This window comes from Etheostoma spectabile, unplaced genomic scaffold, assembly GCF_008692095.1.
Source record: "Etheostoma spectabile isolate EspeVRDwgs_2016 unplaced genomic scaffold, UIUC_Espe_1.0 scaffold00018946, whole genome shotgun sequence".
NCBI lineage: Eukaryota > Metazoa > Chordata > Actinopteri > Perciformes > Percidae > Etheostoma > Etheostoma spectabile.
Window position 1 is genome coordinate 1,870 of NW_022604580.1, and position 144,179 is coordinate 146,048.

At 42.9% G+C, this 144,179-nt stretch overlaps 2 protein-coding genes across 6 annotated transcripts; one reads left to right on the forward strand and one right to left on the reverse strand.

Moving 5' to 3' along the window:
• Positions 1–7,442: 7,442 nt before the first annotated feature.
• ubxn4 (UBX domain protein 4) lies at positions 7,443–30,147 on the forward strand. Of its 5 annotated transcripts, none has more exons than XM_032509854.1 (13): positions 7,443–7,710; positions 9,630–9,732; positions 11,908–11,936; positions 12,471–12,589; positions 13,774–13,891; positions 15,169–15,259; positions 16,155–16,209; positions 18,036–18,212; positions 18,806–18,933; positions 19,431–19,533; positions 25,145–25,276; positions 29,246–29,466; positions 29,817–30,147. In XM_032509854.1, exons 1-13 carry the CDS (start codon positions 7,629–7,631, stop codon positions 29,962–29,964), a joined length of 1,506 nt encoding a protein of 501 aa, XP_032365745.1. In that variant the 5' UTR covers positions 7,443–7,628; the 3' UTR covers positions 29,965–30,147. The 5 variants fall into 5 exon arrangements, with proteins under 5 accessions (XP_032365745.1, XP_032365746.1, XP_032365747.1 ...); XM_032509855.1 differs by having other exon boundaries at positions 29,249–29,466; XM_032509856.1 differs by having other exon boundaries at positions 18,048–18,212.
• Positions 20,665–64,549, reverse strand: itgb2 (integrin, beta 2). Its single transcript, XM_032509853.1, has 18 exons — positions 64,347–64,549; positions 52,937–52,988; positions 51,398–51,495; positions 48,081–48,282; positions 47,626–47,796; positions 46,686–46,927; positions 46,250–46,408; positions 45,912–46,007; positions 45,708–45,797; positions 45,478–45,615; positions 44,238–44,428; positions 43,676–43,908; positions 41,174–41,393; positions 40,765–40,979; positions 40,485–40,651; positions 39,784–39,943; positions 29,502–29,508; positions 20,665–20,678 (listed from the first exon to the last, which is right to left on the reverse strand). The coding sequence occupies exons 2-16, from the start codon at positions 52,983–52,985 to the stop codon at positions 39,878–39,880; spliced, it is 2,337 nt and encodes a 778-aa protein (XP_032365744.1). The 5' UTR covers positions 52,986–52,988; positions 64,347–64,549; the 3' UTR covers positions 20,665–20,678; positions 29,502–29,508; positions 39,784–39,877.
• Positions 64,550–144,179: the final 79,630 nt, after the last annotated feature.

Sequence of the window (144,179 nt, forward strand, 5' to 3'; positions counted from 1 at the left end):
CACGCCCTATGACGAAAAGTTTTTCTTTTAATAACTTTTCATCGTTAACATGTTAAGATGACACACACCAAGTTTGAAGCTGATCGGACGAAAGCTCTAGGAGGAGTTCGTTAAAGTACGACATGTGGAAATGGGCAAAATCGCACTAATTTCGCACATTCAAAACAAAATGGCGGACTTCCTGTTGGGTTTAGGGGGCGGCTACCATGGAGTTTTATGTCCGCCCTGCCATGATACATATGTGTACCAAGTTTCGTGAGTCTACGATAAACGTCGGCGCTCGGGCCCTAATAATAATTCCTTCAGTTCCAATAGGGCCTTCGCCGCCTGTCGGCGCTCGGTCCCTAATAATTCCTTCAGTTCCAATAGGGCCTTCGCCGCCTGTCGGCGCTCGGGCCCTAATAATAATTCCTTCAGTTCCAATAGGGCCTTCGCCGCCTGTCGGCGCTCGGGCCCTAATTAAAACTGCAAGCAGTGATGAAGGGCCCTCGCCTCTATGCAGTTTGGGGGTACTGGCATAGGCCAAACTTTGCGGCAGTGAATTTGTGTGGCAATCAGACGCTGAAAATTGTCACCAATGAAGATGGAACTCCCTGCTGTAAGAATCTACTTCATACAGTTCATTATCTGTGCAAGGGGGCGTGGCCAGCTCAACGGGGGGTGGGTCAAAGCATCACCAATGAAGAAGGAACTTTCTGCTGAGTTCAATGACACCTTACACAAGACTGTAGCTTAAACGGTTCAACTATTATGAAAGGGGCGTGGCCTATTTAAGCGGGCGTGGTTAAATTATGGGGGTCGGCTCAGTATCACATGTAAACCACACATTCTAAGTTTAATGTGAATCGGATGATGTTTGTCATATTAGGCATATTTCCAAAGGCTTTGTTGGGAAAGAACTGCCCAAACTCCCACATCTGAGGCATCTACCTCTACCACGTATTGCAAGCTAGTGTCAGGTTGTGTGAGGATGGGGGCTATCATAAAATGCTCCTTGAGTCCAGCAAAAGCCTCCTTAGCCTCAGTTGTCCAGACAAAAAAAATAATTCAAAATATCATTCAGGTAGACAAACCCAAACCTGCCAAGCAAGTCCCTTAAAAGGTCATTAACCAAGCATTGAACAACTGCTGGAGCATTAGTTAGGCCAAAAGGCATGACAAGATACTTAAAATGTCACAGCGGAGTGTTTAAAGCTGTCTTCCACTCATCCCCTTCACAGATCCGAACCAGGTGGTAGGACCAACTCCGTAAATATGGAAGCACCCTGGAGAAACTCGAATGCAGAACTCATGAGGGGAAGGGGATACTTGTTTTTAACAGTGATGTCATTCAAACTTCGGAAATCAATGCATGGGCAGAGAGTCCAATCTTCTTATCCACACAGAAGACTCCAGCTCCCAGTGGGGAGGATGATGGGCGAATTATGCCTGCAGCTAGAGAACCATAAATGTATTCCTCTATGGCTCCTACTCCGGTTTGGACAGGCTGTACAGATGACTACGGGGATGAGTGGCACTTGCTAAATCCCAATGTCATGATAGACAGCAGGAACAGGAGCTTCCAGACTGGACTTCTGACTGGAGACAGACAGGGGCAAGGCAGATTGCAGGCAACTAGCATGGCAAGAGGTGCTCCAGTTAGTTATTATGGCTGACGTCCAATCAATATTGGGATTGTCAGGAGTGACCCAAAACCAGTGGAATAAGAGGTGGCGGTTCAAGGTGAGTTCCAGAAAGCTGGAGCTGAACGGGACTGGTTCTGGTGGGAAGTAATCTTGGCAAGTAATCTTCTGTCCAAGGTGTTAGCCTCCAGTGAAACCTCCAGATGTTCAATGAGCAGCCCAAGTTGATTCACTAGCCTAGTGTCCAAAAATGTCTCATTTGCCCCAGAGTCGATTAATGCTAGTATCACCAAGGACTGACCTCTCCAGCAGATGGTGGCATGCAGTTGGGTTTGAGGATGGAAAGACAAAGGTAGAATTATCCGGCTCGCTAGCATCTTTCCCTGAGCTAGTGAGCCCTCTCCTCCAGTGACCGGATAACGACTCCAACGCCTCTCCTCGCAACAGGCTAATCAGGTAAACCATCTAAGCTTTTTCAGTATAATACCTTTAGGATTGTCGCGATTGTGCCAATTCATGCAAATTCAACCAATCAAAAACTTTGGCACGACCCGCAATTTTGACTAATCACTGCAATTTTTCCGCAAATTTAACTAATAACCAGAGTTTCTCACGACTTCAACCAATCCCATTAATCCCATGTGCCAGACTTTGTATCAGTATGTGACTGAGAGTCAATGACCAAGCAGTAGTGAGAACGGATAGACATCTCACGTACGTCACCAAATTATTTTCTTTGTTTTGGATATGAATACGAGACATGTGTGACTCAAACATCTCGCATTTACTAACAAAACATACAGACCATCCTGCCAATCTGTATACATTTTAACATGTACGCTGTAATGATTTTCTACTCTGAAACCGCTGAAAGCAGCTGCTGTTTTAATCCTGTCGGCTCTCTGCACGCACACACACACACACACACACACACACACACACAGGATGCAGGAAAAACCAAAGATGAGACATACAGGATAACCTTAATTAAGGACAGCTACGCTCGTGATTGTAAGGGCAATGATAAGTTAAAGTACTTTATTAAACTGTATGAATGTGTGTCCCAGCCCAGGATAGGAAATCAACTAAAAATGTAAAGATCAACAAGCCACTGACAGACATGTTAAAATTTGACTCATTCAATAAATTATTTTTTGTCTTAAATCCATCAACCATTTTCATATGCAGCATCCTCAGCCATATTGGTAAGGATACTAGGAAAACAGCCTAGAGATTTTTTTCTCCTCAAAACAGGTTTTATGTTTATTTTTAAAGAACCATACAAAAGAAAAACTTTTTTTCAACTTTCTCTGTCTCCTGCAACTTCATTGCAACAAATGGAATTTTTCCAAAAGCTCCCGCAACATCAGTCATTTTGTGCAATCTCAAAAAACGCTGCAAAATCCTGGAGGGACTGAGAATACCTCAGGGGATGCAGGTCGAAAACTAGACCACATTGCAGGACAAAAGTCTTACATTGACCCAATTGTCAATCATAGCTCTTGGGTGGAGAAACCCATGGTTCATGCGTTGAAACTGCGGCGGGAGGTGGGAATTAGGGATGAGCGAGTACAGCATTATCTGTATCTGTATCTGTTTACCACATGAATTATCTGTATCCGGATCTGTACTCAGACTGGGCGGGGCCTAAACCGGAAGTGGTCAGATTTAACCCGGAAGTGGGTCGGGTTGTCTTGAAATGTGCGGGGCTTTAACCGGTATGTTATTTAAGCATGCAATTGATATGAGTTGATCAAAAATTGTTATATTTATTGCTGATAAGAAAACTATTTACATGACAGCATCGAGCTGTTGTCATGGTAACAAACAAACTATATACAGAACGTTTTGCAACAATGAATACAACACGTGCGGTTGCAATTATGAAGTAAAATGTAATGAACAAGAGTTTTCATACTCAATATAACTTTCTTTTTTTAACTTTTTATTTTTTATGATCAGTGTGATTTTTTTTTATTTCCACACCAGGTATATGTGTTTGTGTGTGTGTGTGTGTGGAGTAAGAGAGAGACACAGAGAGAGAGGGGGCGGGGGGCGGGGGGCAGCTGACAGTAAAAAAAAAAAAAAAAATCTCCGATGGCAGAGACGCAACGGGAGTTGCATTTAAACCAAGCAGCATGTCTGAAACCCACGTTCACCAGAAATCTACTGGTTACTATGTAAGGACTACAAACCCCACGTTCACCAGAAATCTACTGGTACTATGTAAGGACTACAAACCGAAGTTAAAAACAAACCTGAAGCTGAAGAAACCCTAAACGTTAACGGAACAGACCGCAGACCAGAGAGAGAGAGAGAAGAGAGAGAGAGAGAGAGAGAGAGAGAGAGAGAGAGAGAGAGAGAGAGAGAGCATTTCTCTGTGTGAGTGTGTGATTGATCCGAGCGGGTTTGTAGGCGGGGGGCGCTGTGATTGTCACAGAACGCTGCGCGGCCAGTTGAGGAGTTGTATTCAATCCGAGCACGGATGTTGACTCATATTACTCGTATAATACTTTTACTCGGCAAAAGTGCTTTATCCGTACCAGATACTCGTTTCAGCCGGATACTCGGATCACCCCTAGTAGCTAGCTAGTTGATAGTAGCAAACCCACTCAAAGACCCCAACTACAACTATCAGAACAACCGCCAATCTTAAAAGTGCAGTTGTCAATGTCATTTTAAACAAACGTTTAACTCGAATAGTTACATTCACAAAAATATCCTAGAAACGGTTCTGATTTAAATCAGCACATTATTAAACTATAGCCTACCCCGACCTTAGCTAGCTAGCACATTAGCAATTCTGAAACTTACCCCGAAGTGGATGAACTTTCCGGCAAAACAGTCGTCTTGTTGTGGAAAGTAACGCTGAATCCTCATTTCTTGCTGCCAGCTCCTGTCTTGCACGGGCTCCGGCATTAAAAAGACAATTAAAAATGCCTTCACCCTCTGGCTGCTCCGACATGGTGCTAATCAGTGCTAATTACACAATTAACAGGTGCCAGCTATGTGATTTTATGATTTAAACAATGCGCTCTGCTCCCACCTGTGGGAATTTGCATATAGATATCTGCAGCATCATTTTGCCTAGTCAAAACTCTAATTCAAGATATCTGTAATTAGATTTTGACTAGGCAGAATAAAAGTTAGATATCTCAAATTTCTGATATCTCTAATTAAAATTTATTTCAAGATATTTATATCTTGATAATAGATATCTACTATTAAATTACGAATATCCCTAACTTCAGTTTGAGATATCTCCGTCATTTTGACTAGTCATAATTCCAGTTACAGATATCTACAACGTCATTTCGCCTAGTCAAAACCTAATTTAAGATATCTGAAAAGGACCATATAGACATCTTGAATGGAGTTTAATTAAAGATATCTTGAACTGGAGTTATGACTAGTCAGTATCACATTGTAGATATCTCAAACTGGAATTACAGATATCTACAACTCAGTTGCGAATATCCGTAATTCACATAGTGGATATCTGCAACTGAATTGTAGATATCTGTAATGATAAACCACATACAAATGAATGGCAAACGTGATGTAATTTGTCGTAGGAAGAATGTCTTTGTGGATATCTGAAATTACAATTGTGGATAGGAAGAATAAATTGGCGGATATCCAAAATGTTCTTTTTGACTAGGCAAAACTGAATTAAAGATATCTGCAACACATATCCAGTCTAGCTTTTAAATGTTAAAATGGTTGCCATAGTAAACTGTCCGACTTTACCGCAGCTTTTTGTCCCCGCCCCCTGCTGCTGCCGCCTGCTCTCGTCCACTTTACAGGCGAGGCGCAGTTCATCTCCAACGAGCCTATTGACTCGCATTACTTGTATAATACTTGTACTCGGCAAAAGTGCTTTATCCGTACCGGATACTCGTTTCAGCCGAGTATCAGGCTCATCCCTAGCAGACGTCTATTTAAAATTTAGGCAACGGCATATAAAGAGCCTTTTTTACCATGTACACTGAGGTTTCTCAGCTTGCAATAACATTTGTGTGGTCCAGGCAGGTTTGCATAAAAAACAGTTGCCATTCACAAAGCTACTTTTACTTTTATGCTTTTAAGTAAACTTCCAAGCCTTTACATTGTTACTTTTACTTGAGCAAAGAAGTTAAATCAGTACTTTTACTTTTACCAGAGTAGTTTTAAGGCAAGTATCTATACTTCTACTTGAGTACGGGAAGTGAGTACTTTGCCATCTCTGCTATTTGAAGGTGACATGCTTGATTTTGACAGAACGTCCCAATTTGAGGAACCTCTGATTGGGTCGGTCAGCCCATCTCGGGACCAGGCCGGCTATTGCCAACTGGTCAAATGCTTAATATTTATTATTATTATTATTATCATAACCATAGTACAATCGTGCAAGCAATAAAAAAAACGCCCTATGCGCTGTTGGCTTGTAAAGACAATTTTTTATTTTTTATTTTTTTTATCTGAAAACATTTAACATTTGTGGCCAGCCTTTCTGGAGTCCTCTACTTTATTTGTCCCAGGCAGAGGATCAACCACAAAAATGTGGCTTAAAGGGTTATGAGGATACTGTTTGAAAAAGTACCATATTAATAAACCATGCATTCTTCAGGTGTGTCTGCAACCCTAACCCCATAAAGCTGCTGTTCCAAATGTATTGTTTTAAAAATCCCATAAAGTATGTGAGAGACCAAGCAACAAAGGGCCTGAAGAATGTTTTCCAGGTCAGAGATTGTAGGCTCCTTGTCATCACCTCAATCCCTATTGTCCCACCAACAGCAAGAGTGAGAGAAGACACAACTCAATATGTAGGTTTGAAGAGATAAGGAAATAAAACTTTAACTCACTATATTTTCTCCTTCAACCGGTTTTCTTGTGTATTCTTCTTAGAACAGTTTTTTTCTCAAAACATTACAGGTGCAACACCACAACATATGTAGAATTACCATAAAACACCCTTTTACTTATAACAATTCCTGTGTTTTGTTTGCATTGAATATAGTTAAGAATCTACATGTCAAGTGAGTGCTTAGTTTGTTTACATTTAGATTTAAGATGTATTGCTATGCTAGTTCCGGCACTCACACTTTTTTATTGATTTATATTAGGGTTTATAGATCCTATTTTATAGTGCCTCATCCTAAGGCTAAAAACCTTTCTTAATTGCTTATCTTGGTTTTGTGTAACAGCTGTCAGAACAGCCAACAGGATGAGAGATAATGTCATTAAGACGGGCAGTATAACTTACTTCCTGCAGCTTGTGTGTTAGTGCCATCCTCTGGTGTTTAAAGGACGAGACACTGAAGCGCCTCTTAGTGTTGGAAGTGACATATTCACATTTTCTTTTCTTAATGTGGCGCATTCATTTACAACGGTAAATGGGCAGTTTTCACTCGAACTCCTTGGCCTATAACACTTTTTTATGGATAGCCTGCAGCCAATAAGAATCCAGTATGATCCAATGTAGGCTATAGTAGCCTAGTTTAATTCTAATGGCCAATGTATCCATACAAGTAGATTTACCATTACTTTTACTTAAAAAAAAAAATTTAAGTACATTTTGAACCTTGAATGAAAACTTCTACATTTGACCTCTTTAGATTAGATAGTTTAGATTGAGTTTAGATATTTTATATTATGTAATTGTATTATGACTCTGGGAATATTTATGTGTTGTGTGTATTGTGCTGTCAGTTTATTGGACCATGAGTCCGTAATAAAAACTTATATTTGTACTGCGTACTTTACCGACAAAAAAAATTACGTTGGTACAAGATAAAGTTGTGAGTAAAAAAATAATTCCAATGATGACGATGGTCACGTGATTCCTATGGTGTTTGTTCCCGAAGTGTCCCTCTCCACTGGTTGCCGATGATCAGCGCAGGGCGCCATGTTCAGGCTGGAAATGAAGTAGAAACTGACAGACTCGCTTCGCTTCATCAATGTACGGAACGTTAACGGGAGTTTAGCTGGTTAACAGTGTCGGTAACGTTAAAACAGCTCCTAAAGATGCTTTGGTTTGAGGGCTCAATCCCTGACGCCATAAACTTGGCTAAACAGCGGAGTTCCGTTTTTGTCGTTGTCATTACAGGTACGTGTGTGCGTGTTGATTAACCAGCTAGCTAACGCTATAAGTGATAAAGAAGCCTTAGCGCTTGCGTGCTAGCCAGCTAGTCGTAGCCATTAGCCAGCTAGCATAGCCAACCAGCTGTCAAATACATAAGACGTGTCATTACGCATGTTTAAGTAATACGGCCCAAGAAGAAATCATTTTAACCTAAATATGATGTGCTATCGTTCTGTGTTAGCTGGAATGTTGTGTGGCCTGTGTAACGATGACTCTAAAACAGCGCATGGTGTCCCTTATAGCCTAACCAGATTTAGGCTGAATCCCATTCCTTCCCCTTACCCCTACCCCTTGGCCCTTACCCCTACCCCTTGGCCCTTGAAACCAAGGGGTAGGGGTAAGGGGTGAAAACATACCCCTATGAATTGGGACACCACTTGGTGACATCACCATACAGTATTGATCACAAACCTCCAAGATGCCGTCTAGGTCTGTTGATTGTGTGGGTTTGGACAACAGTGTTATATATTTTATAGTTATTTTAGGTTCACTTTGGTAGTGCAGAGTACTTATCTGTGTAGTACTTAGGTCTGTTTGCAATACAAATGTGTATACACATGCATCATGTGTACATATACATACATATACACCCTGTATACATGGTGTGTGTATATCTGTTTCAGTTATCACCGTTTTGAATGTCATTGATGTTCACAAAAACATTTGTTGACAAAAATCTGTCTTTATTGGTGATAAATTGAACATAACAGGCAAAAACGTTACATAAAATAATGTTACAGAACCATTGTCAACTATTAGAACCATAACTAACATGTCGCACACAATAAAAGGCACTCATATGTGTAAAACTAAAAAAATACACACAAGACCACAAACAAACTACACACACACTACACTGTTGTAGCTACAGCTGCTCTGATATTCCAGACCAGTCTGGAGCCTTTTGGCCAGTAACCCCCCCTCACATATCATCAGTGTCCCATATCAAAACCAACAACAATATAACAAGTGCATGAACAATGAACAGGAATTAATTAAATATTATTACAATAATAGTAGGCTACCAATGCAATAATGAATGGGTACAACATGAACATATGAATTAGGAAACGTCTGATCGTTTGCAGCCCCAACCTGGATCAGCTGCTGTGTCCTCCTGTGTCCTCCTGTGTGAGACAGGGCGGTATATGTTAAGCACGTAGCGATGTATCATAGACCGTTAATAAATATCTAGCTATACAATCTATGCGATCTATACAGTCCATTCAAGGCAGAAATATGTGGGACTGTTCAACGTTAGCGTTAGCGATTAGCGTTAGCGATTAGCGTTAGCATTGCAAGCTAGCGATTTTTAAAAAGTTTCAGTTAGGAACATGGGTACACATGTACAGGACTGCATAGACCACAAAACAAGACTGTCGTAACTTTTTAATCAATTATTTAAAGCTGAAAGTACTTACATTCATGTGTCTCTCTGGTCGATGCAGCAGCCACACACTGCCTGTGTGTTTTCTAGTGAGGTCGCGTCCACACTAGATCCGTAGGGGTATACAGCCCTTGATCTATGCCCTACCCCTAGCTCGTAATACGTATTGGACCGGCACTAGGTGCCGCGTGAACGCGCAAAAGGTAGGGGAAGGGGTAAGGGGAAGGGGTAAGGGGAAGGAATGGGATTCAGCCTAACTTTACAATAGAATAAGATGACAGGCCAGTGGATTGTGGTGGCCCAGCTAAATGATTTGGAGGTCAGAATAGACGTGACATTATTCAGATTATGCAGTGGGTTCCCTCGCTGACAATCCTAGCCAGGTTAGTTATAACCTTACCAGGACAGGAGAGTGTTATGTATTGGCAGTCAGCTGAAGCAAAATGACGTGTGTGTGTGTGTGTGTGTGTGTGTGTTTACGTTTACGCATGCGCAGGGGAGGATGACCAGTCTGCCCAGCTGATTTCCAGCTGGGAGGATGAGAGAGTGTCAGAGGCAGCCCGCCACTGCTGTGTGGCTATCCAAGTGGATGCCCAGAGGTACTCACCTGCTTACATTAGTGCCCAGTGTATGGGACTGGAACACTCCCCTCTGGCTCCAATTAGCTAGCAACTAGGATGTCCACAGCACCTCAACAGTCCAGTGTCCTGCTCCAAATAGTTTTGCAGTGGATGTTGGCCTTCAGATTATTCAGTGTACTGTATTCATGATTGTCCTATATGTCTTAAGTGGCAGAATCAGAAGTTTAATTCCAAAGTCAAAGACATTTTCAGTTAACGTGCTATGCTGGCTTTTGTTCACAATACACATACTAGATAGTACCACTGCACTCCTACACTTCTACTGAGAGTATTCCGAACCACTGCCAACAGAGGAAGCCATGCACAATGGATCCTTTTTGTTAAAAAGAAAACAGCTCAGAAATTCCCATCAGACTCCAGCACTTTTAGCTTGTATAGAGCCAGCACATTTCCACATGCTAATGGATGAATTAAGGCTTTATTTCTAACAAACCAGAGTGGTGATTGTTGGAACAGTGGGTAGACGAACCAAGACCACTTTTGGTAGTTTTTTTGTTGTTGCTGTCCACGTTGTTTTTCGGTGATATAACTACTGTTTATTTACATGGAGTCTGGTGGGTTTGGTGATGGTGATTTTGGGGCTGTTTCATGTTAAACAAAAAGGATTTCACTATTTACCAAAAAGGTCTAACTCTGTAAGGATCCTTTCCGTAATGTTTTCAGACACTTAGAATAATAATTTGAACCTGTCAGTGGCAAAAACAGCCCTTTTAGTGGACGCTAACTGATTGAACTGAACTAATTTGTCCTAAAGGGTTACATTGCAGCTTTTTTCTTCAGTTTCATAAATTGTTGTTCTCTTCAGTCACTTTGACACAGAAACATGGGAACATAAGGTCCAGGTTGTAAAAAAACAAAATTACCCTTTAAGTAACATTTAGGAAACTGATTGTACCTAAAATGGCATGTGTCCAAACCTTTAACATAGAAATGCTTCTAGCTTTGACTGAAACATTCCTTTGAATTTCTTTTACTAGGATAACACCTTGAGATGTACCATCTCGTTTTCGAGGGGGTCCTGAACAAGATACCACAAAAAACATTGCACCTATACAAACAAGATAAGCAAAACAGAACAAAACAGACATAAATAACCAAACAACCAAAAATTCCAAATAGACATCAACAAACAAAATAAAAACCCACACAGAGCCCACATTTACCTCATAATAAGTAACAGGGAATAATGATCATTCAGAATATAGCCAAGCCTTACTGTAAAATTTTATTGAGATTAAGTGGTTCAGTAAAGTGAAAAGAGTGAGGAATGAGATAAAATTAGAAGGGTGTTAAAGTCTGCATGTACAATTGGTATGACAGTGAGTTGCCAAGGCATATTTAAACAGTCTAAAAAATGAAATGGACTGGTAAGTTATTTCAGTCAGAAGGTGCTTTAAACATAAAAGCTTTTTCTGATATGGACTTAGAAACATTAGGTACTGAAGAGAAAAGCTGTACAGTATGTCTTAAATGAATGAGTGGAGGAAAAAGTAACCAAAAACTTTTAAATAAAATGGATAGTTAAAATGAACACCTCAAGACAAATTGCAACAAATGAATCTTTCTTCATATATATGGTGTAGGCAAGTCAAGAAGTTCATACATTGTGCAATGATGAGTTGTAAATAAGCAATTAAGAATAAATCACCACACAATTTGCCGGGGGACAGTGTTCAGGGACGGCCCTCGTGGGGGAGGATCTACTTGTATTTTGTGCGTGGCGATGCGCCTCTTGCTCCGTCTTTGAGCTTTACAGCATCCCTCGCTGGCTGTGGGAGAGGGCCGCTGTCCAGTGAGGTGGACTATCACCACTCCATAAATACAGACCACCTGTAGGACACTGTCAGCCCTGCTAGATTATCAAAATAAGATGTTATTTGCACTGACTGACAAATACAAACAAAACAACCAGGACTCAACCTGAGGTTTTATCAAGTGTACTGAGGAGTCACAGACAGATAGTTAGACTAGTGGACTTTGAGGGGCGTCCCCAGTAATATGTACATCAAATTTTGGATCACACTAGCAATGGATTCAGTGCAATAGGTGTGGCAGGTGTAGGATGTAATATGTGTAAAGAACAGATGGGTTAGTGTGTTTTGAGATTGAGTTGTTGTAATTTTTTTCCCACAGCGAGACCTGCGTGCAGTTCTCTCAGATCTGTATCTTTTTTTCTGTTCATGGGTTATATTGGTTATCATAGATATTCTAAGAAAGTTACTTCCCAACTGATCTCTGAGCTAAGAGTTGAGTCACTACGTTACATTACAAGGCTGACTACTGTGTGAGGGGTTAGACCATTTGACCTTTGTCAGCCTCAATCCCTAAGCATCTAAACAAAAGCATACTACTAGATAATCTAATTAAATTACTCAACCATTAACAATCTTGTCTTATCTGGCAAGTTAACAGTAAGTAGGCATACTGCAGGATGTCCCCAGCATCTTTTAAAGAATTGGTATTGGCTAAATAAAGTAGAACCAAATTTTGTGTGTGGCAAGTTGAAAGACAGTAGAGTACATTTACCGGCTTTTCTTTTACTCGATACTGATTCATTAAAATCAAGCCGGGTCATTCACTGACTATGGTGGGAATGCATGTGAACAGTTCAGAGTGCTGTTTCTACTGATTCTGTTAACACTACACACTGTCAGAGTCTGTGAGCTTGTTCCTTAACCCTGCCCCCCTGTGTGAAGACCCCGTGGTGTGCATCCCCTCCAGCTTCTTCATCGGGGAGAATGGGATCCCTCTGGAGGTCATCGCCGGCAGTGTTCCTGCTGAAGAACTGAAGAAAAGGATCCACCGAGTGAAGCAGGTACGGCAGTGGGATTAGTAGGGAGCTCATGTGTTGTACGTAGCTAACCACAGAACCCCCGCTGAGTGTTGGAAACCATGCTAACAACTCTGGTGGCTCTAAAATCTGTTAACAATTCTTTTTTTGTTATTTGGTAGGGCTGCACAATTAATCAAATTTGAATCATGATCACAATTTTGGCTTCCCATGATCAAATTTGCTTAATCAAGCGATATTTTAAATGTGTCATTCCGTTCACAGAACGCTCCATATTTTGCAAAACCAATCTACTGCTCCTTAAACCACTGTCTGATCATGAGCCAGCCAGAGTTGTTCCCTCCACCGCGCAGCTTAGTTTCTAGATGTAGACAGTCACAGAGCATAGAGTAACGTGAGGACAATCCCACAACAGATAGCAGTCGGTTATACATCGGTCACGAGGTTTACCGGGTTACCAGTAAACGCACCATTTCTGTCCCATCTGTGTTGTTTTTCAGACAACAGCAGTGACCAATGCTAGTTAGTGTCTGTTAGCTCACAGGGCTCTAGGGTGCAGAGAGGCAAACCTGTATTTGTGCCAGTGTTTCTGCTGGTAGCTCTGCTTACGCGGCCACCACGGCAAAAAAAAACACAGAAGAAGTTATTGAGTGCAACTAACTTCAGCTCGTAGAGTAATAGCTTGTGAGACGGAGCCTGCTGGACCCATTCATAATGAGTCAGCCGTCGCTCTGCAAGTAGGCCAAGCATACGTCCATTGCACTCCTCCTCTCTCCCTAACCCTTTAATCAATTATTGTTGAAAACAAGTGAAGGAGCTTTCTCAATAATAATAATTTTTTTTGCAGTGTTGCAGCTGTATGTATGTACAACATACAACTTCAACATAAGAGGAATGTAGCACAATATGGATGTGAAAGCAGTTATACATAGCCTGTGTGACTATAAAATTTGTTTTGGTTAAAATCAACAAATAATATTGATAATTAATGGTGATCTCAATATTGATCAAAGTAATCATGATTATCATTTTGGCCATAATCGTGCAACCCTATTATTTGGAGCACCATGAGATTCTGTCCAGACATGCCCAGACCAAGTATCTGACTGACTTGGCCGTATTTGCAGTATTTAGAGGCGCAGATGTGAAGACGGTCCTCCAACACCGGTACTGGTTTGAGCTAATCCCTCTGTCTCTGTGTTTGCCAGATGCATGCTCAGCAAATGGAAGGTGGGGCATTGTTACCGGAGGCAGGTGTTCCTGTGGAGGCCACCCCAGCTAATAGCAGTGCTCCAGCCTCAGCTCCAGCCAGCACAGCTGCACCAGGTGAGTTAGTCTGGATTGCACAGCCTGACCACCACCACCAGTCAGGATTGTTTCTGTGAGAGATGCACCCATCCACTGGCTGGGGACAATCTCATCAGCCAATGATTGGGGTCCAAGCATATTGCAATGAGCACTTGACTAAGATGTGTTTTTGAAAACATTTGAGGTGAGAAATAGGTCATGCAGTAACAGAATCTTGCTTATTTGTTTAGCCCCGTCTAGTTTGACAGCTTGATCTGAGTTTCATGGGCCTGTAATTGGTCCACTCAACCATAGCTTGGTAGCGTTACATTTCCCCAGACCCATATCCCGGTTCTCCTTCTCCATAAACAACATGCAATCAAGGAGAGGGTTAACGTTTCCTTTTTTTTGTTATCACATTTTTTTAATTTAAAGAGCCGAGCAAAAGTGCTAAAGATGACAACATAAGGTACACTACACACCGAAGAAGGCACAGTGCACCTTTTCCACAATCCTTCCTTGCGATCTAATGTTTCACTCTTAAATAAAGAGGAAATACGAGAAGGAGGGAGACACAACAAAAACAACAGTAAGAATGATCTCTGCAGCTCACTAACAAGACACACAGGAACAGACATAGACAAACACACAAACTAACAAAGGAGGCATTGACAGGGAGACCGGCACAAGACAAAAGGGACCCAACACACACACACAGACAGAAGTGAGAAGGCCGTAGCACAAATCTACAGCATGGACCAGGATCCAGCAATGCTTAGCCAAGTGTCTAAAGTCCTTCCCGGGGTTCCACCTACGTGAGCTATGGAACCCTCCATGTACACAACATCCAGAAAGGAATGGGTCCAAGTACGAATACACAAGTGGTGGTTTCCAGCGGGTTGAAATCATGGCTGCTGTAAGTCCAGCAAAAACAGCACATTTCTGAGTTTTAGAGAGCTGTAAGACTGACAGATCATTCAAAAACAAAACATTGACATTAACCGGTACAGTTTTATACAGGGCAGATATTTTGGTTGCAATATTGTTCCAGAACTGATCAACCAGAGAGCAATCTCAGATCACGTAAAGATATGTACCTTGAGCCTTTAGTGGGTAGAACATGCATAAAGGTTTAACTATTCCTGCTACATTAACAATAATGCCAGTTTAGCTGATTTGCATAAAATCAATAAAGGAAGTATACATGTGGTGATGGTGACAGCTCTATGGATGTATACATCAACTGTGGTTTGTGCTGACCTGTTGTGTTTTGCTATTTTAGTTAACCCAGTGCTCTCTGCTTGTGTCTGTTCTAGCATCCGTCTCCAGCACAGCCCCAGGTACCGCCGATGCATCTTCTGACCATGCTGCTCCCAGTGAAGACAACCTGAATGCTAAGGTGGACAGGTATGAGCCTATACACATGTCCAGCTGTGGACAGGTAGGAGCCTACACACATGTCCAGCTGTGAATAGGTAGAAGCCTACACACATGTCCAGCTGTGGACAGGTAGGAGCCTACACACATGTCCAGCTGTGGATAGGTAGGAGCTTACATACAGTCATAAGTAGCAGCCAATGGGAGAAAGGGTAGCAAATGCACTATTCATTAGTATGGAACCAAACTAAAAGATGTTTCTGAGATCCGGTCCCACACATTAGAAAGGCCTTGAAAGAAATTCAGCTGCTTCCAGCTGCTCCTGTCTCCTATGTACATGTTACACAAACATTTCTCTCTGAAAACAAATGTAACATTAGCTTCATAAAGGTGATATTTGCCTGGATAATAAATTACATTACAGCTACTAATGGTGGACAATCAGTCCTGTTGTATTAAAGCCTCTGAACAGCCACACAGGGGATTTCACTTCTTCTGGCTGATTAGACTCTGCTCAGGTTAAAGTATTTTCTACCTATAAGAATGATAAAGGTGTCATTTGTCCCGCCCTAACTGTTGCAACATAGCTAACAGGAGACTGAGGAAGATGTCAATCAGTCTAACCACACCCACACAGTCTAGGAGAGATGTCTTATCAGCCAGCTTAACTGTTCAGGGCCTTGACATTACTGACATAACTCTCACACTGACCTATTTTATTCTTATTAAAGTTTTCAATACCTGGTCAGAATCCCAACTCATTAAACTCACACACAGTAAGCTGAAGTCCAGTCCACACTGTTCTAACTGTTGGGGTTGTAATAAATTACAAGACGAGGAAGGAAATATGCAACAAAATCTTTGGTAGTTCCATTTGTCATTTTCAAGGTAAAAGTGATATGTTATCATTGTGTTGTCCTGTCAGATTAACCAAGAAACTGGAGGAGAGACGAGAGCAGAAGAAGAGAGGAGAAGAAGAGGTGAGGACATTAGCCATTCCATGGGTCACGTCCCCCCCACTGTATGTAATAGTTGTAATATTTGTTACTGACGGAACACTGAGGAGATTTCAGGTTCCTCGAGAAGCTAAAAGAAGGCTCATTTGTTGCGGTAAATATTCAGTGTTAGGACATGCTTGATGAGGGTATGTCCAAGCACTGATCTCAGACCTGAACCCCAGCCTCACTGGTGCACATGTGGAGTACAACTGGGGGCGGGGCCGGACAGGTGTACAGTGTGATGTCACTCAGCCCGTGTCTTTTAAAAGTGTCTCTGCAGTATGCCTGTGCCAATTTGCCATTGCATCGTATATGGCCAACTGAAGGAATTATGGTGATTGGTTTTTCCTAAGCAGCTATTAAAGCCATCTGAACTAACTTACTATTGGCTTTTTCCACTGCATGGTTTCTACTCAACTCGCCTTGACTCAACTCGCCTTTTTTGGTTTTCCATTACGAAAAAAAGTCCCTGGTACCTGCTAACGGGTACTTTGGTTAGTACTACGTAAGTTGAGGCTCCAAGCGAGCTGAAGCAATACCAAAAGGTGAGGGGGGGGGTCCTGAAAAAACCTGCCGTGTTTAATAAGTTTAGCCAGCAGTTTTTTTGTTTTTTTTTGCGGCCTCCAGCTTCTTATGAAACTAATTTGTCTTCTGGCTGTGGCAACAGCCACATGCCGAGAATCAAAAGCATCACACCTCCGACGTTCTGTGTGTGTGTCGCGTTAGGTCACAGCAGTTTCCTGCTATGAAGACCAGCCACGGCTCGCCTCAGGAGGCGGTACTATTCTGCAAAAAGGAAGACGAGGCACCGCGGCCAGGTCGAGGCGAGTCAAGCAAGTACCATTAATGGAAAAACGACATGTCAGAACTGTGACGTCTAGAATCTGTTCCCTATTGTTTATATCCTGCTGGAGCGGTTAAGACTGTCCACTGAGCCCCAGGAATTAGCACCAGTGAATTTTAAATCCTTAAGCAGTTTTCCATCTCTTTTCCATGGATCTGACACCTGATTGGCTGTGCTTCTGTCAGACAGTCATTAGGTCAGCCTGCACCGATTAATATTATGGTGGCTTAGATACAGCAGCTAACATTACTGCCCAGTTTCCCTGGTGCGGAGCCTCACCACTAACACGAAAAATAAGCTACAGCTAAAACATGTTCAGTTATTACATTAGGAGGCAGAGGAACAGCAAAACATTCAACAGGCTGATTGACAGAGAGCCGGAGAGAGAAGCCTTACTACTAAACTGAAGTAGCTAACAGAGCTAATAGCGTGCAAACAACGAGAACTGAAATAGCAAGAAAGTGGTTGAGTGCTTGAGTGAACTAGTGTAATACTAGGTTTAAATGTAAAGTGGATATTTAGCTGCTGTAATGAAGAATATGATAAAAATAACTGTGTTGAGCTACTGAAGCAAGACACCCTCAACAATGAAGCATGTCAGCCAGTCAGGAGGTAGGCCAGCCAAGCCACTGTAGTGTTGAAGCTGCTCCGCATATGCATACTATATCATGTCCAATTACTGCACAGGTTATACTGTACATGCACACTTTTCTGAAACTAGTGTGTGTGTGCCTGGTGCGCGCTGTCTCTGACCCCCGGCCCTAACGGTGAACTGTGTTCTGAACCACGGCCATTTAAATGAACCAAACACGCATCCTAATACATGGGCTTTCTTTCCTCTCAGTCTTGTGTGGTTCTGTGTGCTCACTGTCATGTACGTAGTAGTGTGCTCCCTGTGTGTTGGATCTTCCAGAGTGTTCAGTTGTGTGAGTGGGGATGCTTACTGGAGTACGTTTTTGTGTTGCCTGTGTTTCAGAGTGAGATTAAGAAGGAAATTGAGCGGAGGAAGATGGGGAAGGATGTGCAGGACCTGAAGAAGAAGCAGGAAGAGGAGAAGATGAGGCGCCTGCTGGAGGAGAGAAACCGGGAGAAGGCTGAGGAGAAGGCTGCCAGGGAGCGGGTCAAACAGCAGATCGCCCTGGTAAAATCATTACATTATGTGTCAAAAATACATCCAAATGAGTCAAATAACTGTGAATCTGGTGCTCTGACTTTTTCCAGAGATTGAAACTGTTTTTGTAAGAATCTCAGCTCAAACCAAGCCCTCTTCGGGGCCATAACGCGTCACCATATTTTAACATAGAAAAATGATTAAACGTTTAAACAGGTCACAACAGGTCACCAGCATGGTATTCAAAACAACCCAGTTTAAGTTCAATGCTTTTTTAAAAACCTTTGTATTTTCCAGCAAGAACACAAACAATAGGTGAGACTACCCGTCTCCATCTTGCACTTGAGACACTGTTGTTTTCTTTGCCAAACCCAGTACGTAAAAGCTCTGCACTGGCAAATGATTATAGTTAACGGGAGTTTATGAGAAAAACTTGAACAGACATCACCGTGATCAGGCCGACCCAAAAACCATCTTTGGGGAACATTCATATGACGTATAGTTAGATGTTATAGTTTGGCCCATGTCCCATCTGCTAACATGAAGGGGGCGGGGCTTCTGAGCTGCACTGCAGCGGCCCCACATAGTGCATCCATTGAGCCTTTGTCCCGTGTGTGGTGCAGGACCGCGCGGACAGAGCCGCACGCTACGCCCAGACCAAGGAGGAGGAGAGGGCATCCCGGCAGGCAGCGCTGGAGGCCCGGCAGGCCCAGCAGGACGCCCGCAAGGAGTCTGCACTCAGGGAGAGGAGGTACAGAGCATACTTACACACACACGCACACAAGCAGGGTTTAATCTTAGTGAAAAAATGTCTGTGTATGATGAAACATTTAAAAATACTGAACCGTTAGAGATGCATCTCAAATACAAACACAGAGAGAAGCTCAAATAGGTGCTGAACATGAACCACTCAGAACTCAAGTCCAGTTACCAAGAAATGTTGAATATTTCAATCGGTTCCCATGTGTTATGTAGCTAAAGGACAAACAAACATCCAGAATAATAATAGTATAAATGATGACAAAGGTATTTTCAGAATGTAAATGTGAGCAGATTAATAACATTGAAACTGGCTTTATTTAAGGGTTATTAATGTTTAACCGTTATCTGACAATAGAACATTTGACTGTTAAATAATAAATAATTAAGTAAATAAGTGGAAATTACATATGAAAGCAAATAGGGGAATTACTACAAAATAAGCAAAGAAGCAAATAAAAACAGAAGTGCATGTGCGTGTGTGTGTAGTACCATAGTAAGGATCCAGTTCAGGCTCCCAGACGGCTCTTCCTTCACCAACCAGTTTCCGTCCCAGAGCAGACTGCAAGAGGCCCGGGACTTTGCTGATCAGGTGAGTGTCAATCAGCAGGTGGAACACGACTTGGGTCTAGACCATTTGTTGCTTTTACATACTTACAGATACATTGTACACACAGACTGCACTGCTATACGCACACACTTGGTGAGTCCAGAGAACCACTGAGAGGTGAATGTGGACACAGCTGTCACTTCCAATGTTCCATGCTTTTGAGCAGTTTCGCAATTTATTACATGGCTTGGTTGAATTCTAAGGCATTCTGCGGTCTGTTATTTTCTTGAAATCTGACCCTTGCTAAGTATAACAGCATTGTCATTCAATGCAAGGGTTGCCATGGGCGCAGTTCTGTTCACTCTGGAGGACATCTATGCCGCTGAAAGAAGTGAGGATAATTTATCAGCTGTGGCAAAAAAGTCAATACATTGAAGATTTAATATTAATTTTAATATTTTTGGAGAGAACAAAACTTTGAAATCGTGGTTAATGGCAGATTTGTCCTCAGTAAAGAAACGGAAATGGAACCAAAAAAACAACACAGAAGATGCAAGAGAGAGTAAAAGACACAAAGAGCTGGATGACAGAGAAATCAACAAAATTGAAGAAGACAGGCACAAAGTAAGTCCGAAAGAATATGTCAGTAGACTTTGAAAGTTACGGGGAAGAAAACCTGAATCAGATGCTGCAATAATTTGATGCATCCGTTAGGAAGGCCAATGGAAAAACGTACTTGATTGCAAGTTACATTGCGATTAGGACTGGGATATGTTGCCACTATACAAGGTTTGACATAATGATTAGTGCCACATTAATTCAAGTATTTAAATCGGTCATCAAAAACCTCCACAAAAACAGAAAAAACGCAATCCAGTACCAGCCACAGATTTGTGACTCTTCAGGTGTTCAGAGTTGCTGTCTCCGAACACAGCACTGGTTCGAAAAGTGTGGTTCAACGTCCAGTTGCATATGGCAAGACAAGGCAGAGAGGGCAATTGAGACTTGAAAAGTTACTCTTAATTTAAAACGTGATGAGAATGGCATTGAGTACATTTCTCTCGCTCACAATGCTGAGACCAAGAACCACAAGGATGCCAAAAATCCATGTAAAAAAAAAAATGACAAGGGTGCATCTTGCTTAGCCTGGCAAATTCCCTGTAGCTAGTTTTAGAAAACATATATCCCTTTGCCCTCCTGATGCAAGTGCTTTCTACCTTCACCCACTAAAAACTGACCAACAGCTACTGAACAATCAAGCAGTTGGCCCATGGGACACAATTTCCTTAGACAAATGTTACTCCAAATCAGCCAGACAGCCGGGCTTTCAAGAAGATACCCAGCTTGAGGAGCACAGCTGTCCAGATGCTCTCTCAGGCTGATCTTGAGAGTATGGAGATAATGTCTGTGACTGGGCACAGATGTGAGGACAGCCTGAAGATCTACTGGGCTCCTACCACTACAGATAGGGAAAAGTGGAGCAAGATTCTGTCTTCCAATCCAGGCAACGGCAGCAGATCTGGTGGGAGCCTATAACTACATATTTTTATGTAGTTTATGATCGCTACAGAGTAACTTCAGCCGTAATGTAGTGTGTTTACAGGTGTGTCAACTACAGAGCCTGGAGAAGGAAACAAGACGGATGAGGACAAAAACGTTAACATTAATATTCCGAAAGATTCATTCACCTTGTTTCACTTCACAATCAACGGGAATGTTCAGTTTAATGTTAATTATAAACAGAGATGGCAAAAGTACTTACTTCCCATTCACAAGTGGAAGTACAGAAACTTTCATCCATCTTCATCCGGTTATCCGGTATCGGGTCGCGGGGGCAGCAGCTTCAGCAGGGGACCCCAGACTTCCCTTTCCCGAGCCACATCAACCGGCTCCGACGGGGATCCCGAGGCGTTCCCAGGCCAGGTTGGAGATATAATCTCTCCACCTAGTCCTGGGTCTTCCCCGGGGCCTCCTCCCAGCTGGACGTGCCTGGAAGACCTCCCTAGGGAGGCGCCCAGGAGGCATCCTTACCAGATGCCCGAACCACCTCAACTGGCTCCTTTCGACGCGAAGGAGCAGCGGTTCTATTCCAAGGTCCTCTCGGATGACTGAGCTTCTCTCCCTCATCTCTAAGGGAGACGCCAGCCACCTTCCTGAGGAAACCCATTTCGGCCACTTGTACCCTGGATCTCGTTCTTTCGGTCATGAACCAGCCTTCATGACCATAGGTGAGGGTAGGAACGAACACTGACCGGTAGATCGAGAGCTTTGCCTTCTGGCTCAGGTCCCTTTTCATCACAATGGTGCGATAAATGGAATGCAATACCACACCCGCTGCTCCGATTCTCAAACCAATCTCACGCTCCATGGTCCCCTCACTCGCAAACAAGACCCCAAGGTATTTAAACTCCTTGACTTGGGGTAAGGACTCACTCCCTACCCAAAGAAAGCACTCCATCGGTTTCCTGCTGAGAACCATGGCCTTAGATTTAGAGGTGCTAATCCTATTCCCAGCTGCTTCACACTTGGCTGCGAACCGATCCAGTGAGTAAATGTAAATGTGCTGTATTTATATAGCGCTTTTCCAGTCTTAACAACTGCTCAAAGCGCTTTTACATCTACAGGATACATTCACCATTCACACACTGCCGGGGCTGCTCATCAGATAAACATTCATACACATTCACACTCCGATGCGCAGCACCGGGGGCAACTTGGGGTTCAGTGTCTTGCCCAAGGACACTTCGACAATGACTGCAGGGGCGGGGATCGAACCACCAACCTTCCGATTGGCAGGCAACTGCTCTACCACTGAGCCACAGCCGCCCCTGTGCTGAAGGTCACAGACCGATGATGCCATTAGGACCACATCATCTGCTAAAAGCAGCGATGAGATCTTGAGCCCACCAAACTGCAACCCGGGACCTGGTCATACGCTTTCTCCAGATTAACAAAACACATGTAGGCTGGTTGAGCATACTCCCAGACTCCCTCCAAGATCCTTCCAAGAGTGAAGATCCGTTGTTCCACTACCAGGACGTAATCCGCATTGTTCCTCTTCAATCTGAGGTTCAACTATCGGCTGAACCCTCCTTTCCAGCACCTTGGAGTAGACTTTACCAGGGAGGCTGAGAAGTGTGATACCCCTATAATTGGCACACACCCGCTGGTCCCCCTTTTTGAAGAGGGGAACCACCACCCCGGTCTAACACTCCTTAGGCACTGTCCCAGACTTCCACGCAATGTTAAAGAGGTGTGTCAACCAAGACAGCCCCTCCACACCCAGAGCTTTCAGCATTTCTGGACGGAGCTCGTCAATTCCTGGGGCTTTTCCGCTGTGGAGTTGTTTGACTACCTCAGCAACCTCTACCATTGAAATTGACGATAATCCCCCATCATCCTCCAGCTCTGCCTCTACTACACAGCACATGTCAGCTGGATTTAGGAGTTCCTCAAAGTGCTCCTTCCACCGCCCTATTACCTCCTCAGTTGAGGTCAACAACGTCCCATCCTTACTGTACACAGCTTGGATGATTCCTCGCTTCCCCCTCCTGAGGTGGCGAGTTGTTTTTCCAGAAGCGCCTTGGTGCCGACCGAAAGTCCTTTTCCAAGTTTTCTCCGAACTTCTCCGACACCCGCTGCTTTGCTCCTTCGAGCCCGTCGGTACCTTGCAACTGCCTCTGGAGTCCTCGGGATAACATATCCCGGAAAGACTCCTTCTTTAGTCGGACGGCTTCCCTGACCACCGGTGTCCACCAGGGTGTTCGCGGGTTACCGCCCCTTGAGGCACCAGCCTTAGGCACCTAAGACCACAGCTCCCCGCTTCAGCAATGGAAACTTTGAACATTGTCTACTCAGGTTCAATGCCCCCAGCCTCCACAGGGATGCACGAAAAGCTCCGCCAGAGGTGCAAGTTGAAAGTCTGTCGGACAGGGGCCTCCTCCAGACTTTCACAATTTTCCCGCATTACCCGTTTGGGCTTACCAGGTCTGTCCAGAGTCCTCCCCCATCCTCTGACCCAACTCACCATCAGATGGTGATCAGTTGACAGTTCCGCCCCTCTCTTCACCCGAGTGTCCAAAACATACGGCCTCAGATCAGATGAAACGATTATAAAATCGATCATTGAACTTTGGCCTAGGGTGCTCTGGTACCACATACACTTATGAGCATCCCTATAATAATAATAATAATAATAATAATAATAATAATAACTTTGACTTATATAGCGCCTTTCACAAACCCAAGGACGCTTAACAATCGGGGGGGGGGGTTAATCCCTATGTTTGAACATGGTGTTTGCCACCATTCTTTGTCTGGCCCCTCCCCTGAGACAACTTTGCCATGGGAGACCCTCCCAGGAGTACAAAGCTCCAGACAACAGCCCTCAGGTTCATAGGGACACACAAACCTCTCCACCACAATAAGGTAATGGTTGTGTTAAAAATACTCTGGTAAAAGTAGAAGTATTGATTTAACTTCTCAACCCTTGTGTTGTCTTCCCGTCCACCAGGAATTTGTTGTCCTTCTGGGTCAAAATTTTAAAATGAATTATTGTTGAATTATATGAATAATAGAGTTTAATAGTTTATTTGAACATAAAAAAAACAAAAAAACAACAACATTAAAATAGAAGATTTATATACATGCATTCCTGCATACATATATAATTAAAATGACATAAATAAGGTCATGTACTTTTTAGCACAGTCTTCCAATATTGAAAGTAATTCAAACGCAACAAAACATTTTCATGTTCAAAAGGAGTAGGAAGAAGTTGATAAACAACTTATCAAGTCCGACCCCCTCTCTCTACTTTTATCCTTTAGTAAATCTTATTCTTCAGTTATTATTATTTTTTTTTTTTTCCCCTTTCTTCTACTTTCTATACCATCTATAGCAGCATAATATGAATTATATTGTGACACTTGAAAATGTTTTTGGCACTTTTCTCAATGCTTTATTTTTTTTTAAATTCATTGTCAATAAATCTAATTTATATGAAATACCTAATGTTTGAGTTTAGAAAAAAAGCGGACATTATGAATTGTTTTGAATAATAGTTTAGATCAAAGGATGTTCAGTGAATCACAGACTGGTATCTGTCAAATTTGGTCAGGATATGTTTTGAAACTGATAATTGTGTTAAAATGTAAGGAGTACAAGTAAAAAAAGTCAGCACACCAAAAAAAAGTAAGTAAAATTCAAAATATAATTCAAAAAGTAAAAATACCTGAAAAATGTACTTGTGTACAGGGACAAAATATTTGTACTTCGTTACTTCCCATCTCTTAGTATAAGTAGGTATGGACGTTGCTATGGACGCAGGATTCTCCGTAGAGGCGGAACGAACTGTTTTCTTTAGCGGAAGCAATACAATCATTTTTAAAACAAGCTCTTTTTTTAAATCAATATGTTGTGTCAAATTATTGATTTATTTGGTAGATAGCTGTGTAATAAACGGGATAATGTAGAGCAAAGCGGTTGTTATAGCAAATACAACCCCCACAGGGTAATCAGGACTGCAATGCGGAGGGGTCTTGAACCAGCCTGACAACCGCCTCGCTCTACATTATCCCTTACGTAGCACATAGCACTGTCAACCATTGTCAACCTAAACAATGACTGAAGTGTTCAGTGCTGTGTGTCTCAGGAAGTGGGAAAGCGCTATGGGAAGTTCTCCCTGGCGACCATGTTCCCTCGGCGGGAGTTCACCAGTGAGGACCTGAACAGGACTCTACTGGAGCTGGAGCTGGCCCCCAGTGCCTCCATTGTGCTGCTGCCGGTGAGTAGACCCAGTCACACAGTCCACACACACAGCCATGGGCTGCTCACATTCATCTGATGGTCAAGCATGGCCTGTCCATCCAATTCACAAGTATGACCTTTCCTTTATAAACTGGCATTTTATATTCAATTCAATTCAATTCAATTTTATTTATAGTATCAATTCATAACAAGAATTATCTCAAGACACTTTACAGATAGACCACACTCCGGAATTTACAAGGACCCAACAGTTCTAGTTTCCTCCAGAGCAAGCAACAGTGCGACAGTGGCGAGGAAAAACTTCCTTTTAGGCAGAAACCTCGGTCAGACCCAGGCTCTTGGTAGGCGGTGTCTGACGGGCCGGTTGGGGTTAGAATGAAGAGTGGCAATAACAAAAATAGAAAAAATTAGTAGTATTCATCAGTAAAACTGTTTAGAATACATATTGGATGACATTCCAGATTAATAACTAAGCTTTTATCAATTCCCTGCCCTAATATTTAAAAACAAAACACTATTTTTGATCAAGACCATAGGCAATAGGTGAGACTACCTGTCTCTATCTTTGTACAAGATATTGTACAAGATGACAAATAGCTCTATTTGGAAATAATTAATCATTCTTGACTCCTGGGGTGATTTCATAGCGGAGTGCATCTACATAGAAAATAAAAAGGAAAAAGGAACTTTTCTTATGTGAACCATTCTTTGTTAAGCTTTAATTCTTTAGCAAGTAAGACCTGTGACTATTCTTCTGAAGTGATTTTAGAGAGGGAGGGTAGGTAGTTAAAATACACTGGTTGACTGACATGATTCAATTGTATTCATAAAATACTAATAATACCAGAAATTTAGAGGATAATACAAGCATGTTGGTTCCTCAAATTTCTGGTTGTGGTCAACTAGGTTAGTTGGGGCCTGCTTGTTTGTTAGATAAATTGATCAACATAGATTGTAATTTGTGGTTTGCTGTGCATGCAGAGCCTGCATTACAACAAACTGTATCCAAGAGCGCTCAGTGTAAATTGTGTTATATCAGAAACAGACTATGTCAGGGTCATGACCGAAAGAACGAGATCAAGGGTACAAGTGGCCAAAATGGGTTTCCTCAGGAATCTGGTAAGGATGCCTCCTGGACGCCTCCCTAGGGAGGTGTTCCAGGCACGTCCAGCTGGGAGGAGGCCTCGGGGAAGACCCAGGACTAGGTGGAGAGATTATATCTCCAACCTGGTCTGGGAACGCCTCGGGATCCCCCAGTCGGAGCTGGTTGATGTGTCTCGGGAAAGGGAAGTTTGGGGTCCCCTACTGGAGCTGCTGCCCCCGCGACCTGATACCGGATGAAAATGGATGGATGGATGGATGGAGAAACAGACTGCTGTAGTCTCACGGCTTCAAACTGTAATGTTAGTTTGGACAGAGGCCTCGTTTCTTTAGGCTAACTACAGTGAGGAAAATAAGTATTTGAACACCCTGCTTTTTTGCAAGTTCTCCCACTTAGAAATCATGGAGGGTCTGAAATTGTCATCATAGGTGCATGTCCACTGTGACCGACATAATCTAAAAAAAAAATCACAATGTATGATTTTTTTTAACTATTTATTTGTATGATACAGCTGCAAATACGTATTTGAACACCTGTCTATCAGCTACAATTCTGACCCTCAAACACCTGTTAGTCTGCCTTCAAAATGTCCACCTCCACTCCGTTTATTATCCTAAATTAGATGCACCTGTTTGAGGTCGTTAGCTGCATAAAGACTCCTTTCCACCCCATACAATCAGTAAGAATCCAACCACTAACATGGCCAAGACCAAAGAGCTGTCCAAAGACACTAGAGACAAAATTGTACACTTCCACAAGGCTGATAAGGGCTACGGGGATAAGGGCTACGGGGAAATTGCCAAGCAGCTTGGTGAAAAAAGATCGACTGTTGGAGTAATCATTAGAAAATGGAAGAAGCTAAACATGACTGTCAATCTCCCTCGGACTGGGGCTCCATGCAAGATCTTACCTCGTGGGGTCTCAATGATCCTAAGAAAGGTGAGAAATCAGCCCAGAGCTACTCGGGAGAAGCTGGTCAATGACCTGAAAAGAGCTGGGACCACCGTTTCCAAGGTTACTGTTGGTAATACACTAAGACGTCATGGTTTGAAATCATGCACAGCACGGAAGGTTTCCCTGCTTAAACCAGCACATGTCAAGGCCCGTCTTAAGTTTGCCAATGACCATTTGGATGATCCAGAGGAGTCATGGGAGAAAGTCATGTGGTCAGATGAGACCAAAAGAGAACTTTTTGGTCATAATTCCACTAACCGTAGAAGAAGAATGATGAGTATCATCCCAAGAACACCATCCCTACTGTGAAGCATGGGGGTGGTAGCATCATGCTTTGGGGGTGTTCTTCTGCACATGGGACAGGGCGACTGCACTGTATTAAGGAGAGGAGGACCGGGGCCATGTATTGGGAGATTTCGGGGAACAACCTCCTTCCCTCAGTTAGAGCATTGAAGATGGGTCAAGGCTGGGTCTTCCAACATGACAATGACCCGAAGCACAGCCAGGATAACCAAGGACTGGCTCTGGAAGAAGCATATCAAGGTTCTGGCGGGGCCTAGCCAGTCTCTAGACCTAAACCCAATAGAGAATCTTTGGAGGGAGCTCAAACTCTGTGTTTCTCTGCGACATCTCAGAAACCTGACTGATCTAGAGAAGATCTGTGTGGAGGAGTGGGCCAAAATCCCTTCTGCAGTGTGTGCAAACCTGGTGAAAAACTACAGGAAACGTTTGACCTCTGGAATTGCAAACAAAGGCTATTGTACCAAATATTAACATTGAGTTCAAATACTTATTTGCAGCTGTATCATACAAATAGTTAAAAAATCATACATTGTGATTTCTGGATATTTTTTTTTTGTTGATTTTGTCTCTCACAGTGGACATGCACCTACGATGACAATTTCAGACCCTTCCATGATTTCTAAGTGGGAAAACTTGCAAAATAGCAGGGTGTTCAAATACTTATTTTCCTCACTGTATATTAGCTTTAGCCTGGCTGGTAGCAGCTTTCTGTGGTTAAAAATGGCCAAGATATGTTGTGATAACGTTAATCAGGGGATTTATTTAGTCTTTGCAGCAACTACTACCCATGGAAAGTATGTGCCTCACTGTGTCTGTAGCAGCTGCCGCCTACGGTACTTTACTTCACACGGAGAGCCTCACTTCCCAACGATAAACCCTGTCAGACTAACTTTACGTCACGTACACACGCTGGCCACATGGGTACTTGACTTGTACTGTTTTAAAGGGGAATAGTTACCGGTAACGATTATGTGAAAGGGGAGTGGTGAAAGTTGACATTTATAGGTTTTTAGCGTCAACATCGCAATGTCCTGCGATGTGAATATTGTGCACGTGCACATTGCGATGTAGACAATGAAACAAAGTATCATGCAGCCCTAATTGGGGTGAATTAAATGTTTGAAATGTTTCCACAGTCAGACTCGACTTCAGCTGAACAGTTTGAACAGTGTACTGTTTGAAACACATAGTTTTCCATTGGGCATGCCTAGCCCGGCTAACTGGGCTACTGGATGAAGTTGATTAGCATGCTACAGCTGATACACAACAATCAGTGCTCTGCCTAAAGTTTCCGGGTTGGTGCTGCAGAATTTGTGTTCCACGTGTGCGAATAGTTGACATAAATTAAAGGCGTACTGGGAATTGTTGGGTTTTTGTTAATAACATAACAGAGTACGGGCTAGACCTGCTCTTTTATGAAAAGTGCAGTTGTTTTGATTTGGCGCTATATAAGTTGAATTGAATTGAAGGTATGTCACATACTGAACCCAATGTCCTGTACCCAAACAGTCAAGGATCCTACACTACCCTCTGATCTGCCTACGTGCCACTTTACTGTGATGTTGACATTAGCCTCATGTTTGGGTGTTGAGTAGTGTTAACATAATTTGGGTCCTCTCTCTCCAGCAGTCAAGCAGGCCTGCTCAAACCGTGGTCCAGTCCTCTGCCGGGGGCGTCTGGGCCCTTCTGGGCACACTGCTCTACCCTCTACTTGCTATGTGGAGATTCCTCAGCTCCTTCCTGTTTACCAGCCCCACCCCTCCTGGAGCCGCAGCAGCACCCAGAGGCCCCGGTCGTCCATCCAGCTCCTACCCCAGCTCAGCATCAGCCTCGGACAAAACAAACAGGTGCTCCATTTCACACACAAACACATGAAGTATACACTTTACCTTCACTTATCTGCAGCCTGACAGACATGTACAGAATTGATACACAACCGCAGATCCTAACATCATCTAAACTTTACTAAGCTGTCAAACGTGATCTGCAAAGGCACTTCCCAGGTCACTGCCAGAGTTTACTGCCTGATTCACCTGTTGTTTCTGTAAAAGTAAGGTGTGTGTGTGTGTGTGTGTGTGTGTGTGTGTGTGTGTGTTGTGTGTGTGTGTGTGTGTTGTGTGTGTGTGGTGTGTGTGTGTGTGTGTGCGTGTGCGTGTGTGCGCGCGCGTGCATTCCCTGTTTGTGCGTGGCCTCTCAGGGAAACTGTCCCCAAGCATTCTGCGGAGAAGCGGCCCAAGGACTTCAAGAAGGACGGGAAAATCTGCAGGCTGCGGAATCAGGAGGACAGCGAGGACGACACCAACACCTGGAACGGGAACTCCACCAGCAGATGTAGTTCTCTGTGACTTCCTCTGGCTGTCCTGCTGTGATTGGTCCAGTGGTTTCTGTTGTCCCTCCTCCTGACTGTCGGTACTAATCAACAGCAGCTGTTTTTGTGTTGATGACTTGATTGTGTCTGGTTGCCAGGCTCTCTCTCTCTCTCTCTCTCTCTCTGTCTCTCTCTCTCTCTCTCTCTCTCTCTCTCTCTCTCTCTCTCTCTCTCTCTCTCTCTCTCTCTCTCTCTCTCTCTGTGCGTCTGTGTCATCCTGTAGTTGACAGGTGTAGAGAGCGCGTGGCCTGCTTGTGTCTGCCGCCCCAGTCAACAGTACACCGCAACCTGAGCCTGGCTTCACCTTGTGCTAAAGAGCCTCTGTGTTTTGGAGATGTGTAACTTTGAAAAGTGATGGGCTGATTGCCAGTGACTCATTCAGATTATCAAAGTGCAAGGAAGATGTTTTTGTTTAAACTGTATCAAATATTTGACAACAGCTTGTAGCTGCTAGCTGAGGACTGAGTCTGTAGGTGTTCTACCAAGGTGGTGGTGACACACACACACACACACACACACACACACACACACACACACACACACACACAGTGACTCTTTAGTTCTCCTCATCCAACAATGAAAAAAATTAAAACAGACTTTTTTAAAACTTGAAATTATGGTTTTGGTTCTTCCACATGATGTCATCATGCTCCAGCTGTTGAACATAGCTGGAGCTTTGCTATCTTAAATCATTTTTCTCTTATGCTCACTGGACCTAATGTTGTTGGTGTTTGAGAACGAGAAAAAGAAGCTGGACAAAACCTGGACAGTGATGGACCCAGAGATGACAGAACACGTTTCAGGGGAATCACTGAAGTGCATTGTGGATGAATGTGACAAAAAGATTTAAACTTATAAACATGATTTGGAAAAACAAAAGCTTCTAAAGTATGGTGGTGCTCTGGATTCCAGAGCTGACAGAATGTACCCTCGGCTGTCAGGCAGTTAGACACAGAACCAGTCTATGGGACTATCTGTAGCCACTGATCGTCTAAGGACGTTCTGTAGCTATAAGATCAGAACCGGTGGCTACAGATAGTCAATAGGCCAGTAGGCCTGTCTTCAGTGGGGATTTATATTTGCTAAAATATATTTGATTAAAATAAATTCAAAAATAAACAATAATTTGGAGGCCACCCTGCATTGACTCTGAGGACCCCCTGTTGAAGTGCCCTGATCTAACTTAGTGAAGTCCTATTTACCTAAGGGACCATTTGGTATTTATGGAATGGACCACCGGAGGGCCATGTCTTTTTATTCTTTGTTGAGGGGAGGGTCATCAAACTTTTTTTTTTAGTCGAGGGGGATGGGTCATCGTACTCTTGTATTCATGAAAAAAACGAAATTGTAAAGCGCCTTGTTTGGTATCTATTTTTCCCCATCCTCAGCAGATGGGTCCTTACCTTTTTAGTCAGCCAGACAATTTGAGCTGTAAGAGAACTTTGTAGAGACTGCGATTTCCCAAACTGAATAAATCCTGCACGCACATTTTTGCTAGTTCCATCCTGTTGTAACTAAGATTTCTGCTGAAAAAAATAATATTTATTAGCATGATTGCCTTACTGTTTAGTTCAAAAACTTTAAAAACACAGACATACAAAAACATTAAGGACCAGACACAAGCTTTTATTTTGAAAAGTCGAAGCTCCCGGACAGCACCAACCAAGAGGGCGTGAGATGGGAGGTCTCCAGGCTGCAGCCATACCTGACTCAAATATATTTTCGGTCCCGGTGATTATTTGTGAAACTGCAAATGACAGCCTTTTCTAGTCATGAGAAGGAAGGAGTGGTAGCATGCACACTCCCAAACTGGTGCTTGAGTTTTGGATAATCTTCAGCTTCGGCAGCTTTACCTATGTGCTAAAATATACAAAGACTGAGGAAGCCTAGTGACGAGTCCATAGCAACCACCAGTTCACTTGTTTGATTTCTTATTACCCTGTGTGCTTTTGTTAAATCATCTCAATGTTTTATTGTATGTGAATACAATGTTTTCTAAAGTTTTAATTTAGTATTTGAAGTAATGCGGTATGCAGGAAGTGAGCATGTAGTTTCCATGCCTATTGTGTTTCCATTTCCATTCGTCTGTTTCCATTTTAGCTATAAATGTCCTGTTGTAAAACGAAAATAGATATTTGTACATCTTTGCTGGCAAATCGCAGGTTTAAACCTTGTTGTTCTCAGTAGCGCCTTTTGAAGTAATTTTACGCATGTGGTCCAACTTTGTTATAAAACATATACTGCAAGTTTTTTAATTGTGGGACAAACAGTGCACTTTCTATAATACCTGCTGTCGGTGCATGATCCGTCCTGCCTGCACAATCCATTCTGCGCATGTGCAATATGTCGCGCATGTGCAGATGATATGATGAACACGGATTTACGACACAACACAATCTTTTCCCATAGACAGTTTAAGAAAAAAAGTCTGTTCTCCACCGGAAAGCAAAAGACATTTGTTTAGCTAACAGCTAATTCGGGCTAACCACTAGCTGAGACAGCATGTAAAAGACCCTCAAAACTAAAATAAAATAGGCGTGCAGTGCCGTAAATCCCTGGTAAATCCTTGTACATCATGATTATCATCTGCGCGAGCGCATATTGCACATGCGCAGAACGGATCGTGCAGGCAGGACAGATCGTGTACCGACACCTACAATTGATTTCAAGTCAATCTGATTTATGGTGTCGGGGGCGTGTCCTTTTAAAGTTTGTATTTTGAAGCCTTAATTACAGCGCCACCCTGTGGCCGATTGGGTTCGTATTTCTATCGAAGCTCAAGCACATTTCCAGTTATTCCCCCAAGATTCATGTTTTTTTTTTGTTTTTAACTTTATTGCCCAAACTGAACATTACAGGCAATTTTAGACAATTAAACTTTTTTTTTTTTTCTAATCAACGAAAATAAAAAATAAAAGTAAAAATAAAAAAAAAACAACAAAAGGGTCACCCTGTGTTGAGCTTCATTCAACAACCATATTGGCTACATAGATATAGGATAAATACACCATTACACATCATTATGTTCAAATTATTTTAGATCAAGGCCTAGAATGACAGGAGTCCATCTTCTCACAAACACAGGCACCTTCAGCTGTAAAATAGCAGTCATATTTTCCATTGTGTGGACCTGTTTCATTTTTTGTTTCCACTGAGCTACTGTAGGGGGGCCAAGCTTCATCCAATTAATAGTAATCATTTTTCTTGCGGTCATTAACAAAATATGTAACATGTAGCTTTGGTCGTTGGAGAGCAAGTCCTCAGGCATTATCTCCAATAAGAAAAACAAAGGGTCCAAGGGGGAATCCATCTTGAAGATTTTGTCCACTTCCTCTTTAATGTCTTTCCAGTATGTCTGTATCACTGGACAGTCCCAGAATATGGGGGTATGGTCTCCCACCCTACCACAATTTCTCCAGCAAGTGTTGGGGGTATTGTTTTTAAACATGGAAACCTTAAGAGGGGTCCTAAAAAATCTCATCTTCAACTTCCAATCAAATTCTTTCCACATTGTAAGATTCATGTTTGTAGGTCATTTCAGCTCACAGGAATTTGAGCCGACGTGACACAACTAATAATAATGATAATATTAATAATAAAAAAACAGACAAACATAGAAGGGTTCTACCGCTCGAAGTTTGAACCCTAATAACAGGAATCAATACATTTTTAGGGAGGATCATGCCTTTTTTCCCCCCAATCATTTTGGAGGGTCATAGAAAAATATATTATTGTTGGCAAAGGCAGGGTCTTTTGAGACTAAAGGCCCCAAAACTCTTCAGGTAGCCCCTTAAATGTAAAACAAACTCCCTAAGAGACTACTCACGTGGCCGCGGCAACTAAGGGGAGAATACATGACTAGGGGTGCAGAGGGTGGTGCAGCACCCTCTAACAATAGGACAAACAACTACAACCATAATTTGAAAAAACTAAAACATTTATTTTTAATAAATTGATTATTAATATAAACCTAATCCCTTTCATTAGAAATTAAATGTAGCCTAATACATTTTTACAGTTTGGTAAGTAAGAGATAAACACATAATTTAATTAGAATGAATGTGCCGATTTTGCCAAGAGCGAGGCGCACTGCGGGCCTCTGACAAGAGTATATGGCTGCAGCCTGGAGCGTCCCATGTCATCCGTCCCGTCTCATGCGGTCTCGTGTCATGCGGAGGTGTGTCCAACGGTAAATCCAGAGGGTCAAAAATGCGAAATCGCGAATAATTTTCCAGATGTAGTCACGGTTAAATTCGTGACCACAAACGTTAAAAACTGTTAAAGTATCAATTTTGCCATCCATCCTTGTTAACCCTCCTCAGGAGATCCTGCCGTTAGTTGGCAAAAATGGTTGCGTCGTTGATGCAGGTTTAATCAGATGTAGGCTTCGTTAATATGGAACAACCATAACCATAAAATTGTTACTAGTTTATACAAATTGGAGATAATTGTGTTTTTTTACATGCATGCCTTCTTATTGGAAACCAGAATGAGGTTGATCTTTATTTAATTATACTATATCCTACCTATATTTAATTATCCTACCATATTGTTATAAAATGATTAGACCCTGTTAAGAAATGTTTATATACGGCCCTATATCTTTATGCCTTAAATTTTCTATTGCTGTGCTACAAAAACTTAAGGCTGCCTTTCTCTGTTTCAATGTTTGTGTCAGGACTGACTAGCTTGCTTCACTTTCATTTGATTTAATATAATTCAGTGATGTGTTTAGTGGCTCTGTTTTGTGGCTCTTTGTTTTAATAAAGAGTCTTTATCTTGACAGTGGGCCTATGGGTAAGAAAGTAATTTATACGTGGAATAGCGATAACGGTCTATTATTTTCCGGTGTTCCTGGGTCATTAGTCTATGGCAGAATAATTATTGTTTTGGATAGGCTATTCATAATAAATGTAATCTCTATTCAGTTAAATTAATTGTAATGGATGCAGTTAGGTGTCTGGTGGTTGACTTTGGCTAAAAAACCTCACTGTAAATTTGTCAGCACCCCCAAAATATGTTCCCGCGGCTCTCCCCACTCACTTTTGGTCTCAGATCCCTATTGGGGATTTCCCTGTCATAACTGTAGTGTACTCTATGATTGACAAAGCTACCCTGGGAATTTCATCCAGAAAATGATTTTACTTACTAATTGCAATGATATTGATACAATTAAGGACACACAGGTACGTATACAATTTAGCCAGAGAAGAGGTTCAACTTTAAAACTAACATATTTTATTTCAATAAGACATGAGAAATGAGGGGAAATTATAATTACTGCTGAGGCATACCATTGGAGGTGGAGGGGGGTTCACGAGGGCAGTGAGGGACCCCAAGGAGAGTCGCCAGACACAAAAACACGCAACAGTGAACACAGCAAAGAAAATGGGGTAAACAACACAGCACACAGGAAGAGGATACCACCACCGGCACCACCATCTTTGGCTCTCAGCAATAGAAACAGGGACAGAGCTACAAGGTAATGGAACCCTCTATACATTGTCGTGTTTCTTTAGAAATAAACAATGGAAAAATAGAGTCTTAAAATGCTTCAGTTGTAAAATTATTCACTGTCAAAGTGACGCCGAAATGAATGGCAGTCAATGGAATGCTAACGGCGGGTGATGGCTTGGTAGCATCAAAATGGCGCCATAGGGAGCTTCATGTTTTGGTTTGGTATTTTGTTATATATTCCGTCCTTGTGATTGTGTTATTTTTTTGGTCTTGTATATGTTTTAGTCCTTGGTTGCTCCCTTGTCTTGTCTAGTAGTGGTTTCTGTCTTGTAGTCTCTTTTGCGTGTCTGTTTGTTCTGTTTCCTGTTTTATTTTGATAGTCTAGTTTTCTGTGTTGTCTTTAGTTTTACTTCCTGTGTTTTCCCGCTCTAGTGATTACCTGATGTCTTCCACCTGTTTCCCAGCCCTTGTGTCACCTGCCTCTTGTTACCTTGTATTTAGTCTTTGTGTTCCCCTTGTCTGTTGTAAGATCATTGTTGTACTGTTGTAGTTTTCTCTTGTGTTTCCTTGCTGCCATCTATCCTGTGTCTCTGGATTTACATACCTGCTGCTTAACTGTTTGTAAGACTCTTTTTGTTCAGATTAAATTTTGCTTTATTTCAAACTGCTGCATTCTCCTCGCCTCTCTGCATTTGGGTCCAATCTCCAGTGCTGTTCCGTAACACTTTGCTTAGAGACGAGAGGCTTACCCCATTGGTATGTGTGCGTCGCAGAGCCACCCACAAGGCAGCCTTTCCGGAATTACGTCACGCAACAAAGTACCGTAGTGTTGTGTGCTAAGCGCCAGTCAATCAGACGTTTTTGTAAAAATAGGCTAACAATTGCGCAATAACCACGCGTCTTACGTCGCATAGTCGACAAATCACTGTATTGCCAGGAGAAGCTCGCACACAGTTTCGACTTACATCAGCTGTTTAGGTTAAATTACTAACGTTAACTAGCATGTTAGTTAGCAGTTATTAGTCTGTGTCTATGTTATCTCCTAATATATACCTATGTTCTCCGTCTCTGCTGATTGGGGATGATTGAGATATCTCTTGGCACAGGTACCAGAAGAATTACAACTTTCAGACACGTTGCCTACGTCACATCTACGTCATCAAGCTCAGTTAGAGGCTGTGCAGTAACGCTCAGCCATCACTGGAAAAGAGCTTCTATTTTCCTTCACTGGTCTCCGTCCAGAGCAGTGGGATCTGTTGGTCCATTTCTTTAACTCTCTATGGTCAGACTGGCTCTGGTCAAGTGTAGATGTTAGTTGCGCATGCTCAGATTTAAACGGTTTACCACATAACCTTCATAATGAAATTTGTGAAATCCATGAAATAATAAACTTTTCTTATCAAAAACAAAAACAGAAGATGGGACTCATTTCAGAAACATTTAAGCTATCTATGAGTGTCTGATTGTTAACGTTAGCTCAAAACACCAAACCATTTAAGTGACGGCCTTTGTTGTGTTTGATTGCTGGCTTGTAGCCAGCAGTGAACCAACTTAGTTAAGTAGGTCTATTGTTACTGTATTGACATTACAAAAGTCTCTCGTAAGCATCTTATATGCTACTCGTCACAAAGGGATGCATGCACAACTCACAGCTTCACTCGTCGGAAAGTGACGTATGCGTGACTCAAATCTGCACTCTCCTCACATTGAGCAGTGACAGTCACTTTGGCCTTTTTAACACTAAACAAACGTTAGCTTCCTTCATTCATTGGTTTATGGGAAGAGTAGTTCCTTTGCTCAATACTAAAAATATGTACTCAGTCTTGTACCAGTGACTTTTTTCTTCCAGAAGATGTTAATCTATGGACACTCCCAAAGACAATGAAACAAAGTACCCCTTTCATCCACACATTTTGAACAAACATCTGGAATATTAGCAGACATATGATTGTAACTTGACAGGGGTGACGTACAACCATTTATATTAAAGTAACCTAAACCTTGTACTTATTGTCCGTTTATGCGCTTTCAAACATGCCCTGCTCCATTCTACCTCATCAATATCTTTGTGTATATCAATTACACAGCACAGTACAGTGTGCCATCAACATATTGTAGTATTTAGATACATGGTCCTTCTCTCCCAAATTCCCAAAAGTTGTTTCCTCAAGTATTGATAAGGGCGGTATACACACACAGTCTTACTAAACTCAAGCCTTGTCAACAAAAAAACAATAAAATAATTGAAAGTAAATGGAGTTATCAACACTAACAATTCAGCTATTGCAAATTAATTTAATAACTTCTTTATTCAGTCAGTGGAGGAGCTTGCTGAGAATTTTGAACCCGCAACCCTAACACAGACTATAAAGTATGAGCCATCAAAGCTTTTCCAAATTAAGGAGGTCAGGAAGAAGTACATAAAATCATTAAAAAACTAAATAAGTCTAAGGCAAAGGACGTGTTTGGGTTGGACACTGCTTATTAGAACTCACTGCTCTGCCCTGGTTAAACCTGTAATCCACCTGGTAAATCTTTCCATCAGATTGGGCAAATCTGAAAAAAAGAAGTTGGAAACATGCCAATATTACTCAAATTTTCAAGTCTGGACCAAAAGACCAAGCAGGCAATTAAAGGCCAATCTCAATATGGCCTGTTCTTTCCAAAATTTTAGAAAAGATTATCACAGAACAGTTAGTAGAGCATCAAACTTATTAACTCCAAACAGTTTGGATTTAGACCAGGGTATGCTACAGAAATGGTTAACTGCTACTTTAATCTTGATCTTGCTACAATGAGGTCAAACGTGTTTTTTCCTATAAGTCCCACATTACACATTGCACATTAAAAATCTTTACATCCCCACGTTCACTGAATAAAGCTGAGTTACCTGATATAGGACACGCCCATTTCTGCTGAAATGTTTTTTTCACAATATTGCAAGAGAGACACTCTGTCTGTCTGACTCTGTGTCTGAAACTGATCAGTCAGTCCTATCAACTAGGTGGACTTTTAGGAAAAATTCCATGTCATTGTTGGCTTTGGTTCAGGCTGGATGGTTGTCACACCGTGCACACCTCCCAAAGGGATCATGGTGTGTTGTGTGTCTGTGTGAAAATGAATGTCATCTGTTTGAACAGTGTGGTAGAGCAGCTGCTATGGTTCATGTGTACACTCAGCACACAGCTGGCTAACGTGGCACATTCGGGAGCTAAAGAGCCAGGCCTGTTCCTCAGTAAAAACCACACTGAGGCTAAAAAGAGAGTGGGTACTGGATTTATTGTTGTGTGTTGGACACAACACACATGGATTGATGCAGCTCTGGGTCCTGCTCAACCTAAATGACATTCAAATGAGGAAATTGTGAAAATTTTGAATTCACTGATTTGTGTTCATTCATTTAACCTGCAGTTGAAGTAGAGTTTTACAGACACACATCTGAAGGAATCCTTCAGAAATCTCTCCAAGCGTATGCCCCATGCACAGAGAAACTGCTTTCAATGATCAGTGTCAATGTTCCTGTACGATGCATTCAGTGTATGTGTGCTATACATCAAAACATGCTGCCCTCCTCCTGCTTTTGTTAGCTTTACTAAAATTTTTCAAGAGTAAATATTACAAGCAATGAGCAAAAACATCAATTTATTGACTAATAAGTAAAGAAATACAATGAAATAATTGCAGTGGAGACATTCAATGACAGTCAACATTAAAGGTTACCATTTATATAGCCTGTTCACGTTCATATTTGTATTTTCTGATTCTACTAGAACATTATTACAAGCTTTAATGTTCAAAAAATACTTTATTTTTCTCATTCTGCTGCTCCTGTATGAGATGCTTTGTAGGAGCGCCTGTCTCTTTAAGAAGCCCAGTCGGCTCTGATTGGATAGCGCATGTCCGCGAGTCTCTGATTTCCTACTGTGTTGTTGCACTCCGGAGCCTGAGACTGACTGCAACGGAGTATATAGCAGGACTATTTACCTTGAAAAATCACCAACCGCAACCGGACATGTCCCAGCAGTAAAGGGACCAAGACAACATTTTTTACTGTTTTTAGCATGTAGCTACATGCGACTATGTTAACACTGCAGTAGAAAAACACTGTCTACACCTGCCTACTTGGAGCAGATGACCAATCATAAAAAGCCGACTTAGAGTTTCGTAAGACTTAACCAAGAGTAGAAAAAACTGTTGAAACTGGAGCGTTCAGAATAGTTGGAAATCTGAACGTTTTAGCTCACAGGGATGTGTCTAAAATGCGTTTACATCATTCTTTGAAGTTTTGGCCGCGTTTAACATGAAAATCCATCGACATTGTAAATATGACAGGAAACACGAAAGTAAGAAAGAAAGTAAGCAAGTCCACATTAAAGCCGGTAAATAATGTGTGAATGTGGACAAACAGCATGAATAACTGTTGACTTTGGGTGTCATTCTCCAGTGAAGATTGGATTTTCCACAGTGGTGGTAGCTTTGTTGAACAGCGGGTTGTCGGCCTGGAAACATAAAGCCCAGTGATTAGTTTGTCTATGATGTTTTTATCCACCTTACACCACCTGGAACAAGCTGATTACTAAAGCACACAGAAAGTCTCCCGGATGCTGTGAGACACAGTCCCAGCTCATCTCCACAGTGTGGAAGTCTATGGTATGGTATGTTCTTTTTTGTGTGTGTGTGTGGAATATTTTGAAATGGAAAACAACTTGGCCTATTAGCTGACTGGTTGTGAAAAGGTATATCTCCAGTAAAAGCAGGACATTATCTATCTATCTATCTATCTATCTATATCTATCTATCTATCTATCTATCTATCTATCTATCTATCTATATCTATCTATCTATCTATCTATCTATCTATCTATCTATCTGTGTTCTGTTGCAGATATGATCCTTTTACATATAATCCATTGAAATTATAGGACAACGCACAAGTTCCTAAAATGTTGAGTGTGATTATTTCTAGATCCTCATTTCTCCATCTTCATTAATTTTTTAGCAGTGATAATAAAAAGATGACTTTTAAATGGCTGCTCTCACCTTTGCCCACTTGGCTTTCTTCTTTTCATTCTCAAACTTCCTGAATTCCTTTAGGTCCCTTATGTAGAGCAGCAGCTTGATGAGCATGAGCAGCAGAATGCCGATCAAAGCCACTGAGGCAATGGAGCCTCCGATGATGGCAAAGATGCTGGGGGGCTCCGGACACTCTGCAGCAACACACACAAACCACACAGAGATCACACACATACACAATGCTCAGTAGAACAGGTGTCTGATCTGCCAGCTGCAGAACCTGAACCTGAATGGATCAGCAGTGTACCTCTCTCTTTCAGGACCTCAGCCCTGTAGTAATCCTCTCCTACCAACTGCTCCAGGTTGAATCTGATCCAGCAGCCCTCCGTGTCTTTCTGATGGCACTTCTTTTTTTCAATGGAAAACTGATCCACCATCTTATGATAAATGCTCCCGCTGCACGCCACACTGCAGTTTTTTTTTAAAGGACCTGAGTCAAAGCTGAGGCATTCAATGCAGTTCCTGCAAACAAAAAAATATGAAGTATTTTGTTTTAATTTTATGAATAACTATGAAAAATTATCTCAGGACAAACATATAATAAGCAAAAGGATGACAAAGAATGCATGTTTACAATCAAAAAGCCTAAGATACAAAGGGAAAAAATGACGTTGAATAGTAATTTGTAAAAGTAGAGTAAAGTTTGGACTCCTTACAGTTTGGTCAGGCAGGGGTCAGGGCAGCCAATGCAGTTCTGGCAGCGGGGTTGCTGGTACCCCTCCTTACACTCGCAGCGGTTACACTTGCAGTCACCTCTGCCAAAGCACACAGAGTTGTTGAGGGTGCGGCAGGCCTCCACTGACTCCATACACTGGCAGGCCGAGCCCTCGTAGCCTTTGAAGCACTCACATATCCCACAGTTGCACTTCCCCTTTCCTACAAATTGGGAGCAATGGACAAGAATGGATGCTACTATCTCTATATGTAAAGTATTGCACCTACTTTATGTTACTTATATTACTATATTATGTTACTAAACTTATATTTATACTGTTTCTCTTTTTACTTCTGTTTCTTTTCCTTTTTCTGAGCCTTTCAACAAAATCTTGCTCAACTGTATATGTGAATGTGTCTTGAATGACAATAAACTCTGTCTAAGTCTGTAAGGTGCACCTCAGGGTCAACACCAGAGAGGCACAAAGAGGAGCTACGGAAATAATTACTAACTACTACTATTACGCTAAGTCAGAGCGCTATTTGTTTCCGCATATTTATGTACATATTTTGGGTAAAAAAATAAAGCTAGGGATGGAGCTGGTTTCAGATATTGATTGTTGTTTCCATGATACATACAGTAACAGTTGACAGTTATGGGGCGCCGTTTGTAAAGCGGCTCGTGCTGAAAATAACAGCAACATTTTGTCACATTTAGAGCCGTCCTGGTGGCTGAACAAACTTATTCAACAGCGACAGCGACAGCCTCGGGGCCACCGCAGGCCACCTCGGTAAGCATGTTTTCCAAATCACGGAGCTAGCATTGTCTTGTTGTCAAGGTAGTAGCAAATCTCTACTGGCTAGCTATTCGTTATTTGACACTATAAACATACACTGACCTCCTCGAGCTTTTATTTTGGTACTTCCGGTTACCGACATTAATTTGCATATTAGCTAAATATTTAGTTTCACCCGAAACATTTAGATTTAACATTTAGATTTAGATTTAGATTTAACATTTAGATTTAGATTTAGATTTAACATTTAGATTTAGATTTAACTTTTAGATTTAGATTTAATATTTAGATTTAACATTTAGATTTAGATTTAGATTTAACATTTAGATTTAGATTTAACATTTAGATTAGATTTAATATTTAGATTTAACATTTAGATTTAGATTTAGATTTAACATTTAGATTTAGATTTAATATTAGATTTAACATTTAGATTTAGATTTAGATTTAACATTTAGATTTAGATTTAACATTTAGATTTAGATTTAACATTTAGATTTAGATTTAGCATATAGATTTAACATTTAACATTTAGGTGTAACATTTAATATTTGGATTTAACTATTTAAAATATTTCCAAGTTGACAAATATTGTTGTAAATGTGCAAGAAAGTGACCCTCAAAATTTCATACCAGTTATTTAAACATTATTTAAAGCTAAATGTGACAAAATGTTGCTGTTATTTTCAGCACAAGCTGCTTTACAAACGGCGCCCCATAGACAGTGACCTCCTCTCCACCACAGCTTCAAATGTCTCCTGTTTGCAGGCAATAACGGAACCAGCCTTCCTTTAAGGAAGTGAGGAGTGGCAGCATTCGCCTAGAGCAGCAGGGGAGGGTGTGTAGCTACAATCACGGCGCGCCCCCTCCTTAACTCTGCTTCTCTTCCTAATGTCGGATTCATCTACCAACCCTTTGTAGGCGGACTCAGGTTTGCCTTGGACCATATCTTGGTTATTCTACTAGTTTTAGACTGCACACTGAGCTCTTCTCTTGTGTGCATTCATGTCCCAGTACTAGCTCTGGGAGTCCTTATGTTTTCTTGCCTCACAGTTTTTCTTGGATTGGGGTGGCACCTAAATCATGGTTGCAGCTACTGCAGTGGTACTGCTCAACACCCTGCGATGCCCTGCACTATTACAACTATTATTTCTAGTCATAGTTTATTGTTACGATAATTGCCACAATTCATCATACCAACTGCTATACTTATTATAAATCATATTTCTCCTTATCTTCATATCTGTATCAGTGTCCCTGTGTCCCAACCAGCAGATAACCCACAAAGAGTCAGGGTCTGTCTGAGGTTTCTGTCTGTGTAAAGGAAGTTTTTCCTTGTCACTGTTGCACTAAATACTTGCTCTTGGGAGGAATTGTTAGGTCTTATTATAGTGTGTGGTCTTGACCTACTCTGTAAAGTGTCCTGATATAAGTCTACGACAATATAAATGGAATTGAATTGTCAGTGTGGTTTGCCGATTGGTTAACAGGCAGGATCTATAGTCATGGCTTGACATTAAAACTTGACGAAACATTTTCATTGGACAAACAATTTGGAAAATGCCCAAATGCAGGATGAGTCACCCTCATTTTTATTTTCTTTCAAAATTGGGTATAGAACAAATTATCGTGTTTTGCATTTGGACTTAGTTACACTGTGCTGTATTAGTGCTTGCAGTGTGCATGTAAAAATGCCTCAAACTTTACCTCCACACAATTGATTGTCAAACTTCTCACAGTGTTCATCATCACACTCGCAGAAGTCTCCATGGTAACTGCTTCCAGTCTCGGTGGTGTGGCACTGGCATCTGCCACACACACACTCGCCCTGACCCTCACACTCTGTGCCATTCTGCCTCTGGCAGGACGCTCGTAGGCTGTGCTCGTCCTTTTTGCCAATGGAGCACTCACAGAACTGACCAATGTAGCCTTCAATGCAGCTGCATTAGAAATGTTAGAGAGCGCAAAAAACAACTTTAACAAAAACACATCTTTTCCACCATTTCTTGATGCATTTTATTATTAAAAGTTTCTTTGATCAGTTTTGTGAGGAGAACTCATTTTCTTATCTATCACATAGATCTTTTAATTTTCCATTCTTCTAGTAATCTACACAGCATCCCAAGTTACAAACATAACAGCAACACCTAGATGTCACACTACAGCCACATGAAAGTTTGTAATCTAGTTTACATACTACTTACAGTGTTTAATTAACCTGTATTCTGTTTGTATATTGCAGTCATTGTGTAGAAGGTGTAAAGCTTACCTGCAAATACCACAGCTGACCTTTCCCTTGTAATTGCAGTGTGTGTTGATGGTCGAGTCTGTGTCTTTACAGCCACACTCACAATTTGTAGATAAGGTCACTGTCAATGTGTCTTTGATGCCCAGTGGTTTAATAGTGAAAGACTTGTCCTTCATACATGATTGAGCTGTCACTGTGACATCAAAAGAAATCTGAAAAAAGGCAGTTAGGGTTGACAAGTATGAGGTTAATACATTTATTACAACATTTACAACAGATTATAAAAACACTGGTTCTGGGTTCACATTCTCTCTTCAGTGCATTGGTCCTTTCTAGGTCTTTCTAAATCTGAGCTTCTACAATCAGCTGGATCCTCATTTCTAGCCTTGTGGCATTATCTTTTCCCCGGAGCCTGAACAATGAACATTATATCCCAATAGTTTCAGCACACACTCTGGTCCCCTCACACCATGCTGGCCTGCACAGGCATTGCCCTTGACCATCATGCAACATCCAAGAGGCAAATCTTTACAGTCTAACAAAGTCCAGAGACCTTAGCATCTCAACCCTTGATGCCCAAAGGTTTTTGACTTCATCAGACCTCTACTCATTGTTGAACCTCAGATTTGATAGAACCAATGAAGATTCCTTTCTGGTTATGGAGCAGTGGACCAGCTCTTTACAAATGCCAAGATATGTAGGGAGAGGAATGCAGGAGTGTAGGTGTCGTTACTACAGCCCATTTGGTCCTTGCATAGCTGGAGTGAGAGCTGTGCCAGCTTTCTTGGCAGGAAGTCAAGGATGTTCTCAGTTTGTGTTGGGCTCTGCCACCTTTGGAATGAGTAACTACCACTCAAGGGAAAGAGTTCAGGTATCTTACGATCTTGTTTACGTGACAGTCATTTTCTATGAGGTGTATATAATAAAAGTTGTAAAACAATTTGAAGAGAGCTTGGTGGAGTTAACGTGAGCGTGTCACACTGGGAGGAGAACATGGTGAAGGGATTGATCTGGGGATGGCTTGGGCTCTCGGCAGAAGAACTGAAGGAGGGGGCCAGTGAGAAGGCTGTCGGGGCTAACTTGCTAAGCCTGGTGCTACAAGGGTTTGGGCGGATAGATCACTAGTTAATGAGACTTACGGTGCGGACATGAGGAGCGCCCAATACAATACTAAAACCTGAAACTGATGTAACAAGAACTACACGCATTAGTTAAATGAATATCACCGCGGGAATTAAATTAAACTCCAGAAAGAACTGACCTCCTTTCCCACTTGTACATTGTCACAAACCCCTTTGCTGTCCCCTTCTGGAATTGGATTGTCACATTTAGGAGTGTAGACCACTCTCACGTTATCAGGCAGGTTGTCATGGGTTATAGTTACTTTGGAGGACAATCTCTGTCATGGATCAAAAATTTGAGAAGGGTTGTGAGATATAGACTAAAACTGCAAGGGAGAAAGTAGCTACATTTCATGAATTGACAACTTACATTGTAGGCGCTTCTAATCAAATCAACCACATTGTTAGAGTCTGATGACAGAACTCCCACCTCGGATTTTGGAATCATTTTAGAGAGTTCCTGGGACCAAACACAAGGACAAAGAAAAAATTCATCAGAGTAAACAGACCCTAAAATGTTTGCTTTATAAATAACTAAAATTAGGTATAGAAAAGAAAGTTAAATTAAATTTACCTGGAACACCATCTCCACATTTTTTGTCACTGCAAATATCGGTTGAATATGGTTTTTTTCCAACTGCGCAGCTAGTTGTCCGACAGAAGGGTAGTCCTGCACACAACACTCAGAGGAATCAGTGACTTTCTGTGAGTCTGATGTCCATGTTACACCTCTTAAACAACATGTATCTAAACTCACTATCAGTGGGGTTTTGAGAACGATTCGGTTCAGTTTTGCAATTATAAATGATAATGGATAGTTGCATTTCATTCCAAAGTAGGTCTTATTTTCCCAGTTTAGCCCATCACTTATGATAACATGGCAATGCAACATTTATGTGCTCCCATACAAACCATGTCACTGCTCTTGGTGTAAAGGTTGTTTTCCATATGGCACTGTTCATCATTGGGTTCCAGTATGCCAGCTAACTTTCCATCCCCAGCCATGTGGAATCCAGCGTCAGTGGTGAGCACAATTAGCCGGGTGCTGCTGTTCCTCCAACCTATTTTGTCCTAAACACCAATATGTGTTAGGGACCACTTAAGCAAAGGAAAGGCATTGACTTTTCAATAATTCTACCATCTAACCTAAACCTAACCCAAGCTTTGAGTTGTGCAAACATACCCATACACATGCTTTAGCTGCTCAAAACAAATATTGTTCAAAGTACAAGTGAAAAATGTTGGCAGTGAATATCTTCCAGATATGTTAAATACTATAAATAAACCCATGCTTGCTTTGCTTGTGTTTCTCCCAGTACAGTTTGGATGTCTTTGCTTGAGTCCTTACCCCGCACACAGCCGCCTGCATCATGGCGTCCAGACTTCCTTCTGGAGAGTCCAAGTTCCCAGAAATGAACTGTTCTCTGACTTTGTTTTTAAACTCCTCTTTCTCTGACGTCATACTAAGCACATGTCTGTAGCCGAAGGCCGCCTGGCACTGCTGGTTATCCTCATCACACGGCTTCAGAAGTTTCTCCTGGTTGGTGTTAGTGTAAGGAAGTACTGTCTTGTCAACAAAGGCACCAAACCCTGCAGTTCAACAAACAACATTCACTCTATTTAAATGCATAAAGACATAACATACTAAAATAAAAGGCAGGACATTAGAATATACCGTACTGCACCGTAGCATTGCCGTACATGTTGTGTAAATACTCATCAAGGCTTAGGTGAATACAAAATGGTACTGTTGACAACTTTTCCCAGCTGTTTTAGGATGATGTGTTTATATGGAACCCATAACAGCTCATATCTGCACCCCACACATATCTAACCTTGGGATCTCTTTCTTACATCACTTTGGATCATCAGTGGGAACCCATCAATCAATTACTCTTCCTCATTTCACAAACACACTGTACATTGGAATAGATAACAAGAGGACCCGCTTCATTCTGGGGCCAAGCCAAATGTTTTGTTTGCCAGTCACAATAACACTCCATATTTAATAATGTATTCCAATGAAAATATAATAACATAACTACTGTCTCTTGTTACCAACTAAAACTACTACAATACTCCCTCCCACAATTACTAAATCCATCTGATAGTATAAAATAATTGCAATGTCAAGCCCTTATTGTCTTCTTTCCTTGTACCTACTAAAAGTGTGTGTCCCAATTGATATGTGAAACACAAGATAAATACTCTATATATTGTGGCTGTATTATAGAGCGTAATCAAATAATAAATATCAGTATTTCAGATGATTCAGGCTGTATTCTTACCTATTTGAGCAAATTCAGTGATTTTATTTAGAGCTGCAAAAAGATCTTGCCCAAGGTTTTTGACAAATTCCAAGTCATCTTTCATGGAGTAAGACAAGTCCATCAGGTAGTAGAGATCAACTGGATAACCCTCAACTCTTTTAAAAGAAACTGTGAATGTGGAGGGACGCCCTGGGAACACAGAAGAGAATGCATAGCTGAAGTTTAATCAGAGTAAGTGAATACAGTTCTAAAATTAAATTTGATGATAGATTAAAATATGTGAAATTATTTCGAAGAAAAAAACACTTTTGTTAGTGTTCTTAAAGTTATCCCAGCCCAATCGTGATCCTGACACATCCAGACAGTTGTCTTGAAACAGAGTATCCTGGACTGCTCTGGTTTGACTCTTCTCTGCAAACCAAAACACTGCCTTTCTCCAGATGTTCAAGCGAGCGGGAAGTGATTGTACTCACCGGGTCTCAGTTTCAGACTGATCTGCTGTGGACTCAGCTGGACAGGTTCCTGTTGGTTAAAGGACGCTGACAGAGGATCGTTCTTGCCAACACTTTGATCGTTCTCTGGGGAGACGATTTCCTCTCTCTTGCAGCCTCTCTTTGTCAACTTTGCTTGGGTGTCACAGCGTACTGCTTCCTGCTCACCTGGTTTGGTGAAATTCTGGAGAAGGAATGTAAAAACACATATAGGCACACTGTTTGATGTACTTATGTATAGTCTGTGCTGCTTCACTTGACTTTTCTTCAATTGCCTAGCTTCAAGAGGATGGCCCTTGCATAAAATATTGGTGTGCTACATTGGGATGCAAATACCAACTTTTGGTTGAGAGTGGGATGAACAATGAATCATCACCCTTAACCCTGAAATATTAAGATTTAGTTTTTGTCTGCATCTATTATGAACTGAAAGCAACACTGAGCTGCAAAGTTGGATATCAGACATGACAGAATGTAGGGGTTGGCATGATAATCATGCTTTGTTATCCTGAGAGGCCTCAGAGTTCTTCACACCTGGCCTACTTTTGGGACGTTACAAGAACCAATCCTTGAAAATTCAGAAAACATGACATTATTTGTTTTTCTACGGTATCGTAGATAGCGGGGGATGCAGTCCTTCTGAAACTGACGGCGGCAGTATGTAGCCTTAACGATGCTTTTAAAAGGTGAAGAAGAACAGCAGAGCAGAAAAACAGAATATCCCCTGATCTCCGGGCACACTGATGGTCCCGGCCAGCCTCTGGCTTTACCTCTACAGCAGCGGGCTGTGGGTTGAAAGACTAAGGTTTTCTCCACATCTCACTCTCCCCTGCACTCATGGAAAAAATCCTGACATGATTCTTCATGTTTGTGTTTATTGTTTGTTCCAAAGAAAACAATGAAAGTAATTAAATAATAATAAAAAGAAGGACATGGGATTCAGTTTTGTTTTTTATTGCACATCTGTAGTTTCAACTAAAAAAATAATAGTATTATTATTATAAAAAAATATTATTATTATTTTTTTATATAATAAATATAATAATAATAAATAATATAATAAGCCATGGGGTTTGATGGGGTTTGAGGTTTTGTTTTGGATTCTTTTTCTCTTTTTCCTGTCTTGTGTTTGTATCTTTTCTCCCCGGTTGTGTGTTGTTGGTCTGTCCTGTGTTCCCTGAGTGTTTGTATATTCTGTTTCCTGTTTTATTTTGAAGTCTGGTTTTAGTCTCATCTTGCCTTTAGTTTGACTTCCTGTGTTTTCCTGCTCTTGTCCCTTCATTGTCTGGTCCTCGTGATCCTGCCGTGCTGTTTTTGGCCTGTCGGTGTTCCAGTCATTCCCTGTGAGTGATAACTCTGTTAACCCTGTTTTTGTATCACCTTCCCCTGTACCTGTTTTTGGATTTTTGCTTTTCTTGGATTTTGCCTGTTCCTTTCGCTCCCTGTGTTTTTTTTTAACTGTGTTACTTGCTCATCTCCGCTTTTGTGTCCTCTTTCCTGAGTGACACACAAACGGGAGCTGATTAAGGTCCTGCTACTGCCGAAAACATGTCTGTCAATTTGACACATTGGGCAGTGTCTGCCTGAAGGGCCTGTTTCTTTTTTTCACGCAGCTTCTCTGCACCTCCTTTGCATTTCTTCTCCATGAGCTCTATCACTATTCTAGACTAGCAGATGCACACTGAAACTGCATGCAGAGGGTGCTATTTAAAGATCTGATTGGGCCAGTCAACATCAATTAAGAAACCAACAAATGGGCCACTGAGCTACGTGTTTTATGGGCCACGTCTGTCAAAAGGAAAAAAAAAAACCTAGCCTACAACAACAATGGGGCGCCGATGTAGACCTACCACTTTTATGGGCCGGTTCTCGGGCCAGACAATAAATAAATAAATAAAAGTGTCCATCAGCCTAAAAAGCACATCAGGCTACTGGGTTAGTGTCCGGTATGGCCTCCTCCCTGTTGGTTGCTACCTTGGACATATTGGGTAAACTAAGCTAGGTAAGTTTTTGGTATATCTTCTCGGATGTCAGAGTGGTTTTGTAATGAACTTGTATTCAAAGAAGGACAATTGAGGCTCATTGAGTTGGTTCCCTTAGTCATGGAAGCGAAGATTATACAGTACATGTGTTTCCCAATCAGTAGGCTTCAGGAGAAGAGGCCAAGCTCTAACCACTCCAACCACTGAGTGTGGCTGCAAAGTAACCAGTGGAATAAAATTTGCAGGCCGTCTGTGGGACAGTGGCAAAGTAGCTACATGCGGTTGGGCAGAAGGTTTTCTAGCTTGTAGGTCTGCCTAGGGGTGGGGGAAAAATTGATACAGCATAGTATTGCGATATTTTCAGTGGCAATACTTAATCGATACACAGACGCCAAGTATCAATCTTGTATATGTGTTGGTCAGCATGTCTGCTTGACAATTCCATTTTGCAGCAATGAAATTGAAGTGATATGAACAAACCAAGAAATGTATATCTTTTTAGATCAGATCCTTTTAGGGGCATAATTTCAAATTGGAAAAAAGGTCATATATTGCAATATGTTTAAAATCGCAATATGGTATTGTGGCAAAAGTATTGTGATGACATTGTATTGGGAGGCGTCTGATCAATCCCACTCCTACATGTATCATGTTTGTACTCTGCAGGTTGCCACAGTGTGCTTGATGGTAGGATAGGCTTTATCTTGAAGTTACTGTAATAAGAAACTTTGACAGGAAGTTTACATTTTGGCATGTAGGGTTTTAGGGCAGAGTTTTAAAACTTTGTGTCACATTATAGGGGAAAAAGAGCTTTGAGTTAAAACGTGTCTTCAGACTGTTGTGTCGTTGTTCTTGTTCAGTTTTTATCATTACAGATATTGGTCCTTAGTGGATGTAAACAGTATGTAAACTGTTGGAGAAGTGGTTCTCTCTATAATGACAATGAAGGCCCCAGGCATAACTAGTGACTTTTGTATGCTCCATATCAGTGGGAAGGGTTTATACCATTCATTCAACAACAAAAAGAGGGTAATGGCATATACGGTTCTTTAGATAATCAAAGCATTGAGCCCAGAAATATATTTTAAAGTGAACAGTAAAAGAGAGGCACTATTTTAGCACAATGTTCTTTAAATCACTGAACCCAGCGGGATTGTTTTAGGGGCCTGGGTTATTTCGGGGAAGTGGAAATTCAGCGCTCCACACCACTCACATGCTCTGTTAACAATACATCACAATCTGTCCATAAAGTGTGGAACTGCAACTGATTTGAAGGCCTGAGAGAGAGAGAACTTTGAGAGTTTAGCGGTTTCTCACCAGCTGTTGGCACCAGGCACAATACGGCCCGGATTTGATACAGTCATCACACGAGTGGATCACCGACTTCGAGCAAACTTCCTCTTCTTGACACAACCCTGCAAAGAAAAACACAAACTACATTCAAAACAGTCTTCTACAAGTAAGACACAAATTCTAAACTTCATAATGTGCTGTTGACACAAATAATTAGTATTCATCTTTCACATTTACCTCTTCTAGAAATGACATAGATTCTGTAGAGGTGGGCAGATGGACACCTGTACAACAGTTTGAGTTAGGCCCTTCCATATACAAGATTTGGGGCTTCAGAATTTCACTGACATATTTTCAACAACAGCAAAACATTCAATTACAGATGGTGGTTACCGTGGCAACGTTCAAAGCTTGGAAGCATTTGGATCAGCCTTACATTAGGGTGACCAGACGTCCCCGGTTACCGGGGACAGTCCCCGGTTTTGGCGACCTGTCCCCGGCTGGATCTGTCCCCGGTAATGTCCCCGGTTTTCACTGTGACTGACCCGAAATTTGAATGAAAGAAAACATTGAGCAAACGTAGCCGATAGTCGTACACCCTACACACAAAGGCTCAAGACAGCCGTGCCAGAGCTGCTCAGAGATGTTTTAGAAGCCGTATTTTACGATGCTAAAATCACTGATTATTTACGTGGAGTCTGGTGGGTTTAGCAATTTCGCTGACTTTTATGTTTTAAAAAAGGATCTTGATCTTTAACAGAAAGGTTGACCTCCTTAGAAATCCTTTCCATAATGTTGTCAGACACTAGGAATATTAATCTGAGTCTGTCAGCAGCAAACCAAACACTTTTATGAACGTAAATACAAGCTGGACAGTTATCCTATTAACTTACATCGTAGCTTGTTTCTCTGCTGCCGACTGCAGCGATCAATGTCAAAGGATAATCTTTCCTCAATAGTTTTTATTGTATCTGATTCTCAAGGAGCTGCTGCAGAAACAAGCCTTAAGCAATAAAGCAACAGCTGTCAGTAGTTTAGTAAATTACAACATTATGAAATATTAAAACTTTCTATCTTAAAATATTAGGACTTTTGACCAATTAAAGGCTTTTAATAATTTATTTCTCCTTACTGTGCTTAAGTGTACCTGAAGAACATTTTATTTTATGTAACCATTATTCGCAACTTAAAAAACAAGGGTCCAGGGACTCGCTGCAATTGAAACTGAATGATTTGTTTGAGCATTATTTACTACTGAAATTGAGTCCTTTTTTGTGGCCTTTGATAATTGCTTATTCCCTTGCTGCCCAATGACAAAATGCCATCACATACATTTGGTACGTAGCCTATAATTTATGAGAGAGGTCTTCAACAGGTGGTCCGGGACCCCTAGGGGGTCTTCAGAGTTATTGCAGGGGAGCCACCAAATTATTGGTAATTGTTAATCTTTTTTTTTCAAAATTTTAAATGTCTTAAAAACTCATAGTCACTGTTTATTACACATAATTTTCTTTAGTGGTGCCTTAAAGATTTTTAAAGAAATGATGTAATGTTAAAACTTACCATTTCCAGCCATCAGCAGGAGCAGAAGAAATCGCAAACACAGAGCCATTTCCTGATGAAAAAACACATACATACACTGTATTTTATTATTTTATTACACCACCATGTTTGTAACACTTTCTAATACCATCATTAATAGATGGTAAATTTATAGTTAATTAATCTTTATTTAATTTTCATTTAACTGTTAGCAAACTGTCATTTTACTGTTAAAAAGCAATTAAATTATAACTAAATAGTAGTGCTTTAAATTAATATTATTGTATCACTCATATTCTATAGGTAGCGGGCAATAATTAAAAGATGTATGTAAACCTTTGAAACACATTAAAAACATCTATCAACATTACATAGATGAATCGGATCTTTTTCCATTTTATGCATATCTTTTATAATCTATTCCTCTTTAGTTAATTAGCCATTCACTATGTACAGCTGTTTTACTAGCTGCCAACCTCATTTTTATAAAGTACCTATCACTAGAATTGGTTATGGATGGGCCAAGATATATGATACAGAAATCGTGTTAAATTCCTCATAAGCTCATTATTAAGTTCATCTTTTTGTTTCAATCCAATAAGGTATGATATGTTATAGTTGTGTGTGTTTTTGTTTCCTGTTTTATTTTGGTCGTCTGTTTTTCTGTCTTGTTTTGTTTTATGTCTTGCCTTCTGTTTTCCCACCTTTTATGATTGTCCCTGATTTGTTTCACCTGTTCCCAGCCCTTGTGTCACCTGTTCCTTGCTTCAACTCGTTACCCCTTGTATTTAGTCTCTGGGTGTTTCCCAATGTCAAGGAAGGATCCTCCAAAGCCAGAATTTGGAGGATGCCACGTCATCAACGTCATCAACGTCCGCCGAAGGACCGTTCGAATGTCAAGCATCCTCCGAATTCCTCCAAGGATTGAGTCCTTCATTCAGAAAATTTCCCATAGACAGAGAAGGATACATTTTTGTATTCTTCGCGGTCCCAAATCACCCACAATCCTATGCGCGGACCTTTGACGGCTCGTCGGAAAAAAATAATAGCGGACCTCAGCGGGAGTTCAAGCGGCATCGTTGACGGTGAAATAATAATTTAAATGTAAGTATCTTTAGTGTGTGCCGTACATTTGTTATCACCGTTAATGTTTTACATCAATGTAAAGCTTAACGCTTTAATGCTTGTACAAATTGCTATAATAATTAGGTAAATACACCCCGAGCTAACATTAGATAACTGAACCTATTATATAATATTCTGCTGTTAGCTAGCTAGGTTGCTGTCTTTGTAAAGTTTAATGTACGGTGGCATGTTCATCTCTTTTTATATGTCGTTACTGTATATGCGTAACGTTAGCAGAGATTTAGAAAGTGTGTGTGTTTATCACTGGTTGTATCTGTAGACGGGAGGTAACACTGCACCTTGTTAACTTCACTAGCAACGTTCAACGTATATAACAAGTTTTGCAACAATAAATACAACTATGTGGTTGCAATTATTAAGTAAAATGTAATGAACAAGAGTTTTCATTCTCAATAATATAACTTTCTTTTTTTTACTTTTAATCATTTTTTTGGGGGGGTTCTTTTTTATTTTCACAGGTATGTGTGAGTGTGTGTGTCTATGAGTGAGTAAGAGATACAGAGAGAGAGAGAAACAAACAGAGAGAGAGAGAGAGAGAAACAAACAAAGAGAGAGAGAGAAACAAAGAGAGAGAGGGGGGCGGGGGGTTGGAATGTGTTTGTGTGTGTATCTTAATTTGTAATATTTATTTATAACGCAACTGCCTTTTATTTTTTATAAAACACAGCAAGAAAGTTTTCAGAAACTGGTTAGAGCCAGCAGGCAGTTTAAAAAAAAAAAAAAAACTCAGACGGCAGAGATGTAACCCGAGTAGCATTCTACCAAGCACCATGTCTGAACAATCCCCACGGTTACCAGAAGTCTCCTGGTTGCTAGGTACTAGTTCAAACTGAAGTATAAAACAAACCTGAAGCTGAAGAAACCCTAAATGTTATTGTAAAAACCCTGCGGACCTGAGAAGAAAGATGTTCACTTCTCCGTGTCCTGAGCGTGTGTGAGCACAGCCGGTCGGACACCACAACAGGAGGAATCTGTGTGTAGGGAGAGGTAGGGGTGGGCGGATCTATCTAAATATCGATAGTATCGATGCCAACGCTGGTATTGGTATTTGATCGATGCAACTGTAATTGAATCGATATTTTAATTTAGATATCTCTCCTCTACGTTCACTATACTTTGCTTGTGTCTTCCACCTTCCTGAGCAAACGCCGCTTTCACATCTTGGCCCACATTGCTCCTCCTCCCCCTCCTGCTCCTCTGCTGTGATTCGTTGTTGTGTCGTCAAGTGACTCACTGACACAACGCGCAGAGGAGCAGCGACTCGCTGTATTCATTCTACAGTGCCTAATAACTAATAATTTTGTGCACTTCAATACATTAATAAAAAAATATTGCCTAAAGAATTTATCATTCATTCACCTCAGAAATAATGAAATGCTCTGCCCTACACAAAAGTATTTTTTTAAGTAAAAAGTATTGTATTGGTATCGGTATCGGCAATACGGACCCTATATCTATTTGGTATCGGATTGATACCAAATTTTGCAGTATCGCTCACCACTAGGGAGGGGCGCTGGGACTAGCCTATCACAGAATAGTGTAGGGGAGGGGCGCTGGGACTAGCCTATCACAGAATAGTGTATTAGAGAGACCACCGTACATTAAACTTTACAAAGACAGCAACCTAGCTAGCTAACAGCAGAATATTATATAATAGGTTCAGTTATCTAACGTTAGCGCGGGGTGTATCTACCTAATTATTATAGCAATTTGTACAAGCATTGAAGGAATGGAGAGATCTTTCCTTCTTTATAGAGCTGTGTAGATTGAATTATTTTTCTGAATGAAGGACTCAGTCCTTCATTCGTAAGTAATTCGGAGGATCCTCCATCTAGCTTTGGAGGATCCTTCCTTGACATTAAGAAACGCCTGCTAATTCATCTTCTACAGCCCAACAGCATAATTAAACAGCACAGTTAACAATTCCACAACCATTTCATCCAGTGATTTGAAATGCGGCAAATAAATTAAATGACAAGAGCCCGCAATGACGTACACTTGACAGCCTGTTCCATTGTACATGTTCTCCAAATGCTGAGGCGGACTCTGACTTGCCCCTGAAGGATCCTTCCTTGGAAGGACTAGTCCTACCAAGGAAGGATCCTTGACATTGAGAAACAGGGTCTGTATTACCCTTGTCAAGTGTCAGATATGTTACTGTTTAGTGGAGTTTGCTCGCCACTGATTCTGTGTTTTGCCTATTCCTGTTTTTTGGATTCTGCCTGTGGGTAGTTGTATTTTCTACCCTTTTACTGCTGTTATCCAGGACTTCCTTTGTTGGTTTGGATTTTCATCAAAATAATCCTTGAGCTTACTCGTGTGTTTGCCGTCTCTGCATTTGTGTCCCAACATTCCCCGTTTCCACACGACAGGATAGTTGGACAATCCCAGAACATGTGGAAGTGATTCGCTTGAGTTTCACCACATCCAACATCTTCCCAAATTTGGCGAATCCTTCTGTTTTTGTTTTAGGTGTAATAAATAAAAATGTAAATAAAGTGCTCAGCTGGGTTTTGTAAATGTTTAGCCCATCCTCTACTGAATTAGTTCCGTATATTTGCTTCTTTCTCCCATTTTGCTTTAATATAGAATGTAGCGTTCCCATAATGAATAGATTCTAGCAATGTGGTATTTGTTGATCTTAGAATTGTATGCATCAATCAATATGGGAATTAGGTCTGTGTTACAGTCTTCTGTTGTCTTAATAGTACTGTTAAAGTGGGCTCTAACCTGGAGGTATAGAATAAAGAATTCCTGATTTTCTAAGTAATATTTACTGTATCTTAAGTTTTTGGAAGCTATCCAATACCCCCTTGTTAGAAGTGAGATAGTATGCTGTAATACCTCTAAATGACCATTGTTTATATTGTCTATACACCTTGGCAGGTTTGAAGTTTTTATCATGTGCTAACCATCTCAACAATTTAATTTTATTTCCCAATTTTAGCCTGCAACATTTATCAAACAAAATGTTTAAGGGTGTTCTTGTCCAACAGTTCAGGTTTTCATTTTGTAATTAGTATACAGTAGATTTCTGTCTCCAGGTAATAATTGGAGTCAGATATAACATTTTCCATTTAGCATTATAATTTGGGTCACACCAGTAAATTAAGCATATCAGTTGTGCTGATTTGCAGACCTCTCCAAATTGAATCTAATCCTCCATTTTGTGTGGGTAATTTTAATGTAGTAAGTCTAACCCTTGGTTTTAGATCGTTCCACATGAACCCAGAAATTATTCTTTTCCATTCGATAAATTGTTTTGAGGATATTTCAATAGGTATGTTTTGGAAGAGAAAAAGTAATCATGATAAGATATTCTATATCTATACTATGGAGGTCCAATGGTAGTAAGGTCCATCTGTTGAAATCAGATTATATTTATTTAGTAAAAGAAATATGCATATTTTGTCATTTTTGCAGTCAAAACTACGAAGTTTATGAATTTGGGTAGCGTTTTTAAATTCCACCACAGTAATAAGAAAAGGCATTTAGTCTTTTAAATCCAACTACCTCTTGTTTTTCATTTACTGTAATTAGCTGAGCGAGAGCCTCAATAAATAATGCAAACAGTGCTGGGCTTAAGGGGCATCCCTCCCTGCCTGTAGCCTCTGTTAGGAGGCACAGGGTTAGTTAGGTATCCAGTTATAGCAATATATGTTTTTTAGAAATATAACTATGATAGAATCAAATGCCTTTTTGGCATCAAGGCTGAGAACAATGGATTTATCCTTACTTTGACTCATATGCTCCATTTAGTGTTAAGCCCGTTTTACGTTATCTTGTGTTTGTCTGTTCTTAAAGACTTCTGTTTGGTCATCATCTATAATTTCTGGAATTACTATATGTCTTCTTGATTTTTTGCAGTGATTAAGGAGTAAAGTCTGTAGTCCAAATTTAGAATTGATATTGGTCTGTACGAACTGCACATAGATTTATCTTTATCCATTTTTGGAATAACTGAGATTAACGCTTGTCTCCAGGATACTGGTATTTACCCCCTTTAAGTGTAAAATTGAAGCATTTCAGTAATATTGGTACTGGTTTTTCTCTGAATGTTTATACCATGGATCATTGTTTTATTTTGTTCTGTTCCAGTCCAGAAAATGTATAATGCTTAAGGAGCTTACACTATTTGGTGTGTGTATACAGATTCTAGTAGTAATTTTCGAAGGAACATTGTGTTTCTTTTAATGTATGACACATTTTTCCGGACTGTAAATGGAATGTTTAGTATTTTGCGCTTTTCTAGTCTCAACGACTACTCAAAGCACTTTTACATAGTAAACACACATTCATACACTGTGGCCAAGGCTCATCAGATAAACACTCACACACATTTACACTGCGATGGAACAGCATCAGGGTCTACTCGGGGTTCAGTGTCTTGCCCACAAACATGGCACTGCAGGCTCAGAGATTAAACTACCAAACTTCTAGTATTGTCTTCTTATCCTCCAAGATATTTTTTTTTTTTTAGCTTTTGGCCCATTTTTTTTTTTTTTTTCTTTTTTGTAAATTTAGCTTTCATCTCCTTTTGACTTAAATCACTGTGAAGTCCTGTCAGGGCTGGATGAGTTGTCTGAAAGATGGCTGTCGGGATTGACGGGTCAACTGTGCTATGGTAGCAATTCCAAAGACTATGATTGGTCAGAAGCTGGAGAGCCCGCCCTATTCCCTTGCAACTTGCCTGTCACATTTGCAGCATGCATATATTGACAACAGTGAATTTGAGTTGCATGTGTGTTAAAATGAGAGGTTAAGATATTTTGGATCACCTTCTCAGGTAGTGCACCTAAATCTCATTGTATCTATAATGCAATGACAATAGTGGAATATGTTGCCTGTTGTCCATAATTTCTCTCTTTCTCTCAATTTAATACTTAATAATATACTATGTTGTTAAATGATGCTATGTGATAAATACCTCTATATATGTTGGTAAACCAATGACGAGTGACTCAAACATTTGATGTTAAAATATTAAAGGCCCCTAAAACATTATGCAGTCAGTGGAGTACATATTTCATTTCATGTATTATACAGGAAAGTAATAAAAGTAACATTAAGTTAGTTAAACATGCCTGACTCAGTTTAAAAACCAGGTTTCCAGCAGGTTCCTGTTCTTTAGAAATATAGAACACAGTTATGGCACATTAAGATAGAAACACTTGTACAGGACATTAGCATGGGCTAGACAAATACAGACAACTATAAACAACAATACAGACACTGCAAACAAGACTTGGACAATACATGAACAATCAATGAGTGCAAGTGTAACTGTTGAGAAGGAACAGTTTGTAGGCCTTTTTGACATTTGTGATGGATGGTAATGTTCACATGTGATGGGGAATGTCATTCCAAACAAAAAGTCTTTGTGACAAGATTTTGCAAAGGTAATAGAAAAAAATAAATATGACAATGGGGGACATTTTGTTGCAATGTGTGAAACCTCCGCCCACTGACGGAGCTGTTGCTGACATGGTTTCCTGCATACCATAATAGGTCACAAAGAGGACAGAGCCGTGTTATCATCTGTACATTTCTGTTCTGTGAATCAGGCTCAAACACAAGGAAGCAGAATGTCTCTGTCTTGTATGTATTGCAGTTTTTTTGTATATTATATTGCAGTTTTTTTGTATATTATTTTGCTGCTATTTCTTTTGGTTCAAATGACAGCTGACACGTCACTGAGTACAGTACCAAAACTGTAATTGTTTGTAGTTGATAAAAATGTAGTTGATGACCCCTTCAGTGATGAATGATCAGCATGTAGGATGCCTACCAGGTGCAAAACAACATTTAATTTAATTAATTAATACATCTAATTAGCTCATACAAGCTACTTGGGTGTGTGGGTGCTAGCTGCGAGTCTGAGCTGTGAACATTAGTTAATGTAATGCATTAATGTATCAGCAGTGTGAATGGAAAAGGAGAGCTCAGTGTTTTTTGGAGAGGATTGTAGCATGAAATGTTATGTTTTTACATGTGTATACATTTGTATATATGTGTCTTTAATTAAAAACAAAGTTTGGGATTTATGACCCCTTGATCTATTGTCACATGGGAGGGATCCCCACCGCCCCGTTTTTCAGTTTAAAAAAAAAATGTAACCAAGTAATTTTTCTAAAAGTACATTTTAAGTTAAATTACTTTTGAGTAATTTTTCAGATAGTCTTGAAAGGATTGAAGGATCTAGATCCAAAAACATCATCAGGTCCAGACAAATTGGAACCATATTTTCTAAAAATAGCTGCAGATCTGATAGCCAATCCTGTAACATATTTAATAAACCTTTCTTTAGCCACGAATCAAGTACCAGCCATCTGGAAAGCTGCCAATGTTCTCCCTGCTTTGGGCACTGTGTTTCATGGAGCCTTGAGATTCATCACAAACTTAAAATCTCTCACTCATCACTGTTTGCTGTATTCTCGGGTTGGGTGGTTTTCCCTCTCCATTTGGCGTTGGATACACTGGCATCTTTTTATTTATAAGGCAGTGTTAGGACTTCTTTCTCGTTATCTGAACACTTACAGTGAGGAAAATAAGTATTTGAACACCCTGCTATTTTGCAAGTTCTCCCACTTAGAAATCATTGAGGGGTCTGAAATTGTCATCGTAGGTGCATGTCCACTATGAGAGACATCATCTACATACATTAAAATGTATTATTTTTAAACTATTTATTTGTATGATACAGATGTAAATAAGTATTTGAACACCTGTCTATCAGCTAGAATTCTGACCCTCAAACACCTGTTAGTCTGCCTTCAAAATGTCCACATCCACTCCATTTATTATCCTAAATTAGAGAAGCACCTGTTTGAGGACTTTGGCTGCATAAAGACACCTGTCCACCCCATACAATCAGTAAGAATCCAACTACTAACATGACCAGGACCAAAGATCTGTCCAAAGACACCGGAGACAAAATTGTACACTTCCACAAGGCTGGAAAGGGCTACGGGGAAATTACCAAGCAGCTTGGTGAAAAAAGGTTCACTGTTGGAGCAATCATTAGAAAATGGAAGAAGCTAAACATGACTGCCAATCTCCCTCGGACTGGGGCTCCATGCAAGATCTCACCTTGTGGGGTCTCAATGATCCTAAGAAAGGTGAGAAATCAGCCCAGAACTACTTGGGAGAAGCTGGTCAATGACCTGAAAAGAGCTGGGACCACCGTTTCCAAGGTTACTGTTGGTAATACACTAAGACATCATGGTTTGAAATCATGCATGGCACGGAAGGTTCCGCTGCTTAAACCAGCACATGTCAAGGCCCGTCTTAAGTTTGCCAATGACCATTTGGATGATCCAGAGGAGTCATGGGAGAAAGTCATGTGGTCAGATGAGACCAAAATATAACTTTTTGGTCATAATTCCACTAACCGTGTTTGGAGGAAGAAGAATGATTAACATCCCAAGAACACCATCACTACTGTGAAGCATGGGGGTGGTAGCATCATGCTTTGGGGGTGTTTTTCTGCACATGGGACAGGGCAACAGCACTGTATTAAAGAGAGGATGACCCGGGCCATGTATTGCAAGATTTTGGGGAACAACCTTCTTCCGTCAGTTAGAGCATTGAAGATGGGTCGAGGCTGGGTCACAGCCAGGATAACCAAGGAGTGGCTCTGGAAGAAGCATATCAAGGTTCTGGCATGGCCTAGCCAGTCTCCAGACCTAAACCCAATAGAGAATCTTTTGAGGGAGCTCAAACTCTGTGTTTCTCAGCGACAGCCCAGAAACCTGACTGATCTAGAGAAGATCTGTGTGGAGGAGTGGGCCAAAATCCCTTCTGCAGTGTGTGCAAACCTGGTGAAAAACTACAGGAAACGTTTGACCTCTTTCATTGCAAACAAAGGCTATTGTACCAAATATTAACATTGATTTTCTCAGGTGTTCAAATACTTATTTGCAGCTGTATCATACAAATAGTTAAAAAATCATACATTGTGATTTCTGGATTTTTTTTTTTAAGATTATGTCTCTCACAGTGGATATGCACGTACGATGACAATTTCAGACCCCTCCATGATTTCTAAGTGGGAGAACTTGCAAAATAGCAGGGTGTTCAAATACTTATTTTCCTCACTGTACATCCTCCCGAGGTCTGCAGGTACATATCACCTGCGCTCACAGGATCGTTTTTTATTGACAGTCCCTAAAGCCCGCACTGACTTTGTCAAAAAGGCTTTTAATTTTGCAGCACCATCTGCATGGAATCAGTTTCAGAATGAACTCCAGTTGAATGAGTTGGTCTCATTTTATTCTTTTAAAGGCTTTTAAAAGGACCTTGCAGAAAGGTCTGTATGTGACTTTTTAAATAGATTTATGACCCAGGTTTTTTATGATCTCATTGTTTGAATATGAGTGAAAGTGTTTTTATGTAGTTACCTGTAAGTGTCTCTGTCTATTTGAAACTGTGCTGCTTCCACTTGCCTGGACACTCTTGTAAAAGAGATTTTTAATCTCAAGGAGTTTTTTTCCCTGGTTAAATAAAAGTTTGAATGAAAAAAAAATGTTCCTTATAAATGTGAATTTTTGAAAAGGAACTATACAGGCTTTCCAACGGTATAAGATTGGTCAAAAAGCATCTTTACCATAGAGAAATAACCTGACCAACTCAAATTTACTTATTTTTTGTGCCAAGTCATTTGTTTGTATATCCTTTTTCATGACTGTTTAGTGCATCGTGACCCCTCCCATCTCCCTATCTCGGCTTTAGTAAAGAGTGAGTGGAATGAGTCGGCTCAGCTGTGTCACAGGTCCTGTGAGTTGCTGTGTGCTACACTGCAGTCTGTCCATCAGTCTCTATGTCACACACTCTACTCAGAACAAAGGGGAAGCTGGCTGCCACACCCGCTCTGCGCACTTCCTTTAAAAGGCCTTTGCACAACTTCACACATTTAAATTCAACCTTAGGTTTACTCATCAACTCAGGAAAGTTTTTGAAACTGGTTCCATTTCCTGCATTTCAAAAGGCTTTAGCACTAGAAGGGAAATAGCCCACACCATTCAACATTGTGCTTAAAGAAATATAATTATTCAGTCATATCACAGGATATATAGACCAGCCAACATAGTACTACTTTCCATTTGCAGAGATCTACAAAAAGAAAGGAAGAATGCAAAACCTGAGCAGCATATTGCAGTTCACTGTGTTCATGGAGCCTTTCATTACAATACCAGTTAGCACAGCAACTTGGGAACAGATCAGTTCTTTCCTCCTGAAACTGATCAAGAATCATCTACGAACAACCATATTGACCACTTATTTAACTATTAGTAGCCAGCGAGCACACACACCCACAAATGTTTTCAAAAAATTGTACTTTTGGTTTACATACAGTATTTTTTTCTTGTATGCTAGTGTATACAACACTATGCCACAATTACAACAGTAATGTATTGCCAAATAGTTTCTGTTTCAACATTGCATTGGTGTTTATAGTGAACTTTCCAACCCCTCTCAGATACTATCACTTTTACAGAACAATTAATCTGTTTAGAGTTTACTGTGTGTCAACTCCATTAAACAGGTTACAGCTAGAGTTATCAATGATAAAAAGGTGTGGGAACTAGACTCAGAGAGCCTCTTTAACACCTTAACATTCACACTCACATTTGCCTGATTTATTGATTTTGTTCAGTGGTGCATAGCCTCTCATTTTCACGGAGCAAAACAAAGACAAAAAGCAAGCGATTTTCCTAAATACTAAGAAAATGGATATTATTTTACAAAAAGGCATTGCTGGTTTGAATAAAAGTACAATATTTTGACCTCTGATTATATATATATACTTAGTGAATTGGACTAAAGATGAAGCAGCAACATTACAAAACATAAATAGGATAGATTTAGATATTTTGCTGTTTCTTATTGAAGCTCATTTGTACGTGATGTGATGTAGGAGACATGAGTTCATAGTCTCTTCTCACATATAGTTCAACAGGATTCAGAAATCATATTGAGAAAATGCTATCTCTGCTTCTGTCTGTTGTCCACTTCCTCAGACAAGTTAGTCTTCCCTAATATGACTCCAAAACAAGTGGTGTCGCATTGACAATTCTTTCATAGTCCTGTTGTCGGTCTAATAAAATAAATCAACATGTTTGATGATGTCAAATACAGTTAGACCTACTTTTGTATTTCATTAGACTTAATTTGAAACATCGCCATTTAAGATAATTTAAAATAAAAATAAAAAAGAATAAGTTAAGCTTTTAAGAGTAAGAACACATTTCCCAAAACAAACCATTTAGTGAGAAAGCAACCTTACCAGTACCAGGAAGACGTTTGTGGTGGACAGCTGTGCGGAGCTATCTATGGATGGTGCAACAGCAGCACAAGACAGGAAGTGGGGAGCAACCAAACCGTGTTAGTAAGAGAACTGTTACAGTTCAATGAGGCAGAGATGAGGCAGAGACAAGGCAGGCAGACAGGAGAGTTTAGACAGGATTTATTTAAAAAACAAAAACAAAAACAAGACAAAACGATCCAACAAGTGACGCAGGGAGCACAGACACTAAATACACTGGGTAATGAAACAATAAGGTGGAAAACATCAGGTAATCACAGGAGCGGTAAAACACAGAAAGTAAAACTAAAGACAAGACGAGACAGAGACAAGACTTCAAAATAAAACAGGAAACAAAACATACAGACACTAAATGGAAACACAAGACAACACCAAAAGATCAGGGGCCTGTTACAAAAGTAGAATAAAGATATCCAGGATAAGTGAAAAAGCGCAGCTTGACTTAGTGTGATCTGCTCATCAAGGTTCAATCGGTTGCACGTTTGCGGAGCAAGGATGAACAGGTGAAGCTATGTAAAGCCAGGTGTGATAGCTGGGATAAGTTCACGTTCAAGGCTTTTTTAACTAGACCACAGTATCGATCACAGATTTACTGATGCGGAAACGGAGAAGACGCATGTGGCATACGTTTCACCCAATGAGCAGCAGCTTCTAATTTCTTATACAGAAAGGGAAATACAGCTGTTATCAAACGGAGAGAAAAAGCCCAACACACTATAGCGGACCGACTGAATGCGTAAGGATGTAAAAATATCTACTTAGCCAACTAGTCGCTCCACTTATCTTTATTTTTACAATTTTGTAGGCTACGCTGTGTTTTAATTGCTTTAAATATGCTAGTTTCTGTTTCTGTTTAAGTGCTAAATGTGCTGGTGTCACCGCAAAGTGTTTTTGAGTAGCCTACCATGTAAAGAACAATATAAACAATTTTATCAGTGTGCCTCCTACTTGGTGCACATCCACATAGCAATAAAACTTGATAAAAAATAATAAGTTTTTTAACCCTTAAGAGATATAACTTTTTAACACCTATTTAAGACGTTAAGACATGTATGTGTGTGTGTGTGTGTGTCAGAGAGAGGGAGCCAGATGGATGTCAACAGACATAAAGAGTATGGTTGCCTGGTTACTAAGGACCAATAGAAAGCCTTTCATCTCTGTGATGTCATCGCTTTGATCTGTAATCAGTTAACGACTGCACCTGGCACCTGTGTCACCAGCTATTCAGACACTGAACAACCTGTCAAACAAATATCATATCATCAAAGGGATACTAGATATCAATAAAATAACGTTCTCGTGGGCACCAGAAAGCCTTTGTGAACGTGTGGATATAACATTTATGTGGATAAACTTAAAAATGTGGGCATATCAGCAATGTAAAAAAAGTGCTTTGCTCTGTGTTTTGCTCAGAAATGTGGACGTTGTTTAACATGTCAGTGAATGGAGGAAAATTTGGAACTCTTGTCCTTTGAGAGCTCGCTGGGCAAAACATATAATTCATTTAGCATAAATAAGCACATTAACTGAAACTAGACAAAAATACCTACGTTTTGATGTATAAATTGGCCATGACAAGTTAGAATTGTTGGCGTGTGAGCAAGTTATAGAGAGAGAACCAAGATGATTTTTTTGAAGCTTCCCACTCTGTCTTCCACTCTAGCTCTCAACATTACGCCACATACACACACATTGGAAAATCGGAAGCGGTCTGAAAACGGGACGATACGTAAACTGTGATTTGAGAGAAAGCGTGCTTGATATCTGGATGCCCATTCAGCCCAATAAATGCCAAAGTCTTGTCTTCGGTTTAAACTTTTAATCATGTTTCTACGTTATAGTATGGCGATACAGCATGGCCCCAAAGAGGTGGCGTTTTGAGCGATGTTGAGCGATTTCCCGAACATTTCCTATTCAAGTCTATGAGAAATTTTTCGCAGTTTTTTGCCGATTTCGTGAAAAACTCGCGGCAAATCTCTTAGAAAAGTCATAGCACACCATTCCCGATCATTACACATGTTTCGATGTATTTTGTGTGCGCGTGTTGGCAACGCTCCGGGACTAGTAGCGGGATGAAAATCTGGCGGAAGAATAATAATAAGTATGGGCAATAATAGTCATTGCGCCGAAATTTATTATTTAGCCTACTTTGCCTTTAAAAGTGAGCAGAAGGAATAATGTTCCTCAGGAAATGGACCCTACGGACTCTAGGCTTAATTTCATACCCTTATTTACAAGCGAGAACATGTTTTACAACCATATGCACAAATCTCTATAAGCTATGTCTAATTCTAAATATCTTTGTACAATTAATGTTCATACAGAACAATCAAAAAGGGACAACAACTAAAAAAAGAAGTACTGTAAGTGACTTCAATACACGCTGTGAGCATTTATGTAAAACAATATTCATATTTTTTTATTCTTCAGACAAGTGACAGCACCAAAATAAAAAGATTGAGAAGCATTTTGGTGTTCACTGTGTGATGAATGCACACTACACTATACGTATGTAGGCCACGTTATTGGTCCAGGGATGTGAGACTTATTGAGAAGGTTATGAAACCAAAGTAAGCTATAATAAAAAACATTAGGGCTACATATCGCGGAGTAACACAAACTGTCCTTTATTAGAGAAGGACAAGCAACAAGAAAATTAAATCATAAATGTATTTGTCTCTGACCAGTCTGCCATTAATATCCTCTGGAAATATAGCCACATTGTCCAACTTAATCTCCGGAGTGTCCTGTATAAACCTGAAGCTACACAAAACACGGACGCCGCGCTGCTCATCTCTACTTTGACCGACCGCCGGGCAGCGGCCACCGGCAGCCTCGACACACTACCGTCCCACCGGGAAAAGTCCTGACTCTCCCGATTGGGTGCCAGTGCAGCCATTTCTAACCATCTAAACAACTGCTACAGTAGGGTTTAAATCAAACTCATTACAACAATAGTGACAAATAATGCATGTTAATAAAAATAAAGCAGAACACATTCAGAAGACAACGGAATAACTGTTAAACACGTTCATGTCGGATCAGAGCGTCAGCAGATTTAAAACATGAGTCTCCAGAATTAATCTTAGCCTGGCTGTTAGCCTGCTCTGTACAAGGCTAGCCACAAAGAATAGGTCTCCATGGTTACTTGGCTGGGTTTAATTTAACCTGGTTTTGTGCAACCGAGTCAAAGCTAAATTCATCCAGGATAACTTGAATATCCAGGCTTAATCCCTTATCCTGGTTTCGTGCAACTGGCCCCAGGCGGGAAACACGGAGGAATAACAGAAAACAGAATAAAGAAACAGGATAAACACCAAAAACATGACAAGAACAGAAAGTGGTTGTCACTAATTGATGTGAGTCGAGTGCAAATGTGAGTTGCGCATGCGCAGAGATGGTAAGTAAGCATAAATACTTTGTTAGTGTACTCAAGTAGGTTTTTCAGATATATTTATCTATTTTTGTGCCGAATCTTTACTTTTACCACTTACATTTTAACATGAATATCAATACTTTCTACTCCTTATCTGAGAGAGATGTTTGAGACAGTAGGCATCAAGAAGGACTTCTGTCGAATGTGCTCTGAAAGTATGGGGAACTTCCTAATTATGTCTGTTTAGTTGTTTATATTTTATACTTTATTTTCTTTTCAGAAGCCATATCTGAGCCCACACACATACATGTAGATTCTTTTAAATGTGAAGGAGAGATTAAAAAAGAGAAAATAGATCTGTAAATTCTCACAGAATCACATCTGAATTCATATCTTGCTACTCAGTCGGAATCTTATTAACCTGGAGTCCCAGTTTCCGTCACAATAATCATATATGTGATGTTTTAGGCCTATAGGCAGACATCCATTTAAAATGTAAGCAATGCCATATAAAGAGCTTTTTTTCCATGTCCACTGAAGTTGTCCATTTGCACTCTAATAACATTTGTGTGGTCCAGGCATAGACTGTTAATATTAATGGACAAGGCATCTGGTTCAGCAAAGTGCTGCAAAATTTGCATTCTATCTGAATTCCAGCAGAGGGTGACACGCGGGTTTCAAAAAGGAGGTCGGTTTCTATAGAAGTCTATGGTGAAATGACCCACTTCTTACTTTTTTAGCAAAGCTCATCCATGGCATGTGAACTTCATTTTGGGGGTTGACCACGCTTTTGTTGCATTGACTGTGACACTTTGGTCACCTAATAGTTCAGCGTTCGGTTGTAAGACAAGACACTCAAAGGAATTGGCATTTAAGTTTTCTGGCAAGTAACGTTACTCTTGTGTCATGATGACATCATGGCTGTCAGTTTTTTTCTCATTTTGTGTGCCTTGTCTGTTTCCCCACATGTCCCCCCCCCCCCCGCCTTGCTTACTTGTGCTCATGCTTTCTGTTTGCTTGCTTGCCTACCTGCTCACTCATCGCTGATTACAAGGATTGGATTCAGCCTTAAATTATTTGTTGGACTCTGGTAAACTCCTCACCGCATGGTCATCGTTACCAAGTCACTGGGCACGCTCTGGAGAGTGCACTGTACCCACCACTCACCACTGGATCTCCTCGACGCACCCCCCTCCTGTTGTCACCTGCACAATTATTGTATATAGTTTCACAAATTAAATCACTTTATTGTATATCCTGGGTCATCTGTTTTTGGGTCCAACCGCCAGTGCTGATCTATAACATTTTGTTTTAATACTGTTTTTTGTTTTCCAACTAGCATCCTAGTATCAGTTAGCTAGCTAGGTTGTACCTTGCTAACCAAGCTTGTAGACTCACTAATAACGTTATGCAGACTGTATTCTTGTATTCAAATGTATATATTTAATGTTACAGTCGAATATAGTAGGTTTACACAAGGGTCTCCTATGCAGAGATGTCAAAAGTACTCACTTCCCGTACTCAAGTAGAAGTACAGATAATTGTGTTAAAAAATACTCTCGTAAAAGTAGAAGTACTGATTTAACTTCTTTACTCAAGTAAAAGTAACAAAGTACAGTCTTGGAAATTTACATCAAGTATAAAAGTAAAAGTAGCTCTAAGAATGACAAAGCTTCCTGGACCACACACATGTTACTAGAGAGCACGCTGAGAAACTACAGTGGACATGGACAAAAAGGCTCTTTATGCAGTATGCCATTGCCTACATTTTAAATGACTGTCTGCCAATAGGCCTAAAACATATTGCTAATTTATTGTGACAGAGACTGGGACTCCAGGTTAATAAGAGTCTGACCGAGTAGCTTGATATGAATTCAAGTGTGATTTTGTGAGAAGTCTGTGTAAATTCCCATCCAATTAGATTCAATTTGATATTGATGATGCTAAAATAATAACTAAGTCCAGTGAAATAATGTTTAATTTAGTGAGGACTAGATTAGGACTGTATTTAAAGCTGATTCTGGTTTCCAACTTCGACCCAGGTGTGTCTGTAAAAACACGAACGGAGACAACTTCTCTCTGTTGATGCTTCCTTACAATCATGCAACATTATAAAAATGGGGGGGGGGGGGGTAGCTCTGCTATGGCTGTGTGTGTGGTAATAAACGAAATAAATAACACTGTAAAGGCTATCATACACAATGCATAGGAACCATATATGCTAGTAAATAAAAACAACAAACCCACAATTAATTATCTCAATGAGCAAGAACGTTTAACAATCGCCATTATATCGAATCAACAGCCAGGTGAAACCTAGGTAACAGGTGTAACCTGGCTAACAGGTGTAACCTAGGTAACAGGTGTGACCTAGCTAACAGGTGAAGAACACAAACAAGCTAACGTTTAAATGTGCCAGAACTATAGACCAACACAACAATAGGCTTAAATGAACTGACATCAGTTTTATGACTTACAGTTCTCAAAGACGCTAATGATCTCAACTGATTATCCTCCAGACAGATAGTTTATTTTTCTTTTCTCTCACTTTTTTCTCCGTGTGGCGTGCGCGCCCCCTTGCATTGTGAGGCGTGTGTCCGCGCTATTCTGCGACATGCACTCACAATCACAGCTGATAGACAACCTTTTGTACAAAACTAAAGTAACGAGCCAATTTTGTAAAATGTAATGAGTAGAAAGTACCAATATCCGTTTTAAAATGTAAGGAGTAAAAGTAAAAAGTCACCCAAAAATAAATAGTAAAGTAAAAATATCTGAAAAATCTACTTGAGTACAGTGACAAAGTATTTGTAGGCTACTTTGTTACTTCCCATCTCTGCTTGGGGTGGCTGTGGCTCAGTGGTAGAGTGGTTGCCTGCCAATCGGAAGGTTGGTGGTTTGATCCCTGGCCCTGCAGTCGCACGTCGAAGTGTCCTTGGGCAAGACACTGAACCCCGAGTTGCCCCCGGTGCTGCGCATCGCAGTGTGAATGTGTGTGAGTGTTTATCTGATGAGCAGGTGGCACCTTGTACGGCAGCCTCGGCCACAGTGTATGAATGTGTGTGTATGGTGAATGTATGATGTAAAAGCGCTTTGAGTAGTTGTTAAGACTAGAAAAGTGCTATATAAATACAGCACATTTGCTTGTATGTAATGGTAATCAATTAAAATCAAAGCCTGATATAGCTAACAGCAGAGCGCAAATTCATAAACCCTATACACACAGGATTAGAATCATTTTGGGACCATGTATGATTGACAAATAACCCCCTCTCATCTCAGTTTCATGTGGAGCATTCGCACAGGACCAGTGGAGACTGCCTTTACTTGAAAATACTGAAACATATGTACCCTGAGAGTTGTGCACCATTACCCAGAAGGGGCCCAAAGGACAGGAACATACCCTATCATCCCCACTGACTCAGAGACGGAGGTCTCCGGGCTGGGCAGTGGGCAAGTAAGTCTGTTTTAGCGATAAAATGTCACATAAGAAAAAAAGCTTTATGTACTGGATGAGTCCTCCACTCTGCATCAGATCATTGTCAAGACAGCCAGAGTTAGTCTTGCTCATTGCTGTGTACCACAATATAGTGGTCCTGCTGTCACAGAAGTAGGGTAAGAAAAACTAGTATCCCCCCCAAACAAACAAACTAAAGTTTCAACGGTTGTGCTTAATGTTAAGTTATATGAATAGCCTTGCTATCTGTTGAATTATTTGTGTATTTGCCTGTCCTTATCCTTTCTTTTGTGCCTCAGCTGAACCTGACTCCTGCTTCACTTCTGCCATCCACTGGACCAGAACCACCATCCACTACCCGGCTTACTGTCTTCCTCTGACGGACTCAATCCTTACCAGAAACCACCGGACCCGTTCACCCTGGAAACCTGGACGTTCTTTTCCCCCTCGGAAACCTAGACTTAGTACTTGAGTACTTTAAATAAACCTGCTAATTCACCCTCCCGGCTCTGTATTCTGTCTGCATTTGGGTTATGTTCACCATTCAAACCTAATAGTTACCACTTTGGAAGTATGTATTAGGCATACCACTTATATATTTTATTTTATGTATGTTTTATGTATTTAAACTGTTAGAATTAGATATTGACATTACATGTCCTTGTATGGTATTGTATTAAATGAACCAATTGTGCAGGTTGCCCTTAGTGCAGTATTGTGGTGTCTAAAAGTCCCATCTAGCACCCAGTGATGACATGTTAAAGAGTTTTATTGCCTGTGGTAGGAATGATTTCCTGTAGCGTTCTGTGCGGCATCGAAGCTGTTGGAGCCTCTTAGAGAAGGTGCTCCTCTGTTGGACCAATGGGGGTTGGAGAGGGTGGTCTGGGTTATCCATGATAGATAACAGTTTGTTCAGTGACTTCCTCTCCACCATAGCTTTAAACTTGTCCAGTTTGCAGCCGATCACGGAGCCAGCCTTCCTGATCAGTTTTTTCAGTCTGGTTGTGTCGCTGGCTCCAGTGCTGCTGCCCCAGCAGATGGCGAAGGAGAACGGAGCGCTGGCCACAACAGACAGGTAGAACAGCTCCAAAATTCTTCTGCACACACTGAAGGATCTCAGCTTCCTCAGGAAATAGAGTCTGCTCATCCCCTTCTTGTAAACAGCAGTGCTGTTGACCTTCCAGTTCAGCCTGCCTTTGATGTTGACACCCAGTTATCTGTACTCCTCCACCATGTCTATGTCACTTCCCAAGATGCAAAGGGGCTGCGGAGCCATTCCCTTCCTCCTGAAGTCAATCACCATCTATCTGGTCTTATCCACATTCAGCAGCAGGTGATTCTTACCAGACCACTCCACAAAGTCATCCACCAGTGCCCTGTACTCTCCCTCCTGTCCATCCCTTATACACCCAACAACTGCAGTCATCAGAAATGCATTTTGTAAGTCAGAAAAAGGTAACAAGCCAACCTCACCAAAAATGTCTTTTAGACAATGAACTCCCCTTTGTTCCCACTGTGGAGCTGTTATAGGCCTCCCACCAATCAGGAGTGCTGTATTATTGGGGGAAAAGTGTGCCAGTTACAAGCTATACGGCAGTATGTTTTAGCTAATCTCCGTTTTGATTTGATGAAATGGTGCCAAAGCGTTGCTGGCACTGTTTGTTCGAAATATTGGCATAAAGAATGTCTTGGAGTGACCGAGGCTCTGTCATAGCACTCTTTAAGGTACGCCAGCAGACATACACATCTGGACTAAACCAAGTGAGAAGGGGTCTAAACACAAAGGATCAGACATAATATTTAAAGTTGGGAACTGAAAGGCCACCGTCCTCTCTCCTCTTGCGTAAAGTAGACATATTAAGTCGCGACTGCTTGCCTTTCCAGATAAATTTGGATACTGATGATTGTAATTTACGCCAATAGCCAGCAGGAGGGGAGAGAGGTAGCATAGAGCTCACAAAATTGACCCTGGGTAAAACATTCATTTTAACCACTGAGATACGGGCTTGAATTGTTATCGGGAGACCTATCCATTTTTCCATATCAAAACAAAACAAACAACAAAACAAGCAACAGAATAGTTATGTTTAATGATCTGGTTTAAGCAGGGGAAGACCTCAATGCCTAAATATTTAAACTGCTTAACAATTGGGATGTTTGCAGAGATGGTTGAGTTGTGGGCAGAATCCTTTAAATGAAGTAGTGCAGACTTTGACCAGATAATAGCCTGATGAGCTTCCATACTCCTCGCATAATGATAAAAGTTGAGGAAGAGACTGAGAGGGGTTCTCTAAAAAGACCAAAACATCGTCCACAAATAATGAGAGATGATGCTGTGTACTATGAATGCATATTGGTGACACCCTAATGATTGGTGAATGGCTTGAGCCAGCGGCTCTAGAGAGAGGACAAATAGTGCAGGACTCAAGAGGGAACCTTGGCGGGAAGCTCTAGAGACTGGAAATAAAGAGGAGGAAGTGCGTCCGGTTAAGACTTGGGCTGAGGGATTAAAATACAAAGCTTTAATAATACCAATGAAAGTTTTACCAAAGTCCATCACCTCTAAGACTGACCTTAAGTCTGTCAAAGGCTTTCACTGCGTCAAGAGAAAGAAGTGACATTGAGGTCTTACTGTCCTCCGCCGCATCAACAATGTGAAGAAGGTGTCTAACATTATCTGCAGCTAGTCTCTTTTTTTATGAATCCTGTTTTGTCAGGGTTCACTAATTTTGACATATGGGACTCCAAACAACGGGCTAGAAGCTTGGCAAAGGTTTTTATGTCAACGTTGAGCAGGCTAAGAAGCCGATAGCTAGAACACTCTGTAGTATCTTTATCCTTTTTCAGGAGTAAGGAAATCAAGGCTGTCCTTGATTTCCTTTTCAATAGAGAAGTTACTCATGTCAACAAGGAAAGGGCCCAACTGTTCTCAAAAAGCTCCATAAAATTCAGGGGGAATCCTGTCAATGCCTGGTGATTCTCCTTTTTTTATATTCTGTACTGCCATCTTAGTTCTTCAAAAGAAATTAATCTGTTCAAGCTAGCTGATTCCTTGAGCTAATAACTGAGGCAAGTCAAGTTGATTTAACCAGCTGTCACAGTGGGATTTATCCAAAGTAACCTCAGATTCATTCAGATTGTAATAAAATGTCTGAAAGGATTTATTTATTTCGACAGGGTTAGCTCTATTACCATCTGAAGATTTAATAGCGGGAATGTCTGCAAAATAGTAATTGGAGCTTAATCTTATAGCGAGAAGGTGACTAGGTCTAGCACCCTGAAAGTAATAGCGCTGTCTTGCTTTATGGATGAGGAATTCAGATTTCTTTTTCAGTATGTTGTTTATTTCCTTCTTGACTTATGATCATTCTAAAGCTAACCGGTCAGTAAAATTAGTTTGTAACAGTGAGTCTAATCTGGTGAATTTACCTTCAAGGTTTTGCAGCTTCAGTGACATAGCGTTGCGCGCATTAGAGCAGAAAAGTATGGTATTGTTCCTAATAAAACCTTTTATCATGTCCCACAATGTCCTTGGGTCGTCTACAGAACCAACATTAATTTCTGCAAATACAAACAGAGATATAGGATTAATTTTTCAGTAAAGAAGTATTGAAGCATCATCTGAGACAATTGGCCAATTGTGGTGGCGCAAAGGACCCCTTTAAGACAGATAATGCTATTGGAAGTAACAGCGCTTTATCAATTAAATGAAATAATTGAGGGGATGCAAAAAGAAAATCTATCCTCCATCCATCTTCGACCGCTTATCCGGTATCGGGTCGCGGGGGCAGCAGCTCCAGTAGGGGACCCCAAACTTCCCTTTCCCGAGCCACATCAACTAGCTCCGACTGGGGGATCCCGAGGCGTTCCCAGGCCAGGTTGGAGATATAATCTCTCCACCTAGTCCTGGGTCTTCCCCGAGGTCTCCTCCCAGTTGGACGTGCCTGGAATACCTCCCTAGGGAGGCGCCCAAGAGGCATCCTTACCAGATGCCCGAACCACCTCAACTGGCTCCTTTCAACGCGAAGGAGCAGCGGCTCTACTCCGAGCTCCTCTCGGATGACTGAGCTTCTCACCCTATCTCTAAGGGAGACGCCAGCCACCCTCCTGAGGAAACCCATTTCGGCCGCTTGTACCCTGGATCTCGTTCTTTCGGTCATGACCCAGCCTTCATGACCATAGGTGAGGGTAGGAACGAAAATTGCCCGGTAGATCGAGAGCTTTGCCTTCTGGCTCAGCTCTCTTTTCGTCACAACGGTGCGATAAACAGAATGTAATACCGCACCAGCTGCTCCGATTCTCCGACCAATCTCACGCTCCATGGTCCCCTCACTCGCGAACAAGACCCCAAGGTACTTAAACTCCTTCACTTGGGGTAAGGACTCACTCCCTACCCGGAGAGAGCACTCCATCGGTTTCCTGCTGAGAACCATGGCCTCAGATTTAGAGGTGCTGATCCTCATCCCAGCCGCTTCACACTCGGCTGCGAACCGATCCAGAGAGTGCTGAAGGTCACAGGCCGATGATGCCATCAGGACCACATCATCTGCAAAAAGCAGCGATGGGATCCCGAGCCCACCGAACTGCAACCCCTCCCCGCCCCGACTACGCCTCGATATCCTGTCCATATATATTACAAACAGGATTGGTGACAAAGCGCAGCCCTGGCGGAGGCCAACCCTCACCTGGAACGAGTCCGACTTACTGCCGAGAACCCGGACACAGCTCTCGCTTTGGTCATACAGAGATTGGATGGCCCTAAGAAGGGACCCCCTCACCCCATATTCCCGCAGCACCTCCCACAATTTCTCCCGGGGGACCCGGTCATACGCCTTCTCCAGATCCACAAAACACATGTAGACTGGTTGGGCATACTCCCAGGCCCCCTCCAGGATCCTTGCGAGAGTAAAGATCTGATCCGTTGTTCCACGGCCAGGACGGAATCCGCATTGTTCCTCTTCAATCCGAGGTTCGACTATCGGCCGAACCCTCCTTTCCAGCACCTTGGAGTAGACTTTACCAGGGAGGCTGAGAAGTGTGATACCCCTGTAGTTGGCACACACCCTCTGGTCCCCCTTTTTGAAGAGGGGAACCACCACCCCGGTCTGCCACTCCTTAGGCACCGTCCCAGACTTCCACGCAATGTTGAAGAGGCGTGTCAACCAAGACAGCCCCTCCACACCCAGAGCTTTCAGCATTTCTGGACGGATCTCATCAATCCCTGGGGCTTTGCCGCTGTGGAGTTGTTTGACTACCACAGCGACTTCCGCCAGGGAAATTGACGACAATCCCCATCATCCTCCAGCTCTGCCTCCACCACAGAGGGCGTGTCAGCTGGATTTAGGAGTTCCTCAAAGTGCTCCTTCCACCGCTCTATTACCTCCCCATTTGAGGTCAACAAAGTCCATCCTTACTGTATACAGCTTGGATGATCCCTCGCTTCCCCCTCCTGAGGTGGCGAACGGTTTTCCAGAAGCACCTTGGTGCCGACCGAAAGTCCTTCTCCATGTCTTCTCCGAACTTCTCCCATACCCGCTGCTTTGCCTCTGTCACGGCAGAGGCTGCAGCCCTTCGGGCCCGTCGGTACCCTGCAACTGCCTCCGGAGTCCTCCGGGATAACATATCCCGGAAAGACTCCTTCTTCAGTCGGACGGCTTCCCTGACCACCGGTGTCCACCAGGGTGTTCGTGGGTTACCGCCCCTTGAGGCACCTAAGACCCTAAGACCACAGCTCGCTGCCGCAGCTTTAGCAATGGAAACTTTGAACATTGTCCACTCAGGTTCAATGCCCCCAGCCTCCACAGGGATGCACGAAAAGCTCCGCCGGAGGTGCGAGTTGAAAGCCCGTCGGACAGGGGCCTCTTCCAGACGTTCCCAGTTTACCCGCACTACACGTTTGGGCTTACCAGGTCTGTCCAGAGTCTTCCCCCACCCCCTGACCCAACTCACCACCAGATGGTGATCAGTTGACAGCTCTGCCCCTCTCTTCACCCGAGTGTCCAAAACATACGGCCTCAGATCAGATGAAACGATTATAAAATCGATCATTGACCTTTGGCCTAGGGTGCTCTGGTACCACGTACACTTATGAACATCCCTATGTTCGAACATGGTGTTTGTGATGGACAATCCATGACTAGCACAGAAGTCCAACAACAGACAACCGCTCTGGTTTAGATCAGGGAGGCCGTTCCTCCCAATCACGCCTCTCCAAGTATCTCCATCATTGCCCACGTGTGCGTTGAAGTCCCCCAGGAGAACAAAGGAGTCCCCTACTGGAGCCCCATACAGGACTCCATTCAAGGTCTCCAAGAAGGCCGAATACTCCGAACTCTTGTTTGGTGCATACGCACAAACAACAGTCAGAGTTTTCCCCCCCAACACCCGCAGGCGTAGGGAGGCGACCCTCTCGTCCACCGGGGTAAACTCCAACGCAGCGGCGCTCAGCCGGGGGCTTGTGAGTATCCCCACACCCGCCCGGCGCCTCACACCCTGGGCAACTCCAGAGTAGGAGAGAGTCCAACCCCTATCCAGGAGTACGGTTCCAGAACCGAGACTGTGCGTAGAGGTAAGCCCCACCAGATCTAACTGATAGCGCTCCACCTCCCGCACAAGTTCCGGCTCCTTCCCCCACAGAGAGGTGACATTCCACGTCCCCAGAGCCAGCCTCTGCTGCCCGGGTCTGGTCCGTCGAAGCCCCTGACCTTCGCCGCCACCCATGTGGCAGCGCACCCGACCCCTTTGGATCCTCCCACAGGTGGTGGGCCCATGGGTTGGAGGGAGAAGTGCCACGTTGCTTTTTCGGGCTGTGCCCGACCGGGCTCCGTGGCAAACCCGGCCACCAGGCGCTCGCTCACGAGCCCACCGTCTGGGCCTGGCTCCAGACGGGGGCCCCGGGCTTCCACCGGGCAGGGTCCCTCTATCCCTTCCTTGATATTCCATAAGAGTCTTTGAACCATTCTTTGTCTGGCCCCTCCCCTGAGACCTCTTTGCCATGGGAGACCCTACCAGGAGCACAAAGCTCCAGACAACACAGCCCTCAGGTTCATAGGGACACACAAACCTCTCCACCACGATAAGGTGATGGTTCCCGGAGAGAAAATCTATCCTGTAAAAGGATTTGTGCCTACCTGAGAAAAAGGAATAGTCCTCACAGGTGGGATTAACTGTATATCTATAAGCCCCAAGCTGCTGGCCAATGATTTCACAGCATTTGTAGCCTGATTCTGGTCCCTAGTGGCCTTCACATTCGACCTATCAATATTTGGGTCCCACACAGAATAAAATCTGCACCAATAACAAAAGAACACTCTGTTAATGCTAGCATTTGATTGGTGAGCATATTATAGAAATTGCAGTTAGGTGCGTAAGCTGACACAAATGCAATGCCTGTATCATCTAACCAAGAGGACAACACTCTTAAGTGGGTGATTCGTTTGACAACAATGGCCACGCCTTCTAAAAACAAGAAAACATCTGGACCCTTGACTCACGCTGAATCCATGGTTTGATAGAAGGCTTGCCGCCGTTTGACTGTAAAGTTTCTGTAATCTGGGGATAAGCAAATTTTCTGGCACTGAAAGACGAGCGGAGATCTCCACGCAGCCTGTAGGATCGCCTGCCTTGTTGTGTAGCGGAGGATGTTTGGGTTATCATCGTAAATTCGGTGGGCTCTCATAATCTCTACCTGAACAGAGATTATGGAACCATTTAGGCAGTGAGCATTAGATATACTGGATAGCATTAGCACCTTCTAGCCCCTCTTTCAGCCCGACGTTGCGACTTGGGACTTTCACCCAAAGAGTTTAACATATGAATTTGATTATTAACAATCCAAGGGATTCCCACTACACAGGCAAGGCCACAAAGGAGATCAGAGGTGTGGTTAAGTCTAACTATGCAAAATAATTTATTGTAAATTCAATGAAAACCAACATTTATTTAAACATTAACTATAAAAGAACAAATAATTAACACAACTAATGCAATAAGGAAAACAAAAGACACAAATATTTAGGGCCCGAGAGAAGTGAAGTTGGTCTGGTAAAAGTATTTAATGAATTTGAAAAGAACTAATTAAAACGACTGGTTGCTACAGTGTTAGCAGGTGGATTGTATGACTAGATTAACACCATCAATAAAAACACCAAATGCAAATATCATAACATAAAAACCATGCAATATACTTAAGATCAGTTTGTTATATTTCACCACCTGTTAACCACCAGCTGACACAACCATTCATTTTACCAACACTATGACCTGATTAAAAGTCGCTAGGACGGAAACACCCAGACCCTGACAAACGTTCTCCCAAAACCACCGTAAAACACAATCAGTAACAAATAAAACAAACTAAAACACGGGCGCTAATACGTTAGAACCTGTGAGTAAAATAATCTAAGGAGGGCAAAACAGTCTGAGTAAGGCAAAACAGTCTGAGTAAGGCAGGGGTGTCCAAACTTTTTGCAAAGAGGGCCAGATTTGATAAAGTGAAGATGCCCGGGGGCCAATAGTTTGTTAGGACATTTTTTAACTACTAAAGTTTCATGCAAATACACACTGTTATAAAACTATTTTCATTGTCACAATTATCTTTATTTTTCAAATGACACAAATACTCCTTGAATTTCTTGGTCATGGCCCACTTCATGCTCAGAAACTCCAACTTCATAGAACTGTAGTTTTTCTCTGCAGGGTGTAGGCTTCGACTGGCGTAGGCCACGGGCCTCACTTTCCCATCTTGTTCCTGTGACAGCACTGCATCCAACACTAGCATCAACTTCAAGAATAAACGGTAGGGAGAAGTTAGCAAAAGCCAAGGTGGGAGTACTTACTAACTGTCCTTTCAGTTCCTGAAAACTCTTCTCAGTGCTCCAACCAGGCCCTCTCCAGGGATGCACTTCGCCCTTTTCGTGTCCCGGTTGTTGAGAGTTCAGCCACTGTTGGAGCTAAATCCTGCTCCATCTCAGGGTTCATTCAATTAGTAGTCAAAATCTCAGATGTGGATGTGTGAATCCATTTTATTACATAGGATATCCTAGAGACAAATTCAGAGTCAACCTAGCATGGCTCTCCCCCAAATCTGTCTGACTCTCTGCTCCTGGACCCCCTGGTCTTATTCACAAAGGGTGGGGTCTCTTGGCCATAGTGGTGTGTGTGTGTGTGCCTATTCGTTATCTTTCAATTGGAATGTGACTGAGGGTTTATGACCCTCAGTTCAGGAAAAGATCAGTGAGGGTAAAAGTGACTGAAACCAGACTCAGGATGGTCACTGACAATCAATTCTGCTTCTAACACATTTAGGAGAGCTGTATTATAACAAAATATACCAGAACATCTTATATTATAAAACAAAAGTATTGCAAAACAACTTAATGCAACAAACAACAAACTATATACTTATAACAACAAACTTAATGCATGACCAACATGTCTTCATTTATGCTGAAATAACGCTTTTACCTTTTTAGCTTGAATGTATAAATGCAAACCACACACAATGTTTAAGCACATATAACATTTTAAATCCCAACACCACCAGACGATGCAGCGGTGCGGCCAACTTGGAAAACCCATCCACAAACCGCCGGTAATAAATGGCATGAAGGATTGGAGCTCAGAGACATTAGTGGGTTGAGGCCAGTTAGCCACTGTAGAGATCTTACTTGGGTCAGTGGAAACACCTTCTTCCAAGATCAGATGGCCAAGGTACTGGACTTGTTTTTTAAAGAAGGAACACTTCCCCAAATTCACCTTAAGTCCCTCCTGTTGCAGGCGGTTCAGCACCAAATCCAGACAACTTAGATGCTCTGTTACACTGGAAGAGAACACAATGATATCATCCAAATACAGCAGTAGTGACTGGCAGTGTTGGGCGCAAAACATCCTTTCCATAAGGCGCTGGAATGTACCTGGTGCGTTACACAGGCCAAACGGCATTCAGTTGAACTCAAACAACCCAAAGGGTGTACAAAAGGCAGTCTTTTCATTGTCTTTTTCTGCTACTGGTACCTGATTATAACTGCTGGCCAAGTCCATGGTGGAGAACCATTTAGCTCCTGACAGTGCATCCAGAGACTCTATGGGGCGCGGTTTGTAAAGCAGCTCCCGCTGAAAATAACAGCGACATTTTGTCACATTTAGCTTAAAATAAAGTTTAAAAAACTGGTATGAAATTTTGAGGGTCACTTTCTTGTACATTTACAACAACATTTGTCAACTTGGAAATATTTTAAATAGTTAAATCCAAATATTAAATGTTCCACCTAAATGTTAAACATTAAATCTAAATGCTAAATCTAAATCTAAATATCAAATCTAAGTCTAAATGTTAAATCTAAATCTAAATGTTGAATCTAAATCTAAATCTAAATGTTAAATCTAAATGTTTCAGGTGAAACTAAATATTTAGCTAATATGCAAATTAAATGCCGGTAACCGGAAGTACCAAAATAAAAGCTGGAGGAGGTCAGTGTATGTTTGTAGTGTTAAATAACGAATAAAAATCATATATATATGGATATGGACTCTTGAACTTGGATAACCGTGAAAATAACTACCTAAAATAATAAACACAGTTGGGGAAAACTGTATTCGAAGAGTACTTTGAGTTTTTAATGTCACTTTTATGAATGGTGTCACGTTTGCTTGCATTAAGGTTAGCAAGAGCCTATCCCCGCCCGCCCCCTACAAGGCACGGTACTGTTGGCCATGGTCACACTGCGAAATGTCCAACGAATCAGCGTTAGCCAAGAACATCGGCAGAGCCGTGCCGGGGGCTGTACAAACTTATTCAACAGCGACAGCAAAAGCCTCAGGGCCACCGCAGGCCACCTCGGTAAGCATGTTTTCCAAACCACGGAGCTAGCATTGTCTTGTTGTCAAGGTAGTAGCAAATATCTACTGGCTAGCTACCGTTAGCTAGTTTAGTTAAGTTAGCCTTGACAACAATCCAATGCTTGCTCTGTGATTTGGAAAACATGCTTACCGAGGTGGCCTGCGGTGGCCCCGAGGCTGTTGCTGTTGAATAAGTTTGTACAGCCACCAGGACGGCTCTGGCGACGTTCTCGGCTAACGCTGATTCATTGGACATTTCGCAGAGGACCATGGCCGACAGTAGCTTACCGTACCTTGGCAGGGGCGGGCGGGGATAGGCTCTAGCTGGCCTTAATGCAAGCGAACATGACAGATCAGTCAAAGTGAGCCCCCCCCGGTGACTGGATATAGTGGGTACAGGTCATTATTCCCACACCATTCATAAAAGTGACACTAAAAACTCAAAGTACTCTTCAAATACAGTTTTCCCCAACTGTGTTTATTATTTTAGGTAGTTATTATCACGTTTATCGAAGTTCAAGACTCCATTTCCCCGGATGAGATGATTTTTATTCGTTATTTGACACTATAACATAACATACACTGACCTCCTCCAGCTTTTATTTTGGTACTTCCGGTTACCGGCATTTAATTTGCATATTAGCTAAATATTTAGTTTCACCCTAAACATTTAGATGTAACATCTAGATTTAGATTTAATATTTAGATTTAACATTTAGATTTAGATTTAATATTTAGATTTAACATTTAGATTTAGATTTAGATTTAACATTTAGATTTAGATTTAATATTTAGATTTAACATTTAGATTTAGATTTAACATTTAGATTTAGATTTAATATTTAGATTGAACATTTAGATTTAGATTTAGATTTAACATTTAGATTTAGATTTAACATTTAGATTTAGATTTAGCATTTAGATTTAACATTTAACATGTAGGTGTAACATTTAATACTTGGATTTAACAATTTAAAATATTTCCAAGTTGACAAATAATGTTGTAAATGTGCAAGAAAGTGACCCTCAAAATTTCATACCAGTTTTTTAAACATTTTTTAAAGCTACATGTGACAAAATAATGCTTGTAGGAGCGGTCAGTAAAACAACGCGCATTCGTTCGTAGTGTCACAATGATCCGTTTCTTTATTTTATAACTGCAACAGAAACATAAATAAAATTCATAAGAAGTTCATAATCGATATTAATTGTAATCAGCATTATCCAAATACACGTATCAGTATACATAAATCACATGCATGTGAAAAGGAGAAAACTAAAATCAGTGTAATGGCTTCCACACTCCGGCCCCTAATTGACCGTTAAAGGGCAATTTACACATTTATTCATGGGAAGCATACACTCAAAAAGTCCTTTGTGACAATATTCAAGATTGTCCATAGAATGTCCAATATAATTTAAAATAAATAATCCATTTAGGTTCGATAGTCCGTTTTGTGAGACAAGTTTATAAAGGTTCAACAAAAAAGTTCAATGTAGATCCATGTTTGAAAAGAAAAAGAAAAACAAGGTTCAGCCAAGGTCCTTTCAGGGGTTTAGTAATAAAAAGGGCATAGGTCGGACCGGTGTCATCAGGGCAGGTCTTGTAGAAGGCAGAGCTTTGTGATGGGCCTTTCCAAGGAGCCATTTTGTGTCCTGATCTTGACTCAACGTATGTGTCCCTTTTTATCGGGGAAGATGTCCGTGATTCTGCCCATGGGCCAGGAGTTGCGTGGTGAGCTTTCATCGATGATCAGAACTATATCTCCATGCTTTAGATTCTTTTTAACCTTATTCCATTTCTGTCTTTCTTATAGTAATGGGAGGTATTCCCGTGTCCAGCGTTTCCAGAAGAGATCAGCTATATATTGGGTCTGTTTCCATCTTCTTCTGGAATAGCTATCACTTTGGTCAAACAGTCCAGGTGGAAGAGTAGGTTTTCTCCTCATTTGAAGCAGGTGGTTGGGTGTCAGAGGTTCTGGATCTTTCACATCCTGAGACAAGACTGTGATGGGTCGGTCATTCATGATCACCTCTACTTCGCATAGAGCTGTTTGGAGACTCTCGTCATCCAGGGTCTGTTCCCTTGTGATGGAGTAGAGGATCTTTTTGATTATCCAAATGAGCCGCTCCCATACTCCTCCATGGTGAGGTCCGTAGGGAGGATTGAATGTCCATTTGATACCTTCAGCGTGAATCGAATGTTGGATTTTACTTAGGTTAAGATGAGGAAGTGCTTCTCGAAGCTCCCGTTCTGTCCCAACGAAATTCGTACCGTTGTCGGAAACAATCTCCTTTACTTGGCCTTGTCTGCAGATGAATCGTCGGAGTGCAGAAATGCAGTCCGCATCCATTGAGTACGCCATCTCTAGGTGTACAGCTCTGCTTGCTAGGCACGTAAACAAGGCTCCATACCTTTTGACTTTGCTGCGGCCACGCTTGGTTTCTATAGGACCAAAATAGTCCAGTCCAGTATGAGTAAAGGGTGGCAAATCAGGTGTTATCCTGTGTAGAGGTAAGTCAGACAGATTTTGTGTCATTGCTGTGCCATGCCATCTCCTGCAGAGTACACAATCCCGTGTTATACTTCTCGCTGCAGAGTTTGCACTAATGATCCAGTATTTTGTTCTGAGTTTTGCGATCATTTGATTTCTGCCACAATGACCGACCAAGGCGTGGGTGTGGTGTAGGAGTATCTTTGACCGGTGATTGTCCTTGGGCAGAATGGCGGGATGCTTGGTTTCCTCTGGCATTGCCAGCTTACTTAGTCTGCCTCCAACTCTCAGGATTCCATTTTGGAGGATGGGATCTAATTTGTAGATCCTACTGTTTCTTTTTATGGGTAAGCCCTTTAGTAGAGCGGTCACCTCATCTTGGAAGGATTGGTGTTGGACATAGGACACAAGTGATTGCTCGGCCTTTGCTAGATCTTCCACAGACAGCTGTGACCCAGGTGGGTCCAAGACACTGATTGTTCTTATTAGACTTGATTGTCTCAAAGTTTCTTTGAATTTTAAGAACCGGGCTGTCGATCGTATTAATCTGTCCCATGATGAGAAGTGCTCAATAAAACGAGTCAGAGGACTTAGATTCTGCCCCACACTTGTACTGAAAGCCAAGGCCACGTTCTTGACCTCCGGATCACCGTCGGACAGTGTGGGTGGTACTTGGATCACTGGCCAGTTTGTTTCAAATTGCATCAGGAAATGTGGCCCTCTCAGCCAGTGTCCTTCTTGAAGAAAGGTCTCAGCTTTCATGCCCCTCGAAGCACTGTCTGCCGGGTTAAGTCCAGTCTTTATGTGGTGCCATTGGGATTTGTTTGTCAGATCACGAATAATGGACACTCAATTTGTCACATAGGTTTGAAACCTTCTAGCATCCATTTGGATGTATTTTAGGACAGCGGTGCTGTCAGTCCAAAAAACGGAGTCTCCGAGGGTTAACTCAAGCTCTCTCCTTAACATACGGTCTATCCTAGCAGCAAGGACTGCGCTGGCAAGTTCCAGCCTTGGGATAGTCACCACCTTTAATGGTGCTACTCTGGCCTTCCCAATAACAAACGTAATGTGAGGTAGTCCACCATCACGAGTCAGTCTGAGATAGCTGACTGCCCCATAACCTCGCTCGCTTGCATCGCACAAGTAGTGCATCTGTGCTCCTGTAACTTCGAAATCTGGTGGTCTAAGACATCTCCTGATTCTTAGACTGGAAATCAGGTTAAGGTCTTTAAGCCACTCGTTCCATTTATGTGTGTAAGCAGTTGGTATCGGCTCATCCCATCCACAATTTAGCTTGCACAGGTCCTGCAGTATTCCTTTTCCGGTCAGCATGACTGGTGCTAGGAAACCTAGAGGATCGTAGACTGAGTTCATTACAGACAGAATGCTTCTGTGGGTAATTGCTGGTTGTTTCGGGGTGATTGAGAAGAAGAACATGTCTGACTCAATGTCCCATCGCATGCCAAGAGCTCTTTCTAGGGGCAGTTTGTCTTTATCGAGGTCTAGATCTTTAACCTCTTTTGTTCTCTCTTCAGCTGGAACAGAGGCAAGGACTGCTCGACTGTTACTGGTCCATTTGGTGAGCTTAAAGCCACCTGTGGCGCATACTGATCTGAGCTCCTTTACCAGACCGATTTCTTGGCTCTCATTGGCGACAGATTTAAGACAGTCGTCTACATAAAAGTTATGACGAATGGTGCTGAGGAATTCAGCGCCACACTTTCCTTCATTATCATTAGCCATCTGCTTCAGTGCAAAATTGGCACAGCTCGGTGATGAGACTGCTCCGAAGAGATGCACCATCATCCGGTACTCTGCTAGCGGTTGCTTGGTGTCACCATCTGGCCACCACAGGAATCTGAGAAAGTCCACATCATCTTTAGGTATTCTTACTGCTACTGGTTCTTGTCGGAATCTAAGGAGTACACCCAACAAGGTGTTTGTGAGGTCAGGACCCTGTAGCAGCTCAGAGTTCAGGGAAGTTCCTTGAAATGAAGAGGTACAATCAAACACTACTCGTATTGTCTTTTTTCTTTTGTGGTAGACACCATGGTGAGGGATGTACCACAGTCTACCATCTTTGCGGGGGAGTTGTTCCTCTGGCACTCTTTCTGCATGCCCTTTTCTCAAGTTGCACTCATGAAGCCATTATAGTCCTTCCAAAAGGCTTCTTTTTTCTGGAATTTGCGGGCAAGACTCAGTGCTCTTTGTTCTGCCACTGTCTTGCTGTTTGGCAGGCTGATGTTATCCTGACGGAACGGAAGTCGTATTTCATAGTGGCCGTCTTTTCGTTTAACTGAGCTATTCATTACATGTAAGAATTTCTTGTCTTCAAATGAGTTTTCTTGTTTTTCGTTGTAGGCCAACTCTGAGAAGTCCTGGTTGTATTGGTGTACAAGAAGCTCTTCCAGCTTAACCACCGATATCTTGTTGGACGTTATCCGAGGTCGCCCATGCTCATCCATAGATCCAGTACTGCAGAGGGGTCCATTTATAGTCCAACCTAGACGTGTTAGGACTGCGTAAGGCCCCTCTCCTTGGCTATTGATCACTCTCAATGGCTCCATAGCCCTTGGGACATTTGCACCGATCAATAGACCCACTTCGGCCTTGATGGGTCTTAAGTGGACATCCTTTAGGTAAAGCCATCCTTTTATGTCCATTTCTGTAGGAATATTTTCTTCACTAACAGGAATGGCGTTTTGTGTGAAGACCTCAGGAAGCTCTATGAAGCTACTGCCATCAAGGCTACATACTTCCAGTCCTCTCATAGCATGGGTTTTCACAGGCTTTTCATGACCCATCGTTCGGAGTAGGATCTCTGTTTTCTTTCCTCTGACAGACAATTGTTCCATCAGTTTCTCCGTGACAAAAGTAGCATTGCTTCCAGGGTCTAGAATTGCATAGGTTTCTATCAAACAGCTACCTTTATCCTTACGGGTACCACTGCTAGCTTGTAGTCTGTGGTTCTGTTTCCTGTTTGTGCTGCCGATGACACCATAGCAATTTGTGCTGCTGATGACACTTTGGCAATGTTATTGTTCCTGTTGTCTGAATCCTGCTTAACTGCTGGCTTTGGATTTCCTGGAGTAAAGTTCTCTATATGAAGGACAGTCGGATGTTTCTTCTCACAGGAACGACACGTGAGACGTTTCTTGCATTCTTTACTCATATGACCTTTAATCAAGCAGGCAAAGCAGAGTCCATTTCTCTGAAGCAGCTCAACTTTCTCTTTGTGGGGAATCTTTGTTATGATTTCACATTTTTCCATCACGTGATCTCCTTTACAGAAAGCGCAAGGCTTGACAAAAGCGTCAAAGGCTGTACGGATGCCCTCTGGCTTGTCTCTCCTGTTCTGTACATTGGTCTTCATGTTTGTTTCTGTCTTGGGAACGACAGTCATAGCAAAGCTTTTCTTGCTGCTAGATCTCATAAATGGTAAGTCTCTTTTGGATTTCCTCCCATTTGTGCTTCCAGCAGGGTCATAGATATCCCCGAAAACAGGATCTTGAATGATTCTGGCCTGTTTTTCCACAAACAGAACAATGTCATGGAATTTAGGTCTCTGCTGTGTTCTTTCAGTGATGTTACATGCAACGGAACGCCACTTCACTCGAAGTTTAAATGGGAGTTTGGCAACAAGTCTTTTCATGTTAGAAGCTGAGTCCAGCTCTGACATGTATGGAAGCTCCTGAACTGCATTACCACAACCTCTTAGATAGAGGGCGTAGCCGTGAAATGCCTTTCCATCATCTGTATGAATTGGGTTCCAGTTTAAGGCCTATTCAACGTATGCAGATGTGACTTTAAAATCGTCACCAAAATGATACCTAAGTAGGCGCTTTGCTTCCTCGTAACCAGTTGATGCGTTCATGTGAAAGCAGCTTTGAACTAGCTCTTTTGGCTGACCTACAGTATACTGTTCCAGGAAGTACAGCCGATCCTCATTACTGTTGGTTTTGTCCTTGATGTTATGCTTAAAAGCTTTCATAAACGGCCTGAAAGTGAGAGGATCACCGTCGAACACCAGCACCTCCCTTTTCGGGAGTTTAGTTTCTTTCTGCTGTATCACCAGCAGATCCGCCAGGTCGGTTTGTCTTTGTATGATGTTTGTGAGGTTGATGCTCTGAGCCGTTTCACCTCTGGGAGTGGATTCGCCTCGCCTGCGTGGTCCCTCTGACACAACAACCCTGAATGGGGGAGATTCGTTGTAGTCCTTGGTGCTTGCTCAGACCTTTTTGTAATTCCAGTTAGTGGTGGGTACTGAGTGTGGATCATTTTCTGTAAAGGTGTTTTAGGTATGGTTCCTATCCGTGCAAACTCCAGTTGCGCCAGGCTTCCTTCTATTCTATCAGATGCATTAACTTGGTCATCCGTTTCTTTTCCAAGTTCCGAGGCTTCATCACTCTCAAATTCTGTTTTCCTGGAAATATTCAACATGGAATTGATTAACTGGTCACTCAGCGCTATTGACAAGATTTTTTCACCTAAACATGCTTCTCCGGGAGAGCCGCATTGCCCCAGCGGGACGTTCCCTGCAGGCTACACTCGCGATTCCTATTCACGGGATTGGCAGGTGGTCTGCCTGGATGTCCTGACTGTGGAGGATGTCGAAGATATTTGGATAATTGGAATTCTGTTGGTGGGCTCCTGATCATCGGCCTTGGGGTCTCGCTGACCTATTGGAAATTGGTAAGACAGCCGCCAGCAAATTCACCCACAAGCTGTCTGGGGAACTTAAAGAGTGCCTACACGGAGTGGTTGAGGGGATGAAGGTTTTACATCTAAGGGCTAACCAGTCCGGTGAACTGTCTCGTAACATCTCAGACCGGACCGTGGAAGCGCAGAAGGGGATTGATAACATCAGGGCCCAGTCGCTGGAGTTGCTTCGTGTAACCACCGGACTGGCAGAGAAGGTAGATGGACTGCAAAAATCACTACGTGATATGGATGCTCGTATGACGCTGAGGTCGGTGACAACTGATTGATGGACATTGATTCGTACAAATTCCACCGAGTCACCCTAAATTTGGATTGAAATTGATCAACTGTTTCCCCCCCCGCCCCCCCCCCCCCTCCCCCCCCCTTCTCTGCCCGAAGCAGGAAAACAACTTGCAGCTGACATTCTATCCTTTCCCTTGCACTGGCTTATCTCTCCAAGGTCACGCAGATGGACTGAACTTTTACCAACACAGACAGTCTGATGCGCTACATTTACACACACAACTCATTCTCACACACACACCATACACCACCCCCCGAACCAGCCCCCGATCCGTCTGACTGCCTCGTTTCTTTCTTTCTTGTGTTTCCACCTCACGTCCATGGTCAAGGCCGGGCTGAACTGGGCTGTTTTGCACAGTGCAGTCAGTCTGTCTCACATTTCACATACATACGCACACACACTCATAGTCAAGGCCGGACTGAACTGAGCTGTTTTTCAACAACCCACACAGTTTGTGTCTCCTACGCACTCACATCCACAGACACCATACACCAATTATTCCTTCATGTATGTAGTCTCGTGCATTATATTATGTCTTGTATTATCCTGCTGTCTGCATATATCCTTTTCAGAGTGCATGTGGCGGCGCTTTCACTAGCTGCGGCTCAGAGGCTCTCTAAACTCTCTAAACTGTATTTCGTTGCATTGTACCTGTACATGTGTGATGACAATAAAGTTGAATCTAATCTAATCTAATCTAATCTAATTCCTCCAGAGCCTTTAGCCTCGCATCAGCTGCAGCAATATCTGCTTCCAAATCCAAGGACTCCATTTTTAAACCCAGCTGATGCTTCTCCCTTTCCAGTTCATGTTTCCTTTTGAGAGCTTCAGCTCTGGCCTGCAGAGCAGCTTTGTCTGCAGCAGCCTTCATGCGTGGTGAAACAACGGATGATGATTTGGATCCTTTAGAGCTCTTTGATCCAGTCTGTGAGACACTGTCCCCAGCATCCACAAGAGCTTGTGGGTCGGACTGAGTTTTTCTCCATTGCTCCACCTCATTTAGAAAAACATTGTAATCCGCCATTTTGGGCTCAGTCCAAAGTTTCATTCATTCTCACATCCTCAGGCAGCAGTTTCTGAATAGATTCATGACACCTCATAAATTCATTTTGCAATCTTAGGCTGAGTGATTTGAACGTTTTTCTTTGTTGCGCAGCGTCCGTCTCAGTGAACCCAGCGTCCGTGACTCCACCTTCACTTCCTTCTGCCATTGTTACGGTTTTCGTTATCAGCCTTTAATATTCGTTTTTATACAGTTTGTTTCCTAGTACATCCAACAGTTTTATTAGAATTTTCGTTAGTATTTCGGTAATTTGTATTTTAGAATTCCTTCATACGCACAGCTGTACTTTATGTCCGTTCCAGCCAGTTTAGATTATCTAAATTCCTTTATTTCCATGAGCGTATCTTTTTAACTTTGGAAACATTTTCCTCGTGTAGACCTTGTACTTTTAATCCCCTCTGCTCGTGATATGTTCATTCATATCTGAGCGTCACTTTGAAGTTTTCCTCTTTCCGTGTAGAGATGGAGATCCGCGGTGTGCAGCTTACAGTTTTAGTGAGTTGGTAGTTTAGAGGCAGTCTCATGGATTCGTCTGTCTGCTTATCAAACAATTCATTCATTCGTTTGTCACTTCTGAGTGTTTGACCGTAACCAGGTTCAGGAAACAGCCCTGTCGCTCGTGTACTCACGGTACTGGAGAAATCAGATCCTGGCAGCAGTCCAGATCAGTCCCGTATAAGACACTGACTCTGGTCACATTCACTCATCTCCACGTTGGCTGGCGTCTCTACTCGCGTTCCGATGGATTAATTTTCAACTTATTGTAGGAGCGGTCAGTAAAACAACGCGCATTCGTTCGGATTGTCACAATAATCCGTTTCTTTATTCTATAACTGCAACAGAAACATAAATAAAATTGTCTTAAACAAAGAAATAAACACTTGTCTCACAAAATGCGGTTGAAAATTAATTTTCCTTCCGCTCTCTAGTCACACGCACACACCTGGCTCAGGTGAGGTCCAAATATAGAGTTAACACCCCCTGACGTCATCATCATCATCACCGTTAACACCACATCAACATAATCGATATTAATTGTAATCAGCATTATCCAAATACACGTATCAGTATAATTATAAATCACATGCATGTGAAAAGGAGAAAACTAAAATCAGTGTGATGGCTTCAACAATGCTGTTATTTTCAGCACGAGCTGCTTTACAGACGGCGCCCCATAGAGACTCATCTATTCGAGGGAGAGGGAAAGCCTCTCTCCGGGTCTTGCGATTTTGCTGCCGGTAGTCCACACACAGCCGAATACTGCCATCCTTCATCCTAACCAGGACAATGGGGGAGGCGTAGGGGCTACTACTCTCTCGAATAACCTGGGTCTCTAGCAACTGGCAAATATGAGCTTTCACCGCCTCATAATCAGAAGGGGGAATACGCCTATACCTCTGCCTTACCGGCGCATCATCCTTGATCCTTGTAAATTCTGGAGTGTGGTCTATCTGTATAGTGTCTTGAGATAACTCTTGTTATGAATTGATACTATAAATAAAATTGAATTGAATTGAATTGAAAATTGAATCATCCAGTAGCGGTATGTCGTGTGCAATAAGATTGGAACAGCCAAGGTCACCCTCAAAAGAATAGAAAACTGTCTCATATTTTGACAAGTGTTCTAACCTGGTTCTGCTCAGCCTTGGCTAAAACCCCTAAGTTAAGGTTCCTGACATGCTCCTGCACCAGGCTAACCCTTCCACGCCTGAGAGTTGACTGTGGCCGTGACTTGCTCAACCCCAATCTCACTGACCCCCGTTGTTAAGCTCACGACTCCTGCTTCTGTCAACAACCCTAATGGGCAACGAGAGGGAAGAGTGACTGCTGAGGTACCTATGTTAACAATCGGTACGCATGCGGTGCCCCGAGTAACATGAACTAAGGCAGGGGACACCAACAGCCCTTCAGGTAGGTGACTGTTGGTGGTCAGTGGCTCTAACAGGACTGAACGAGAGGACCCAAAACGAGCGGAACAAGTGGCAGCTATCACTTTCATAGTACCCCCTGGAATGTGAACTGCTCTCCTACCGCAAACTCTAGCGAGGCTTGCTTGGGGGCTTGGTTCCTGAGTCTCTGTCTGGTGACACAACTGAAGGGCTCGCTGCCAAGGTGAGGGGGCATCTCGAACTGCGGAAAGGTCAAACAGGCCAAGGCCATATTGGTCAAAAAGCTCCTCATAACAACCACGAATGATGGTCATGCCTAAGATACCGGGGACCTCAGGTAATGTTGATTGCAAAGGGGGGTCTTTCACTACCAATACACCTCGCTTTTGCATCTTTTTGCCAAACACTTCAACATCTAACTCCACATAACCAAGGCATGGGATGTCCAACCTGTTCGCAGCCTGCAACCGCAACCAATGGCAGGACTGAAGTTGGTCCCGAAAATTTTCTCTAAAGAAGCTTTCCACCATGGTAGATACCATAGAACCTGTGTCAAGCAAACACTTTATGTCTACACCCGCCAATTTAACAGTCACCCGAGGGCAAGGAGCAATCAACCGATCTTCCACTGTCTCGTCTACCAGACTTTCACCTGCTGAGCCACTGAACCCCCCTCCAAATGTTTGGCTCTGCACATTAGAGGGAGCTAGTTTTCTGCCTGCTGGGAGATAGTGCTATCGACAGCCGGAGGAGTGCGGACAAAGTTATTTGACTGAGAAGGGACCCTCTCATTATCACACTCCCGGGCATAATGACCTGGTTGCTGGCACCGTCGACAAATTACAGTACTGGGCCGGCTAAATCGATGGGGGAGTGGAGGAGGCTGCATTTGTAAAAGGTTCTGACTCAGCTGATTAATCTGGTCCTGCTGTTTCTTCATCATGGCCACTAATTCAGCTAATTGTGGTGTAGTAGAAAGAGTAGGAGAATGAGCAACTTGGCCCTGAACTCTAGAATTTTGCACAGCACAAAAGGAGGGCACCGAATTCCACTGGTCCCCCCCGTTTGGCTTACCCTCCAGCTCCCATCTAATGGCCTCAGCACGCACATCAAGCAGTGAAAGCGCGACATCATCACGAACCAGCCTTTTCAGCTCCCTGCGAAGAGCAGAATCATTATTATTTTCTACAAACTGGTCCCGTAGCAGTACAGCGGAGTTCGACATTCCATTAGGGGCACCCGCAACAACCTTATCCATAAGACAATACAAAGCTCTGGAATATTCCTGCAAAGATTCGCCTTCCGGCTGTTTTCTAGAAATGAAATCTTCCTGTAATGACACATAAGATTTGGAACATTCATATGTCCTGTAGTATAGCTAGAATACTCTCAGGGTCCTCTCGTCCATTCTGGGGCCTATACCTGATCTCATCCTTAGCCACTCCCTCTAAGTGATCAAATATAAAGTAGGCCTGGTCAAGAGGTCCTAGGTGTCTAGCTTGCATACTAGCCCATACTTCTTCTACCCACTCCTCTATCCTGATGCCATAGGCACCTCTAAACAGGGGACATTTTCTCTCTCTTGGAAAATAAAACACACGTTCAGATTGAGCAGGGATAGGCACATTAGTGGTGTTTGAAGCAATAGGACTCTGTTGTGCCTCTACCCGTTCTTGCAACTGACAGTCCTTTTCTGCCTGGAGCTGCTTTACACGGTCCCTCAATTCTTGCAGTTCTTGAGCCATGACTTCTCAACACCGATTGGACAGTGCCCAGAAAGGTCCCACAGTGGAATGTCGTCTGGTCCCTCATATGGCGTTTTTCCACTGCTGGTAACGGCTTGCCTCGGCTCGCCTCGGCTCGGCCCGCCTCGGCTCGGCCCATTCTACGTCCGTTTTCCATTGCAGATTGAGTAAAGCCTCAGCGTGGCTGGTCACCATAGCAACGCGTGATGACGTAATTTTCAGCGCGACTCACAACAGCACGTCGGCTACCTGCCGCAGCCAGAAGAAATGTTTTGTTTCAAAAGAAGCTGAAGGAAGCAACAAAAATCACCGCTAAAAAAACGGAAGTTTGGGAATTCCGACGGAGTTCAGACGTCGACATGACGGTTGTTCGCCGACACAAAAGGGTAAGTTAAGTTTCCTGGTAACGTTAGCTAACATTTGCATGTGTTCAGCGTCTTAGTCAGTATTTACTATACGCTATATAAAGTACATGAACTTTAGCAACCATGATTACACACCAATACATGTTTGCTGTGTACTGTTTGTGTTTCAGAGCATTCACGCTTTGCAAACTCGCCACCGCAGACCGTCTGGTGGGCGATGTCCGACCGGTGAGATCTCTGGTTCTGACCTACTGGGCTTCGTATAATCTTCATGAGAGTCATGGAGAGGCTTATGACAACGACTGGGATACATCTGGGCCAGCAGAGTCGGCGGGGACACTGTCACAGGGGGCAGAGGAAGAAGACCGGGAAGTTTGGGAGGGTTTGATGCGCTACTTGAAAAGCTAAATAAAAACCTTCGTTATATATATTGTGTTGTTTTTTTAAAGTAACAGTGTGCAATATTGGAAACGACATGAAGCCGCTAGTAGCCCGAACAGTTGAAAAGTGAGAATAGTGCAGAGAGTGGATAATCTGTCGGTGTCCGGCTAGATTTGTTTTAAATGTCCCGTTTGTTCTGGAAACACACTCAGCACTCTTGTTTGCTAAAAACGCAGTAATGAGTGACGATTCTCTCCGACCAACCAGCAGTCTGCAGGTTTTCACGTCACCTTTTGGTATCGCCTCGGCTCGCTTGGAACCTCGACTGAGGTAGTACTAAAAAAAAGTACCTGGTAGCGGGTCCCAGGGATTTTATTTTCGTAATGTGAAAACCAAAAAAGGCAAGTAAAAGTCGAGACGAGTCGAGTAGATACCACGCAGTGGAAAACCGCCAATAGTGCCAACTGCTGTTTTGCCTCAACACTACTCAACTACCCGTATATCACAAGATACATATAAACAAAAAACCCAAATACCACACACAACACAGCTAAAACTTAAACACGCGTCTCTGAATGTGGAGTCTGCCGACAACGCCACTGTTTTCAACCAGGCCCAATGGAGGGCTTAGCCAAACTTAGCAATTTATCCTGCCTACAACGCCACTATTTGTAACCAGGCCCAATGGAGGGCTTAGCCAAACTTAGCAATTTATACTTCGACAACGCCACCTTGGGACTTTCACCCAAAGAGTTTAACATATGAATTTGATTATTAACAATCCCAGGGATTCCCACTACACAGGCAAGGCCACAGAGGAGATCAGAGGCGTGGTTAAGTTTAACTATGCAAAATGATTTATTGTAAATTTAACGAAAACCAACATTTATTTAAACATTATAACACTATAAAAGAACAAATTATTAACACAACTAATGCAATAAGGAAAACAAAAGACACAAATATTTAGGGCCCGGGAGAAGTGAAGTTGGTCTGGTAAAAGTATTTAATGAATTTGAAAAGAACTAATTAAAACGACTGGTTGCTAGTGTTAGCAATTTCAATTCAATTTTATTTATAGTATCAATTCATAACAAGAGTTATCTCGAGACACTTTACAGATAGAGCAGGTCTAGACCACTCTCCAGAATTTACAAGGACCCAACAGTTCTAGTAGTTTCCTCCAGAGCAAGCAACAGTGCGAAAGTGGCGAGGAAAAACTTCCTTTTAGGCAGAAACCTCGGTCAGACCCAGGCTCTTGGTAGGTGGTGTTTGACGGGCTGGTTGGGGTCAGAATGAAGAGAGGAAATAACAAAAATAGAAAAATTAGTAGTTTGTAGCAGTTCTTTGTAATAGTTCATGGCATAACGGCACTATGGGCATTACATGTCTTTCTGTCTGCTCTTTGTCTGTGCATTTTAAATTTTAAAAAAAGGTTTTTAGGGCACCTTTCACGGAAATAATCCATATAGAGCTTTTATCTAATTTTAACTAAGTTTTTGTAGTTATGGATATTCTACCTTATTATTTTTGTGAGCTTTTGGCCTATTATTTGGTTTGAGGCCTATCTTCATGCTACAGCCCAGGGATCTGCTGCAGTGTGGCTTGTCGTCAGCCTACAGTGGTGCTCAAAAGTTTACATACACATGCTTAAGTTGACTAAAAAGAGGAATAAAAAAATCATGTTTTGGAAATTTATTTTAATACCTAAATTAAAAAATGAGGTAAAATCCAACCTTTAAGGACACCAATTTTCTTTGTGAATGAATAACGTATTGTAAATAAATAAATGTTCTTATTTAAAATACAGGGGTCATAAGTATACATACCCCTATGTTAAATTCCCATAGAGGCAGGCAGATTTTTATTATTAAAGGCCAGTTATTTCCTGGATTCAGGATATTATGCATCCTGATAAAGTTCCCTTGGCCTTTAGAATTAAAATAGCCCCACATCATCACATACTCTTCACCATGCTTAGAGATAGGCATGGTTTTATTTCAGTTAGACTAATACCTGGTTTGATTTGCATTGAGAGATGATTTTATAGAAAGTATCCCATGCCTATCTCCAAGCATGGTGAAGAGTATGTGAGGATGTGGGGCTATTTTAATTCTAAAGGCCAAGGGAACTTTATCAGGATGCATAATATCCTGAATCCAGGAAATAACTGGCCTTTAATAATAAAAATCTGCCTGCCTCTATGGGAATTTAACATAGGGGTATGTATACTTATGACCCCTGTATTTTAAATAAGAACATTTATTTATTTACAATACGTTATTCATTCACAAAGAAAATTGGTGTCCTTAAAGGTTGGATTTTACCTCATTTTTTAATTTAGGTATTAAAATAAATTTCCAAAACATGATTTTTTTATTCCTCTTTTTAGTCAACTTAAGCATGTGTATGTAAACTTTTGAGCACCACTGTAGATCTGTGACGGGTTCTTGAAACAGGATTTACAGCAAGATAACAACATCTATCTCCAGCTGTACTGTGACTTGTTTCCAGCACACACTAAAGCCTATGCTATCTGGCTACAGCTATTCTGAGAGGCTCTCGGCCTACTCCACCTGGTCTGAGGCCTACCTGCTTGTATTCGAGAGGATCTCGGCCTACTTCACTTGGTCTGAGGCCTACATGGATCTGCTGCATTGTGTCTTGCCTTCAGGCTAGATCTGTGGCAGGTGTTTCGAATCAGGATTTACATCAAGATACATTAAGGATTGTTTCCAGTACACATTGAAGGCTGTGTGACATTACTAAAGAATCATGCTTTTCTTTATAAAATCACTACTGGTTCTCTGGATTTTGGCACTCACCTTCTTGTTGCATGTACAGTACCAGGACCTCAGGCCTGCTGGTAAATGCACTCTGGGGTCAACCACAGCATTGCACTGTCGGGGAACATTAGACTTCATTCTTCAATCAAGAGATGTCACATCCTATTGGATTACTAAATCTATTGGACCTTCTGCCATCCAGGTATTTCGAACCCTTCCATATTTTTCAATTATGTTACTGCAGGAACTTTTTGACTCTAACTTGCTACTGGCTTTGCCCTTTGTAAAAGACAAGCAATGGATTTGTTCTGGTGTTGCTCTTAGACGCATGCTAATTATTCTCATGTTATTTATCTCTGGTAATGTTCATCCAAATCCTGGGCCAGCTAACTTAGCTCCTGCCCAGCTGTCATTTGGCGAATTTTGTGACCGTAAATCATTGGGTTTTTTACATGTAAATATCTGCAGTCTGATGAATTCTAAGCATTTTGACACTTTAAAAACATTGGTGCACACAGCTAATCCTGATGTTCTTGCTATCTCTGAATCCTGGCTTAAAAAAGGGAACACTGATTTTGACATCTTCATACCAGGCTATAATGTGTTTCGTCAGGACAGAGCTACCAGGGGTGGTGGTGTAGCTATGTATGTTAAGGATTATCTGCAATGTACTGTTGTTCTTTCTAAGTCAGTTCCTAAACAACTTGAACTACTGGTACTAAAGCTTAGGCTTTCAACTACTTTTTCTATTTCTGTTGCTGTTTGCTATAGAGCACCTTCAGCTCCAGTTTCTGCACTCACAGCTTTTAGTCAACTCATAGCTCCATACATATAATCTGAGTTTGTCCTTATGGGTGATCTGAACTGGGATTTGATCAATCCCCCAGATGCAGTTTTGCAACAGTTTGATGCTCTAAATCTTACTCAGATGATATCTGAGCCCACCAGACCTAATCCTAAATCTTCTTCATCCACACTGATTGACCTCATTTTGACTAACAATCCATCTAATTATCAAGCCGGAGTTTTCAGTCAAATAAGTGATCATTGCGCTATTGCATGTATACGTTCTGGCCTTTCATTCAAAAGGCCCCCAGTAATTGTAACCAAGCGCTCTTTGAAAAATCTGGATATGCAAGCTTTTCTCCAAGATGTTGCGGTTGTGTCCTGGGACAGAATTAATTCCTTTCCCTCCTTGGAAGAGGCATGGTCTTTTTTTAAAAACACTTTCAGTCTGATTATGAGTAAACATGCCCCTCTGAAAAAAATTAGAATAAAAAATCGATATAGTCCCTGGTTTTCCAAAGACCTGGCCGAGATTATTCATCATAAAAATGCCCTCTGGAGAAAGGCCCGCACTACCCAATCTCCAGCTAACTGGCTGGCCTTCCGTCAATGCAGAAATAAAGCAACACAGGCTATCAGAAATGCCAAAATCTTGCATTTTAAAGAGAAACTCACCACATGTGGCACTGATGCTAGGGCATTCTGGAACACAGTAAAGGTAATGGAAAATAAGGTTATTTCCCCCCGTTTACCAGTTTCTATGTTATTTAATGATATTATTATTACTGAGAAATCTCGGATGGTTTCACTCCTAAACCATCACTTTATAAATGCAACCCATACAGTTTCAATGTCGAATCCTAATTCAGTATCAATAGACACTTCAGATACAACTGCAGCAGATGCACAACCTTTTCCATCAAGCAACAGTGGCTTCTCCTTTATGCCTCTTTCCACCTCTGAAGTCCAGGATGAACTCACCAAGCTAAATACAAACAAATCTGCTGGCCTTGATGGTCTTGATCCCATGTTCTTAAAAGCAGCATCCCACATTCTTGCTGCTCCCGTCACGAGACTCTTTAACATGTCCCTACAGCTCTCTGAGTTCCCTACTGACTGGAAATCAGCAATAATCTCTCCCCACTTTAAAGGGGTTCTGAATCTGACCCTAACTGTTATCGACCAATTTCTATCCTACCATGTCTTGCCAAAGTTCTGGAGAAGCTCGTACAAAAACAGTTAAATGATTTCCTGAATAAAAAGCATATAATATTTGACATGCAATCTGGTTTTCGGACGGGGCATGGGTGCATAACAGCCACCACAAAGGTCCTTGATGATGTAATTACAGCATTAGACAGCAAACAGGTCTGTATTGCCACCTTTATAGACCTTGCCAAGGCCTTTGACTCTGTTGACCATAGTATCCTCTTACACAAGCTTTCCAGTATTGGCCTGTCCTCCTCTAGCTGTGACTGGTTTGCCAATTATCTCACCAACCGTGTACAACAATTGAAGGTTGAAAATATTATGTCAGACCCACTTATTATCTCTAAAGGTGTGCCTCAAGGCTCTATCTTGGGCCCAACCCTTTTTTCTATCTACATCAATGATATAGCCAGAGCTGTTGGAACCTCTCGGATTCATCTTTATGCAGATGATACCATTTTGTACTCAGTTGGTTCCTCTCTCAATTCTGCGGCTTCTAGTCTTAAACTCAGCTTCACCAATATAGAACAGTTCTTTGATAAACTCCAACTCCGTATTAATACCAGTAAGACAAAATGTATCCTTTTTAGCCGAAAACCGATCACCGAGACTCCACCTACAATCACCTGTATGAACGGTATGGCTTTGGAGTACGTCAATAAATATAAATATCTAGGTATTTGGTTGGATTCATCTCTGTCATTCAAAACACACATCAATAACCTTCAAGCAAAAGTCAAAGCTAGACTAGCCTTTCTTTTCCGTAATAAAGCTTCCTTTACTCATGCTACCAAATGCACCCTTGTTAAGATGACAGTACTGCCAATTTTGGACTATGGTGATATTATTTACAAAATGGCACCAAACACAGCCCTAAAAAACTTGACACAATCTACCATTCAGCCATTCGTTTTGCTACTAATGCACCCTTTCACACTCATCATTGTGACCTGTACAACCTGGTGGGATGGCCCTCCCTTTACACCTGGCGGCTACATCACTGGTTTCTCTTTATATACAAGACGATCCTGGGCAAGACACCTCCCTATTTGTTATCTCTTCTTCATGCCGTTCATAACACCTATCACACAAGATCGAGTAATTTGATTAAATTTAGTACCCCTCCTACCTCTACTACCTTTGGACGTAATGCCTTCCGCTTTGCAGCAGTACATGACTGGAATACACTACAAAATACCCTGAAACTTACATCTCTGATCCCAATTTCCACCTTTAAGCAAAACCTCCAAAATTACATTGTTGACTCTTGTTCCTGCTGACAATCATGAACCATATTTATACACACATATTTAAGCTCTTATTCTTTATCTTTCTTCGTTGACTGTCTTTTTTTATTCAGTTGCTTGTTCTATGTGTCATGCGTTTGACTATGTAAAGTTGTACAGTATGTTTATTTCCTTTTTATTCAGTTGCTTGTTCTATGTGTCATGTGTTTGACTATGTAAAGTTGTACAGTATGTTCATATCTATTTCTGTACCCTCTTGGCCAGGTCATGTTTGTAAATGAGAATTGGTTCTCAAACAGTTTACCTGGATAAATAAAGGTTAAATAAAATAAATTAAAAAAAACAAGGCACAGCAGGATGTAGCTGGGCACCGCAGAGTGTAGCAAGATGAACATGGCATTGCAGAACGTGTAGCGGGACCATGGCGACAGCTGCTACCATGATTTTGGAGCCTCTCTGATCCGAGGGAACATGCTGGGGGAAAAAGAACAAAAGGACTAGGTTAGTAACAAGTATTTCTGGGACATGGATGCACATAAATGGAAAAATAGAAAGATAGAGGAGCTCAGTGTGTCAAAAGAAGTCAGGAAGGTCAGGAAGATAAAAGTGGGAAATAGGATACAAACCCTGGTTAGGGTAGGGGGAGAAACAGTTGGGGTTAGGGTCAAGAAGGTCAAAGTGGGGGATGGGATACAAACCCTGGTTAGGGTAGGGGGAGAAACAGTTGGGGTTGGGGTCTAGAAGGTCAAAGTGGGGGATGGGATACAAACCCTGGTTAGGGTAGGGGGCGAAACAGTTGGCGTTAGGGTCAAGAAGGTCAAAGTGGGGGATGGGATACAAACCCTGGTTAGGGTAGGGGGAGAAACAGTTGGGGTTAAGATCAAGAAGGTCAAAGTGGGGGGTGGGATACACACCCTGGTTAGGGTAGGGTATATTATTGATTATATGATAGATAGATCTGACAACTATGACGAGAAGCAGGTGGGCCGGGTTCTATATCCTAAAAAGGAAAGTCTTAAGCCTACTCTTAAATGTGGAGACGGTGTCTGCCTCCCGAACCCAAACTGGAACCTGGTTCCACAGGAGAGGAGCCTGATAGCTGAATGCTCTGGCTCCCGTTCTACTTTTAGAGAATCTAGGAACCACAAGTAACCCTGCATTCTGGGAGCGTAGTGCTCTTGTAGGGTTGTAAGGTACTATGAGCTCTTCAAGATAAGATGGTGCCTGACCATGAAGAGCTTTGTAGGTGAGAAGAAGGATTTTAAATTCTATTCTAGATTTTACAGGAAGCCAATGCAGAGAAGCTAAAACAGGAGAGATGTGGTCTTTTTTCCTGGTTCCTGTCAGAACACGTGCTGCAGCATTCTGGATCAGCTGAAGAGTCTTTATGGATTTTTTCGAGCATCCTGATTACAAAGAATTGCAGTAATCTAGCCTAGTAGAAACAAATGCATGGACTAGTTTTTCTGCATCATTTTTAGATAGGATATTCCTGATTTTTGTAATATAGGTGAAAACGGAGGTGAAAAAAGGCAATCCTTGAAATTTGCTTTATGTGGGAATTAAAGGACATGTCCTGATCAAAGATAACTCCAAGATTCCTCACAGTGGTGCTGGAGGCCAGGGTAATGTCCTCCAGAGTAACTATCTCTTTGGATAATGCGTCACGGAGGTGCTTGGGCCCAAGTGCAATAACTTCAGTTTTATCTGAGTTTAACATTAGAAAATTACAGGTCATCCAGGTTTTAATATCCTGAAGGCACATTTGAAGTTTAACTAACTGATTAGTTTCATCCCGCTTGATTGATAGATACAATTGAGTATAGTCTGCATAACAATGAAAGTTTATGGAGTGCTTCCTGATAATATTGCCTAAAGGAAGCATATACAGTGCCTTGCGAAAGTATTCGGCCCCCTTGAACTTTTCAACCTTTTGACACATTTCAGGCTTCAAACATAAAGATATAAAATTTTTATTTTTTGTGAAGAATCACCAACAAGTGGGACACAATTGTGAAGTGGAACGAAATCTATTGGATATTTTAAACTTTTTTAGCAAATAAAAAACTGAAAAGTGGTGCGTGCAAAATTATTCGGCCCTCTTGGGTTAATACTTTGTAGAGCCACCTTTTGCTGCGATTACAGCTTGGGGTATGTCTCTATCAGTTTTGCACATTGAGAGACTGAAATTCTTGCCCATTCTTCCTTGCAAAACAGCTCGAGCTCAGTGAGGTTGGATGGAGAGCGTTTGTGAACAGCAGTTTTCAGTTCTTTCCACAGATTCTCGATTGGATTCAGGTCTGGACTTTGACTTGGTCATTCTAACACCTGGACACGTTTATTTGTGAACCATTCCGTTGTAGATTTTGCTGTATATTTGGGATCATTGTCTTGTTGGAAGATAAATTTCCGTCCCAGTTTCAGGTCTTTTGCAGACTCCAACAGGTTTTCATCCAGAATGGTCCTGTATTTGGCTGCATCCATCTTCCCCTCAATTTTAACCATCTTCCCTGTCCCCGCTGAAGAAAAGCAGGCCCAAACCATGATACTGCCACCACGTTTGACAGTGGGGATGGTGTGTTGAGGGTGAGGAGCTGTGTTGCTTTTACGCCAAACATATCGTTTTGCATTGTGGCCAAAAAGTTCGATTTTGGTTTCATCTGACCAGAGCACCTTCTTCCACATGTTTGGTGTGTCTCCCAGGTGGCTTGTGGCAAACTTTAGACAAGACTTTTTATGGATATCTTTGAGAAATGGCTTTCTTCTTGCCACTCTTCCATGAAGGCCAGATTTGTGCAGTGTACGACTGATTGTTGTCCTATGGACAGACTCTCCCACCTCAGCTGTAGTTCTCTGCAGTTCTTTGTCACATGGAGTGAGCTGAACCATCTACAGCTCAACGTGACAAAGACCAAGGAGCTGGTGGTAGATCTAAGGAGAGGCAAGGCAGCAGTGAGCCCTGTTTCCATCCAGGGGGTCAGTGTGGACATTGTGGAGGACTACAAATACCTGGGAGTGCACTTAAACAATAAACTGGACTGGGCCAAGAACACTCAAGCCCTCTACAGGAAGGGCCAAAGCCGTCTCTACTTTCTGAGGAGGCTGAGGTCCTTCAACATCTGCAGGAAGATGCTGGGGATGTTTTATGAATCTGTGGTGGCCAGTGCTATCCTCTTTGCTGTTGCATGCTGGGGCAGCAGGCTGAGGGTAGCGGACGCCAACAGACTCAATAGACTCAATAAACTGATTCGCAAAGCCAGTGACGTCGTGGGGGTGGATCTGGACTGTCTGTCGGGTGTGTCAGACAGGAGGATGCTGTCCAAACTACATGTTTGGACGGCCCCATCCTGCTTCAATGACTACCGCCCCGTGGCACTGACACCCATCATCATGAAGTGCTTCGAGCGGCTTGTCATGTCACACATCAAATCCATTCTTCCCCCCACCCTGGACCCCTTCCAGTTTGCATACCGAGCCAAGCGGTCCACAGAGGATGCAATCTGCTCCACCCTCCACCCAGCCCTCACCCACGTGGATAAAAGAGACTCATATGTGAGATTGCTGTTCATAGACTTCAGTTCTGCATTCAACACCATAATACCACAACAACTCATCTGCAAACTTGACAAACTGGGACTCAGTACCTACCTCTGCAACTGGCTACTGGACTTCCTCTGTCAGAGGCCTCAAGTAGTACAGGTTGGAAATAACATCTCAAGCAGCATCACACTGAGCACGGGGGCCCCTCAAGGCTGCGTGCCTAGCCCGCTGCTCTTCACCCTGCTGACGCATGACTGCACTGCAACCTACAGCAACAACCACATGGTGAAATTTGCCGACGACACAACTCTGGTGGGTCTCATTACCAAGGACGACGAGACTAAATACAGGTTGGAGGTCGACCTTCTGACCACGTGGTGCAGGGACAACAACCTCCTGCTGAACATCAGCAAGACTAAAGAGATTGTGGTTGACTTCCGGAGAGGTCACATCCAACACCTGCCACTGACCATCGACGGTGCTGTGGTGGAGAGAGTGAGCAGCACCAAATTTCTGGGGGTGTACATCAGTGAAGACCTCTCCTGGACCACCAACACTGCATCACTGGCGAAGAAAGCTCAGCGCCGCCTGTACTTCCTGCGGAAACTCAGGCGAGTAAGTGCTCCACCAGCCATCATGACCACGTTCTATCGAGGCACCATTGAGAGCATCCTCTCCAGCTGTGTTGCTGTGTGGGGAGGAAGCTGCACTGAATACAACAGGAGAGCCCTGCAGAGCATAGTGAACACAGCTGGAAGGATTATTGGTGCTTCACTCCCCTCCCTGAAGGACATTTACACATCCCACCTCACCCGCAAGGCCACCACAATTGTGAGTGATGCAAGTCACCCCGCTCACAATTTGTTTGACCAACTGCCCTCTGGAAAGAGGTACAGAAGCCTGCGCTCCCGCACCACCAGACTCACAAACAGCTTCATAAACCAGGCTGTTAGGATGCTGAACTCTCTCCCCCCTCTACCCTCAGTTATATAAATATCAGTAGTTATTAGGTGACACTAGTTGACGGGGGGTATTAATTATCATATTTCCCCCATTTCAATACACCTTTTAGGTGGGGGCTACTAATTAGCATATTTCCCCCATTTCAATACACCAGTTGGTGGGGGCTACTAATTAGCATATTTCCCCCATTTCAATACACCTTTTAGGGGGGGTGAAACTGGCCCCCTATCTGAAGCTGCGCACGCAGTCCGTCAGAATGAATGGGAGAATTTGATGATTGCATAAAAGAAGAAGAATTACGGTAAGTCAATGATTAATGTTTTAATCAGGCTATTACTTTTATACCGTTTTTAGCTAGCAGCACTAGCTTGGTACAGTGTAGTGCGTCTCTGTGTGGGTGTGTCTGTGAGTGTGTGTGTGTGGGTGTGCTGACCCAATGGTTAGGCGTTAAAAAGCGTGACGTAGGGGTGGGTGTGGATTTCTGGCTTTAAGTACGCGGTCAAGTCTTGAGGTGGTGACTTTTTTTTCCAACTTCAGTTGTCCTGCTACCTAAAGGTACGTTAAACTCCTGAATTGTACTGCCTAGACATGGATACTCACGGATTTGAAGACAGAGAGAGCTTAACCATTGGAGAAGGTATTTCCGCTCCCTCCACTACATTTGAAAAGCGTGGTCCTTCCACAACATTTGAAATGCGTGATCCTTCCACTATATTTGATTTGAGTTATGCTCCGCTGAAGAAGAAGAGAAGTCGTCTTGAGATTTTAACTAAAAGCATGACTGAATGTAGGACGGCTAATTTTGAGATTAGGGGGGAGAATGGATATGTATATTCTTTTGGTTATGGAAATGGGTGTGTTACTTTAGCTGTGTGTGCCGGTGTCGACCCAGAGCTAAAATCCGAGGCTAAAACAGAGTATACGTTGAGTGTAAAAGATTGGCGTCTTTTTAGAGCTGTAGCCTGTCAGGATCTCGATAATCCAGGCTTTCCTGAGGTTATTTATGTGACACAGTGGGATAGCTACAAAGAAGGGAAAATCTATCGTGTGGAAGCAGATAGATTCAATAGGTCTCCTGAGGAATTTATTTTTCTCAGAGTATGTGAGGAAAAAGAGAAATATGTTGCTGTCAGAGGACGTACGGAGTGGAGCTTAAAACCATTTCCTGTATCTAGTCAGGAGTATGAAGCGTGGTTTAGAAACGTCTTCTGTATACAGTGGTGTGATTGGGAGCTAATAAAGAAACAATTTGATAACATTGACTATGTCATCAGAAGAGATAGCATAAAGACCTCCTATGAGAAGATTAAGAAAAGACTTATATTTGATGACTGCGGCAATCAGGATCAGCCACTACCTCGACCACTTTATCGGCCTAAAATTGTCTGTCATAGATCATAGGAATATGGTGGGTATGATTATGTGTCAAATATTTATCAAAAATATTTTTTCTTTACTGTGTGTCTAATGAGTGAATGATATTTATTCTTCCAGAAGGGCTAGAGTGGTGTTACCCTCCTGGCGTACAGAATTTTTTCACCCCTCTGACGGTCACCGGATCCCCATCTTCATCTTCAACATCGTCATCCTCATCATTTATAACCCCCGAAAGATTCCTGATACCCTCATCACCTTTGTCACCTCCTCTACCGCCCTCTCTTTTGATCCGGACACCCCCGACATCCCCCCTACACCCTGGCGTCAAACCGTTGATCGGCGATGGTGTATGTCCAGACATAACCCCCCAACCATCTGGTGTGACACATCAGGACGAAGGTGACATATGTCCAGACACATCACTATATGAGTGTGATTGTGGCTGTGACCAGACCGATGGTGTGGTGGCTACGTTGCTCATAGACAGTATTAAAACTGCATCGCTGCATCTCCTGAGTATTGTGATCCATCAATTCTGGGAGGAGGTGTGTTATGGCTGTCAAGTCAATCATCCAAGTCAGAAACATCATGAGTGCTTAACCAGTATACCGGAATGGTTCTATGGTGAACACTTTGACACACTTATGAAAAGACTATTGACAAATAAATTTGTGGGTGTTGTGAGGCGCTTTCTGACCTTGAAAAGTATCTCCGCTGATGACTCCAGAATCCGCGGAGTGGCTGAAACTTTATTGTATGAGTTAAAATCAGCCGAAGATGTTACAGCCAAAATCCGTGAAATGTATGATGCAACGGTGGGTGATGATGTTGTGAAGGTAGCTCAAATACGTGAAATTGGAGATTACTGGCGGAGTTTATACAAGAGAAGAAGAGCATTCTGAGCTGACTGGAGAAGGGTTTCTAAGTGTGAAAAAAAAAAAAAGCGTGAAATATGGGGAATTGTTTACGTTTGATGTATAGTAAATTCAATGAACGATATGTAATACTGAAATTGTCAACCCTTTTAGACAAGATCATAGCTAACAAGGTGGGTGATGATAGCAAATATCAATGTAACCGTGAAGTTAATCCTTCTGATGTGTGTAGGCTTGAAAAATTGATGGAACTTGTGAGAGGACAAATTCACAGACAACCATGGTCTGAAGTGATTCAAATGTTGCTAACATTATTATTGACACGGGACGATGTATAGACTTCGATGGTTGAGCACGGAAGGGATAGAGAGACCCCGCCCGGAGGAAGCCCGGGGCCCCCGTCTGGAGCCAGGCCCAGACGGTGGGCTCGTGAGCGAGCGTCTGGTGGCCGGGTTTGCCACGGAGCCCGGTCGGGCACAGCCCGAAAAAGCAACGTGGCACCTCTCCCTCCAGCCCATGGGCCCACCACCTGTGGGAGGATCCAAACTACGCACAGTCTCGGTTCTGGAAACCGTTCTCCTGGATAGGGGTTGGACTCTGTCCTACTCCGGAGTTGCCCATGGTGTGAGGCGCCGGGCGGGTGTGGGATACTCACAAGCCCCCGGCTGAGCGCCGCTGCGTTGGAGTTTACCCCGGTGGACGAGAGGGTCGCCTCCCTACGCCTGCGGGTGATGGGGGGGAAAACTCTGACTGTTGTTTGTGCATATGCACCAAACAAGAGTTCGGAGTATTCGGCCTTCTTGGAGACCTTGAATGGAGTCCTGTATGGGGCTCCAGTAGGGACTCCATAGTTCTGCTGGGGGACTTCAATGCACACGTGGGCAATGATGGAGATACTTGGAGAGGCGTGATTGGGAGGAACGGCCTCCCTGATCTAAACCAGAGTGGTTGTCTGTTGTTGGACTTCTGTGCTAGTCATGGATTGTCCATCACAAACACCATGTTCGAACATAGGGATGCTCATAAGTGTACTTGGTACCAGAGCACCCTAGGCCAAAGGTCAATGATCGATTTTATCGTTTCATCTGATCTGAGGCCGTATGTTTTGGACACTCGGGTGAAGAGAGGGGCAGAGCTGTCAACTGATCACCATCTGGTGGTGAGTTGGGTCAGGGGGTGGGGAAGACTCTGGACAGACCTGGTAAGCCCAAACGGGTAGTGCGGGTAAACTGGGAACGTCTGGAGGAGGCCCCTGTCCGACGGACTTTCAACTCACACCTCCGGCGGAGCTTTTCGTGCATCCCTGTGGAGGTTGGGGCATTGAACCTGAGTGGACAATGTTCAAAGCTTCCATTGCTAAAGCTGCGGCGGCGAGCTGTGGTCTTAGGGTTTTAGGTGCCTCAAGGGGCGGTAACCCACGAACACCCTGGTGGACACCGGTGGTCAGGGAAGCCGTCCGACTGAAGAAGGAGTCTTTCCGGGATATGTTGTCTCGGAGGACTCCGGAGGCAGTTGCAGGGTACCGACGGGCCCGAAGGGCTGCAGCCTCTGCTGTGACAGAGGCAAAGCAGCGGGTGTGGGAGAAGTTCGGAGAAGACATGGAGAAGGACTTTCGGTCGGCACCAAGGTGCTTCTGGAAAACCGTTCGCCACCTCAGGAAGGGGAAGCGAGGAATCATCCAAGCTGTATACAGTAAGGGTGGGACCTTGTTGACCTCAACTGAGGAGGTAATAGGGCGGTGGAAGGAGCACTTTGAGGAACTCCTAATCCAGCTGACACGCCCTCTTTGGTGGAGGCAGAGCTGGAGGATGATGGGGGATTGTCGTCAATTTCCCTGGTGGAAGTCGCTGAGGTAGTCAAACAACTCCACAGCGGCAAAGCCCCAGGGATTGATGAGATCCGTCCAGAAATGCTGAAAGCTCTGGGTGTGGAGGGGCTGTCTTGGTTGACACGCCTCTTCAACATTGCGTGGAAGTCTGGGACGGTGCCTAAGGAGTGGCAGACCGGGTGGTGGTTCCCCTCTTCAAAAAGGGGGACCAGAGGGTGTGTGCCAATTACAGGGGTATCACACTTCTCAGCCTCCCTGGTAAAGTCTACTCCAAGGTGCTGGAAAGGAGGGTTCGGCCGATAGTCGAACCTCGGATTGAAGAGGAACAATGCGGATTCCGTCCTGGTCGTGGAACAACGGATCAGATCTTTACTCTCGCAAGGATCTTGGAGGGGGCCTGGGAGTATGCCCAACCAGTCTACATGTGTTTTGTGGATCTGGAGAAGGCGTATGACCGGGTCCCCCGGGAGAAATTGTGGGAGGTGCTGCGGGAATATGGGGTGAGGGGGTCCCTTCTTAGGGCCATCCAATCTCTGTATGACCAAAGCGAGAGCTGTGTCCGGTTCTCGGCAGTAAGTCGGACTCGTTCCAGGTGAGGGTTGGCCTCCGCCAGGGCTGCGCTTTGTCACCAATCCTGTTTGTAATATTTATGGACAGGATATCGAGGCGTAGTCGGGGCGGGGAGGGGTTGCAGTTCGGTGGGCTCGGGATCTCATCGCTGCTTTTTGCAGATGATGTGGTCCTGATGGCATCATCGGTCTGTGACCTTCAGCACTCACTGGATCGGTTCGCAGCCGAGTGTGAAGCGGCTGGGATGAGGATCAGCACCTCTAAATCTGAGGCCATGGTTCTCAGCAGGAAACCGATGGAGTGCTTTCTTCGGGTGGGGAGTGAGTCCTTACCCCAAGTGAAGGAGTTTAAGTACCTTGGGGTCTTGTTCGCGAGTGAGGGGACTATGGAGCGTGAGATTGGTCGGAGAATCGGAGCAGCCGGTGCGGTATTACATTCCATTTATCGCACCGTTGTGACGAAAAGAGAGCTGAGCCAGAAGGCAAAGCTCTCGATCTACCGGGCAATTTTCGTTCCTACCCTCACCTATGGTCATGAAGGCTGGGTCATGACCGAAAGAACGAGATCCAGGGTACAAGCGGCCGAAATGGGTTTCCTCAGGAGGGTGGCTGGCGTCTCCCTTAGAGATAGGGTGAGAAGCTCAGTCATCCGAGAGGAGCTCGGAGTAGAGCCACTGCTCCTTCGCGTCGAAAGGAGCCAGTTGAGGTGGTTCGGGCATCTGGTAAGGATGCCTCCTGGGCGCCTCCCTAGGGAGGTGTTCCAGGCACGTCCAGCTGGGAGGAGGCCTCGGGGAAGACCCAGGACTAGGTGGAGAGATTATATCTCCAACCTGGCCTGGGAACGCCTCGGGATCCCCCAGTCGGAGCTGGTTGATGTGGCTCGGGAAAGGGAAGTTTGGGGTCCCCTACTGGAGCTGCTGCCCCCGCGACCCGATACCGGATAAGCGGATGAAGATGGATGGACGGGAGGATGTGGTGGAAACATTTTGTACAGTCATAGATAGTATCACACACAACTTTGAACGGATGAAAACACACCACATGATAACATTGTACACTATGCTTGTAGATACAGTGAGTCTGTATGTAAGAGAAAAACAATGTAACAATATGTTAGCTGATTTTCAAGAGTTACATATATTCATAATCACTAAAACGGATGTGAGTGAGTTAGCTAAAACCCTTTCTGTTATAGAATGTGTGAACATGTCTTCATAACTTTGTGTGATGTAAATAAAATGTATGACCCAAATCTAATGAGATCAGTTTAATCTAAACGAATCATGGAGAGAGTTATGGAAAAAATATACTACGATCCTTCCCACCCTGGAGGATTAGGTGGTGTGGCTAAGCTCCGTCATGCAGTCAAGGAGTGTACAGGCGTGACCCCATCATTTCCTGTCGTTCAAAAGTTTTTACAGCGTCAGGACACATACACCTTGCATGCACCCGCTTTAAAAAATTTCCCACGAAACAGAGTAGTTGTTAATGGAATTGACAAACAATTTCAGCTTGATCTGGTAGATATGTGTGAATATTCATTAGAAAATGATAATGTGCGATATCTGCTCACCTGTATTGATGTATTTTCTAAATTTGCATGGGTCAAGTGTCTTAAAAACAAAACCGGTACAGTTGTCGCAAATGCATTTAAAGAAATACTGTATGATGGTCGGATACCACAGAAAGTTCAAACAGACGCGGGAAAAGAATTTTATAATACCACTTTCCGTAATTTGCTGGATCAATATAAAATTCACCATTTCTCAACATCAAATGAGACAAAAGCAAGTGTTGTGGAAAGATTCAATAGGACGTTTAAAACACGTATGTGGCGATTTTTAACATCCATCAACTCTCGAAGGTATGTTGATGCAATTCCCAACCTGGTTACTGCTTACAATTCTTCATACCATAGATCAATAAAAATGGCCCCATCCTCTGTGAATAAAAACAATGAGAGTGATGTCTTTACCAATCTGTACAAAGGGAAACCATCTGTACTGGTGACCTTTAAATATCAACTTGGCGATAGAGTTAGGATCTCAAAAAACCGTGGGGTTTTTAGAAAAGGTTATAAGCAAACGTTTACAGATGAGTTTTTTATAATAGCAAAGCTTATAAGCCGCATACCTCCGGTTTATAAGCTAAAAGATGTTAGTGGCGACATGTTGACAGGAACGTTCTACGAGGCTGAATTACAACTGGTGATCATTGACAAGAATAAGATATTTAAAATAGAGAAAGTTGTGAAAAGAAAACAGGTGGGACGTAAACGTATGGCACTTGTGAAATGGTTGGCGTGGCCGGAGAAATTCAATTCATGGGTTTCTGAAAAAGACATTGTGGATATCAAATAAAATAGGATGTAGTTTGTGTAAACCGGTCATTTACGCACATCTGCGGAAAGATTAGGTTACAATGAATAAGAATGGATTCTTTGTCACGCTGCCTAGCAATTCTTCATTATCTGTGTATCCAAATAATAAGTTATGGCAATTCAGAACCAAGTTAGCTAAACCGATTATTCTACAGCAGCCCTATGAAGTAGGACTTATTGAAATCCAATATCCTCGTGTCTGGTCCAGTTTTTCAGCAGAGGATTCTGAAGTGGAAATCTTTGACCTGAACAGTCTTGAGAGACACTATGTTAAGCTATCAGTGGGGTGGTATGACTCTGTCCAGAGTGTTGTTAAAGAGTATAACTCGAAATGTATGGCCATCCCCACCATAGCACATGTCAATATGAGTTTTAACGTAGTTACGAATAAGGTATTCTTTTCTGGTGGAGGTGGATGTAATGTGACGTTTAAAGGTCGATTAGCCAAAATACTTGGTTTTGTTCCTGACAATATGTTTCAAATATTGTCCACCCTTGTAAAAAAAAAGCTTAGTATCGCTCCACACCCCGCTGACATACATGCTGGTAGATATAACATATATATTTATAGCGATATTGTAGATTATCAACTAGTGGGGGATAGTAACGTTCCGCTCCTCAGATGTATTAATATAGCGGATGAAAGTAGACGGATGCCCACTTTGAGTTACGACGTTCCCCACTACGCATCACTATCGCGCTCAACCATCAGTGACATACAAATTGAACTACGTGACGACCAGAGTGAACTCATTCCATTCTCATACGGAAAAGCTATAGTCAAACTACATTTTCGACCTGTGAAACATCATTAAAATGATGCGTAAAGCTTACAACGGTGATGACGGTCGCTATATGTCATATTACATGAACCAAGCAGGTGGTGAATTACCAGGATTTATTGGCACGAGTACACAATATGGTAATAGGTTAGGTGGTATATTTAGGAATCTATTTCGTATGGCTGTACCACTTTTAAAAAAGGGATTTAATTTGGCTAAACCACACCTGAAAACAGCGGCCACAGGAATTATTGGGGATGTTGTATCCAATGTGAGAAATGCTGTATCAGCTAGACAACAGGGAAATGGCCTTATAGTGTACAGCCGTAGACCTCAAAAACGTCCACCCTCAGGATGTGGGCGTCGCCGTTCAACATCTAAAAGACATAAAAACGCTGGGAAAAAAAGTAGCACAGTCAAAAAGAAGACAGCTGTCAGAAGGCGCAGAACTCCAGCCCGACGCTCTCGGAGTTCAGCAAAAGACATTTTCTAGAGTAGACGATATAAACATATCATCTTCTTTTCTTTCGAGGGAATTTGATTATGGCATTCATTCATAATCAGTCTGATGAGTGTGTGAAGACAGAGCTGGATCTATTTACGGTCCCCTATACACAGACATCTATTGAAAAATCATGTTATACAGAAATACCACCTGTGTCGGCCCTGACAGATACAGGTCCAATTGAATTTTTCATATCTGCCTCTGGAGAAGACTATATTGACCTTAACGACTCATACGTGTATTTGCGTGTAAGGATCACGAATCCTGATGGTACGCTGTTAGCCAATGCAACCGATGTGGGATTTATAAACTATCCAGGATGTACACTGTTTTCCCAAGTAGATATTATTTTGGGTGATAGAATGATAACACAATCTTCAAACACATATGCATATCGTGGGGTGATTGAGTGTTTGCTAAACTATGGAAAGGACACTCTGGATACACAATTTAGTACCGGGTTGTTTTGCAAAGACACTAGCAGTCAGATGGACGATACATCAATTGCCGGACGTAATCTAGGCCTGGTGCAGCGGAGTGAATACACAGCTGAAAGTCGAATTGTTGAGCTAATAGCCCCCATACATGCCGATTTGTTTTTTCAAGAAAAACTTATGCTAAATGGTGTCGACCTTTCTCTGAAATTTATCCGTGCAAAGGATGACTTTGTGCTAATGACCCCTGGAAATGTTCAATTCACTGTAAAAATAATGTCAGCGAGTCTTTTTGTAAAGAAGGTAACAGTGGCGCCTACAGTACGTCTGGCACATAGTAGGGCGTTACAACATACAAACGCTAAATATGCCATTGACCGTGTGGTGCTAAAAACATTTTCCATACCTGCTGGTACTCGAGTATGCAACCAGGAAAATCTATTCCTGGGGTAGATACCTAAATTTGTTGTCTTAGCATTTGTTGATAATGAAGCATATACAGGGTCCTATGCACGTAATCCATTTAATTTTGACCATTACAATACAGAATTCATGAGTCTGCATGCAGATGGCGTATCGTACCCAGCCCGTCCATTTCAACCTCACTTTCAAAGGGGACAATATGCTAGGGAATATTACCAGATGATTGAATCAACAGGCCGTCATTTAAAGGACAGAAGTCTGGCCATATCACGAGACGATTTCGGATCGGGTTATACACTATTTTGTTTCAATTTGGAACCAGATGGGGGGTGTTCAGGAAATCTGTCACTGATTAAGACTGGTAATGTGCGCCTGGAAGCTCGTTTTAGGACCCCGCTACCGCGTACAGTAACACTTATCTGTTACTCTGTTTTTGACTCTATAGTCGAAATATCCAACCGTAGACAGGTATTGCTCGATCACTATTAGTTATGAATACCGTGGAACTCACAAGTGTGCTTACAAAGAGAGTGAGCAGAGACATACATTTTCTAGGTGTGGTAGCATGTGACCAACTGCCAAAAAGTGTCATATGTAAACTACCTGCTATGGTTGTGATAAATACACATCCTAGTGATATGCCTGGTGAACACTGGTTAGCCATATACATTGATGGTGAAAAATACGGATTTTTCTTTGACAGTTTCGGAAATTCACCTACCAGTTTTCTGCTGCCGATAAATCAATTCCTTTTAAAGAATTGCTTGGAGATTTATCATTCTGACATCCAGGTGCAAAATAACTATTCTACAGTATGTGGTCAACATTGTGTATTCTTCTTATGTAATATGCAAAAAAATAAGAGTTTTAAAAAAGTAATGAAAATGTATGGTTCTAATCTTGTGTGTAATGATATAATGGTCTGTCATTTTGTTGATAAAATACACTCTGTAATATGTCATGGTTAGAAGTTTAAGTGTGTGCAATGTGCTTGCTCATTCTACAGATAAGATTCCTATGTAATGATTACCTTGATCTAATAAAAGAAAATGGGTCAATAAACAAGTCAACAGATTATTTTATTCCAACATTTCTAAGGACTTACACATAAATCAAGCTCAACTGCAAATAGACAAAAAAATTACTTGTAAATTGAATAGGAGCATTCATCAGATAACATAGAAATAAAATAGAATTAAAAATAATAAAAATAGTGTAGAAAATTGGTTTTAAAATCAAATGGAAAATACATTGTCACAGTTTTACATTCAAATGCTGTCTTAGACATATTTACATAAAGAAAAGCATTTTTTTCCTTACCGACAGATACAATTCATGTGACATTTGATGCATTCATCAGATAACATAGAAATAAAATAGAATTAAAAATAATAAAAATAGTGTAGAAAATTGGTTTTAAAATCAAATGGAAAATACATTGTCACAGTTTTACATTCAAATGCTGTCTTAGACATATTTACATAAAGAAAAGCATTTTTTTTCCCTTACCGACAGATACAATTCATGTGACATTTGATGCATTCATCAGATAACATAGAAATAAAATAGAATTAAAAATAATAAAAATAGTGTAGAAAATATAAGAAAATATAAGAAAATATAGTAAAAAAAGTTTTCCCTTAAATCATATTTTGAAACACAGTATTAAAGATAAAAAATAAAATAATTAAAAACTAGCCCATCGTGGCATGCCATTGACTGACGAATAACGTAATGGGTTAGGTGTGAGAATGGCGTTTGAGGAGAGTGTGGGATTACTTGATGATTTACGAGGGCGACGTCTAATATTTGGAGATGGTGAATCTGTTTTAAATGCTGCAATAGTTCGACGCACAGTTGTATTTGGTATTACAGATAGGGGTACATTTAATTTTGCAAGGACTTTTAAAAACACATTCCACCCCATTGGTCTTGATTGTATTGAAATATTGTTACAGGTTGTCACACTTTTCAATAGATCGAACAAATGGCTGCCTGAAACATTCTCATTATTTACAATGATTTCACCTTGATTTGTCCATGAGATTTTATCATTATTACGAGATAATGAGTCTAAAAGATACTCGGCATTTCTCAAATTACGTTTAGGCATGTGTTTCAATACCTCTGATATTATATCATCTTTTTTGACCACATCTTGTGAATCTATCTTTGAATCTACCTTTGAATCTACCTTTGAATCTACCTTTGAATTATCCTCTGGTAGAGACAATGTGATTACAGCTTTTTCTTGTTCACCCTGCTTTACCATGGCAAGGTAACGTTGTAAAACACTTGAGTATCTTTTGGCTTTTTCATATGAATTGATGTCAGACCGCTTCAGAATTTCAGCCATTGCCTGGTCTAATTCATCTTGTGCAGACTGTCTCAAAGACCCGTTTGTAGGATGTTGTAGTGGCTGTAATGACAATAACTGATGCTGTGGCACTAAAAACATTTTCTGTGTGTGTTCCATCTCAACCCCGATTGATAAGACTAGCGATGAATGGTATAGCAGCTCCTAGCAGAGGTAGGAGAAACCAACCCGTTTGATTGATAGATTTCCTCTTTTTAGAATGGTTAACTTTTTTATCTGCAACTAGTCTGATCACTCTTTTTTTCTTCTTTAAAAGTTTATACTGTTTGGTAGTCAAGGGGATGTTACCTCTCAAAATGTTAAGAGCTATTTCACACAGAGCGTTAATAAAGTCTGGGCTAGCATTCTTAACAATAACTCCTCTAGCTCTGGGGGCTGCCTTGTGTAGAAGTTCCAACAGTGTGAGGTTTCTCTGCATGCGAGAGTACATTATAATACCTGACGTTTCTTCGAAATGTATACAACCTGATGTGGTGATATTAAACCTGTTCTGAGTCTGAACATATCAGGAGTTTTTGCTTTATAATCTATCAGAAGATAACCGTATGTTGAGCTAGTTGCATCATTAAAAGCCTCCAGGAAATATTTGTTATTACCCGGATACATCTGTCTACCAAGTAAGTTTATTTGATTTTTGTCTCTGGGGTTTTTAAACAATATAATGTAGTTAGTATTCAAGCTTATTGTACGACTGGTTTTACCTTGAATGAACAGATTCTGTACTAAATAAATACAGCTGAGATTCCGATGATGCACGTACTTTGTAAAAACATTTTGAACTTCGATGTTACAACTAGCGTCATCCATTAAATCATCAATAATTAGCAAATTATTTTTATGGGTGGGAAGTAGTGCGTCGTCACAGAATGATTCGGGTATCCCATTGACAAAATTGATATTTACATTCTTTAGTAAGTCATCATATAAAGGTTGCCAGCATGAGTATATATACACAATATTGTCAATCTTGTGTGAAATAACCGACGCAGATTTTTCGATTATGTCTCGGACTAAAAATGTTTTTCCACAATTTGATGGACCACTAATGACAACACTGAAAGGGTGTTGAAGCCTGCCGTCAAATGAGGTATGATGTTGCGCATTAATAGCCATAAGGGAGTGTTGTATAATCGTGAAGAACGCGACGTTTGTTGTATACCACCTGTAATTTCTTCGACACTGATGCGTTTTTGAGGTGAAATTGTTTTTTATCACGTCTGATGGTGTCTGCAGATGTAACAATATGGTCGTCAGTCTGCTGGTTGGAGACAAATGATTTAACCAATCCAATTAAGGACTCGGGAGTGACAACTTTGGCATTTTTTGAATTGAGGGTGACCCCTTTGCATTTCACCTGTGTTGTTCCCTGTGCTGTTCGGTATGCATAGCATTTTGGCCCCCCCGAAACAAACTCTGTTATGAAGTCTTCATCCGGATGGCCACACACCTGCTCGGTATTAATTTCGTCAGTCAGATCCCCTAGGTATGGTCCTAACGGAGGCACCCACTCTCCTGTTTTTGTTGTGAAGACAACGCTGTCTGTATCACAATATAACACACGCTCCTGCAAAGCATCCATTAGATCATATAACTCGAGTCGTGCATATGCTGTTGTGAATGCCCCTATAAAGACATTAACATCTTTTATTCTGGATGCCTGACTATTAGTCTCACGCCATTGCACTATAGCCACCTCTGGGGAAATGAATGAGAACTGTCTCACATCATAGTTGCTGCCAAACATGAGTTGTGAGAATCTGGTTGGATCTGTTATGAGTTCTGTCACTGGTAGGTTGTTACGCATTGAAAAACGACCCCAGAGAGAATTCAAAAGCAATTTATTAATGCTTCTAACCGCTTTGTTAACGCATATCTTGTCGGGATCAAGTTTGATTCCTTCTTTAGCAAAATAGTCGTCAATGTACTTTTTTTTCTCATCTTCCGTTTTGACATTACCAGGATAACCTGAAGCCTGCTGCTTCAGCTTAAGGAACGTTTTAACGTATTCTTTAAAAAGATTGTCAGATTTTTCCGGAAAATCCCAGACCTCATCGATACGGTTTATCTTATAGCCTTTTTCCACCGCCTTCTGCAGCTCGACTGTTACCCACGTACCATTCAATTGTCTCTCACGATCGCTGTGAACGCAAGGTGCTGTCTGATTCTCCTCATTTGAACAGGTAGCACAAAGAGGAAACATGAGCTTATCGTGACACCGGTGGGGGAGGACAGGATGAAACAGGCCTCTGGGAGGGTCTACTGTACATTTCACAAGGCCAAAGTATTGTGAAATATCAGCAAAATCCTTATGGATCACCTGGGGATGTCCAATTGGATATTCTCTCTTTGCCTGGACAGTGGGGTAGAGACTTGTGAAATCATAATATCTAATCTTTTCATCACCTGTCACCTTGTGATAAAGCTTCAATGCATTTGTCCGCCCCCCAATAGGGCATCTCGGGGGTTTAAACGACTTGATTTGACATATGTACACATGAACGCTTTGACGCACGGGTCAGTAAGCAAATCCACACGCCATGAACATTCCCACATCACAACAATTTTTAGACTATGCAATGATTGTAACACAGCCAATCGGTCATTGAATTCGGCGTACAACTGCCCATAGGGACGTTTCAGAGTTGGATTGATTTCTGCTTGGTTATGACACTTAATACATCCGTGAAAATAACACCCCGCAAATTCATAGCATGTGTGTGTAGCTTTGCAGTAGCCGTCGACAGAGTACGTGCCAAATGTTTTTTCACCTGTGTTGAGGGCATGTTGAATTTCAATGTTTTCTTTATGCGTCACATACATCAACCACTGCATTGAAACATCAGAATATGTTTTATTTGGATTTATGTACGCACCCTCGTAGGTCAACGCAACACTGTCTCTGGGGATAAAGAGTGCTTTATAAACACCCATACAGCTGGAAGCGAGGGTTGTGTACTGAAATGGGTCTAAGGATGTTGAATCTATAAACGCATCTCTGTAGCTTTTGCACGCTTTAGCCAAAACGACGACATCATTAACACAATACTTGGCCAGTTCCATATTAAGATCAAAAGTTGTACCTTTAACAGATTGATACCAAGTCATAAATGTTTCCTTTGAATCATCGGACATGTCAGCATACCCGTAGTAGGACGGATCAGGGTGGGGACCGATAAAGTTTTCATTCTGCTTTGTGTTGAATGTGTGTGGAAAATACCCTTTTAACACATCAGTAAAACCCATAGCTGCAGGTGTTTTAGCTAGAGCCATAGGGAGAAAGCTAAATGAATCAATCCATCTTTGCATGAAAGCAGTATCAAACATTGAAATAACACGGGACCCCCTCATTATGAGTGTAGGACAGATGTTTTGCATTACAAAATGTTCCAACAATATGTAACTGTCAAACCCTGATGCATTATGTGCTATGAAGGTTGTGTGTTTATAGCGTGGTTTTCTGTAATGAGTGACGAATGACGCCACACAGTTTGGACCTGAAAAGCATTTCTTGACACCAGCTAAATCCATACTACAGACAAAATTTGCCACATGTCTGTCATCCTGGTAACGCGTCTCAAAATCATAAAAGATATAATTAGGATCGGTTTGTTTTTTCTTGACAGGTTGGATGTAGCATTCATGTTTTGATTCTATCATGTCTTCGCCGCAGTGTTTACATCTCAAGGGTTTGCAAACGTGTGCTTTTTTCCACACCTGGTAAGTCTTTCCGCAACCATCGCAGTATTTTACCCTGTCACAAGGAATAAAGTTATGCTTTGCATTCATTAGCTTATGTTGATCTAGACAATGTTGGGATTTACATATGCGTTTACAAGTTGTGCACCGTATGGTTGACCCTGGTGTCTGAAAACATGCGGTGTGACAGACATTACACACCATTGGGCATACATGTGAAAGATAGTTTGTGTATGTATGATAACAAGCATCACACACATATGGAGCCCCAAAAAAGGATGTTTTGTTTTTAATTAGATAGTAATGATCATTGTGGAGATAAAGCCACGCTGTGTTCATGTCAGGTTCGTCATGCGTTTTAAAAAGCTGCGGGATTTTACATCCAAAAGTGTGATGAAAGATTATAATCTTAATTTTCAAGTGGTTCTGAAATCTCTCAACGTCGGAAAATGAAACGCGGTGTGAATGTTCAAATCCCACCTCGCTATATAACTGCTTTGCATAGGCTTCCATGTCGATTTCAGACATATTCTCGTTAGCATAGTGTGCAAGACAAACACCAAAGCAAAGACCGTCTTCAATATTCGTAGGAACAAATAACGACTTAATCTTCCGTTGTATAATTTCATCATAGCCAACAGACCCCAACTTACACCGAGCACCTCCTGACATGTTACGTGCAACTGTAACGACAAATTCTAATGCGTCATCTGTGAAAGATGTGTCATTACTCTGCAGAACTTGGGCGATTTGTTCCAGAAAGGAGTCTGGGTTATATCCACTGTCTGCATTTAACACGGCTTGTACATCATCAGCTAGGGAAGGCCCCCTTAACACCACATTTAACACACTATCCTGAGTTGCGGCCTCGAGACCCCTGTCAATTAAACCAGTAAGTGTACTACGAACTTGTGACGGTACACTATTAATATCACCCAGATCAATACCACGCAAGTCGACGTGTTGTCTGAATTCAACAGCATTGAAGTTAGGAATTTCTCTGGTGTTAATATCTTTTGCAACTACACCACAGCCAGACTGCGCTGACACCGACGGCTGTAAGTGAGTACTGCTGGTTGGTGGTACACTGTCTGGATGGGGTAGTGGCTGTGGGGGCTCTGTACAGCATGTGATTTGTGTCTGTACATTGGCTGATAATATTGCCTGCAATGGAGCACGGCTAGTGGATGGCTGATTGATGGGATATGATACATGCTGCGGAGGCTCTACACAGCGTGTGATTTGCGTATGTACATCGTTTGGTAATATCGTCATCAATGGAGCACAGCTAGTGGATGGCTGGTTGACTGGATTTAAAAATGTGGGCGCATCTTTTTTTTCATATTCAGACATTTGTCTGTTGCACTCGTCCACCAATTCATCATAATTGCATTCACTGTTTAGATCATATGGGATACCCGACATTTCATAACATTTTTCAATAATTTTTGCATGTTCATGGGCACTCTTTGGTTGTTTTTCGAGCAAAGTTAATAATGCATCATCGTCATCATCACCGGTATCCATTATTTCATCATAATTGCATTCACTGTTTAGATCATATGGGATACCCGACATTTCATAACATTTTTCAATAATTTTTTTATGGTCATGGGCACTCTTTGGTTGTTTTTCGAGCAATTCTTGTAATATATCACCTCCATCATCAACGCGGTCAGATTTCCCTAAATGATTTGATTTCTTTTTTTTTTTGAGCGGTGGATCCATTTCTGTTTAAGTTGATGATACTAATCTACAACATTAGTGTTTTCTATTTTTTTTTTTTGATAGCTGGAACTTGATAATGTATTTTAATTGCTCCCAAAGTTGCGTTGCTAGTTCTTTTATCTGTACCTCTAATGCTGCATTTTTCTCTAAAAGATTTTTGATTTGATTGTTTGAGTGGCGTTGGATATGCTCTATTTTAACATTCAGAGGATTAATCACATGCGTCGTTAGGGCTTCTATCTGTTCCTCTAATGCTGCATTTTTGTCTAAAAGATTTTTGATTTGTACATTTGCATTACCTTGGAAATTATCTATTTTAATATTCAGAGGATTAACCACATGCGTCGTTAGGGCTTCTATCTGTTCCTCTAATGCTGCATTTTTGTCTAAAAGATTTTTGATTTGCTCGTTTGCGTCACCTTGGAAATTATCTATTTTAACATTCAAGAGATCAAATTTAGAATCGGATGGGGTTTGTATATGACTAGTTTCACCGTAAGAATTGAGAAGATCTTCAACATCTGACAATGTGATGGACTCGTCTGCTGATACTACTACTGATACATCCTGAACAAGTGGATTGCTGGATATAGAACTCTGATCTGACTGATAGCTACTATCACTTGATACATTCACAAAGGACTCATACAATATTGGAATGGTTAAATTACCCTCTGGATATCCTGAAGGGTGTAGAGGAAATCCACTCCCATTTAGATGTCCATCATATCCTGTCACCAGCTGCAGTGTGTCATCTCTCTGATTTTGTAATCCTTCGCCTCCAGTGATGTTTGTCACGTGTAGATCAAGTTCATTCAACACAACTGCCCATTGATATGCCTCGGTGTGAAACTGCTCCACACTTTCCACAGGATACAAGACGTCTGCTGGAGGTGTCTGCAGATAGGGTGTGATATCCTAAACACAGAAAAGAACAATTAGCATCACACAATACACACAGACAGACAGCCAGAGACACAACTTCCTACAAAAAGACAAAAGATGGGTCCATGCACTATTACCATCCAGACAGACTAACCTTGAATGTTTGATTTTGTAATCCTTCGCCTCCAGTGATGTTTGTCACGTGTAGATCAAGTTCATTCAACACATCTGCCCGTTGATATGCCTCGGTGTGAAACTGCTCCACACTTTCCACAGGATACAAGACGTCTGCTGGAGGTGTCTGCAGATAGGGTGTGATATCCTAAACACAGAAAAGAACAATTAGCATCACACAATACACACAGACAGACAGCCAGAGACACAACTTCCTACAAAAAGACAAAAGATGGGTCCATGCACTATTACCATCCAGACAGACTAACCTTGAATGTTTGATTTTGTAATCCTTCGCCTCCAGTGATGTTTGTCACGTGTGGATCAACTTCATTCAACACATCTGGCCATTGTTGAATATATGCCTCGGTGTGAAACTGCTCCACACTTTCCACAGGATACAAGACGTCTGCTGGAGGTGTCTGCAGATGGGGTATGATATCCTAAACACAGAAAAGAACAATTAGCATCACGCAATACACACAGACAGACAGACAGACAGACAGACACTAGACGTTTAAACACACCTTAATCACCACATCCTGTTCCAAGATACTGTTCCTATTTCTAGTAAGAACGTCCTGACATCTGTCCAATTGGCGAGGTGGGCAAAATTTCTTATTTGATGGTTTGTTCCGTGAAAGCTGTAAGACAGATACATACATATATGTATTAAACCATTCTACATTTATTTATTTTTTGTTTAAAAGAAAAAGGGCACAGCATTTTAACTATTGTATACACAAAGCAAACAGTTTTTGACTCTAGTATCCAACTCACCCCAATATGCCTTTTTTGTGTCCTTTTTAAGCGGTTTAAATGAGTCAAGCTGGAACACCTCACGTCTTGAAATAGATGAACACAAAATAATAATACTGTTTTAACCCTTTTACACACATCACATATATTTAAAATATATATTTATCTAACTATTTACATATACATGATTTATCTTTACCTCCTTGTATAGATGTAGCATCTGATTGTGCATAGATTCCCTCTCCAGTTGTATTATCTGTTCAAACAGACTAGATGAACACATACATAATCACAGTTTTGTTTATATTCATAAATGATTAGCTTAGAACATGCTTTTTAAAACTTTTTTTTTTTGTTTTTACTTACCCATGACTGGATGATTCTTTTGTCCACCAAACCAGCCAAAAATGAGGATTTAATAAGAAAAACACACTAGACTATTCAGCATATACAGACTAGCTACAAGGCTAGTTGAAACAAAAGTAATATAAATTAGCCAAGGAAAACAAGCTAAGTTTTAACAAGAAAAGAAAAACGAAATACCATATGGCTGCTATCGTCTAGGCAGTACAATTCAGGAGTTTAACGTACCTTTAGGTAGCAGGACAACTGAAGTTGGAAAAAAAGTCACCACCGCAAGACTTGCCCGCATACTTAAAGCCAGAAATCCACACCCACCGCTGCGTCACGCTTTTTAACGCCTTACCATTGGGTCAGCACACCCACACACACTCCAGCAACGTATCACGCATCACAGAATACAATACGTCACTCTATAGCTAGCAAGCTAGCTCTGTTAGCTAAAAACGGACTAAAAGTAAAAGTAATAACCTAATTAGAAACATGACTTTTGTGTAATACACATCTCACACAAACTATCAGTCTAGTCATATAACCTTAACCCAATAAAGTTTGAAAACCAGCGCCCCGTCAGAGACGCATCACACACACACACACACACTTACAGACACACCCACACAAAGACGCACTACACTGTACCAAGCTAGTGCTGCTAGCTAAAAACGGTATAAAAGTAAAAGTAATAGCCTGATTAAAAACATGACTTTTGTGTAATACACATCTCACACAAACTATCAGTCTAGTCATATAACCTTAACCCAATAAAGTTTGAAAACCAGCGCCCCGTCAGAGACGCATCACACACACACACACACACACTGTTGTGGGTTGGGGTTTTTGTTTGGGGGTTATTTTCCCGTTTGGCCTTCCCTGTGTTTTCGTCCCGGTTTTCTCCCTAGTCTGGTGTCATAGATTCTGTCTTATGTTTCCCTGTGTGTGTTTGTTATGCTTCTGCTTTATTTTGGTAGTCAGCTTCCTGTCTTGTCTTGTCTCGTTTAGTCTAGCTTTACTTTGTTTGTCTGATTGTCCTGCCCCGCCCTAATGTGATCCACCTGACGTCTCACCTGTTCCCCATTACCTCGTTACCTCTTGTATTTAACCCCTGTGTTTCCTTTGTCTCTTGTCGGATCATTCTGGTTGTTCCCCTGTCTTCACGTCACCTTGTTGCAGTGTTCCTGATTTCGTTCCTGTTCCCTGATCCTGGTTATTGTTTGTTTTGAATCTTTTTGGGAATCCCCCTTTTCCTCCTTGGATTTTGGATGTTCGTTCCATCGAGGCTTACGTTGTGTTTTGGACAATAAAAACTTTTTGTGTTCCTACTCCTGCCTGCCTCCTCCTCACTGCATTTGGGTCCGATCCTCATACCCCCGTAACATAATGATCCGACCAGCTATGGACCCAGCAGCCTTCGAGGAGTTGGACAGGCTGGAGTATGCCATTGGCCTGTTCATCGTCGAGCTGGGGAAAACCACGGACGTGGGGCGCCGACTTAGCATCTGTTCCCTGATAAGGAACGCTGTGACAAGCAAGCCCGGGCTCTTTGAGGTCCCAGGCATGAAGACCCTACTCCGGGAGGTCTACCGACTGGAAGCCAGCCTGCAGGTCACTCTTACCCCCACCAGTGAGCTGGCGCCTAGTGTTCCAGACCCCCAGCTGACGACGACCGCCGCCGCGGAGCTACAACTGACGACTGCCACCGCCGCGGAGCTACAGCTGACGACTGCCGCCGCCGCGGAGTCCCCCCGGCTGACGACTGCCGCCGCGGAAGATCCCCAGCCGCCAGCTTCCGCCGTTGAGACGGATCCCCAGCTGCCGGCTCCCGCCATTGAGGCGGATCCCCGCCGCCGGCTCCCGCCGTCGAGGCGGATCCCCGGCCGCCGGCTTCCGCCGTCGAGGCGGATCCCCGGCCGCCGGCTTCCGCCGTCGAGGCGGATCCCCGGCCGCCGGCTTCCGCCGTCGAGGCGGATCCCCGGCCGCCGGCTCCCGCCGTCGAGGCGGATCCCCGGCCGCCGGCTCCCGCCGTCGAGGCGGATCCCCGGCCGCCGGCTCCCGCCGTCGAGGCGGACTCCCGGCTGCCTGTTCCCGCCGACGAGGCGGACCCCCATCTGCCGCCGCCCGGCGCCTTGGACTCTGGGCTGACTTGCCCCCCCGAACTTGGTCAGTTACTCAGCTTCACCAAGCCCCGGCTGGCGCTCGGTGGTCCGGTTCCTCGGCCGACGGCCAACCTTGGTTGTCCTCGGTCGGCGGTCGGCGCCCCCGACCCCCAGCCGGTGGCGGGGCCTCTGCCCTCTCGGGGCACTGGCTCCCGGGGTCCCCCTGGTCCCGGTTCCGGGGGTTCCCCGGGACTCAGTCCCCTGGCTTCCTCCAGTCCTGGCCTTAGTCCCAGGTCCGCAGGAACCCCTGTTCCCCCAGTTTTTTCTTCTCCCAGTCTCCCTGGCCTTGTGTCTGTCCCTGTCTCTGTGTTTGTCCCCGTCACTGTGTCTGTACCCGTCCCTGTCTCTGTGCCTGTTCGTGTCTCTGTCCCAGTGCTTGTTCCTGTGCCTGCGTCTGTCCCCAGGCTTGTCCCAGTCCCTGTGTTTGTCTCTGTTCCAGTCTTTGTCCCTATCCCAGTCACTGTCTCTGTCCCAGTCACCATTCCTGTTCCCATCTTCCTTCCTGTCCTTGCGTCCACCCCGTCCAAATTTGCCGCCACCACCAACCCGTCTGTAGTCTCGCCGTCTCCGTCCGTCCCACCCAAAATTGTCCCTGAACCCGACCCGCCTGTCTCCATGCTGTCCGTCCCGTCTATGACCACGTCTGTCCCACCTGTTTGTTCCGAGTCCAGCCTGTCCCCCAGTGAGATCTCTAGTACGCCCCCCCGTGGGCTTTCTCGTATCCCTCGTGTGCCTCTTTGTAGGCTTTCTCATATTCCTCGTGCTCCTCGTGCGCCCTCTGCTGGGCTTTTCCTTGCGCCCTCCCGTGGGCTTCTTCGCGTCCCTCTCTGTAGGCTTCCTTGTGTTCTTCGTGCGCCCTCTAGCGGGCTTTTCCGTGGGCTACGTCTGGCGCCCTCTCGTGGAGAATTCCGGAATACCCGCTCTTGGGTCCCTAGTGCGCCCCCTCGTGGGCACCCTTGTACATCCCCTCGCGCCTCGTAATGCCCTTTCCTTGGTCTATCTCCGGTCCCAGTGTTCGTTAGTCACCCATACTCCCTGTGTCTCTGTATATTTCTCCCTTTTTCTGTTTGTTTCTCTTTGTCCCTGGGTCAGTGTCTCCCCTGCTTTGTATGGACACAGTTGATCAGGTGGGAACTTATGAGATCATGAAAGTTGTTTCAGAAATGTGAATGTCTGTTGTTCTTCTTCAAGTCTAGTGTAGTTTTTAGCTTCTAAAGCCAGAGAGCCTTCTGTTTGTTGGTTGGTTTGTGCGTGTTTTTAGGGAGAGATAATGGTAAACGTGTGTATGTATGTGTATCGTGCTCTCTTCATTTCTCTGTTTGTATGCCCAGTACAGGCTCTACAACTCTAGTCATTACATTGTTACTGTATGTGTGTGTATTTGTGTATATGTATATGTGTATGTATGTATGTATATATGCATATATGTATATATACATATATGTATATGTATATATATGTATGTATGTATATGTGTATGTCTATATTACCGGGATCCTGTAAGTTAACATATGCATCTACATGAGTTGTTATGTCTTAAGATCCTGTCGTTCTTTACAGTGTTTGCTTTCAGCTAACTCTTGATGTTTTGCCTTTTTGTTTTTGTATCTTTTTGTGTTGTAGCTAAACGTCATCCTTCTTCTAGCTTCTCTGGTGGCACTCTGCTCTCTGTCCCCCACCTGTCTCGTTTTGTTTTTTCTGTCCCTGTGTTGGTGTCCCCCTCGCTTTGTCCCTCTCTTTGGTCTAGTCACGTCTCATTCAGTCCCCAGTCTTCTTGCTCTGTCTCTTTTTTGCTGTGAATCTCCCGTTCCGTCTTCCTTCTGGTTGCCTGGTCTCCTTGTTGTTGTTTTTTTTCCTCTCTGCTTTGGTCCCTGTCTGTCCCGCTCCCTTGTTATCTCTTTCCGTGTTTCACTCCCTGCCCATACCTCCCTGCGTTTTCCTCTTTCCCTTTGTTTGTCTGTCTGACCCCCACGTCCCTGTCTCGCTCTCTTTCGATTCCGTTTTCTGTCTCTTTGCCTCCCTCTCCGTTCACCTGGTCTTTCTGTGTTCACCTCGCTCTGTCCCTCTGGCTTCCTTCTTTCCCATTTGTTTGTATGGGTGTCTCGCCCTCCTCTGTGTGTGTCGGTGTTTCCCACGTTCTGTCTCTCTTTTTCCCTGTGTCCGTCCTGCTCTCTGGGTTTTTTGTCCCTTTTTTTTTCCTTGTTTTACTTGTTTGTGTGGGTGACTCACCCTGTTCCTCTCCCCTTTCTCCAGTCCAACTCCGTCTCTCTGTGTCCTTCTCCCTCTCTCCGTGTGCTCTGTTTGCTCCCTGTGCCGCGCTGTCCCTGATGGCTTCCTGGCTCCTTTCTCTCTGTCCCTCTCTTCCAGTCCCTCACCTGTCTCTCTCTCTGTTCAATGTCTGTCTCTCCCTTTCTTCCATCGCTCTGTCTCTCGTGCTTTTTGTGCCTGTCTATCTTGTTCTTTGTCCCTCTCGCGTCCTTGTTTTCTTTTTGTTTGTGTGGGTGTCCTGTCTATCCTGCTCTCCGTCTTCTCCCTTTTTGTCTCTCCACCCCACTCGTCCAGTCTCTCTGTGTGTCCCCTGTGCTCGGTCCCACTCCCTTCCTGTGATCTCTTTACGTGTCTCCCTGTGCTTTCCTCTCTCTTTCCCTGTGTCTGTCCTGCTCTCTGGGTTTCAGTCCCTTTTTCTGCCTGTTTGTGTGGGTGACTCTCCCCGTTCCTCTCCGTTTCTAGTGTTTTTTGCCTTTCTATCTAGGCTGCGCTGTACCTGTCCCTGCTTGCTTCTCTGTTCTTCTCCTCCTAGTCCTCTCTTGTCTTCATCCTCGCCCCTTCCCGATTACTCGTCTCAATCGCACTGTCTCTCTTGCTTTCTGTATCTGTCTGTCTTGCTCTCTGTACTGTATCTGTCTGTCTTGCTCTCTGTGCTTCTCCCTCTTTCGGTGTGGCTCTGTGTCTCACTGTCTTTCTGGTTGTATCAGTCTCTCCCATGTCTCTCTTGGTCCCTGTGTCGGTCTAGTTCACTCTGTCTCTGCGTCTTGCTGTCTCTTCCCCTTTCTATGTCTGTCTGTCTTGCACTCTGCGTCGCTGTCCCTTTCTCTCCCCCTGTTTGTTTGTGTGTAGCTCGCTCTCTTTCCGTGTGTCTCTGTCTCTTGCTCTCTGTGTCTCTCTCCGTCTCCCCGTCTCTCTCTGTCGCTCTCTCTCCTTCTATGTGGGTCTCTGTGGTTCTACCGCTCTGTCTCTTTCTCCTCCTCTGTCTGTCTTGTTCTGTGTCTTTCTCTGTGTCCCGCTCGCTCTCTCCCTTTGTCCCTACCCTTTGTCCCTCCTCAGTCTTTTCTCCTTTGGTCCCTCGCTCGCTACTGGTCTCAGCCCTTGTTCTGGACTTCCTTGTGCCCGCCGTTAGTGCCTTCTCTTTGTCTGGTCTTCTGTCCTATCCTTTCTCCCCTCCTGCGTCCTCTAGTCTCAGTCTTGTCCCTCCTTCGCCCTCTCCTTCATCTCCTTTCCCCATCTCCTCTTCCTTGGTCTCCTCCTTCCGGTCGCTCCCTCCTCCTCAGCCCCTCCCTCGCTCCCTCCTTCTCAGTCCCTCTCTCGCTCCCTCCTTCTCAGTCCCTCTCTCGCTCCCTCCTTCTCAGTCCCTCTCTCGCTCCCTCCTTCTCAGTCCCTCTCTCGCTCCCTCGTTCCTTCCTCTTCGGCCCTGCTCCTATCTCCGCTTCATTCCCTTGTTATGCCTCTTCCTTGTTCCCGGTTCTGGCTTCCTTTGTCCGTGCTCCCCCATGCCCTTGTCCCCCGTGCTCCGGGTTTCCTTCTGTCCCCTAGTTTCTCCGTCCCTTGGACCCCTCTTTTCCAGTGTCTTCCGCCCTTACTGGGTTGTTTTTTGTTCTCTTTTGGGTTTTTGTTTGGGGTTTTTGACATCTGGTATCTGTCTTTGGGGGGGGGTTCTGTTGTGGGTTGGGGTTTTTGTTTGGGGGTTATTTTCCCGTTTGGCCTTCCCTGTGTTTTCGTCCCGGTTTTCTCCCTAGTCTGGTGTCATAGATTCTGTCTTATGTTTCCCTGTGTGTGTTTGTTATGCTTCTGCTTTATTTTGGTAGTCAGCTTCCTGTCTTGTCTTGTCTCGTTTAGTCTAGCTTTACTTTGTTTGTCTGATTGTCCTGCCCCGCCCTAATGTGATCCACCTGACGTCTCACCTGTTCCCCATTACCTCGTTACCTCTTGTATTTAACCCCTGTGTTTCCTTTGTCTCTTGTCGGATCATTCTGGTTGTTCCCCTGTCTTCACGTCACCTTGTTGCAGTGTTCCTGATTTCGTTCCTGTTCCCTGATCCTGGTTATTGTTTGTTTTTGAATCTTTTTGGGAATCCCCCTTTTCCTCCTTGGATTTTGGATGTTCGTTCCATCGAGGCTTACGTTGTGTTTTGGACAATAAAAACTTTTTGTGTTCCTACTCCTGCCTGCCTCCTCCTCACTGCATTTGGGTCCGATCCTCATACCCCCGTAACACACACTTACAGACACACCCACACAAAGACGCACTACACTGTACCAAGCTAGTGCTGCTAGCTAAAAACGGTATAAAAGTAAAAGTAATAGCCTGATTAAAAACATGACTTTTGTGTAATACACATCTCACACAAACTATCAGTCTAGTCATATAACCTTAACCCAATAAAGTTTGAAAACCAGCTCCCCGTCAGAGACGCATCACACACACACACTCACAGACACACCCACACAGAGACGCACTACACTGTACCAAGCTAGTGCTGCTAGCTAAAAACGGTATAAAAGTAATAGCCTGATTAAAACATTAATCATTGACTTACCGTAATTCTTCTTCTTTTATGCAATCATCAAATTCTCCCATTCATTCTGACGGACAGCGTGCGCAGCTTCAGATAGGGGGCCAGTTTCACCCCCCCTAAAAGGTGTATTGAAATGGGGGAAATATGCTAATTAGTAGCCCCCACCAACTGGTGTATTGAAATGGGGGAAATATGCTAATTAGTAGCCCCCACCTAAAAGGTGTATTGAAATGGGGGAAATATGATAATTAATACCCCCCCCCGTCAACTAGTGTCACCTAATAACTACTAAAATCCTGGACTTTGGACCCAAAATGGCTGCCTTGCCTTGCACTACTCCACTTGCACACATTGCACACTTTTTGTTGTCCTGAAAACACTTGGGAACACATTTCTGCTGCTCTTACATAACCGGCACCACTATGCTACCGCCTGACTTTTGCACATTACATTGACTGTCAACTGTATGCATAATTGCACTTTCTTAACTCAAATTCTGCTGCTCTTATTTTCCTCATTGTACATATCTTCTTATTTTTACTTTTTATATTGTTTACTTGAATGTTATGTTTGTCTGTGGACCAAATTGGTTAAAATGTCTTGTTGTCACCGTGGGATAGAGGGAAACGCAATTTCGACTTCTTTGTATGTTTTGACATGTGAAGAAATTGACAATAAAGCTGACTTTGACTTTGACTTTGACTTTGATGTCATCTTGGACAATGTCTCGCACCCACTCCATGGCTTGCTGCTCAATCACAGGAGCACTTTCAGTGATAGACTCATTCTCCCAAAATGCACCACAGAGCGCCACAGGAAGTCATTCCTGCCTGTGGCCATCAAACTTTACAACTTCTCCCTCTAAGTGTCTGTGTCAGACACTTAGAGGGGTTGAAACTGGACAATATTATCTGTTTTGTGCAATAACACTGGCTTGTAATGTGTGCAATACTCAACTGCTACTATTATTATTATTATCATCATTACTTTTCACCATTGCAACACCTTAATTATGTTATTTATGTAAATAATGTATAATAATATACCTTTAACTTTGTAAATATCCACACTCCTTACGTTTCTTTATTTATATTTCTTATATTTCTAATATCTGAGCAACAGTAACACAGAGTTTCCCTTCGGGGATCAATAAAGTATTTCTGATTCTGATTCTGATTTTGATTCATCCAGAGTGATCATGGGCCTCTTGGCGGCATCTCTGATCAGTCTTCTCCTTGTCTGAGCTGAAAGTTTACAGGGACGGCCAGGTCTTGGTAGATTTTCAGTGGTCTGATACTCCTTCCATTTCAAAATGATCGATTGCACAGTGCTCCTTGGGATGTTTAAAGCTTGGGAAATCTTTTTGTATCCAAATCCAGCTTTAAACTTCTCCACAACAGTATTACGGACCTGCCTGGTGTGTTCCTTGGTCTTCATGATGCTCTCTGCGCTTTCAACAGAACCCTGAGACTATCACAGAGCAGGTGCATTTAAACAGAGACTTGATCACACACAGGTGGAATCTATTTATCACCATCAGTCATTTAGAACAACATTGGATCATTCAGAGATCCTCGCTGAACTTCTGGAGTGAGTTTGCTGCACTGAAAGTAAAGGGGCCGAATAATTTTGCACGCACCACTTCTCAGTTTTTTATTTGCTAAAAAAGTTTAAAATATCCAATAGATTTCGTTCCACTTCACAATTGTGTTCCACTTGTTGGTGATTCTTCACAAAAAATAAAATTTTTATATCTTTATGTTTGAAGCCTGAAATGTGTCAAAAGGTTGAAAAGTTCAAGGGGGCCGAGTACTTTCGCAAGGCACTGTATAAAGTGAAAAGAATTGGACCGAGCACAGATCCTTGTGGGACTCCATGACTAACTTTGGCTTGCACGGAGGATTCATCGTTAACATGAACAAACTGAGATCGATCTGAGAAATAAGACTAAAACCAGCTTAGAGCAGTCCCTTTAATGCCAATTAAATGTTCCAATCTCTGTAATAAGATATGATGGTCAATGGTATCAAATGCAGCACTAAGATCTAATAATACCAGTACAGAGATAACTCCTTCGTCTGATGCAATTAGGAGGTCATTATTCATTTTCACTAGTGCTGTCTCTGTACTATGATTAACTCTAAATCCTGACTGAAAATCTTCAAATAAGCTGTTGCTATGCAGAAAGTCACACAGCTGTTTGGCGATTGCTTTCTCAAGAATCTTAGAGAGAAATGGAAGGTTGGCTATAGGTCTATGGTTGGCTAAAACATCTGGATCAAGGTTGGGCTTTTTCAGAAGAGGTTTAATTACAGCTACTTTTAAGTGCTGTGGTACATAGCCTGTTAATAAAGATAGATTGTGTTTTAGTGTTAGTGTTGACTAATGGTAAAACTTCTTTAAGTAGCCTAGTCGGGATAGGGTCTAAGAGGCAGGTTGATGGTTTAGATAAAGAAATAATTGAATTAAATTGAGAGAGATCAAGTGAAATAAAGCAGTCTAAAAAAATATCTGGTTTTTATAGCTGTTTCTGAATTTCCTAAGTTTAGAGATAAGTCAGTGCCAGTTAAAGGCAAGTCTTGGTGAATTTTGCTTCTAATAGTTATAATTTTATCATTGAATTATCTCATAAAGTCGTTACTACTAAGAGCTATGGGAATACTTGGCTCAGTAGAGCTGTGACCTTCCGTTAGCCTGGCTACAGTGCTGAAAAGAAACCAGGGGTTGTTCCTATTTTACTCAATTAACGACGAGTGGTACGCTGCTCTGGCATTACGGAGGGCCTTCCTATACGTTTTAAGACTATCTTGCCAGGTTAAACGAGAATTTTCCAATTTGGTGGAACGCCAAATCTTCTCAAGTTTCCGTGATATTTGCTTTAATTTGCGAGTTTCAGTGTTATACCATGGAGCTAACCGTCTTTGTTTTATTATCTTCTTTTTTAGAGGGGCAACAGAGTCGAGAGTCATTCGTAGCGAGCCTGCTGCACAATCAACAAAATGATCGATTTGGGAGGGACTGAAATTAGCATAGGAGTCCTCCGTTACTTTGGGACTTGGTAATGAATTAAATGCTAATGGAATCACATCCTTAAATTTAGTTACAGCACTATCAGATATACATCTTGTATAAAAGGTTTTGCCTAATGGCGTGTAGTTAAGCAGTATAAACTCAAAAGTTATCAAACAGTGGTCAGATAAAAAGGGATTCTGTGGGAACACTATTAAATGTTCAATTTCAACACCATATACCAGAACAAGATCGAGGGTGTGGTTAAAACGGTGACCTGGTTTATGTACACTTTGAGAGAAGCCAATAGAATCTAAAAGAGAGATAAACGCAGTACTAAGGCTATCATTCTCATCGTCCACATGAATATTGAAATCCCCTACAATAAGAACTTTGTCCGTTTTTAGCACTAAGTTTGACAAAAAACTCTGCAAATTCGGATAAGAATTCAGAGTATGGGCCAGGTGCTCGGTACACTATGACAAATAGAACTGGTTGCATTGATTTCCAACTTGGGTGTGAAAGACTAAGGACAAGACTTTCAAATGAGTTATAATTCAGTTTAGGTTTAGAGCTGATTAGTAGACTAGAATCAAAGATAGCTGCAACTCCACCTCCTCGGCTTGTGCCTCGAGGAATGTGAGTATTAATATGACTGGGGGGGTGGATTCATTTAGACTAACATATTCTCCATCACCCAGCCAGGTTTCAGTAAGACAAAATAAATCAATATTAGAATCTGATATTAATTCATTTACTAGTACACCTTTAGAAGAGAGAGATCTGATGTTTAAGAGTCCACATTTAATTCTCCTATTCTTTTGCACTATTGCACTTGTGTTTTTAATTGTTATGAGGTTTTCATGCACAGTTCCCCTTCTGTTTACCTTTGATTTAAATAATTTCAATGGTCGGGGGGCAGACACCGTCACTATGGGGTTTTTACTAGGTAACTCCCGGAACAAAGGAGCAGAGAAGTGTGCTCCATCCCAAGTGGAATGAATGCCGTCTCTCCGAATCAGACCAGGTCTTCCCCAGAAAGACTGCCAGTGATCCACAAAGCCCATATCATTATCTGGACACCACCTCGATAGCCAGCGGCGAAACGACGACATGCGGCTATACATGTCATCACTGGTTAGATTTGGCAGGGGTCCAGAGAAAACTACGGTGTCAGACATTGACTTTGCGTATGTACACACCGATTCAACATTAATCTTAGTAACCTCCGTTTGACGTAACTGGGAGTCATTAACGCCAACGTGAATAACAATCTTGCTGTATTTACGTTCATCCTTAGCCAGCAGTTTCAGATAAGACTCAACGTCGCCCGCTCTAGCCCCCGGGATGCACTTAACTATGGCTGCCGGCTTCGCTAACTTCACGTTTCTCAAAATAGAGCTGCCGATAATCAGAGTTGGTTTCTCAGCGGGTGTGTTGCTGAGTGGGGAAAATCTGTTAGAAACGCTAACAGGCTGGTGGCGGTCCGTGACCTTTGAAAGCTTACAACTAGCTTTTCCTCTCACCGTCACCCAGGCACTATGTCCTGGCTGCTCCGGAGTTCGCGAGGGACGGCTACCAGAGGCTAACTCAGGCTCAGGCCGGCCCGCGCCGACTACCGGGGGGGGGGGGGTTAGCTACAGTAATTAACGGCTGATCTATCATGGCGATGAGCCGGACTTCTAACTCCCTAAGCCTCGCCTCCACGTCTATAAATAAAGGTTAACACCCTCCAGCACCCACAAGCTCCCTCCCAAGGCCAAGTAAGTTGCTCTAAGCCTGGCTGATGACTTTCGGGCCTACAGGCCTTCTCTCTAAGCCTGGGTAGACTCATTGAGACTGGGTTAACATGCTCCAGCACCCTCACACTCCCTCCCTTGGCCCAGTAAGTGGCTCTAAGTCCGGCCGATGACCTCCAGGCCTACAGGCCTCCTCTCTAAGCCTGGTTAGATGCACTGAGACTGGGTTAACATGATCCAGCACCCTCAAACTCCCTCCCAAGGCCCAGAAAGTTGCTCTAAGTCTGGCTGATGACCTCAGTGATGGGTTAACAGCCTCCATCACCCCCAAGGTCCAGTAAGGTGCTTTCAGTCAGGCTGATGACCTCCAGGCTGGATTAACACCCTCCAGCACCCTCAAACTCTCTCCCAAGGCCCAGAAAGTGGCTCTAAGTCTGGCTGATGACCTCAAGGGCTACAGGCCTCCACTCTAAGCCCCAAAACGATGCATTGAGGCTGGGTTAACATACCCCAGAACCCTCACACTCCCTCCCAAGGCCAAGTAAGTTGCTCTAAGTCTGGCAGATGACCTCCAGGCTGGGATGACACCCTCCAGCACCCCCATGATCCCCCCAAGGTCCAGTAATTGGCTGTCAGTCTGGCTGATGACCTTAGGGGTTACAGGCCTCCACTCTAAGTCCCAGTTACATAAACTGAGGCTTGGTTAAAATGCTCTAGCACCCTCACACTCACTCCAAAGGCTCTCTAGGTGGCTCTAAGTCTGGCTGATGGCATCCAGGGCTATAGGCCTCTACTCTAAGCCCCAATAACGTGCACTGAGGCTGGGATAACATGCTCCAGCACCCTCAAACTCACTCCCAAGGACCAGTAAGTCTCTCTAAGACAGGCTGATGATCTCCAGGCTGGGTTAACACCCTCCAGCACCCCCATGCCCCCTCCCAAGGCTTAGTAAGTGGCTCTCACGCTGCCCTTTGACCTACAGGGATACATGCCTCCACATAAAGTCCATGTTATATGCACTGAGGCTGGGTTACCATGCCCGAGCACCCTCACACTCCCTCCCAAGGACCAGAAAGTGGGTCTAAGTCTGGCTGATGACCTCAAGGCTGGGTTAACACCCTCCAGCACCCCAAAGCTCCCTCCCAAGAACCAGTAAGTGGCTGTCAGTCTGGCCTTTGACCTCCAGGGCTACAGGCCTCCAATCTAAGACCCAAAACAATGCACTGAGGTTGGTTAACATGCCCCAGCACCCTCAAACTACCTCCCAAGGCCCAGTAAGTGTTTCCAAGTGTGACTGATGACCTCCAGGCTGGGTTAACACACTCCAGCACCCCCATTCTCCTTCCCAAGGCCCAGTAAGAGACTTTTAGTCTGGCTGATGACCTCTAGGGTTACAGGTCTCCACTCTAAGTCCCAGGTACGTGCCTCTGAGGCTGGGTTAACATTCTCCAGCACCCAAGGCCTAGTAAGTGGCTCTAAGTCTGGATGATGACATCCAGGCTGGGATAACATGCTCCAGCACCGTCACACTCACTCCCAAGGCCGGATGAGTGGCTGTGAGGCTGGCCTTTGACCTCCAAGGCTACAGTGCTACACTCTAAGCCCCAAAACAATGCAATGAGGCTAGGTCAACATGGCCCAGCATTCTTACACTCCCTCCAACGGCCCAGTGAGTGGCTGTGAGGCTGGCCGTTGACCTCCAGGGCTAAAGGCCTCCACTCTAAGCCCCAAAACGATCCACTGAGGCTGGGTTAACATACACCAGCACCCTCACACTCCCTGCCGAGGCCCAGTAAGTCGCTCTAAGTCTGGCTTATGACCTCCAGGCTGGGTTCACACCCTTCAGCACCCCCATGCTCCCTCCCAAGAGCCAGTAAGTGGCTGTCAATCTGGCCTTTGACCTCCAGGGATACATGCCTCTCCTCTAAGTCCCAGTTACATGCAATGTGGCTGGGTTAACTCGCTCCAGCACCCTCACACTCACTCCCAAGGAACGGTAAGTGGCTGTATGTCTGGCTGATGACCTGCAGGGCTACATGCCTCCACTATCAGTCCCAGTTAAATGCACTGATGCTGGGTTAACATAATCCACCATCTTCACACTCATTCCGAAGGCCATGTGAGTGGCTGTGAGAATGGCCTTTGACCTCCAGGTTAACACCCTCCAGCACCCCCATGCTCCCTCCCAAGAACCAGTAAGTGGCTGTCAGTCTGGCCTTTGACCTCCAGGGATACAGACCTATACTCTAAGCCCCAAAACAATGCACTGAGGCCGAGTTAAAATAATTCTACACCCTCACACTCACTCCCAAGGACAAGTAGGTGGCTGTGAGGCTAGCCTTTGACCTCCAGGGCATTAGGCCTCAACTCTAAGCCCCAAAACAATGCACTGAGGCCGGGTTAAAATAATTCACCACCCTCACACTCAGTCCAAAGGACAAGTAGGTGGCTCTATGTCTGGCTGATGACCCCCAGGGTTATAGGCCTCCACTCCAAGCCCCAAACGATGCACTGAGGTTGGGTTAACATGCTCCAGCACCCTCACACTACCTATTAAGGCCCATTAAGTGGCTGTGAGGCTGGCCTTTGACCTCCAGGGCTACAGGCCTCCACTCTAAGCCCCAAAACAATGCACTGAGGCTGGGTTAACAAGCCTCAGCACCCACATACTCCCTCGCAAGGCCCTGTAAGTGGCTCTATGTCTGGCTGATGTCCTCCAGGCTGGGTTAACATCCTCCAACACCCCCTTGCTCCCTCCCAAGGCCCAGTAACTGGCTTTCAGATGGGCATTTGAGTTCCAGGGGTTCAGGCCTCCACTCTAAGTCCGAGTTTCATGCACTGAGGCTGGGTTAACATGACCCAGCACCCTCACACACCCTCCCAAGGCCCAGTATGTGGCTGTGAGTCTGTCTAATAACCTCCCGTGCAACATGCCTCCACTTTAAGCCCCGAAACGATGCACTGAGGCTAGGTTAACATGCCCCAGTGTCAAGGGGGGACAGAAGGCTGGAGTCAAATGCACGGCTCACAGGGAAGGAATTTATTAGGAAAAGAGAATGGGAGTGGGGAGATGGACGCCGGGAGCAGGTGGGCGGCGAACCGGAGAGGGTGTGCGGGAGAAACAGAGAGCACCGGCCGAGGAGGAGGCGAGGACACGTCGGGGAGAGACACGGAGGATGGAGCAGTGCGAGGAGCGGGGCAGGATGATGAGGAGGAGACGCCGTGGGAGGAGGACAGGTGGGGGTCCGAAGCCAGCTGGTCGGAGATTAACTGAAAAAAGGAAACACAAGGAGAGTGAGTAACCACAGACACAAATATACAAAGGCTAGCACTGGGTAGGTCTGAAGGTTCACCCATATAGCTTATCTGATGATCGAGTGAAGAGCAGATGCAGAGCCGGGGTAGATAAACAGGAGTAGATGATGATGACAGGCAGGTGTGGATGGCGGGAGCGGGTGAAGGCTGGCAGGTGCGTCTGATGTTGGTGATTGGCGTTGACAGGGGGCAGGTGTGTGTGATCAGCTGGCTTCGGACAGGAGAGCAGGAAAACCAAAACACAAAACAGGCAAAGCAAAACCAAAACAAGATAGACAGGATAAACAAGACTCAGAGAAGAGAAAAACAATAAGGGGGACAGACTCACGACCAGCCGGGACCCCACCATGACACCCAGAACCCTCACACTCCCTCCCAAGGCCCAGTGAGTGGCTGTGAGGCTGGCCTTTGACCTCCAAGGCTACAGAGCTCCACTCTAAGCCCCAAAACGATGCACTGCTGCTGGGTTAACATGCCCCAGCACTCACAAACTCCCTCCCAAGGCCCAGTGAATCATGTAGGCGCTGTGGAAGACGGCTGCCTCTCCAGTAGCTCTCCGGTTTTCTAGCTCTTTTTTACATACTCGAGTGCAGTCTCTCTCCTACTCTCCCCTACTATCTCCTATTTTTGTCTACTTTGTTGTGTGGAGACTTTCTTTCTCTCTCCCACCTGCCTGCTGTTTTCCTGGGAAACTTTCGAAATGGAATTGATCATGCGGTCACTCAGCGCTATTGGAAAGTTTTCTCACCCAAGTGCGCTTCACCGGGTGGAACATACGCTGCGGGCTACGCTCGCGATTCTTGGGAGAATTGGCGAGCGGTCTGCTTGGATGTTCTGAACGTGGGAGCTGTAGAAGATTTGTGGATAATTGGAATTCTGCTGGGAGGTTTTTTTATGGGACTTGGAATCTTCCTGAATCATCGTGAAATTGGTAGGGCAGCAGCCACTAAATTTGCCTCAATGCTGTCTGGGGAATTAAAAAAGGGTTTGAATGTATTGGACGAGGAGCTGAAGGTTTTACATCAGAGGGCTGATCAGACCGGTGAACTGTCTCATAACATCTCAGACCGGGCTGTGGAAGCGCAGAGATGGATGGATGCCATCGGGGCTCAGTCAGTGGACCTGCTTTGTGCAACCACCGGACTGACAATGAAGATAGGGGAACTGTCAAAAACAATACATAAATTGGATGCATGGATGACGCTGAGGATGAGAGAATTTGATGGACACAGATTCGGACAAACACCACCGAATCGACCTAAATTGGATTTAAACTAACTGTCCTTTTTTGCACCCCCCCACCCCCCACCCCTTCACCCGTTCGGGAAAACAACCTGCAGCTGGCCTCTCCTCCTGTGCTGTCTTTTCTCCCAAGGACAAGGCCAAACTGAACTGAACTCTCTGTAACAACAACACAGACAGTCTGACGCCTCACACCTTATCACACACACACACACACACACACACACACACACACACACACACATACTCACATACACACCCCGTCCCTATCCTTACCCCCCTCCAAACTGACTGCCTCGGGGACCTTCTTTTTGTGTTTCTTCACCCCCCACCCCAGTCACCTCAAATAATCCCTTCATGTAACCACATGTACTGTGTGTTGTCCAGTGCATCATTGTATTACTTTGTGTTTATTGTATTCTTATTTTTTCTCCTTCATATGCTGTATCGGATGCTGGTAACTTTAATTTCCTTGCGGGAGTCATCCCAAAGGGATTAATAAAGCTAAGTCTAGTCTAGTCTAGTCTAGTCTAGTCTAGTCTAGTCCAGTAGGTGGCTTTAAGTCTGGCTGATGACCTCCAGGGTTATAGGCCTCCACTCTAAGCCCCAGTTACATGCACTGAGGGTGGGTTAACATGCTCAAGCACCCTCACACTCACTCCCAAGGCCCATTGAGTGGCTATGAGGCTGGCCTTTGACCTCCAGGGCTACAGGCCTCCACTCTATGCCTCAAAACGATGCACTGAGGCTGGGTTAACAAGCCTCTACACCCACACACGCCCTCCCAAGGCCCAGTAAGTGGCTCTATGTCTGGTTGATCAATCAATCAATCAAACTTTATTTCTAAAGCACATTTTAAAAACAACCAGGTTGACCAAAGTGCTGTATATAGACATGGAACAATACATAGACAGAATACAACACCAGACAAATACAACATACAGTTCTCATGCTGGATTTCAAAGCCAGGGAATAAATTTGTGTTTTAAGTCGCGATTTAAAAACCGGAAGGCTGGGGGCAAGTTTGACATGTAGAGGCAGCTCATTCCAAAGTCTCGGGGCTGCGGCTGAGAAAGCCCGATCCCCTCTACTCTTCAGCTGTGTTTTAGGGGAAACAAGAAGAGACTGGTTTACAGATCTTAAAGATCTTGAAGGAGCAATTGGCTTCAACAGATCAGTTATATACACTGGAGGTATTCCATGGAGGGCTTTAAAAACAAACACTAAAATCTCTAAATCAATCATTAAAGTAAGTGGGAGCCAGTGAAGCGAGGCAAGGACAGGGGTGATGTGATCTCGCTTACGAGTTCCAGTAAGGAGGAGAGCAGCAGCATTCTGAACCAGCTGTAGTCAAGAGAGGGAGGCCTGGCTAACACCTACATACAGAGCATTACAATAGTCAAGACGTGTTGTAATAAAAGCATGTATAACCCTCTAAAAGTCTGTGAAGGATAAAAAGGCCTTAACTTTAGTAAGAAGCCTAAGCTGAAAGAAACTTGCTTTCACAACAGAAGCCTGGCTTAGAGTGGAGGCCGTTGCCCAGCAACAGTGCCACTCACTGGGCCTCATGAGGGAGCACAAGGGTACTGCAGCCTATTTATTTAGTAGCCCTGGAGGTCATAGGCCAGACCTAGAGCAACTTTCTGGGCCTTGGGAGGGAGCATGATGGTGCTAGGTGGTTTTAACCCAGCCTCAGTGCATACAACCGGGACTTAGAGTGTAGGTCTGTATCCGTGGAGGTCAAATGCCAGACTGACAGCCACTTACTGGGCCTTGGGAGGGTGCATGGGGGTGCTGAAGGGTGTTAACCCAGCCTGGACATCATCAACCAGACTTAAAGCCACTTACTGAGCCTTTGGAGGGAGTGTGACGGTGCTGGGGCATGTTAACCCAGCCTCAGTGCATGTACCTGGGACTTAAAGTGTCAGGCACCCCCGGCTCTGATTCTGTTTTCTGTCTGTATGTCTGTTTTTCTCTGTCTGTGCGTCATGGTTCCTGTTGCCATGCAACCTGATGGAGGCGTGGCCTCCTTCATTCATCTCCACTATCACCTGTTCCTCCATCCATCCATCCATCTTCCACCGCTTATCCGGTATCGGGTCGCGGGGGCAGCAGCTCCAGTAGGGGACCCCAAACTTCATCACCTGTTCCTGCTCAGCCTAATTACCAGCACCCACCTGTGTCTCATCATCATCACCACCAGCTCTTATTCCGTGACCTGACATCCAGTCCCTGTCGGATTGTTAGTCTTCCTAGTATGTGTTTGGAGTCTCATCTGACTTTTGCTAGTTGTCTTTTTGCTTTGTGTCTGTATTCGTGTTTGGTAACGTCTGTCTCTCTGTCTACACATCATAATTCTGCTACGGACCATCATCACTCTACACCTCCGGATTGTCTTCACTCCCCTGCCGTCACAGCTTTTCCCTCCGCTACACCTTGGTTGGTCATCTGGTTCACGGATTAGTATCAATAAACTCTCATTGATCTACTCTTTGTCTGCGTTTGGGTTGTTTCTGCCAGCCTGGTCTGACATAGAGTGGAGGCCTGTAGCCCTGGAGGTCATCAGCCAGACTGACAGCCAATTACTGGGCCTTCAGAGGGAGTATGGGGGTGCTGGAGGGTGTCAACCCAGCATGGTGGTCATCAGCAAGACTTAGAGCAACTTACTTGGCCTTGTGAAGGATTATGAGGGTGCTGGAGCATGTTAACCCAGCCTCTCAGCAAATTACTGGGACTTGGCAGGAAGCTTGATGGTCCTGGAGCATGTTAACCCAGCTTCACAGCCAGTAACTTGGCCTTAGGAGGGAGCATGAGGATGCTGGAGGGTGTTAACCCAGCCTCATTGCATATAACTGTTACTTAGAGTGGAGGCCTGTAGCCATGGAGGTCAAAGGCCAGCCTCACAGCCACTCCCTGGGCCTTGGGAGTGAGTGTGAGGATTGTGGATTATGTTAACCCAGCCTCAGTGAATGTAACTGGGACTTATAGTGGAGGCCTGTAGCCCTGCAGGTCATCAGCCAGACTTAGAGCCACTTACTGGTTCTTGGGAGGGATTATGGGGGTGCTGGAGGTTGTGAACCCAGCCTGGAGGTCATAAGCCAGGCTTAGAGCCACTTACTGGGCCTTGGCAGGGAGAGTGAGGGTGATGGGGCATGCTTACCCAGCCTCAGTGCATGTAACTGGGATTTTGAGTGGAGGGCTGTATCCGTGGAGGTCAAAGGCCTGACTGACAGACAATTATTG

Excerpts from the sequence above, each read along its gene's own strand:
- ubxn4 (XM_032509854.1), top strand. The coding sequence starts at position 7,629 with ATGCTTTGGTTTGAGGGCTCAATCCCTGACGCCATAAACTTGGCTAAA. Across the intron at positions 15,260-16,154 it reads CTGAATGCTAAGGTGGACAG|ATTAACCAAGAAACTGGAGG; the intron begins GTATGAGCCTAT and ends TTGTCCTGTCAG. Across the intron at positions 18,213-18,805 it reads TCAAACAGCAGATCGCCCTG|GACCGCGCGGACAGAGCCGC; the intron begins GTAAAATCATTA and ends TGTGTGGTGCAG.
- itgb2 (XM_032509853.1), bottom strand. The coding sequence starts at position 52,985 with ATGGCTCTGTGTTTGCGATTTCTTCTGCTCCTGCTGATGGCTGGAAAT. Across the intron at positions 46,008-46,249 it reads ACACCAAGAGCAGTGACATG|GACTACCCTTCTGTCGGACA; the intron begins GTTTGTATGGGA and ends TGTTGTGTGCAG. Across the intron at positions 41,394-43,675 it reads TGACAATCAATTGTGTGGAG|GAAAGGGGAAGTGCAACTGT; the intron begins GTAAAGTTTGAG and ends CCCAATTTGTAG.